The sequence below is a fragment of the Corvus moneduloides genome, chromosome 26 (genome assembly GCF_009650955.1).
Source record: "Corvus moneduloides isolate bCorMon1 chromosome 26, bCorMon1.pri, whole genome shotgun sequence".
NCBI classification, from domain to species: Eukaryota; Metazoa; Chordata; class Aves; order Passeriformes; family Corvidae; genus Corvus; species Corvus moneduloides.
The window spans coordinates 2,960,190-3,079,461 of record NC_045501.1 but is presented as its reverse complement, the minus strand read 5'-3'; the positions used below and the strand labels follow the sequence as shown (position 1 = coordinate 3,079,461).

The 119,272-nt window shown below is 59.9% G+C and overlaps 12 protein-coding genes across 21 annotated transcripts; 11 read left to right on the top strand and 1 right to left on the bottom strand.

Annotated features, from left to right (window-relative positions):
- The first annotated feature begins 1,703 nt into the window (after positions 1–1,703).
- On the top strand, positions 1,704–16,803 carry CAVIN1 (caveolae associated protein 1). The gene is made up of 2 exons (XM_032091729.1): positions 1,704–2,319; positions 14,387–16,803. The coding sequence occupies exons 1-2, from the start codon at positions 1,900–1,902 to the stop codon at positions 15,050–15,052; spliced, it is 1,086 nt and encodes a 361-aa protein (XP_031947620.1). The 5' UTR covers positions 1,704–1,899; the 3' UTR covers positions 15,053–16,803.
- A 1,239-nt stretch (positions 16,804–18,042) lies between these two features.
- Positions 18,043–31,141, top strand: STAT3 (signal transducer and activator of transcription 3). Its single transcript, XM_032091560.1, is given in 25 exon segments — positions 18,043–18,148; positions 21,861–22,007; positions 22,540–22,684; positions 22,848–22,946; positions 23,205–23,300; positions 23,384–23,465; positions 23,849–23,943; positions 24,152–24,303; positions 24,717–24,875; positions 24,975–25,067; positions 25,728–25,787; positions 26,079–26,108; positions 26,227–26,320; positions 26,403–26,450; positions 26,673–26,756; positions 26,852–26,950; positions 27,103–27,238; positions 27,456–27,508; positions 27,596–27,690; positions 27,963–28,102; positions 28,469–28,551; positions 28,554–28,683; positions 28,913–28,955; positions 29,290–29,402; positions 29,481–31,141. Coding segments are annotated over 24 exon segments (2,313 nt in total). The 5' UTR covers positions 18,043–18,148; positions 21,861–21,879; the 3' UTR covers positions 29,537–31,141.
- Positions 31,142–37,276: 6,135 nt separating this feature from the next.
- On the top strand, positions 37,277–52,699 carry LOC116435316 (signal transducer and activator of transcription 5B). Of its 6 annotated transcripts, none has more exons than XM_032091562.1 (19): positions 37,277–37,340; positions 46,998–47,135; positions 47,254–47,410; positions 47,493–47,582; positions 47,732–47,906; positions 47,981–48,111; positions 48,224–48,375; positions 48,447–48,602; positions 48,682–48,861; positions 48,997–49,084; positions 49,185–49,307; positions 49,457–49,549; positions 49,686–49,892; positions 50,051–50,145; positions 50,212–50,342; positions 51,017–51,187; positions 51,392–51,443; positions 51,661–51,768; positions 51,836–52,699. In XM_032091562.1, exons 2-19 carry the CDS (start codon positions 47,008–47,010, stop codon positions 51,960–51,962), a joined length of 2,364 nt encoding a protein of 787 aa, XP_031947453.1. In that variant the 5' UTR covers positions 37,277–37,340; positions 46,998–47,007; the 3' UTR covers positions 51,963–52,699. The 6 variants fall into 6 exon arrangements, with proteins under 6 accessions (XP_031947453.1, XP_031947458.1, XP_031947452.1 ...); XM_032091567.1 differs by having other exon boundaries at positions 37,283–37,340; positions 46,992–47,135; positions 51,017–51,172; XM_032091561.1 differs by having other exon boundaries at positions 37,283–37,340; positions 46,992–47,135.
- On the top strand, positions 52,520–56,331 carry GHDC (GH3 domain containing). The gene is made up of 9 exons (XM_032134089.1): positions 52,520–52,562; positions 53,161–53,463; positions 53,546–53,676; positions 53,751–54,327; positions 54,583–54,766; positions 54,855–54,926; positions 55,011–55,144; positions 55,278–55,366; positions 55,468–56,331. The coding sequence occupies exons 1-9, from the start codon at positions 52,520–52,522 to the stop codon at positions 55,666–55,668; spliced, it is 1,734 nt and encodes a 577-aa protein (XP_031989980.1). The 3' UTR covers positions 55,669–56,331.
- A 1,041-nt stretch (positions 56,332–57,372) lies between these two features.
- On the top strand, positions 57,373–69,480 carry LOC116435335 (inactive phospholipase C-like protein 2). The gene is made up of 6 exons (XM_032091611.1): positions 57,373–57,555; positions 61,766–64,255; positions 64,475–64,678; positions 65,192–65,267; positions 66,692–66,801; positions 66,901–69,480. The coding sequence occupies exons 1-6, from the start codon at positions 57,373–57,375 to the stop codon at positions 67,084–67,086; spliced, it is 3,249 nt and encodes a 1,082-aa protein (XP_031947502.1). The 3' UTR covers positions 67,087–69,480.
- Positions 68,255–69,480, top strand: HCRT (hypocretin neuropeptide precursor). Its single transcript, XM_032091612.1, has 2 exons — positions 68,255–68,323; positions 68,853–69,480. The coding sequence occupies exons 1-2, from the start codon at positions 68,255–68,257 to the stop codon at positions 69,294–69,296; spliced, it is 513 nt and encodes a 170-aa protein (XP_031947503.1). The 3' UTR covers positions 69,297–69,480.
- Positions 69,481–69,947: 467 nt separating this feature from the next.
- On the top strand, positions 69,948–79,830 carry KCNH4 (potassium voltage-gated channel subfamily H member 4). 4 transcript variants are annotated; one of them, XM_032091693.1, is made up of 16 exons: positions 69,948–70,081; positions 72,605–72,838; positions 72,970–73,101; positions 73,257–73,399; positions 74,286–74,529; positions 74,742–74,899; positions 75,211–75,418; positions 75,558–75,752; positions 75,949–76,148; positions 76,502–76,751; positions 76,856–77,223; positions 78,015–78,062; positions 78,163–78,530; positions 78,674–78,777; positions 78,871–78,950; positions 79,036–79,830. In XM_032091693.1, exons 1-16 carry the CDS (start codon positions 70,006–70,008, stop codon positions 79,513–79,515), a joined length of 3,288 nt encoding a protein of 1,095 aa, XP_031947584.1. In that variant the 5' UTR covers positions 69,948–70,005; the 3' UTR covers positions 79,516–79,830. The 4 variants fall into 4 exon arrangements, 3 of the variants coding, with proteins under 3 accessions (XP_031947584.1, XP_031947586.1, XP_031947585.1); XM_032091695.1 differs by having other exon boundaries at positions 76,856–77,070; positions 79,036–79,829; XM_032091694.1 differs by having other exon boundaries at positions 69,994–70,081; positions 72,634–72,838.
- Positions 79,831–80,185: 355 nt separating this feature from the next.
- RAB5C (RAB5C, member RAS oncogene family) lies at positions 80,186–92,538 on the top strand. Of its 2 annotated transcripts, XM_032134128.1 has the most exons (6): positions 80,186–80,324; positions 88,342–88,586; positions 89,634–89,785; positions 90,070–90,192; positions 90,919–91,012; positions 91,389–92,538. In XM_032134128.1, the coding sequence occupies exons 2-6, from the start codon at positions 88,421–88,423 to the stop codon at positions 91,502–91,504; spliced, it is 651 nt and encodes a 216-aa protein (XP_031990019.1). In that variant the 5' UTR covers positions 80,186–80,324; positions 88,342–88,420; the 3' UTR covers positions 91,505–92,538. The 2 variants fall into 2 exon arrangements, with proteins under 2 accessions (XP_031990019.1, XP_031990020.1); XM_032134129.1 differs by lacking the exon at positions 80,186–80,324 and having other exon boundaries at positions 88,142–88,586.
- A 1,799-nt stretch (positions 92,539–94,337) lies between these two features.
- On the bottom strand, positions 94,338–95,172 carry LOC116455838 (heat shock protein 30C-like). The gene has a single exon (XM_032134127.1). The coding sequence runs from the start codon at positions 95,068–95,070 to the stop codon at positions 94,486–94,488; it is 585 nt and encodes a 194-aa protein (XP_031990018.1). The 5' UTR covers positions 95,071–95,172; the 3' UTR covers positions 94,338–94,485.
- A 149-nt stretch (positions 95,173–95,321) lies between these two features.
- On the top strand, positions 95,322–96,882 carry LOC116455837 (heat shock protein 30C-like). The gene has a single exon (XM_032134126.1). It carries the CDS (start codon positions 95,834–95,836, stop codon positions 96,728–96,730), a length of 897 nt encoding a protein of 298 aa, XP_031990017.1. The 5' UTR covers positions 95,322–95,833; the 3' UTR covers positions 96,731–96,882.
- Positions 96,883–97,452: 570 nt separating this feature from the next.
- Positions 97,453–104,188, top strand: KAT2A (lysine acetyltransferase 2A). The gene is made up of 18 exons (XM_032134124.1): positions 97,453–98,023; positions 98,588–98,711; positions 98,790–98,935; positions 99,287–99,376; positions 99,524–99,705; positions 99,958–100,149; positions 100,239–100,345; positions 100,473–100,580; positions 100,667–100,803; positions 100,928–101,136; positions 101,207–101,333; positions 101,560–101,670; positions 101,747–101,890; positions 102,142–102,256; positions 102,349–102,385; positions 102,495–102,558; positions 102,762–102,846; positions 103,073–104,188. The coding sequence occupies exons 1-18, from the start codon at positions 97,796–97,798 to the stop codon at positions 103,264–103,266; spliced, it is 2,400 nt and encodes a 799-aa protein (XP_031990015.1). The 5' UTR covers positions 97,453–97,795; the 3' UTR covers positions 103,267–104,188.
- A 186-nt stretch (positions 104,189–104,374) lies between these two features.
- Positions 104,375–108,819, top strand: DHX58 (DExH-box helicase 58). The gene is made up of 12 exons (XM_032134125.1): positions 104,375–104,755; positions 104,833–105,034; positions 105,132–105,322; positions 105,533–105,649; positions 105,872–105,998; positions 106,078–106,260; positions 106,344–106,594; positions 106,718–106,867; positions 107,104–107,265; positions 107,547–107,737; positions 107,915–108,011; positions 108,261–108,819. Exons 1-12 carry the CDS (start codon positions 104,564–104,566, stop codon positions 108,438–108,440), a joined length of 2,043 nt encoding a protein of 680 aa, XP_031990016.1. The 5' UTR covers positions 104,375–104,563; the 3' UTR covers positions 108,441–108,819.
- The last annotated feature ends 10,453 nt before the right edge of the window (positions 108,820–119,272 follow it).

Here is a 119,272-nt window from a genome sequence, read left to right as displayed (position 1 = left end):
TTTATTATTATTCCCAAATGGAGATCCAAAGGCAAAGAGATGCATTGCAGTCACACATGGAATGGATGACAGGCCTACAAGGAGCTCTGCTCCATGTGCATCCTGTCCCGTACCTGAATCCCCACACATGTATCTGTGGAAGCGCACCCTGGAGCAGGTGTCCCCAGGGACAAACAGCTCTGGGGCCTTGGGCTGGCTGCCTATAGTGAGGGTTTTTTTCATGGAACTCTGATCAGCAGCAAACACGGGAAATGAATGCTCTGGAAAAAGGTCCCTCCAGGAAAGAGCAGGGTACAGAAAGCAGCCTGTTTTCACTCCGTGACATAATGGCTGTTGTGGGGGCACAGAGTACAATCCTCTGATCCCAGAGCCACCAGGCCCAGGTCAGTGGGGAGAGCGAGCGGTCACGGGGCAGGGACGCAGCAGGGAAAGTGCTGACTGCTGTGGGCATTGTGAATGAACAATGTCCCTCTGCATCTGTGGGACAGCCGGGTTCCCCAGTGTGTGGTTGGGACGGAACATTTCTCCCCGTCTGCCCTGAGGCAGCTGAGCTGGGAGGAGCCCAGGGCTCTCGGGCATTCCTGGTATTTGCCAGCCAGTGGCAAAGGCCGAGAGCAGACTTGGCCTGGCAGGAGGCAGGAGGTGCTGAGGATGAATAACTGTTGTCAAAGCTTTAGAATGAGAGAAGCTGCCACCTTCCCAGTGTGTCCACAGCCTTCCCAAGTGGCCGCTCCTGTGCATGGGAGCTTGGTTCCCTGTGGCTGAGCCCACCCCAGAAGTGAAGGGTCTGGCCCAGGTCTGGCCCAGGGTCACTCCCAAGATCTGAATTTTCCTTCCCCACATTCCTGGCATGTTCCAGCTGGGTTGTTGGAAAGTCTGTGGTGGTGCCTCCCATGTGTCTCCCTGTTTTGAATCATTTAGAGGTTTTACCACTAAATCCACAAGTAACCCACTGTACTTGGGCTTTGTTTACAAAGCACAGTTTTGTGCAGTGTACACTGCAGCGTGTCCTGCATTGAAAGTCTGGTGACTGGATCTGTAGAAGGCTCAAGGATTGTGGAGCTGGGAGAGCTCCTTTAGAGGGAGTGCCCAGCAGCCTCACTTCAGGAGTGAATTATCCTTTTCGGAGCTAAATCTGTGTGGAGACGTGTTGCACCCTGCATGTACTGTGTGTGCCTGTTGTACATTCACATACATGGGAGGGGGCATTCTTAAGATACAGACGTTTTCATGCTGTAACTACTGAATTCAAATTGTAGCATGTCTTTAAAATATTGAAAATCAGGTTCTCATAGTCCTTGGAAAAAACCCCCAAACCTAAGTATTGGCAAGTGTCTGAACTTCCAGCTGAACTTCAGCATGTGCTGTTGTTTAAACCAGCCTTCAATGCACACAGCTGTGCCCAGATGGGGCTGCTTGCTTCCCACTCTCTTCCCAGCAGCTTCCCGAGCCGTTTACTAAAGGATTTTGTTTTTTCCTCCCGTTACTTACAGTGCCTTTAGACTGAGGGTAAAGAAGGGGCGGCTGCAGTTCCCGAGCTTTGCATTCCTGGCTGAGCCGTGCTTGTGTTTGCATGCAGAGCCATCGCCTCCCCTCCAACTATTTTAATCATTTCAAAAAGGGTGGGTCAGCAGGCATTTGGCAGTGGCTCCTTTTCTATAGCTGAGGTGGAGTCAGCCAATGACCTGCAAGCCTGGAAAATTTTGCAGGGCAGTTCCACTGGACGGCTGTGCGGAGCTGTGCCATTTGAATTTCAGCACAGACTCTCACTCACTGCGCTCTCCATTCCTGGCGTGTCTCCCAGCGCGGAGTTAGCTGAGGCTCGGGCTCAGTTTTCCCTGCTCTCTCCCTGCAGTGACAGCTTCTCCGGGCTCCGTGAGCCAGGACTCCCAAGCGACCATGGAGGACACCACCTTGCAAATCATCGAGCCACCCACTGTTTCTGAGACCTCGGAGGAGCAAGTGCCTGAGGAGCCCATCAAATCAGACCAGATCAACGGTGTGATGGTGCTGACCCTTCTGGACAAGATCATCGGAGCAGTGGATCAGATCCAGCTGACCCAAACACAGCTGGAGGAGAGACAGCAAGAGATGGACAGCGCAGTGACCAGCATCCAGGGAGAGCTGACCAAGCTGACCAAGGCACACACCACCACCAGCAACACTGTCAACAAAATGCTGGAGAAGGTGCGCAAGGTGAGCGTCAACGTGAAAACAGTGCGGCAGAACCTGGAGAAGCAAGCCGGGCAGATCAAGAAGCTGGAGGCCAACGAAGCGGAGCTCCTGAAACGCAGGAACTTCAAAGTCATGATCTATCAGGTAAGGAACTGTTTCACTATGTTTACATCCTGTTAGTGGGTGTTTTCTTTGCGAAGGGTCCTGTCACGCTGCATGTTCGGTCCAGCCCTCTCCCAAACTCCCCAGATTGTCTGGCAGTTCAAACTAAGGCGGGTCCCTCGTCACTCTCATTTGTGGTTTAACATTTTCTCTGTGGCCTAAGATAAAGTTTGACAGAGTTGTCCCATTTAACAGGAATTTTAAGGCAGATCGGGAACGAGGCCCTAAGAACTCACTGCAATGGACCAGAAGTATCAAAATAACCTGATTTTACTGGTTAGCTCAACAAAGAGCAAGAGTGCTCTGGGATCTGGAAGGGGGTGTTGTAAATCTGTCTGCCAATGTCTCTTCTACCAAGCGACACCATGTGTATGGCTACGTGGAGACCGATAATATTTCAGATTTGTGATATCCATCTGGTAACAAGTGATAGTAACCCCAGCCTCAGGGTTAATCTGTCCAGCCAGGGCAGATAGAGCTGTCAGAGAAAATCCAGCCCAGCCCCCTGACCTGCTCGGGGCAGCATTTGCTGAGGGCTTGTACAATTCCCACCTTCTTTCTTCCGCATCCTGCAAGCCTTGAACATTCTTGTTGTTTGGTCTCAATAACAGCTTTGATTTGCTTGATGTTCACCCCCTGCACTAAGTGTTGGAGTTTTCACTTATCATTAAACAAGGGGAGAGAGAGGAACATGGTTCTGTCAGGTTTCCTGCCTGGAGTTCGTTTTCCGCATCAGAGCAAACTCTTCTATTGGGCCACGGGAGAAAAGTGAGCGAAACAGTTAATGCTACAATTGGAAGCCTCTGGGTTAATAATAGCCAGCGCTAGGGACAAATGGAGAAGCTTCGAGTGCTGATCATGGGAAGAGAGAGAAGAAAAGCAGAATAAAAGGGAGAATGGTCCTTACTGTGAGGTCTGAGGGCGAGTGGCTTGTGACAGGCTCAGGGGTCTGACATGTACAGGGCCTGTGGGACTCCTTGGTTCAGAGCTTGAGCATTTGTTGTTTTATCACGGCTGAAAGGCTGACATACTTGAGCCTGTTCAGGTCATACAGGAAACACAACCAGTTATAGACAGATATATGTGTATGGGTTTATTACAAGCTCTTTGTATCAATTTATCCCTGGAAAAATAAAATAGAAGCAACAACCACTGCAAAATGAGAGGAGTGAAGGGAATTGTTTAAACATAACATTCCATGTCAGTTACGGAAATAGGTAGGAAGTTGGCAAGGTTCAAGGTCCTTGGGAAGCATCCCAAACATCTGCAGGTTAGTGTTTCACGAGCAGTTTGTATTGGTTTACTGTGGCTTATTGATACTGAGCAGAGTTTCTTTTTGAATATGAAAAAGCAATCCTGCTTCTAAAGGCTTGAGGCCTGCCCTTGCTGCTGTGGTGAGGACAGAGAAGCCTTGAAAGAGTTGTTTGGCCAGGGACAGTGCCAGGGACTTGGGGAATCATGGAGATATTAGGGGAAGAAATAATTTGGGGTTTGGAATAATTTCCCAGCATGGAATTTAGTGTGATTTGAATGTCACAGAGCACAAGTAAGGAATTCTCCAGGTTTGTGCCATGTGAAATTGAGCCGTTTGTGCCCTCATGGACATCCTGGCACTTCCATGGGAGCCAGAGCAGACCTGGCCCCAGCAGGAAAACATGGAGTGCTGGGGTCCACCCTGGGGGTTAACTGAGGAATTCACTGTGCTTTCCTAACAGTGTCTACAGTTAAAACCAAATAATTACAAAATAACTCTTTTCTAATTCAATATCTCACTTCCCAGACCCCCCACCTACCAAAGGGTCTGTTGGGTACATTACTGGTCATGTAATTAATTCTGCAGTGCTGAGCACATTATTGCTCCTCTCTGACTCAGGGAAAGCTGCTTTGCCAAGCTGGGAGTGACTCCTATGTGGTTTCAGTTGCTGTGGCAAAAAAGTCCAAAGATTTATTAGTCTTTTCTTTTGGAGAACAAGAGAAAAACTCATCCTAAGAGACGTAAAATATTCCATAATCCCAGCGGTGGCTGTTTCTGGGTGAGAGAGCTGAGCGGAGCGGGAGTCGTGCTCTGTAGGATTCACTACTGCACAGTTCTGCAGTTGGAAGAAATAAAGGAGGTAAAGATAAATGAGCTCTTTGCTGGTTCTTGATGTTTGATTATTCTCTCAGTATCCAGTCCTGAGGCTTCAGCCATTGTGGAGGGATTATTTCAGGAGTGCAAATAAGACCTTTTGCATCTTGGAGGGGAAGTCAGGCTGCCTGTGAGAATTGCGTTTTGCTCGCTGTGGATTAGGAGAAGATGAGAACCAAATTTTATTCAGGGTAAGCCTGACCTGTGGGATGATCCTGAGCACATCTGCTGGGGTAGTTTCAAAATGTGGGGGAGAAAGTGCAGGGCTGGATATCACTCCCACATCCTGGCTAAGGGGAGGTGTGGAGCAGGACATTTACAGGCGTCACTCTCAGTCCCGTCCATGCTCACGTTTTCTCACTTGCTTACCCTCTTTGAGCTAATTTTGCTGGTCTGATTTCTACCAAGTTAAGAGTTTTTTTTATAGACTTAATGTAGGGAATTAGATCAATTCTTTAGAATAAAACTCAAAAACAACCATACCCCTCCAAATTGCCCCATCTTTCTCTTTTGAAAACTTGCCGAGCCAAAGCAGAGGTGACAGCTTTGACAGGCTACTGTGTACGCAGATGTTCAGGGCAGAACTTACCTTCCTAAAAAATCTGACATCAGTGAGTGCCTGCACTGCTCAGCAGCCCCTGGAAACAGAGCTCAGAGCTTCCTTTGTGCCTCTGTCCCGGGCTCCTGTCTTTCAGAGAAATCAGGACACCAAAAAATTCGGTGAGAGTAGTTGCTAATAAAAATAAACTAAAGTGACTTCATCCCAAATCTCCTGGTTTTAGGATCCTGAATCTGAGGCTGGTTACTGCAGTTCACGGGTAAATAATGGATGTCCTGTGCAAGCAGCTACTGCTCTGAAACCAGACTTTGTGCTGTGTTCAGCTGGAGAATGGCACGTGGCAGTTTATGTAAGCTTGGCATTTTCCTCCAAACAATTTTTGACAATTAAACTTATTCCTGCAAATGTCAAAGGCTGATTTTCTTACAACCGGACAAACCCTTGCAGCACTCGGCACGCACACTGAGTATTGAATTTCTAAAGTGTGCCGGTCCTTTATTTTGAGGCTCGTGTGGGCGCCGAGCTCCGGGAACTCTGGCTCGGGATGTGCAGTGTTTTTCTTGGGAAGAGCAGCCTTTGCCCGAGGGGTGTGAGTGAGCGCTCCCCACACTGTCCTTTTCAGAGGCTCCAGTGGGGCTCATCTGCTCTTCAGGGGGCCTTGGTGGCCGCTCTGAGCTGTGTGAGATGTGAGTTTCCGTGGGAAGGGCTGTGCAGTTGGGAGAGCAGGGTGGGACCTGGATCCCAGCCATGCAGTGTTGGGTGGATAGGGCTGGGCAAGGAAATATAAATAGCCCAGCCTGGCTTTGTGCTTGCATGGGCCTTATACGGATGGGAGCAGCGAGACTGTACATCATGAGAAGGAGGGGGAGATTTCAAGCCCACACATTAATGTGACAGATTTAGAGGCCAGACCTGAACTGCCTCGGTTTTGGGTCTGTGCTCCTTAAAAGAGAGTATGGAAAAGGACATAAAGAAAAGAGTTCAGGGGGCTGAGGAGAAGCGCAGGGAGCCCAGGGCAGGGAGCCCAGGGCATACAAACCCACTGCCCCGGGGCTGCAGCCTTTCGTCACTGCCCAAACAGAATGGCATCTGCCCTGAGCTATGGTTTTGTTTCAAATTAATCATTCAGAAACAAAACCATGATGAGTTTAGTGGCTGTGGAGCATTGACAAGACCCAGCAAGATCCCCAGGCCTGAGGGACAGCCTGGTGGGTGATGTGCCTGCAGTTCAGTGGAGCTTGCCCAGCTACCAGCATTAAAAAGTAAATAGGAATTTCCAAAGCAATTTGGGTGACAGCACTGGGATAGGCACGGGCACCAGGTACCCACAGAGTGCTTTTCCTGCAAGACCAGCTGGCTCCATGTGGCTGAGAGCTCTCTGTGCTGGAACATCCAGCCCTCTTCCCAGTGGGTCACTGCAGGCATTTGCATTGCAGCAGCCCCTGTATTTATTTTCTGTTGTTACTTTAAAATAAAAAGCTCGTTTCACTTTCACTGCAAATCCAGTCTAAAGCAGCTCCTGTGAGTGCTGCCTCCATTGCAGGGGCACCACATGAACATCCCAATATACAAAAATCTTGCATATTCTCTGCATATTATGGAATTATAAGAGCCTCAAGATAATAATTCAGAGGAGACTGAGCCTTAAAAAAAAGTCAGGATGTTAATAGCTCTGGCTTCCAGGATTTTTCTTAGTGCAGATTACCAGTCTACCCATATACAACTCTGAAGCATGGATTTCTCTGTTGCAATCTAGTATCAACTGCATTAATATTTCATTACTCAGCTATTATTTATAAGCAGTTGGTGCCAGAACTGTTTGCTTTGCTGAAATCCTTTCACCAGTATAGTTACAGACTGAGCTGTGCAGCTGTAAATTGTCTCAGAGCAAAGGGCCAGAGGCTGCCCGGCCGTAGGGATGGGGTTAGATTGGATGAATAGTGGCTCATGAAAATAAACCCAGGGTAATATCCCTCCTGATCACATATTCCTCCCTCAGGCCTCTCATGTGCACAGCCCAGAAGGCACAGCAATGACTCATAAAGTATTCAGCAACAGGCTTAGCCCTCTTTTATCCCATTTGGGATTGTCCTCTTGATTCTTGTTAGATCTCCTACAACTTACAGGGCACCTGAAGAATTGTGGGTCCACTGTCCAGCTGTGAGGTAGACAAAGAACAGAAACAAAATGTGCAGTATCAGTAAAGGAAAATCAAATATTTAGAATAAAAAGTCTCAGGATGTTTAGTCTCCAGCTTTATGCGAGAATGCAAATGTCAGTGTCTGCAAATCATCTGTAATACAAACCCCATCTTTGCTGCTTTGCTGTTCAGGAGCAGCTCCAGAGTCATCAATCAGCTCAGACAGATTTATCCGGGAGGAGTAGATCTGAGAGCAAAGCCAGTGGTACAAACAGACTGATAATGGCATCAAAACTTTTTAATGATGTCAGAGGGGAAGAAAGCGCCTTTCCATTCTCAGTCTATTTACTTCTCTGTTTCCTACAGCTCTGCCTCTCTTCTGACTCACTATAGGCAAAAGCATTTTTCCAAGCACAGCCTTCTCCTCTCCCCACCCTCCCTCCCTTCCTTTGCACCCTGTACCAGGCTGCTGTTTTTCACAGCTGATGAAGCAGATGCAGCTTTTCAGACACAGCTTTCAGAACACAGGGTAACTGGATGTGCCTGATAGAAAGAAATGCCAGGCAGATTGCACAACACCCAGAATTACAGAGGGTGGGAGGACTCTGCTAGTCAGGGAGATGCTACTTGAGGATGAACTACTTATCCCTCCAACATTTACCTAATCCCAACCTGATTTGCTTTCTCCCCTCATATTTTAGATCTTTTTCTCTCAGCAATATTCCTTGGTGACTTCTTACATGCAGGACTCAAAAGTCTCGTTTCTAAGGCTTGAGGCTTCTCTTTTCATGAACCTCTTGGCACTATTGGAGACAAACTTTGTCCAACCCTTGGAACCCAGTGTCAAGGCCATGCCTGACTTTGCTGTGTCACTGGGTGCAGAGATCTGGGAGCTGCTGGGAATTATCCGGTGCTGGTTTAGGGTAAGGTCAGTACGTGACAAAACCAGCAGATAGAGTTCTGGAGTTGCACCCGGCTGTTTCAGTCTCTGCAGCCTCTGCACTTGAATTAATCAACACAGGGGTTTAAAATCAACACCCTTTTTTTCATGATCTTACACTTACAAGCAGACTCTGAGCTACATCACAGCAAAGGGAGACACATCCCCAACAGGCAACACTGAATCCCTGTGACCAGGAGCAGAGTCTGGCCCTGTGGCAGTGTCAGTGTGAATGTCCCTGAACCCACAGAAGGGATCCTGCATCTCCTGGGACCTTCTGAATCAGAGACGGACACTCTTCCATCCATAGATCTTTGCTGACTCTTTTCTGTCAAATTCTGCTTCCTGGCTTCTCCCTTTACTAAAACGTACCCCTGTGCCTTTTCCCTCTGCCTGTTCTCATGCTAACCCAGATCACTGTTGGCGTGTTCCCAAATAGATTCCCGTCAGGAACAGGTAAGTGTTTCCATTGTGCTTCCTTTCCCCGGCCATTGAAACGCAGTTTTCCTCATCTTAGCCCGAGAAGATCCCGCGCGTGTGCCTTGAGCCTTCGCCAGGGACTGCCCTGTGAGCCCACCCCGTGGAGACAGGCCCAGGGCAGCAGAAGACACACGAGGAGGCAGCACTTTAGGGCCTCATCAGCGGCACCCCCTGAAGATCACTCTGAACCTCTTCTGAAGCTCTGGGAGCTGCTGATTCCGAGCCTTTGCTTCTTGCCTGCTTGGGGCTGCCTCAAGCTCTCAGACCTGCGAGGCTGATCCTGCTGCTGGCTAATGCGCTTTCTGCATGAGCGTGGGTGTGAGGAGCCTGGATCTTCCCTCAGGCGATCTGGGAGGGAGAAGCTGCTGTGTGGCTTGCATGAAGGGCGCCAAGTGGCCAGGGGCAGTTGGCTCAGCTGGAGTTTGCTGTGACTGGGCAAATCCCACCTGTTCTCTGAGCCGCTGTTTCTCCCTCTGAAACACAGGCCTGGAACACCCACCTCCTCAGGCTTCTTGTGAGCATTAGTTTGTGATTGTGAAATAGTTTGAAGTTGTTGTTTTAAACAGGTAAAACAGGCAGAGAGCACAAGCTGTGACATAAATTTCCAGTGCCTCGGGCAGCCCCTGCAGCATCTCCCATTTCTGTCTGGCTGCAGCCCCTGGTGCTGCTTGCTTGGAGTCAGGCCCTGCACAGGCTGGAGTGGTGACTTCAACTGCTGATCATATAACATTTAGGCCACAGAGGCCACAGAGGCCTATTGCCTTCCTCTCATTGTGTAGCTACTGGACAAAATGCCCTGAGCTCCGCTGCCCGTTGGGGGTCACCCAGTAGCGTACGCAGCACTGTCCAGTGGGAATGGCTGCCTGGGTGGACAGGACTGTTCCAAGAGCCAGGTGAGGGTGAACCCAGTCCAGGAATTGGGGTCTCAGGGCAAAGATGCCAGGGAAAACTTCTCCTTTTCAAGGATGTAAAAAAAAGGCCATTTTTTTGTGATCTAGCAAAAAAAAAAAAAAAAAAAAATCTAGTAATTTCAGTCTCCGCAGAAAGGTCTGTTCCAAAGCACAGCCTCCTCTGTGTATCCGGACACCCCTGAGCCCTGCTAGGCTCAGGGTGCTTCTCAGGCGTGCTGCTGTTACTCAGGAATAGCTGAATCCTCCTTCCCATGGCACTGCTGGAAGGTCAGCACAGAACAGTCTCCTCTGAGGCCTGGCAGAGCAGAGCAGTTATCATAGCAACGGGAGAGCAGAACTTGTTCTCCTCTGGCACAGCTTGATCTGACCTGGAGGGCCGTTTGCTGCCCGAGCTCCTAATCCTCCCCTGGCCTCCCCGAGGCCGGGGCCGGGCTGTGCTGTCCGGAGTGGGCAGAGGAAGGGCTGGGGTGCAGGAGGGGCTACAGGCTCCAGCTCACCCAGCGTTGGGATCTGTCTGGTTTGGTCATAGTGGAGCCCGAGAATGTGAGCTGGTCGTTTTCTGCACGTTATGGCTGCAAATGTCAACCAAACTCACAGTTTGTGCTGTTGCAGTTGTGTAAAAATAACGTAGTGAAATGAATTGCAGATGTGATTTGCATGTGCATGTGAGAACCTTCCATTAAACCTTCCAACTGGAGACTGGAGTGGCTGGGAGTGCTGGGACTCTGTTTCTTACACACTGACTGGGAATGCAGCTCAGCTCTGTGCCTCCTTGGCCTTTTATATGCCAGGGGAAGTGTTTACGTGTGTTGTAGCAACCAGGCGGGTGTCCATGGCCGTGGGCTGCGGGTGACTCACTGCCAGGGAACTCGAAAACAATGTCAGATAAAAGCCCACTCAGGGGAGCCGGGAAGAGACTGCTGTGGATCCAACAGCTCGGAATTGTTTGAAGTAGGAGGACACAGAGCAGCTGGCAGCCAGCTGCCTTTGGGGCTGGCTGTGGGCACTGGGGCCCTTCTGAGTGCCCACAAAGTCCACAGATGGACCGGCCCAGTGCCAGAGAGCTTCCTGAAGCACAGCTCTTCCCAGGAGGTCTGTGCTGCAGGGACAGCACACGCTCCCCGTCCCTGTCCTGCTGCTGGGTGCAGCTCTGCACCGTACACAGAGCAGGGCCAGAGTTTGCTGCTGCTGGTACCAAAACCTTCTGAAAAATGTTGTTTACCCGCTGTCCTTGTGCCAGTTGGATCCAAGCTGAGAGGACAGAACTGGTTTGCCTCTGCTGATTGGGAGCCAGGCTTTGAACACCCCAACAGGCAGGGATGCCAAGACTCAGGATTTTGGACTCGCCCACTTCAGGATCAGTGTTTTCCGAGTAAAAATAGAATGCCTGGTGTTAAAAATGTGGCTCAACTGGATGAGTCATGAGTGAAATGAAGTGCAGAGAACATAGTGCCTTGCTCAGAGCAGGGATTTGTGCAGCAGCCACCCGTGGACCTGGGATGGTTCTTGATTGTTACACTCACGTCCCATTATCCTCCACTCCTGTGTCTGCAGGCATGTCCTGTGCACACCAGGCAGTTCCCCTTCCCCTTCCCCACTGGAGAAACCTCCCAGGCAGGGAGGAGGAGACTCTTGGAGGCTTTCAGGCAATGCCTGGGTGCAGGGGGGAGGTACATGCAAGGGATGCTCAGCAGAATGTGCTCGTCCCCATTGATGTGCCACACAGTGATGTGGATGTTCTCGCACCAGCTGTGCTGTGCCTGAACCCACAGGAATGCTCCCTGAATGCAGGTGAGCTTGGACTCCGGGGAGTGTCCCACAGCACACTGCTGAAAATCCTCCAGTGGGCTGGTTATCTACTGCTCAGATCAGCATCAGAGTGAGGAAGAGTTGGGGTGGGGGGGGAAATGCAGGAATTATACCATGCTTAGAAGAGAGAGAGAGGCCAGGAGCAGGATGTGAAGGGTTTCCCAAGCACAGCTGGAGAAAAGCTCTCGGAAACAGTCCCAAGAGGGAGGCTGGGATCCTCACGTATGGGAAGGGCTGTGCTCCCTCAGTGCCTTTGGGTCTGATCCATGAGGTGCCTCCTGACAGAGGCAAGAGCAGAGCCATGAGCGCTGCTGGGCTGGGGTTGGGCTGTGGGGATGGAGCGGGGCTGGCAGAAGGGGGTGAAGTGCCTGAATGCAGCCTGTGGGATCACAGAGCCGGGCAGCTGCTGCGCTCCAGGTGAAGTGCAGGATTAAGGGAGAGTTGCAGGCACCCCAACAGGGGTTGCTCCTGCTGGCCATGTCTTCATGGCTGTGAGGGAAGAGCTGCAGGATGCTGCTGAGGCTGGATGGGAGCATTGCTGGCACAGCTCATCCCACCACATCAGAAAATTCAGTCAGGAGCTGGATATACTGGTGTACCAGGAGGAAAGGTTGTTATTTATGTGACAGACGTGGAGTTTTTGAGGTGGTGTTTCTTTCTGCAGACACATATTCTGGAGCTCACAAGGGGCTGATAGGATCAGGGTTTGCAGGATATGGCCCATTTCCAGGGACAGCCGTGCCAGGCGAGAGGGGGATGCCTTTGTTCTGGCTCATTGTGTTGACTCAGAGGGAAGGAAGTGGCTGGAGTTCCTGATGTTCTGCTGGCTGGGCAGGGTCCCTGGAAGTTTCTGGGATTGCTCTGGCAGGTGTTGTTGTGGAGAACAGGATCCCTGCCTTCCCTGTGGTGTAGGTTTGCCCTGGACTGACCTGGCCCTCTGGAGAACGTGTGTATTGTTTTCTGCTGAAGTGGCTCATCAAATGAAGAAAACATATGTTGGCCACTTCACCCTAATCTCCACAAAGTATTTGGGACCTGACCTGTGATCTGGAGGGTGAAGAGCTTCACCCAGCACAGCTCTCTGCTCCGAAGAAAACCCAGAACGAAACCTCTGCTCCAGCAGGCTCTGTGTTTTCACCACAGACACTGTAGCCTGTGCCATCCTCACTGAGCCCAGTGCTCCATGAAGCTGGCTTGTCACTGCTCACAAAGGTTTCTCCACATGCCCTTGTGCTTCCAGAACTTCAGCTGGCCCAAGGAACAGCACCTGTGCTTGGGAAAAAAATGAGAAAGCAGCTGAGAGCATCTGGATTTCACCGGGTGAAGCTGTGCTGGAGTCACGTATTCAATCAGTTGTGTCACTTCTCCAGGGGTGCAAGGGAAAACAGGGCAGGGGACAGCGCAGAGGGCCAGGCACAGCACCCGTGTCTGCAGGGAGGGCATATCCTCCTGCCTCTGTCCAGGGGCTCAGAGCAGAGCCACAGAGTGGCAGTGACCTTGGTCAGCCAGGGCAGTGGCATGCAGTGGGACAGCACTGAGGGTGCAGGTGTGCACACACACCGTCCCTTCCGGTGCTGAGCAGGGACCGGGATGTTCTGTCCCACAGCAGCGCCAGGGATGCCCCTCCTCGTGCTCGATGGAATGACCATCCCCAGTGTCCTGGCTCTTGCACCTGTGCAGCTCGTTCGTGCACGGCTGCAGTGGAGCAGTGGCAGCTGCTGTGACATGCAGAGCATAGGAGGTGCCTCAGCAAAGTCACCCTCCCGGATCACAGGGCACCTCCCCAAGGCAGGGGCAGGCAAATCACTGCCAGTGTTCCAGGGTTTGCCATGCACTTGGGGTACACCAGGGCCTGCCCCTTTCCCTGGGCCTGGCTCCTGCCAGTGCAGGACTGGAATCCCATCCTAGCTCCATTCTGCTGCTGTCTGCCCCAGGGCTCGGAATGGCACCTGGCTGTCCTGCTGCCCAGGCTCTTCTCCAAACCTCAGCCCAGCAGCTCCGCATGCTGTGTGCCCGTTCCACACACTGCCCTTTGGCTGCTGCTGGATTTCTGACAGCTCCCACCCAGCTCTGTAGATTAAAACTGCTTGGGCAATAAATTTCTGAGCGTGGGCTGCAGCCCCGCAGCTGTGACGCTCCGTACAGTGATGGGCTATTTCCAGCCTGTCCCGGGAACAGAGAGGTGAATCACTGCAGCAGGGACGCATGCTATGTGCTGCTCAGATGAAAACCAATCCCACTCCAGACCTGTGCCCCTCTCACGGGCACATGCTTGTCCTCTGCCACTGGGATCAGAAACTTGGCTGGCTCAGGCTCGTGGAGAAGCTGAATGAATTCAGCCCTGTCCCAAGTAGAGCTGTGTAGCCTTGCAGACCAGGCTGGGTGAGTTGGGGCCACTGTCTCCACCATCTCCAGATATGGACTCAGGCAAATTGTCTAACTTATTCTCCAGTGGAGAAATAGGAAAAACAGGGCAGCCTGCTGCATCCCAAGAGATGTCCCCGCCCCACATCTGGATCCTGAGGCCTTGGGAAAGTCTGAGTGCAGACTGGGGGTGGCCAGGACAGTGTGTGCAGGCTGCCGCTGTGGCCAGATTCTCAGCTCCGGCCATGCCTCTGCAGCCCTGCACTGCGCCTGGGGACACAGCTGGACCTGGCCAGGCTGGAGACCTGAAGACAACCATCCTGCGGCCAGGAGTGAGGGGCTGCAATGGCCAGGTCCTGGGATAAAGATGAAACTGGAGGGCACAGAACTGTGACAGGAGCAGAGGAGGAAGTGAAATGGCTCTAGTTTCAGTGCTGCGCCTTTCCCATACTTTTGGGGTCACAGATGAGTTTGAAGCCAACCCAGGGTGAGCAGAGCTGGTGCCTGAGTCCTGGTATGAGAGAGTCCTAAGCAGATCCTCTTTACAATGACTTATCAGTTGCAGTAAGGGAGGATGAGCCCAGGCCTGAGGTACCTGAGTCTGTTTAGCCGGGTGGAGGTCAATGTCTCCATGGCACTGTGGGAGGGAGGATGGGCTGGCTCCAGGGCTGCCCGTGTGTGTGTGTGTGTCTCACTGGCTCCGCTCTGTGTCTCGCAGGATGAAGTGAAGCTCCCATCTAAACTGAGCATCAGCAAGTCCCTAAAGGAAGGTGAAAAGCTGGAGAAGGAAGGTGAGGGTGAAGAGGTGCCTGTGGGTGAGGACCATGCAGAGGAGGACCACATCCAGCTCTCCTCAGATGAGGAGGTGGAGATTGAGGAGATTATCGAAGAGTCACGGGCAGAACGCATCAAAAGGAGCGGCATGAAAAGGGTGGATGACTTTAAGAAGGCATTTTCAAAGGAGAAGATGGAAAAGACTAAGCTAAAGACCAAGGAAAACCTGGAGAAGACCCGCCACAACTTGGAGAAGACCCGCCACAACCTGGAGAAGAGGATGAACAAACTGGGCACGAAAATTGTGACTAACGAAAGGAGAGAGAAGATGAAGAGCTCTCGGGACAAACTGAGGAAGTCTTTCACCCCTGACCACACCATCTATGCCAGGTCCAAGACAGCCGTCTACAAAGTTCCACCCTTCACTTTCCACGTCAAGAAAATAAGAGAGGGTGAGGTGGAGGTGAAAGCCACAGAGCTGGTGGAGGTTGGTGGAGAGGAGGGAGAAAATTCAGATCTGATGCGTGGGGAGAGCCCTGATGTGCACACACTGCTGGAGATCACGGAGGAGACTGACGCGGTACTGGTGGACAAGAGTGACAGCGAGTAGGACAGGCTGCAGTGCGCAAGGGTTGCGGATGACGGCTGAACACATTATCACTCACATTTCGAGCTCTCCCTGCCCTGGAGCCCCAGGGAAGTGTACACGATGCATCCTTCTTACCCTGCAGAGCCGACGCCGATCCCCTGCCTGCTTGTACAAGGTGTATTTTATATTTTAGTTTTAGCACACATTAGGAACACAGAACTGTTTTTCTTACACTACTAAATCACCCTCGGAGACCATTCCTGCTGCAGCCTTCTTGCCCCACACCTGAAGATGGGCTTTGAGTGACAGGGCCCCGGCCCAGCTGGAGAGTTCTGATCCCAAGACAATGGCTGTACAGCTGAAAGTTCAAGAGTCCTCCATTAAGAAAAATCTGGTGTCAAGAAAGCTTCCTGCAAGTAGCCCACCAGCCCACACCACCCGGCTCCCTGTGCCAGGCTGTGCAGCCACCCCGCAGGCAAGAGGACTCCCAGCACCCAAACCGGCTGCTCCTTCGGGGGACCAGAGGAACTGGGATGCAGCTGGTGCATAGGAGGGAAGAGCCGAGCAAGTCCTGCTGATGGGCAGAGCATGGCAAAGCTGAGCTGGTGTGGGGCAGGTGGGGCTGCTCCTCTCTGCCCTCCCAAGGACTGGGTGACCTTTGCATGAAGCCACCCTGCAGCTGGGCCTGCCATGGGTGCCTGTGGGGTGTCACAAAGCTGGGGCCTGCTGCTCCTCCCCGCTGTGCCCTGGGGCCGTGGCAGGAACAGCACAGGCTGCAGGCTTCCCGCCCGGGTCATGGATCTGGCTGCCAGAGGTCTGGCGAGTCCTGGGGGCAGGGAGTAGCATGGAGGTAGGGTGGTGGATCTGCACCCTCCACACCCACAGAGGTGGTGGCAGCAGGCAGTGAGGTCCAGGCTTGCTGCCCTGGGAGAGGGGGACATGCAGGCAGTGATGCCAGAGCAGCTGCCACGGCTAGCGACTGGTTTCCAGTGAGATATGGGATGCACTGCTGCCATGTGAGGCTCTAGACCATCAGAGAGGCTTTGACACCTGTCCAGCACTGGACCTTGAGCATTTCTGAGCATCTGCTTTCTGCAGGGGTTCTGGCTCAGCTCAGGCTCATGCCCGTGCCCGTGTCCTGTGCTTTCCTCCCTGTGTCCCGCTTTCTGCAGCTTCACTCTATGCCCTGAGCGAGGCAGCACAAAGGCAGCACACGGTGGCTTGGGGTCTCTGCCTGGCTCGGCCCCGCTTGGCTCTCACATACTCAGCCCCTGCTGCAAGCCCCAGCCCCGCATCCCGCATCCTGCTCCCCCAGCACGAGGCTGCTGCTCCTCACATAACCCAATATATAAACTTGTTTTTCCTTTAAGAATTATTTTCCTTCATATTGTCCAGTGCATCCAGCCTGTCCCGGCCTCAGGGTCCTGCCACAGCTTCCCTCCCCACAGAAGGTGTGACCAGCCGGTTCCGTGTGCCGGCTGCAGGCAGCCCTGAGACAGCGGTGGCCCCGGGGCTCCCGGTGTGGGGAGGCACTGGGCACCGGCTCTTGGCTGCCGGCAGGGCTGTGGTTCCTGGCCCACTGTGGGCCCCAGCCCGCAGGTCACCGGCCCTCACAGAGTCTCTTGCGGGCCCACAGGCAGTTTTCACGCGGGTTTTCTCTGAGCAGCAGGGCCAGGACAGCAAGGCCAGGGCGGCAGAAGCCCGGGTGATCCTTGCCTGTCCCTGGCTGTGCCCAGGCAGCAGCGCAGCAATAAAGTCTCTTTTGTAAACCACCAGCGTGCGGCCCGTCCGTGGCACCGGGCGTTGGGGAGGGGCTGCCACACAGGGACCAATCCCCACTGCCCTACAGGGCTGACCCCCAGAGCTCCACAGGGATCCATCCCCACAGCCCCACAGGGATCCATCCCCACAGCCCTATGGGACCAATCCCCACAGCCCCTAACAGGGACCGATCCCCACAGCCCCTAACAGGGACCGATCCCCACAGCCCCTAACAGGGACCGATCCCCACCGCCCCTAACAGGGATCCATCCCCACAGCCCCTAACAGGGATCCATCCCCACCGCCCCTAACAGGGACCAATCCCCACCGCCCCTAACAGGGATCCATCCCCACCGCCCCTAACAGGGATCCATCCCCACAGCGACTGATCTCCATAGCCCCCCAGGGACCCATCCCCACAGCCCCACAGGGATCCAGCCCCACAGGGATCCATCCCCACAGCCCCTAACAGGGACCAATCCCCACAGTCCCTAACAGGGACCAAGCCCCACAGCCCCTAACAGGGACCCATCCCCACAGGGACCGATCCCCACAGCCCTATGGGATCCATCCCCACAGCCCTATGGGATCCATCCCCACCGCCCCACAGGGATCCAGCCCCACAGGGACCGATCCCCACAGCCCCACAGGGACCCATCCCCACCGCCCCACAGGGATCCAGCCCCACAGGGACCGATCCCCACAGCCCTATGGGATCCATCCCCACAGCCCTATGGGATCCATCCCCACCGCCCCACAGGGACCCATCCCCACCGCCCCACAGGGATCCAGCCCCACAGGGACCGATCCCCACAGCCCCACAGGGATCCATCCCCACCGCCCCACAGGGACCATCCCCATTTGCCCCGCGGGGCCGATCCCCGTTTCCCCGTTTCCCCACGCGGGGGCGCTGCTCCCGGCGCGGCACACGGCCCGGCCCCGGGCGGCGCAGCGCCTTTAAGAGGCTGCGGCGGCGGCGACCGCGTGACGTCACGGCGCTGCCCGGAACTCAGCTGGGTTTCCCGCACGGCTGTTCCCGGTAGCCTCCCCCCCCCCCCGGCCCCCTGCACCGCCTCTGCCCAGCGCACCCCTGCGGCGGGAGGCGGCGCCATCCGGGAATAGCCGGGGGGGCAGCCCCCTCCGCCGAGCGCTGTGACGCGGCGCACGACGGCCGCGCTGATTGGCTGTCGGAGGCCGGCCGGGGCGGGGTCGCGGGAGCACCGAGTCGCCATTGGCAGTGGGATGATGACGTCACGGAGAGGTAGGGCCGGGCCGCAGCAGGTCCGGTCCCTCGGCGCAGCCGGACGAGATCGTCGCCGTCACCGGGAGTCGCCGCCCCGCCCGCCGGGACCGCCGGTGAGCGCGGGAGGCGCGCGGGCGTTGCTCGTCGCCGGGAGCCGGTGTCCCCCGGGCCGGTTTGGGGCCGGGGCGGGAGCGGGGCCGGCATCGCGGGATGACGCGGGGGGGGGCCTGTCCCGGCTCCCCCGTCACTGGAGGTCCGCGCCTCGGTGCGGAGCGGGGTCGGTCTGTGCTGCCCGGGTCGGTCTTCCGGGCTCGCACCGCACACGGCCCGGCACAGGGGCAGAGCCCGAACCGGCTTCTCGGAGAGCAAAAAGCGCCGGGACCGGCAGGGCCGGAGGAGGTGCGGCCCGCCCGGGTCCAGCTGGGCATGGGCCGAGGCTGGCACGGTGCCCTGGTTTCGGCGTTCCCGTGCGGAACGAGGCACGGGCTGGTGCGGCTTGTCCCTGCGCTCCTGGCATTATGCTGATGCCAGGACTCAGAACCAGGGCTGGGAGCCGAAAGGGTGGCGCGGGCACACCGGGGCTGGAAGACCCGGCTGGGATCTGTGGAGCTGCGAGCTCCCGGCTGTCACATGCCTCTTGGACTGCAGCAGCAGCAGCTCGGGGCCTCCTGCCCGGACCGGGCCTTGCCTCGCTTACTGTCCCCGTGGGTGCTTGGTGTGACGGGTGGTGGCCGAGCAGAGCAGTGGAGTTCTGCAGCTCGGCAGAACGAGCCCGAGAGCTCTGCGGGAGCTGACAGTGCTGCCCGCTGCTCTTGCCCCCCCGGCTCCCGGCACTGCGCTGCTGCCCTGTGTGTGGGTGGCTCCTGTCCCACGGGCCATGGGACACCCCCGCATTCCTGTCGGAGGGACACAGCCACGAGACTGGCGCTGCGGGGAGAACTGGGAGGGTGGGCTGCCCTGGGCCCACTCCCTTCGCACCTGCAGGGACTGGCCCTGCCTGGTGTGCACATCGGGGAGCAGACCCCGCTTCCACCCTGAAGGTGATCGCTGTCACTGTCACTCCTCCAGTCTTCTGCTTCCTGTGGAGCTGCTGGAGGGGCGGTGACGGCAGACAGGAGGGGTGTGGGCTGGGTGTCCCCTGCCCCGGGGTGGATGGTGACAGTGTCACTCGCAGCTCCTGCAGTGGGAGTTCCGCTGGGATGGACTATGGAGAGCTGTGATGAGGAACTGTGGTATGTGGGGTGAAAGAAACTCATGCCATGACTGTGAGGTTGCCATCTCCCTCCTCCTGTTGCAAATCTCTGCATCACTGTTTTCCACCTCCAAGCCTGGCTTTGAAATCGCTCCAGAGGAGCAGAGCCAAATTCTTCTAGCAGCCTTTCCAAATGGGCCCTTGTGCTGCCGGAGCAAATGGCTGCTGTGTTGAACAGTTTTCCATCGGGCTGTTGATGGTTGTGTGGAAGAGAGGGCAGCGAGGTGCCTGGTGCTGGTGTAGGGTGCCTGGTGCAGGGACTCTGTGAAGTGTTGTTGATGGCATCTGTCATGACCCTGTGATGACACCGTGATGATGTGGCCTGTGCAACTCTGGCAGTGACTGAGCTTCATCCTACTCATGTCACTGCAAGGGGCACAGAGTCCCGGGGTCCTTCTAAGGCCCTTTCCAGTGACTCCCTAGGACTCATTGCTTGTTGTGGGGGCACACGTGAAGGGTGTTCCCAGGTGTGTCCCAGAGATGAGAAGGCAGACAGAAAGCAGTTGCAGGGCATTTTGAGCAAGGTGGTTGGAGTGCGCAGAGCTGTCCCAGGCTGCTGGTGACATGGCGCAGCTGGGCCCGACTCTTGTGCTCTGCCCTTGCAGGGAGATAAAGACAGATGAACTTTAGCTCTTGAGCTACTTTTAGCAGCTCTCCTCTGAGCTCTGGACAGCATGTTTACCCCCGAGCTTGCATCATGCTCTGTTGGTCCTGGCCATGTTGGCTGCTCTCTGGCTCCATTCCAGAGACGGAGGAGAGGCAAACCGCAGAGATGGGCAAGCCCGGCGGAATCAGAAAGGTTCAACCCTCAGATCTTTAACCCAGGCAAGGGAGGCTTCCCGTTGGTGGGGCTGGCCAGGTAGAGGCTCCTGCGTGGGGTTCCAGGGCTGGCAGGTTTAGAATTTCCCTGGTCGTGGTGCCTGCTGCAGTAAGGAGTGTCTTAACGACCCTTTTCCTCCAGGAATGTCAGAATGCCTTGTGTGGATGCCGGGAAGAGCTGGAATTTAGTGCTGCAAGCTGGCTTGTCCTGCAGCTGTTTGTGGCAGCGGGAAGTGGCTGAGTCCTGTCCAAGTGCTGCTGCCGCGTGGCAGCCTGGGAGCTTTGCTCTTGGCCCTTTGGTGCTCTCAGATTGTGACTCCAGCACTGCCCTGAAATGCCGAGATTGTGGCTTTTAGTTGGAACATCTGCTTGGATCATGGGTCCAGATGTGGCGTCTGGTTCAGTTTCTGCAGCCTGATGGCCCGTGAGCCACTTGGCACGAGGCACTGCCCAGGTAACTGCCTCCTGTGCCATGGTGCTGCAGCACTGTCCTCGGCTCAGAGCTGGAAACACTTCTCTGGCAGCAGCTGGGCTGGGGCAGCAGCTGCTGCTGTTTCCGGAGGGGCTGGTGCAGCCCCCCCGCCCCTGGTGCATGGCGCAATAGGAAGCGAGGCAGCTGAGCTCACCATCCCGGCGGGGCACTCCCTGTGGGGCTGGTGGGCTTTCGCTCTTGCCTGGCCTGTGCATTTGTTGGGTTTTCCCCCCCAGCAGCAGCACCACTCATGCTGCAGGAGTGGCCTCCAGGACCGAGTGGAAGGGCTGGGACCCTGCAACTGCTGGGGCAAGGGGGAGCATTCCCCAAGCCGCTACAGCTGAGAACTGGCCACAAAGAGCTGAGCGCCCTGTGGAATGGGGGCTCCTCTGTGCTGCCCCACACGCAGCCCTGGCCCATGGCTCACAGTCCAGCCCTTGGTCTGCAGCCAGGTCTGACTCCAGAGCTGAAGGAGTCTGTTGTCTGCAGAACCTTGCATGGCCACTGGCTCTCTCCTTTCGTCTTCACTCGTTGCTCCATTGAAAGCAGGTTTGGTTCATGTGGACCTCCCTGAGGATTGCACCAGAGGGTTGTAGTTCAAGGTTATTGTCCTGCTGCTCCTGCCTTTGGGGCTGTTCAGTGCTGTGAAGTTCTAAAAACCTCTCTAACTCCCATGTCAGTGCCAATGTCTGTCCCCTCCCGGTGCCTCAGCTCACAGATGATGTTCCACCTTTCCTTCCTCCCACCCAGACAAATGGGGAAAGTGTCTCCCGGGAGAGCAGGATATGCAGTGATGCTGCATCACTCAGCGCAGGGACCTGTGGGAAAAGCAAACCGCTTTCTTTAGGGAAGTGACTGCTGGTGTCACGCAGAGCTCTGCCTTCGTTTTCCAGCACAGCTGGAGTTCCCTCGTTAGCGTCAGTTTGATTTCCATTGATACAAGTCATGAACTTGAAAATTGCTCCTTCCTTGTTTCTGTAGTTTCCTGGCAGTCTCCGCCTTCTGCACTTACTGTAAGCTCCACAGCCACTTCCCTGCCTCCCAGCAGGGCCGACCAGGGGTGCCTGTGAGACCAAATTAAAGCCTCATTCGTACCTATTGCCAGTGACCAGCCTGCCTGTGCCAGCTATCCTGGAGCACTGTGCCCTGGGCTTGTGCCCTGGCTGCCTCTGATTCTGGCCCCTCAGCCTTTTTCAGAGGGGTCACAGCTGGGTCCTGGCAGGAGGGAGCCAGGAGCCCACTGGGAGCCAGCTCTGAGCCACGTGTGTGCCCATCCTGGCAGGTCTCCGGAGCTGGCCAGGATGGCGCAGTGGAACCAGCTACAGCAGCTCGACACGCGGTACCTGGAGCAGCTCCACCAGCTCTACAGTGACAGCTTCCCCATGGAGCTCCGACAGTTCCTGGCCCCCTGGATTGAAAGCCAGGACTGGTAAGGCCTTGTGAAACGCCAGCGAGGGGACTTTGCTCGGAACACCCACCCGCAGGGGTCCGAGTGGGCTGGAGGAGCTCTGTCACTTTCCCTGGGCCCTCGGTGTGGTGGGACTGACCTTCCTCCCTGGGGCTCATGTGGCATTGAGGGAAGCAGGACTATGCATGGAGTGGGACTCTGTGCACTGTGTTAGACCCCGGACTGGGAGAAGAGGCAGCTCTGAAGCAGGAGGATGTCCCCATCCAGGGCTGGCTAACACTGACCTCTGTTGTAAACGGGGCTGACACAGAGCGCTGATACCTGGATCCCATCCATAAGCATGTGGGACGTGCTCACACACATGAGGTGCTGGTGTGCACCATCTGCCTGGTGCTCTGGTCTACTTGATGGTGATCGGTCACGAGTTGGACTCGATCTTAGAGTCTTTTCCAACCTAAATGACTGTGTGATTCTGTAAGCTGCACAGGGGATGGTGGATGTGAGCAGAGCCCCCTGTGCCAGGCACTCAGGGCTCTCTCCCTCCCTTGTACAGGGCATACGCTGCCAGCAAGGAGTCGCACGCCACGCTGGTGTTCCACAACCTGCTGGGGGAGATCGACCAGCAGTACAGCCGCTTTCTGCAGGAGTCCAATGTCCTCTACCAGCACAACCTGCGCCGCATCAAGCAGTTCCTGCAGGTGAGGTGGGAAGTGCCAGCTTGGCAGGGGTAGGCATGGTGGGGAAGCTGGTGAGAGTCCAAGCAATTCCTTGGCACAGCTCACCATCCACAGCCCTCAAGGATGTGGAGATCCTAGGGGTTGCCTTGTGCCTGCTGACCGTGGGTTTTTCCACCCTTTACAGAGCAGATACTTGGAGAAGCCAATGGAAATAGCCCGCATCGTGGCTCGCTGCCTCTGGGAAGAGTCCCGGCTCCTCCAGACTGCTGCCACTGCAGCCCAGGTCAGTGGCCAGGTATCCCAGGGCCTCCATCCTGATTCCCGACAGCCAGGACACAGCCTGGGTGTTCTGGCTGGTGTGGCGAGCTGGGTGCCCCCATCTCTTCTCTCCCTGACCCTGTGCCATCCTGGAGCTGATGCTGAAGTGAGCAGCTGGTTGCCCCAGTGTGTGTTAGGGATGGGGTGAAGAACCTCCTCAGGCTGGGAGGGAGCATCCCCAGGCTACAGCCCTGTCCTAATGTCCTTCTTGTCCCCTCTGCAGCAAGGGGGACAGGCAACACATCCAACAGCAGCTGTGGTGACAGAGAAGCAGCAGATGCTGGAGCAGCACCTGCAGGATGTCAGGAAGAGGGTGCAGGTATGTGTCTTCCTGGGCACCTTCTGCTTTCCCCACCACAGTTCTTGAATGCTTTGAGTGAAACCACATCTCTTGCCTTGCAGGATCTGGAGCAGAAGATGAAAGTGGTGGAGAATCTCCAGGATGATTTCGATTTTAACTACAAGACTTTGAAAAGCCAAGGAGGTAATGACAGCTCATTACCATTTGCAAACCACAGTGTGTTCCAGCAAGGAAACTTGCTGGAGAGGTGTTTCAGCCTCCACTCCCAGCGGGAATGTGCTCAGGCTCAGGGCATTTGCATGGCAATTAGAGAAACCTGGTCTTTTGTTTCTACCACTGATGCTGCCCTTGAGGGAGCTGAACTGAGCTTTGCTGTAAGCACAGCAGTGGGGTGGGGAGGGATTGGCCTCTGTGGGTGCAGCAGAGCCACGGAGGTGCTTGGATGCTGTGCCAGATTCCTGCTTGGCTATAGGGCGCTTTCAGGGTGCCTGCACTTTGCCGGGAAGTGTTGTGTTGTTGTGGCACTTGGAGAGGTGGGAAGAGTCCATGTGTGTGGCTCTGCACAGACATGCAGGACCTGAACGGGAACAACCAGTCGGTGACCCGGCAGAAGATGCAGCAGCTGGAGCAAATGCTGACGGCGCTGGACCAGATGCGCAGGGTAAGTGGGGCAGCTGGCCGTCCAGATTCCCCCGGGTGCAGATCCCTCTTCTTCAGGGTCGCAGTTTGGTAGTTCCTGCATGGCCAGAACCAGGAGCAGTGCAGCAAGCACAGCCCTATGTGACTTCTTCCTTGTCTTTGAATGTGAAACTTGTGGGTCCGTGGGGGAAGTCACAGGGTGCTGAAGGTTCTGCTTTCTCTCTTGGCAGGGCATAGTGAGCGAGCTGGCTGGGCTGCTGTCAGCCATGGAATATGTGCAGAAGATGCTGGCAGATGAGGAACTGGCAGACTGGAAGAGGCGGCAGCAGATTGCCTGCATCGGTGGCCCACCAAATATCTGTCTGGACCGGCTTGAGAACTGGTGAGAGCTGGCTGGGACTGTGTCAGTCCCCAGAGCAGTGGCACTCATACACCTGCTGTGGAGATGAGCTCTTGGTCTCTGGAAATGTTCTTGCAAAACGGTTTCTGATGCCTGCACATGTCAACATAGCCTGAGCCACGATGGTGGGCACAGTGCTGGAATGGTGTCCCAGTGCCTGGGGGATTCTGAGGCTGCTGAAAAGTTTCTGGCCCTGGTGTCACCTGGGCACGTGCAGGTTTTGTTTGTAATGCATGGCCTAGAAAAATGCTCTGGGCTTGGAGCCACAGACACACTCAGTTCTTGGCTGGTTTGGCATGGAGAGCATCTTCTTGCATGGGAGGAGGAGGGCTCTGCAGGCTGGACGGTGTGGGCTTGGCAGCCAGAGCTAATGCTGGTTCTCCCTGCTCCCCTAGGATAACCTCTCTTGCTGAATCGCAGCTACAGACCCGGCAACAGATCAAGAAGTTGGAAGAACTGCAGCAAAAAGTATCCTATAAGGGTGACCCAATTGTCCAGCACCGGCCCATGCTGGAGGAGCGGATTGTGGAGCTGTTCAGGAACCTGATGAAAAGGTGCTGAAGGCAGGCGGGAGCCACAGGCAGTCCTGGTTATGGCCATGGGTGGAGGGTGGGCAGGGAGGTCTGACTGTGGTCCCTGTGCTGTTCCTGCAGCGCTTTTGTCGTGGAGAGGCAGCCCTGCATGCCCATGCACCCCGACCGGCCCCTCGTCATCAAGACAGGCGTGCAGTTCACCACCAAAGTCAGGTGGGTCACCGTCCCCACGGGTGAGGGAGGGAGCTGTGCAGGGAGGGCAGCTGGGATCGCTCTCTGAAGATGCTGCTGCAAATGCGGCCCCTGGCTTATCTGGGGAGCTCTGGTGCTGGGAAGGGATGGATACCAGCAGGATAGATCCCAGAGGGATGATCCCAGCAGGCTGGAGTGCCGCCCACATGACTCAGTGCAGGGCTGGCTGGGGATCCACCATGTTCCTGGAGGCAGCTGGGTTCTGGTAAATCCCCTTGTGGGAGTGGGAAGCATCAGTGCATCTCTGGCCAGCTGCTGCTCAGCTGGGCCATATTCCCTGCCAGCTTCCATGGAGGGAGGCTGCTCTGACACTGGACTCTGCCTGGAGCTCCCTTGCCCTCTCCCAAATCTGGCCCGGAGTAGTGTGGAGGGTGTTTGTTGAGAGCCTGGTGTGGGCAGTCAGCAGGCCAACCGAGCTCCTCAGGATGCTCAGGGGAGCATCAGCACCTCCCTGGTTCTGAGGACAGGTGTCAGGGCTAACATGTCCTGGGCCTGTGTGAAGCTGTGCCCAGGGCCACCGGAGAAGCTGATCCATGCTGCTGGCTGTGCCAGGTGCCCTGTGGAACAGGAGGTGCTTCTGTGCACAGGATGTTCATGTTCTGTGTCTCCTGACTCTTGCAGATTATTGGTCAAGTTTCCAGAGCTGAACTATCAGCTGAAAATCAAAGTCTGCATTGACAAGTGAGTCCTGTGCTTCCCTTCCAGTGGCACTGGGTGGGCTTACTGGGATGGGACTGATTCCTGCTGCCCTTGGATTGGGCTCCATCTCCACACTGAGGGCCAGCGTGGCCCCCAGTTGAAGGGGAGGGTGCAGGGTGGCGCTGAATCCCGAGGGTTCATCCCCATGTGGGAGAAAAGCCTGTGGGGCTCATTGGACTTATACTGGAATACAGCTAGCACCACACACCAGCTTGTCTGCATCAGGGTGGGAAGGCCACTGCCATGACCTGGTGTCTCTTTCCTGTTTCCTAGGGACTCTGGGGATGTTGCAGCACTTAGGGGGTAAGTGCACTGTTTGCTTTGGTCATTTTTTCTTGTTTCTGCTTTTACTCCTGGCAAACATTCTCCCACACATTCACTCCAAGACAGCCCTGTCAGCCACACTCTTTCCTCTTCCCAGGTCCCGGAAGTTTAACATCCTGGGGACCAACACCAAGGTCATGAACATGGAGGAGTCAAACAATGGCAGCCTCTCAGCAGAGTTCAAGCACCTGGTGGGTACCATGAGCTCCTGGGCTGCTCCTGTACGGCCACGTGTCGTTGTGGTGCTGCTTCAGCCTGTCCCTCTCTCTGCAGACCCTGCGGGAGCAGCGCTGTGGGAATGGAGGCCGAGCCAACTGCGACGTGAGTGTAGGGGGCCCTGGGAGGGGGACTGGCCATTGACAGGGGCAGCTGAGATGGGAGGGGATGCAGGAGCCTAGCCCTGAGGTGGGGGATCCACTGGCACCGACTGGCGCAATGGCAGCGCACCAGGCCCGCCCCGAGCAGATGTGCCGGGCCTCGTGGTCACGTGTTGGGCTGAGGGTGGGTGTCTTGTAGTGCTCATGGTGTCCCCTTCTGCCTCAGGCCTCGCTGATAGTCACTGAGGAGCTGCACCTCATCACTTTTGAGACAGAGGTGTATCACCAGGGGCTGAAGATCGACCTGGAGGTGAGGCATGGGTCACTGTCTTCTGCCACCACGGGCCTGGGGGAAGAGGAGCCCTGGGAGTTGTCCCAGCCCACGGTCACATCCTCTCTTTGCAGACCCACTCGCTGCCTGTGGTGGTCATCTCCAACATCTGCCAGATGCCCAATGCCTGGGCGTCCATCCTGTGGTACAACATGCTGACCAACAACCCCAAGGTAGGGCTGGCTTGGGGAGGCAGCAGGGCAGGTGTCAGGATGGGGGTGTCACGGTGAGAGAGGGAAACAGAGGCCGGGGAGCGAGGCTGAGGCAGGACCTGGCCCTTCTCCTGTCCCATGTCCCACTCAGGGCTGTGTGTTCCCTCGTGCAGAACGTGAACTTCTTCACCAAGCCACCCATTGGGACCTGGGACCAGGTGGCAGAGGTGCTGAGCTGGCAGTTCTCCTCCACCACGAAGCGCGGCCTCAGCATTGAGCAGCTGACCACGCTGGCAGAAAAACTGCTGGGTAAGTGCTGGGTGACGTGGGGTGGTGTCCTGCCCATCCCTCTTGTCCCTTGGAGTGACTCCCCACCTCTACATGTCATCCAAGAGTGAGGCCCGTTTTTGGCCTGAGAGCTGTAATTTTCAGTTGCTTGGTTTTCTCCCAAATGACACAAACCCTGGAAATGGTGTCTTTGGAAGAACAATTCTATTTAAATGGTTGTGTTCTTTTTCTCTGCCAGGACCAGGCGTGAATTACTCTGGCTGTCAGATCACCTGGGCCAAGTTCTGCAAGGTACAATTTCCTCTCTTCCCTGAGCAACTTCCCTTGGCTGTTCCCTTCTTCCAAGGTGTGCTAGCAGCCTCTCTGCCTTTTCCTCAGGAGAACATGGCTGGCAAAGGCTTCTCCTTCTGGGTCTGGCTGGACAACATCATTGATTTGGTGAAGAAGTACATCCTGGCGCTGTGGAATGAAGGGTGAGTGCCAGCCCAGAGCCCGTGGTTAGGCTGGGCCTTGGAAGGGGTCCCACAGGTTCCATCCTGATGGCATGGGGTGCCTTGTCCATGTGCAGGTGTACTCTACTGGGATACTTTTTGCTGGTTCAGAGTGAAAACTTGCCTGGGAATCCATAAAATGTCAGTGGCCAGGCTGAGTCCTGCTGTTGAGCAGAGCTGGCAGGGCTCACATCCTGGAGGAGCTGCTCCTGTGCCCTGACCCGCATTTGTTGTGCTTGCTTCCTCCTGCCCAGGTACATCATGGGGTTCATCAGCAAGGAGCGGGAGCGAGCCATCCTGAGCACCAAGCCCCCGGGGACCTTTCTGCTGCGCTTCAGTGAGAGCAGCAAGGAGGGTGGCATCACCTTCACGTGGGTGGAGAAGGACATCAGTGGTACGAGCTCTACCCTCGCTGCCCTGGGTGCCTGGCTTGGCATTCCGGGTTCCAAAGGGGGGCTTGGACCCTCTGATAAGCGCTTGTCCTTTGTCCTTGTCCCAACAAGCTGTCTGCCTGGGTTAACTTCTGAGCCTGGCTGCCCTTTGCTGGTCTTTACCTTCTGGGTGTCCGTGCCCACGTGCTGCCCACGGATGCAGTTTCCTATGGCACTGAACCCAGTCAGGTCCCAGTCCTGCCCTGTGGTCTGCTGAGTGCCTAGTACACCTGATCACTGCCCCAGGCCCATCTTGTCCCTACCACTCTGGGAGTGTCCGAGGGCAGTTCTGTTTTTGTCCTATGCCAAAGTTCTCCTTCCTTGCACAGGGAAAACGCAGATCCAGTCGGTGGAGCCTTACACCAAGCAGCAGCTGAACAACATGTCGTTTGCGGAGATCATCATGGGGCTAACAAAATCATGGATGCCACCAACATCCTGGTGTCCCCACTGGTGTACCTGTACCCAGACATCCCCAAGGAGGAGGCGTTTGGAAAGTACTGCCGCTCCGAGAGCCAGGAACACTCGGAAGCGACGGACTCAGGTAGTCGTTGACTTTCTGTGGCTCCTTTGTCACAGAGTGGCTCCGGGGATAGCACTGGCTGTCACCAGACAGGACCCTGTGCCATCCCTGGAGTGCACAGCCACAGTGTGGGACCAGCCATGGGGTCCCATGGGGTATGGGCAGAGGGTGGGTACTGCCTGTGCTCCAGGGAGTGGAGAGAAGGATTCGTCCTTAGGTGGCTGATGACGAAGCTCCTCCCTCCTTGCAGGTGCTGCTCCATACCTGAAGACCAAGTTCATCTGTGTCACCCCGTGAGTGTTCCTGGGGGGTGTCTGTCAGTGCTTGGAGGGGTGTTTGTGTGCTCAGCCTTGCTTGAGGGAGAGGTTTCCTTCCTTCCTTTCTTTCCACCTCTGAGCTTTGCTTGGTTACTGTGGGGTTCCCAGCCTGAGGTGATGGTGGGGGCTGAGCCAGGCTCCGGTTGCTGCCCAAACCACAGCCCTGTTCTTCCCCTCCGGGGCCCCTTTCCTCTGGAGAGCTCTGGGGGCTGCTGGGCCGTGCCTGGGGGGCCCTCAGCGGGTAGAGGGGATGTTAGAGAGCTCTGGCCAGGCCCTGACTCCGGAGGTTTCTGTGCTTTCCCTCGGACAGCACCTCCTTCAGCAACACCATCGACCTGCCCATGTCCCCGCGCACCCTGGACTCGCTCATGCAGTTCGGCAACAGCAGCGAGGGCGCAGAGAGCAACGCGGGCGGGCAGTTTGGTGAGTCAGGGGGGGCTCCCGGGGGCCCTGGCTGCGGCCACGTGCGGGCCCCGTAACCCTGGCTGTGTCTGCCCGCAGAGTCGCTGACCTTCGACATGGAGCTGACCCCAGAGTGTGCGTCCTCGCCCATGTGAGGGGCTGCGCCGGCGCACGGGGCCCTCCCCGGGCTCAGCCTTCCCACCTCCAGAGCGCTCCCCTGGATTTGTCCCACTCGGCTGCAGCTGCTCTGGGCCTGCCCTCGGGAACAGCTGGGGGCCAGGGTCCCTGAATGGGTCCGGTCCTCACCTGACCCAACAGAGCAGCCCCTCTCTGGGGTGGTGCCACTCATCTCTGGGGGAGGGGGATGAACCTTTTTCTATTTCCTTCCATAACAGTTTTTTATTATTTTTGCTCATTCAAGTGCCTATTTGCCTCCGATTGCAGCCACAGTTCCTACAAACGCTTCCACAGCCCCGGTCCCGCTGCTGGAAGCTGCTGCCCTGACTGCCTGCACCCAAACCCACAAGACCCTACAAGTCTGGAATTGCAGAGGGGATTGGCCATGTGGCAGGGTCTGCCCTGCTGCTCCCAGCACCTCCTAGAGCTTGCAGGGTGCTGGGGTGGGTCCCCTCTCTGCACCCGCCTGGTCCTGTTTTTGGCCAGGATGACCAGCACAGGGTTTGGAGCTGCAGGGGGATGTATCCAGATGCTCGCTCCCTGGACTCAGCAGGCACCGCCCCTGCTGGACGCAGCCTGGGTTTGCTGGGAGCCCAGCGGTTCGGGAGCTGCTTGTGCTTGTCCTCAGCTTCCTGCTTCGGGCACAGCGGTCTGGCCAATGCCAGCAGCCCGGGCTCCTCTTGGGATGGCTGGTGTCCCTGGGGTAGGGCAGTGCTGCTACCCAGTGCTGGCACCTGCGTGTAAGCAGTGTTTGCAGCTGTGGCCCATTTTGGGAGCTGGGTGAAGCCACAGGGGCTGCTCTGGCTTCCCTGTGGCCAGGCTGGTGCTGGGAGCATGGTCTTGCTTCCAGCACTGTGCTGAATTAGACCAGTTAGACCCTGGGGAATTGGTGGAACCAGCATGGCTGACAGTGGGGCACCTGGCCTGTCCCTTTCTCTCTGGGTTGTGAGAAGCCAGGCATGGGGTCTGCAGCTTCTCGGGGGCTTCATGTGGATTTCTGTTGGAGGTTGGCCCTCACAGTTAAGGTGGGAAGGGGCAAGAGTTGAAGGGAGCAGGTGCATGTGAGGAGAAGAACCTGCTGCAGGGCAATGCAGGACAGTCACATGGGTGTTGTGAAAGGCAGGTGTCCTGACTTTTGGGGGGGGGGGGGGGTGATGGTTGTGGTCCTGCACTTAACAAAGTTGGGGGAGCCCTCCTGCCCTTTCCATGCAGTGGGCACACAGATACGGATGAGCAGTGGAGGGGTGGGGGAGGCAGTGGGAGAGCTGCCCCCCCCAAGTTGCATCACAGCTGGTGGGCAGGGAACCATAGGGCGGGGGGAGGATCCCCATGGCTGTGGGGTCTGGGCAAGCCCCTCCAAGCTGTGTTTGGAACAGGATGGGAGGTCCTTGGCTGGCCCTGGGGATGCTCAGAGGGGATGAGGGCCCTTTGCCCCTGTGCTCGCTTGCCACAGCTGCCTCCAGCCACAGTCCTTGGAGCCCAGGGCAGCATTCAATACTGTAAAAAATTTTATTTTTTGTATATTTTATTGCTGTATCTACAGGCTTTAACTTTCTCCAAAATAAAGGCCCTGAAGCGACGTGCTCTGGGGTGTGAGCTTGGCTCTGCCTGTGGCACCCGCCTGACCCCGCTCCGGGAACTGGGGCCTCCGTCAGCGAAACGCAGCCCCGCTGCCGCAGCTGCGGTTTGCTCGGTGCGAACCAGCTCCAGTGCTGCCGGCACCTGCCCGGCACGCGTGGGCAGCTGCCCCTTAGCGGGGCCTGCAGGGCTCTTCCCGGGGCACGCAGGGGGCAATCGCCGTGTCCCATCCCGTGGTTGCTTTCTGTGCCCCAGAGACATGCCTAGGTCTCCTCCACTTGTGTAAAGGAAATGCTGGTGCCAGCGTGGGAGGACACGGCTGCACTGGGGCCCTGCTTTGGTTGCTCTCAGCCCAGGGTGTCTGGGGCTGCAGTGGGGGCCCCTGCGAGTGCTTCTGGAGGTGACTGGGCTGGAGCTGGGGCTGGGGGCTGCAGGTCCCAGGCTCTGCAGGGCAAGGGGTGGATGGGTGTATGAGGCTGGGAGCACTGGCTGGTGACAATGACATGCTCTGCACACAGGGCCCCAGTGGATCCCACCCCAGCACTTGCACCCCTAGCCCTCTGCACTACCATGGAGAACAGGATCATTCCAGGGTTTGTGCTCTGGTGAGGCCATGAGGGAGAGATTATTTCTGTGTCAGAGCAGGATTAAGGGGATTGTTCATGCGGGTCATGTGGAACTGGCTGTGCTGGATCGTTTGAGGCACTGGAGGTGCCCTAGAGCCTTCTCTGCCCTCTTTGTGCCCTGGAGCATCCTGGTCAGGTCTGAGCTGAGCACATCCCTGCTTTGGGAACCAGCCCCACTCCAGGACCCCTCCATTTCATGGTCAAACCAAACCAGGGCTCTGCCCAGATGCCCCAAACCCATTCCTGCTCCCCAGGCACCTGTGTTGGATCATTGCCTGTCTCAGTGGTGCAGCCCAGGGTGCTGTGGGTGGGGGGTAGTTCACAAAGGAATGAGGCCCAACCCATGGGCAGGGACCCCCTTCTCCTGCCCTGGCAGGTACCAGCTCCCCTCTGGCAGCTGCAGGATGGAGCTGAGAACCCAGGACTGAGGAATTTTGTTATCCATGTGCAACCTCTGGGGTTGCCACAACCCTTTGGTGTCAGGAACATGGTGTCCCATTCCATATTCCTGCAGATCAGGGGTTTCTTATCTCCCTGGGCACACTGCATCCCTGCTGGAATCTGCCCTGCTCAGCCAGGGGCCAGCCCTGAGTAATGGGGTTAAGGGGTCACTGCTGCCATCTCGGGGTTCCTACTGTCAATGCCCTGGGTGGCAGCAGGCTGGGAACGCCTGGAGCCTGATGTGCAGCAGGGGGAAGGTCCCTGTGCTGGGCTGGTGAAATCCCTGCAGTGCCAGGGGCAACTGGGCCAAGGGACACTTGCCAACATCCTGTCCCCCTCCTTCTGCCCCAGCCAGCCCTGCAGGGCTGCAGCCCTTGCTTTCGGCCTGTGCTGAGGCATAAGGTTGTTTGTGGCTCCAAAAGGAGGTCATGGGGTGGCTTTACTCCTTGCCCAGGGCCACAGCACAGTGGGGAGGAGTGGGGACAGTGTCTGAGCCAAGCGTGCAAACGGATTAGGGGTTTCCAAATGCAGATAATCCGCTTGGGGATGCGGACGCTTGCGTGACAGGCACCAGGCGGCCCCCTGGGGATGGGCGGCCACCTGGCAGGGCAGCCCTGGACCAGGGGCAGTCCAGAGCAGCCGGCTCATGTAGGGTCTCACTGGTACCTGGGGTGTCTGAGCTGTGCGATATTGACAGTTCCCTGGGAATAAAGCAGCAGACAGGGATTAGAGAGGGCTACAGCTCATCCCTAGGGCCAAGCAACTGAATGAGCAATGCTGCAGTGGGGGCTGGGAGGCAGAGAGCCCAAGGACCTGCCTGAGGGTCTCCTCTGCCCTCCCAGCTGCTGGGTGGGGTCCTCCCACAGCAACACACACTGAGCTGCAGAGCACATGCCACTGCTGCCCAAGCCAAGAGGCATCCCAATCCCTGCTTCCAGTGCTCAGAACACAGCAGTCAAATATTGCATCACGCTCAGACTAGTACACAGTAGAGCACGGCCAAGCAGTGATGTCTTCCACTGCCACCTGTGGCAGAGGTCAGACCCAGAGCTCCAGCGTAGCATGGTCTCCAAAGCCACCACCTCCCAGCCATTCCAGGAGGACACAACCTGCCTGTTTCCCTACAGCTGTCTCATCCTGGCTCAGAATGCAGTATTCAGCTGTGGTGGCACCAGCACTGAGGGCTCTGCTTGCCCCAACACGGGGTGAAGGGCCCTGGCCCTGGTGCAGCCGCTGGACTGAGCTGACCTGTGGCAGCGCGTTTGTGGCAGGAGCGGCTGGGACTGAGCGGTTACTGTGGCAACCTGAGCCCTGCAAGGGAGAGCAGGGATGCAGGGAGAGGGCAGGGATGCATGGGGATGTGCAGGGACGTTGGGATGCACCAGCGTGGGGTGGGGGGCCAAGTACAGCCCTGCTGCGTGTGCTCCTGACGCCCCCAGCCAGCCCCAGCACTGGGGTGGGCATGCGGTGATTGTGTTCTTGGTCCCAGCTGGGCTGTGGGTGCTGCTGGGCCTCCCCCGTGCCCCCTCATGTGCAGAGATACTCACTGAGCTGATGGAGGCTTCTGGTGCCCTCTGCAGACCCAGTCGGGCTCTCGCTGCCCTGGGTATTTCAGCAGCAGAATCTGGGTGTTCTTTCCCAGCTGGAGGAACTATAGAGGAAACAAAGAGTCTTTGCCCAAGCAATGGCACTGCTTGGCTGCTGAGGCCAAGTGTTTGCTGGGTTGTTCCCAGCCATATCCAAGTGGTTGGAAGCAGAGGTTTCCTGTGGAAATTCTGCCTTGGACAAAATGTCGTTTCCGTTTTTTGCTGGAGCAGATCATCCTGTCCTACTGGCACTAGGCACCATCAGGCCGAGCCTGTGCCAGCAACGAGCTTCCCTGGTGCCCCCACTTTCCCCTGCCCATAGGCTGGCCGGGTTCTGGCAGGGTCTGTGCTGCTGCCCTGTCCCCTCGGCTGCTGGCCTCACTCTCCACAGGCTGGCTCTTGCACCAGCACCGGGGCTGGAACCCTGCAGGGCCCATCCGGACTGGTTCTCCAATGGGACCTTTGTGGGAAAACATGAATCTGTGACTAATATGGGGATTCATCTGGTTCACATTAGCTGGACTGGATTATCACGACAGGGTTTTGTGACCTCAGCACAGACCTGGGAGTGTGAGGGACCCAAAGCAGGGATGGGGTGGGTCTGGGCTCCCCTGTGAGACATCCTGCTTCCCAACAAGCAGGAGGGGATGGAGCTGAGGCTGTGTCTTGCCGGCAGGTGACGGTGGTTGGGTGTTTGTGCCTTGCCCAAGCCCTGCACCCTGCACATCCCAGGAGCAGCAGGGAGGGCTGGAGAGGAGCCTCGCATACAGGATGTGCCCGGAGGGCAGTAGCCAGAAGCATCAGGACCTCTCCAGAGCCACTTAAATAAATGTTTCCACTCCTGAGAAATAATTAAGACCCTTGAGATGCCACTTAGAGAGGAAGGCTGTTCTGCCTGCACTCTTTGCACTCCTGCTCCAAACACAGAGGTAATTTTCTTGGAAATCCATTACAAAGCTCCAGGCTCCCTCTGTCCCTGGAATGCACAGCGTCATTCGGCATCCTGCTGAGCTCATGCGAGGTGACCACGCGTCTGGCTGTGGTTCAGCCTGAATAATGCTCACCTTCCCAGAGGCTTCCCGAGACTTTCTGAGGACCAAAGAGAGCCAGGGCAGATCTAGGGCCACTTTGGGGCAATGCTGGGGGAGAGATGGGGCAGAGCCAGGGGCAGCCTCTCCATTGGTCAGTGCTGCAGTCACAGTTCCTCTGTTCTTCTCCTCTGGAAAGGAAGAATTTCTCCTGGGTAACATCCCCACCAGCCAGCTCAGAGTTTTCCTTGGGACCTGGTGAAAACAAATTTGGATCGGACTGGATTGGATTTTATTGGATTCCATTTGCCCTCTCAGCATGGAGCACTCTCCACTTTCTCTCCCATCACTAATTTATTTTTCCTTTTTTTCCCCCTTTGTACCAGAAAGGGGAGGGAGAAGGGAGGGAAGTGAGAGGGAACTGAGGGTGTTTTGTGTACATCTTCCAGCTCTCCCAAGCACATGTGGCTGTGCAGGTCTCTGGCACAGGGAACGCTGTGTCCCCAGGATCCTCCAGATACCCCTGAATCTGTGGTGCCCAGACAGAGCCCCAGCAGCCACAAACTTTGTGTGTGACCTTGATTCTCTGGCCTGAGCAGCCAGTGCCCGCCTGGCTGACTGCACCAATGGGTTATGTGGGCCAGGGATTGTGAAAGCTGCGTGTTCGCATGATGCAACTCACCAGAGCAAGAGTGTCCCAGCCAAGCAGGGTGGGCAGGCACCAGGGCCCTGCGCTGCGTTCTCCATTCCTTTTCTTTTGTCTCAGTGAATACAGACAGTGTGGGAGCTGCTGGCTTCACGTTGGATGCCTGTCCCTGCTTGCCAGGGTCCCAGCTCACCTCCCTGTGAGGTCTGGAGTGCCCCAGGAGCACTGGGAACCGCAGCCAGGGCTCTGCTGGCAGCAGCTCAGCAGCGATGTGTCAGCCTCTGCGCGTGAGATTCTCCTGAGCGGGTGAGCGCAGGCAGCAAAACATTTGGTGAGAGCTGGGGGCTGTTTGGGCTGGAGTCACTCATTCAGTCATTCACCAGAGCTGCTCCAGACACAGAGCAAGGCTGGCAAGTTGGAAAGCACCATGTTTGCATGGAGCAGGTGCTGGGCTGGTGTCTGCCCAGCCCACAGGTATTTACCTCTTGGAAGTGTGAAGCTGGATGAGGCAGTGAGGAGCCTGAGCTGGAGCTGGAGGACTTCAACACAAAAGCAACAGATAAAAGCAGTAGAGAGGTGGGAACGTGGGGTTGTACTCTGACACAGTGGCCAAGTGATTTGCAATTGCTGGTGCATCAGCTGTCGGAGAGCGATCCTGTTCCAGCGCTGGCACAAAGGAGAGACAAGCCCGTCCTTCCTGGATTCCCACCGGGGAAGGGTCACCTGTGCTTCTACCAGCCCAGGGCAGGACAGGGACCTGTGTTGGCTGAATTTCCCTCCGGAGTTTTTTCAGGCCACAGAAGATGAACTGGTAACGAAAGTGAAAGCCCAGGACATCCCATGCGGTGGGTGCGAGAGCGCTGGGGCAGAACGAGCACACCCAGTATTGCTTCCTGCCGCCGCCTCTGCCCATCACCGCACAGCAGCCACACCCCGGGGTGCCCATCACCCGGGGTACCCCGCTGCCCTGGGGCGTCAGTGCTGCCAGGAGTGGCAGCTGTGCAAGAACTCCTCAGGATGGTTTTCTTTTGGCCGCTGTCAACTTTCTCTGTATGAGCAACTGCAGAGGAGCTGGCAGTGCCTTGGATCTCCTCGCAGCTTGCAGGGGACGTGGCAGCTTGGAAGAGGGGGATGCAGTGTCTTGTCCCAGCAGGTGCCTGAGGCTGCGGCAGCGCTGGGGATCTTGATCGTGCATGTGGCTGCAAAGTGTCAGCCCAGGCCTGCGGTGGGAAGGAGCACCGTGCAGCCACGGTTGCTTCACACAGAGGGCCCAGTGTCAGCACAAGGCAGCCTTGCAGCCATGTCTGTGGCCACCTGGTACTGATTTGGTCACTCCTGCTCCCAGAACCAAGGCTTGGTGCTGCTTTGGGCTTCCCCGGTACTTACTGCCAAATTCTGGTGCCGGTTTGTGTCCTGCCAAAGCTGCTGGTGTTGAAGCCTGAAGCTGTTTTGGATTCTGCCCGTGCCTGGTGGTAGTGCCACTACTCACTTATGACACCCTGTGCCATTACCTTGTGCTGGTGCTGGTACTGGTGGCGTTAACCCGTGCTGGTGCCCGGTACCGTCACCCAGTGCCACTGCCTGATGCCATTTTCCAGTGCCTGGTCCCGGCACTGTTGCCCGATGCCCAGTGCCGTCACTCAGTGCCATTACCTGGTGCTGTAACGCAGAGCCTGGTACCGCTCCCGTTACCCGGTGCCGTTCCCGGTGCTGGCGGGGGCGGGCGGGGGCGGAGCCGTGGGGGGGGCGGGGCCGCGCGGGCCGGGCCGGGGCGCGGCGGGGGCAGAGCGGCGGCGGAGCGGAGCGCCGGGAGCCGCCGGGAGCCGCCGGAGCCGCCGGGAGCCGCGGGAACAGCGGAGCCGCAGCCGCGGCCGCAGGTGGGCGCGGGCGCGGAGCCGCCATCGCCTCCGGGACCGGACAGGACCGGATCAGACCGGGCCAGGCGGGCCGGGACCCCGTCCGCCTTCCGCGGCAGGGCCGGGCGGGGTGCGGCGGGGCCGGGGCTCGGGGCGGTCCGGTCCGCTCCGCGCTGTGGGTGTTTCGTAACCCCGGGTGGGCGCAGCCGAGCCGGGCGCGGGCTCGGCGGGGGCCCGGCTGGGCCCGCGGGCCCCTGGGCGGGCGGAGGCGACGAGTGGGGCCGCTCCGAGGGGGCGGCGGGTACGTCCCGGGCCCGTCCTGGAGCCGCGGCGCATCCCGGGGCGGGGGCGCTCCTCGCTCGGCGGAGCGGGGCCGGTTTTCGCACGCGGGCCCCGCCGGAGCGGCGGCCGCGGAGGGCGACTCCGAGTCCCGCTCCCGGGCCGAGGGGAGGATCCGGGACAGCGCGAGGCGTCCCGTGCAGTGACGGGGGGGTCCCGCCGCAGGCAGCACACAGGACAGGGGTGGCGGGAGTGGGAGCCCCGTTGCTGTCGGTGGGACACGCGGCTCCGCGCCGCGGCGCGGGTGGGATCGGTCCCCGGCGGGAGCGGCGACACCGCGGGGACCGCAGCACCCAGTGGCCTTTCACCCAGCTCGGGCGCGGCCGGTGACTGGGAGCCCGCAGGAGCCGCGGCCACCTGTCCAGCGGGATACGGAGCTGTCAGGGCTCCGTGCCCGACCAGCCCCGGGCTCGTGCCAGGCCGGCCCCGGGCAGCTCCTGCCGAGCGGCTCCAGGGCTCCAGTGCTCCGCTCGCATCGGCACTGCTGAGCGCGCCCCGAGCTGCTGGCGCGGTGACACCGCCGATGGCACCTCTGTGGTGCCGGGCCGGGGCTGTCGGCTCGTTCAAGTCTCCGTGCGCCGTGCTGGGCACCCCGTGGCACAGGGGACAGGCGGTGACCAGCAGCAGTTTGGTCGCAGTGTCTGGGGCGCGTTGCATAGGGGAGACAGGGCTGGGCTCAGGGCAGCTACGCGTGGTTTGCCCATAGCAGGGGCATGGCACACGATGTCTCTTTGGTGCGGGTCGCTTGGTTAGAGCAGGACATTCCTGGTTGCAGGCTGTCTCACTGTGCTGGCTGCCTACGGCCCTGCAGTGCTCGTGCCTGTGCCAGAGCAGTGTGAACCCCAGCAGTGGCATGCGTGGGGGCACTTAGTGCGGGCACCATGAGGTGCTCTGCAGAGCCTGACCACTGCCGTGGGCACCGGGAACCAGCCATCCACGGTGGGAGCTCTCCCCTCTGGGTCCTGACTCCTGGCCCAGGCCCTTGTGCTCCTGAAGCCATCAGGATCGCAGCCTGACCTGATGTGGTTCCGAGGTGCTGGATGTGAGGATGGAGACTGTCTCCCTGGGTTTTAGAACAGTTCCTGGGGAGCTGCTCATTCGTGGGGCTGGAGCGGGCTGTGCCGTGTTGTGGGTGCAGCATGAGGAGGAGGAGGAGCTCTGGTGTGGGCTGAGAAGTGCCAACAGCCTATGCACGGGGGCACAGGAGAGCTGGGCTGGGAGCAGGGTGTGACAGGTGGCTGTCACCCACTCTGTGTTTTGTGGCACTTTGACAGAGCCCTGCTTCGGGGGTGCTGGGCCCCTACAGTTGCCACTAGAGCCACCTCACCAGGTCTGCTGCACCTGCCTTGTGCCAAGGCCAGTGCTTTGGGGCAGGATTAGGGGTACTGTCATCACACAGGGAGGTGCAGTTGGGGATGCTTAGCACAGGGCACACAGAGCCTCTGGAGGGACCTTCCCCTCTCGCTGCAGGGGAAGTGCTGACTCCAAAGTGACTGTGAAGGGTTCACCGTGGGGTTTCCCAGCTCTCTCTCGAGTGATAGCAAAACTCAGATACCCTGCTTGCAAAAAATCCCTGCTCCCTGCACTCCTCTATGCTGTGGGCGGCGAGTGGTGACTGCGTTGGGCCGAGTACAGCGCAGCGGCCTCATCAGCTGGGAAATGACTTTCTAGTTTGCAAGGAATGACTGTGAGCTAGGCTGCACTCGATGGGCTTCGTGACAGGCCTGGGGAGCCCAAGCATAGTGGGATGGCAGGCAGGGCGAGTGGAACCTCCCTGCCATCAGCATCCCCTGGGTACCTGTGCTGGAGGCTGCGTCCCTCTGCCTGCCCGGCTGCGGTGACTCTCAGTGTCCCACACACTCTGTGAGTGCTGCCCTTGGAGCAGCCTCTGCAGGGAAGCCAGGGCATGGCCAGGGTTAGGGTTAGGGTTAGGGTCCCCACCTTGCCAGGACAGGTCAGGACTCAGCTCTGCGGCCATGCAGGCAGCTCCAGCCTGGGAGGCTCTGCTGGCTCTGGGGCTCCGGCATGCTCCGGGAGAAGTAGCCTCGACAGCTGTAATGTTTCTGTGGCATGCCTTTCCTTTCATGGGGTGTCTATTTTGCAACCCCCAAGTGTTTTGATCCTGGGAGGAAGGGGGCGGGGGTGTTTACCCTGGCACCGCGTGGCTGGTGCAGGGATCCAAGTGGCGCTGGGCATGCCTGAATTTCACATGCAGCAACAGTTCTAGCAACATCTGCTGGCTGATAAAAGGTAGGCTGCTGCGCGCCGCTGCTCCCGCCGCGTTGGGAAACGTCGAGGGGGAGGCACACTCTGAACACGGCTTCCTGGCCGATAGGGCTGAGCTGACTTGCTGATAAAGCAGAATCCACCCATCTGGCTGCACCAGAGGGGCCAGGAACACGGGCTCCTCACAGGCATTTCATGCCCAGTGCTTCCCTGAGTGCCAGCTCCTGCTTCCCACTGTACCAGGAATAATGTGCTGCCGGGCTAGGACAGCCACAGCGGCGTAGCTGGACCACAGCACAGTCACAACCCATTCCCAGTTCAAACAGTCACTGGTGAGTTTTGCAATCTCCATTTTCAGTGTAACTTTGTGTTATGAGCTGGTTTATAGCACAGCTCTGCTGGCAGGGAACTGGGAAAAAGGCTGGTGCTGGAGAACCACTGCCTCAAAGAGGCAGAGCAGTGTCAACCCAGCTCTGCCCACCACGTGCTGGGTGCTCATTCTGTCTGGCCTCTCATCCCTATCACTCAATGGCCCTGCAAAGCCTTTAGCAGAGGAAGAGGCCGCTCTTGCTGGCAGTTCTGAGTCCTCGCACCAGCAGGAACCGCTGTCAAATGATCTTTGTCCTCTCTGGTGTGAACACCCGACCCTGGTGCTGTTGGGCTGTGGGCCCAGGGGTGCAGCTTCTCTGGCCCTGCTTGTGGAGGTGCTGTGGTGAGGCTTACGGTGCAGCTCAGGAGCAGGGCTTCTGCTGCTGCTTCAGGGGCTGCGAAGCTCATCCCACCTGGGCATGTTTGTGTGTGTATGCACGCTGTGCTTCACCTTTCTCTGGGTCTGACTGAGAATTTTGTTGCACAAACCATTGGTTTTTTTGTTGTTTTATTCTCTGTCTGACTCTATCCCTCTCCTGCCAGCATCCCTGGGTGTCTGTATATCCCCTCTTCCAAAGGCAAGGCTTTTTCCCTCTCCATCCTGTTCCACTGACTTGGTGTGAGACCATCTCTGTGTGTGGAACTGCTGCAGCTGCTGGGAATGAACTCTGGGAGTGCGGTGGGGGGATGTGGGAGCTGCTCTGGCATCCCTCTGGCTCTCCCTGCTCACCAGACATCCAAAAGCCTGTGCTGTGCCAGCTGGGCTGGCCCTGCAGGACAGCCATTCCAGGGGTGAGGGGGCTCCTGCACCATCTCCCTAGCCCCAAGGAGAGCTGGATCATGGTGTCGATCAGAGGGGATGGATGCAGCCAGAGCAGTGCAGTTGGTGCCTGTGCTGCCCACATCTTCCCCAGCCCACCTGGGTCCTGCCCAGCAAATCCACTCTGGCTGAGGCTGGATTAGTGCCATTGTGTGTGCTCGCTGGAGCGTGGCAGAGAAAATGAAATTGTGTCTCCAGACCCCAATCGGGACTAATTCGATGCTGAAATGAGCTTAATCCTGAGGTCCTTCACCCAGCCTGTCCCTCCTGGGCTGGCGGAGATCTGAGCAGGGATTAGCACCGAGCCAGGGGCTGTGCTGGATTTGGCCTCGGTGTAGGGGGCTTGCACAGAACCTGTGGGACCCCAGGGCTGTGCCCTCAGCGTGGCATTCCAGGGACTTGGAGTTGGTCATTATTAGCGCGGAGGGAAAATCCCTTCCTTGAGTGCCCTGGCATAGGACAGCTGCACATCCCTGCCCAGGCAAGGGCCGGAGTCTGCCCAGGCTGGGATGCTGCAAGTGGTCAGTGGCTCTGTGCCTGCCCTGGGATTCCCCCACCAAGCGAGGGGAAGCCCCAGGACCCTGAGATGTGGGAGCTGGCAACTCCCTGCTGTGCCAGTCCCAAAGCCAGTTAATTCAGCTGCTTGGCCCCAGGGAGCCAGGAGTAATTAAAGGTCTGCCCAGCCTCTCTAATCCTGTCTGGGGGTTTATGGTGGGGGCAGCACCAGTGCTGGCAGGGACTGGGCTCCCCATGGCGGATGTCCTGCTGAGCCACACTGGACTTGTGCCCATGGGGCTGGTTGGGCGCTGGGCTCTGCCAAGCTGGCTGCACCATGTGCCCTGCACAATGCTGGTCCTGCTACATGCTCAGTGTCTGGAGGAATCCCCCTGGTGCCAGGGCAGCGCCCGTATCTGGCTGTGGCTGCCCCAGGGTGGCTTTTGGTGCACTGAGGTTTTCTCGAGGTTCCAGCCGTTGGATTCAAGGGATTTTGCTGGGGTTTTTGCTGGGTATTTTGGTGGTTTTGGTTTGACACAGGTTTCTGGGCCTCTCTGATTGGAAGAAGAAATCTGAAGTGAGGAGAAAAACCTTTCCCAAGGGTGGCGAGTGCTGGCAGGCACAGAGCCTCCCATGGCATGAGATGAGCTGTCGGCAGCCCCCAGAACTGATGCCGGCACCAGTCCCTGGCTGGGGCATCTCTGCCTGTGTGGGGCTGGTGTCCCCTCTGGGCAGCATCAGGTCATGCGTGCAGTTTCCTTGTTTCTGTAATGGTGTGAATGCTCTGTTTTTGGCTCCCAGAGTTGCTGGGACACCGGGACAGTCCTGGTGCTACTGGTTCCGGCTCTGCCTACTGGCTGTGGGGCCTGTCGGCGCTGCCCTTTGGGGGCACGTTGGATTACCAGAGCCAGCCATCCTCTTTCATGAGTGTCATGGTGCCTGGCCCCAGATGTTTCCAGCGTGGGCTGAGTGGTTCAGCTGCCTCCTCCCCGATGCTGCCAGGGCGAAGCCATCAGTTGCTGCCACTTTCTGTGGGAGACAAACAAACCCCATCAAAGCACGGAGCTTCTAGAAGGAGCTCGCTCCTGTGCGGGTGGGCGCTGCCGCCTCCCAGCCAGAGCTGGAAACCACAGGCCAGTGTAAAACACGCGAGCAGCCCTGGGCCCTCTGTGCCGGCTCCACTGTCTGCCGGTGCCACCAGCCCTGGCCGCACCTCTGAGCAGGGCTGGGGGCTGCTCACCAGCACCCGGGTGTTCCCGGTTCGGGCTCTGCTCCGGGGCCGTGCGCTGGGGGTGTGAGTGAAGCTGCGGGGTGCAGGTGAGTGGTCCCATCTCCCTCCGTGCCAAACTCCTGTATGGGTGCCTGGGGTGCCATCCCTGGCTCTCAGCCAGCCACGGGGGCTCAGTGCCACTGACCTGCTGAGGACAGAGGCTGTGTCTGCTCTGGCACCGGGGAGGTGTGAGGGGCCGAGGGGGAGTGTCCCGGCCCCGCTGCCCGGCGCGCCCCGCAGCTGCCGTGGCAGAGGTGCTGCCAGCAGTCGGGGGCAGGCTGTCCCGCGCAGGCAGCTGACATTTTGGAAGGAAATAGCTGCTCTCCGCTCCTTCCTGTAGTGCGCAGCCAGCGAAACGGCCGCCCGGGAGCCCGGCTGTGCCCGCCTAGAGCCGCAGCCGGGCTGTCCTGGGGCCGGACACCAGAGCGGCGGGGGCAGAGCGGGGCCTGAGCCCGGTGAGTGCGGCCGCAGGACGGGGCACTCCCCGCCAGGCTCCGGGGGGACCCTGGCGTGAGCTGGGGCGGACACGGGGCCGCTGTGGGCGGAGGGGTGGGTGTCTGTACTGAGGTAACCGGAGCCTTTCGCTGTGCCCAGCGGCCGCTCCCGGCTGTCATTCCCACCGTGCCTGGGGCCCGTCTGGGGGCCGGACCTTGCCCCGGAGGGATCTTGCTTGGGGCCGCCCACCTTGGAGGGCTGCAGGACACCTTTCCCCCGGGCCTGCCTGTGGCAGGAGCAGCGCTGGCTGGGGCAGCACCGGAGCCCCTCGGCAGCACCACCGCCGGGTGCAGGGTCCGGCCCTGCGGCCACAAGCGAGGCCGGCTCTGACCTGGAAGCGATCGCGGGCTCCCGGAGGTGCCGAGAAACCACGTGTCCGTGTTTACTGCGGCGGGCGCAGGGCCGCTGCCGCCGGAGCCCAGCGCCGCGCCCCTGCCCCGGGAAGACACCGCTGCGGAGAGCCCCGGGCTGCGAGCACCGGGCCAAGGGCAGTGCGGGGGCCGCCGCGGCGGAGGGACTGCGTGGGTCCGGCGCGGAAGTGGGGCGGGGGGGTTACAGCCAGAGCCCTTTGCTGTTGTCCCCCCAGGCTTTTGCCTGGCCCTTGGCCCCTGCCTGGCCCTTCAGAGCATGGGTCTGGGCAAGAGGCTGCTGTCGGGGGCTGTGCCAGCACCAGGGCAGGGGTGTCCTTCTCGTCAGGAGGTCCTCGGGCTGGCTGTGTGAATGGGAGCGTCCCTCTGCTGATTGCAGTGAGCATCCCGTGCAGAGCGTGCTGCGGCCCCGGGGTAGCTGCTGCCTGTGTTTGGATTTTGCCCATGGCACGTGGGAAGGTGCTACTGCCGGCCTCACCCTGTGAGGCATTTCCCTCCTTTTGTCTGCCCACGGATGTGCTCTGGCTCTCCTGCAGCTCGGGACTTGTTGCTGGTGCCTGCTGCCACTGTGGCTGCGACCCTTCCCCAGTGTGGTCGAATCAGTCCCCTGGTTGCCCTCAGCCCCAGTGGAGCTGCCACCTCTCCCCACCCTCGTGCCCACCCTCTCCTGTGCTGCTGCCTCTGGCCTTCTGAGTGCTCCTTTCGAGTGGGTTTCTCCTGGTTTGCATTGGGCTTGGCAGTGCTTCCCCATCAGCAGTGGGCAGTGAGGCTGTAAGAGGCAGAAGCAATGACTGCTGGCATCTCCCTCCCTCCGCTCCGTCCCTGCGACGCTGGGGTCCCTCCCCACAGCTCTGGGGTCTGTCTCCTCAGCAGTGGTCCTACCCCGGGAAGCTGCCGCCTGTGCTGCTTCACAGGCCATAAGTCTCCGGCTAGCATGTTGCTGTGGCTTGTCGAGTGCTGCTGGTTAACCGAGCTGCAGTGACGGGTGGGTTCCAGCTCGCTGCCAGTGAGTAAATGCAAAGTAGCCTAAACCACTACAATTATCAGCCTCTTGCAGTTGTTGGAGTGCGCACAGGGCTGGCGGCTGCCGTGCATGGCTGACCCGTGGCAGTGCTTGAGGCTGCAGTGGCCCTGCTGGGGCTGGTGGGCTGGAGGTCACACTGGGGTGGGTGAATGTCCCTGGACATGGGGGTGAATCCGGGGCTCCCATCCCTTGGGCAGCTGGTGGTGCCACCGAGGAGTGTGGTGCTGGAAAGTGATGCTGGGCATGGTCCAAGCCAGGGCAGTGGCTGCCAGCAGCAGCCAGGTGCAGGAGGCAGGGCTGCCTGGAAAGGCTGGCAGTGGCAGCTCTAGTTGTACGGTGGGACCATGGAGCTGCCGCTTGTGCTGAAACGGAGCTGCTGCCCCAGCCATGCTGAGTCTCAGGGCCAAAAGTTTGCCCATGGCAGGTGGCACTGGTCACTTGTGCTGGGGTGGTCAGGGTACCCTGCAGCCCATGGGGAGGTTTGGTTTGTACACAGGGGAGACACAGAGACAAAAATGAGGTGCCTGGAGAAATTGCATGTCCTGCTGCATTGACAATGTCCGTGGGGGTTGTGCCCAAGCCTGGTGCAAATGATGTTTTGGGACACACACAGGTGAGCTCTGCCACTGTCAGCCACTGCACAGCCCCTTGTAGAGGCGGATGTGACACTGGTGCTCCTGCTCCCAGGCTGGCACCGGCCAAATGCGGTGCCTGCTGGCTCACCACAGAGCAGCCAGAGACTCGTTGCTTAACAACATGCTGGAGTGGAGTAGGAAGTGTTTTGTCACTGTGAGATGGGAAGAGATCACCATTTTATCAACAGGCAGGGCAGTGTCTGTTTGTTCTATGTCCATGCAGATGTCCCCACAGCACTGGGTCGCTTTGTGGTGCAGTGGCACTGGCATGGCCACTCTTGGCTCTGCCCCTTATCAAGCATCCGCAATTTCCAACAGCAGCGTGTCCTGCTGTCGGCCATCCCACCTTCCCTTTCCTCCTTGCCGGTGTTCTTCTGCCTCCCCAGGCCCCTCCTTGCCAGCAGCATTTCCAACTTGGTGATTTCTGTGAATGTGGAAATGTTCCTCCCTTTTATAGGGGAAAAATTCATTTTTAGCCAACTCTGGGTTATTGTTCCTCTTCCTGTTCAGGGGTGGGTGTGCCTGTCTCAGGGGCTCTGGCTGTGGCTGCTCCACTTGGACCCCCTGCCATTGTCCCCCAGCATGTGCCCCTGACCGTATGACAGCACCAGCTCTTTTGGAGCCCTGTGGGCCACTGGGTATTTCTGAGGCCAAACAAAATGCTTTGGGTAGGGGGGGAAGCACAGCCCCCACTGGCTCAGTCCCTCTGCTTGTCACCAGCCAGTGCAGTGATCAGGTCCTGGCCTGGTCACCTGGCCTTGGGACACATCCAAGGCCTCACACCCCTGCCTGGCCCCTCTGTGTGGTGCCAAATCCCAGGTGGTTTGGGTGTGAATGTATCTAAATGCTCTTTACTGCTGCCTCCTCACTCAGGGGGACCTTGAGCCCCCCAGGCCCTCCTGTGTCACTCACCATCATATCACCCCCACACTCTCAACTGCAGGTTGTTTTTTTCCAGCCCCCTCAAGCCCAGGGGACACACTGGATTTTAGTAGACGTGCTGTCCCATCCCCACAATCTCATCCCTGCCTGCCCCTGGGGGAGCCAAGGCTGTGTGGTGGGTGGAATCCCTGCTTGGAGCCAGAGCTGCCCCAAAACTGCTTGGGAAAGTCCGTGCGGCTCCACCAGGACATGGGGCACACAGTGGTCCTGGGACTGGGGACTCGTCAGGGACTGTGGTGCCACGTGGGCTCTTGGGGCTGGGGCTGTTTCTGCCTGTTGGCGCTGCCAGGGTGTGGGCAGGAGCGGGGTGAGCGCAGGGGGGGCCTCTGCTCTGCGTCACCCTGGATTTCTGGCCAGCCCTTCCTCCCCCTGGCCTGTTTCCTCATTTGCGTGGCCAGCAATGGCTGCGATCCCGTGGTGCAGTGAGGGGAAATGAGAACCATGTGGAGAGGCCGCGCAGCGGCACGTCCCTGGACCCGGGCACCCCCAGGGCTGTTCCTAGAAAAGAGGGGGTGACTCAGAGCCAGGGTCCCCTGCCCCCGCATGCCCTTTCTTTCAGCAGCTGGAGACAGCACTGGCAGCACCAAACACTCCGGACACTCTTGCAGAGGGTGTGGGGACGGCTGGGGCCAGACCCCTTGCAGCACAGTGCCTGCCTGTCTCCCACAGGTGCCCTGACCGCCTGTCTCCCACAGGTGCTGAGCCATGGCCGTGTGGATCCAGGCCCAGCAGCTCCAGGGTGAAGCCCTGCGGCAGATGCAGGCACTCTATGGGCAGCACTTCCCTATTGAGGTGCGGCACTACCTGTCGCAGTGGATCGAGAGCCAGGCATGGTAGGTCAGGGTGTCCTGTTCCTGGGGGGGTGCTGGGCTTGGCAGGGGCTGCCCCAGGGGTACCGGTGGGTGCTCTCCCCTGCCAGGCTGCCCTGACACCGCTCCGCTCCGCACGCAGGGACTCCATCGACCTTGACAACCCCCAGGAGAATGTGAAGGCGACACAGCTTCTGGAGGGGCTGATCCAGGAGCTGCAGAAGAAAGCAGACCACCAAGTGGGTGAGGACGGCTTCCTGCTGAAGATCAAGCTGGGGCACTACGCCACGCAGCTGCAGGCAAGTGGGGGGCTGTGGGCAGGGATGCGAGGCCAGGGGGGTCCCTGCCCTGAGCCTGGCTCAGGCAGTGCTCTCCCCACAGAACACGTATGACCGATGCCCCATGGAGCTGGTGCGCTGCATCCGGCACATCCTCTACCACGAGCAGCGGCTGGTGCGGGAGGCGAACAATGTGAGTGGGGGCTGGAAGGGGTGAGGGAAGGGGTTCCACAGGGCTGGGGGGACACTCGGGGCTCTCCTCTGTGATGATGGGAGCAGCCCTGAGGCAGGGAATGGGGAGGGTGCCCTCACTGTGCTGAGTGCACCCTGTGCCCCGTGCAGAGCCCTTCCCCAACCGGGTCCCTGGTGGACGCCATGTCCCAGAAGCACCTGCAGATCAACCAGACCTTCGAGGAGCTGCGGCTCATCACACAGGACTCAGAGAATGAGCTCAAAAAGCTGCAGCAGACACAGGAATACTTCATCATCCAGTACCAGGAGAACATGCGCCTCCAAGGTGGGGGGGGGGCCGAGGGGCGTGGGCCTGGGGTGCTGACAGGACCAGCCCTAACACCATGCCATGTCCCCCAGCCCAGTTCTCCCAGCTCTCCCAGCTGGGCCCCCAGGAGCGCATGTCGCGAGAGACGACGCTGCAGCAGAAGAAGGCATCGCTGGAGGCCTGGCTGCACCGTGAGGCCCAGACACTACAGCAGTACCGCGTGGTGAGTGGTGCCGCCTGGTTCCCCATGATGCTGTCCTCTGCTCCCCACGATGCTGTCCCCATGATGCCCTGTGACACTGTCCCTGCACCCCTGATGTTGCCCCACCTCGCAGGACCTGGCTGAGAAGCACCAGAAGACGCTGCAGCTGCTGCGCAAGCAGCAAACAACCATCCTGGATGATGAGCTGATCCAGTGGAAGCGTCGGCAGCAGCTGGCGGGGAACGGGGGCCCACCCGAGGGCACTTTGGATGTGCTGCAGACCTGGTGAGTGCCCAGTGGGGTGGGATGGGATGGGGTGCTGAGCCACAGTATGTGCTGAGCCCTGTTCCCCCCAGGTGTGAGAAGCTGGCAGAGATCATCTGGCAGAACCGGCAGCAGATCCGCCGTGCCGAGCACCTGTGCCAGCAGCTGCCGATCCCAGGCCCAGTGGAGGAGATGCTGTCAGAGCTGAACGGCACCATCACCGACATCATCTCTGCCCTGGTCACCAGGTACAAGTTGGGCCCAGCTGGGTGGGGGGCTGGGTTGGCCCTGCCCCTCCCACCCCCCCTGATCCCCCTGTCCCTCCAGCACCTTCATCATCGAGAAGCAGCCCCCCCAGGTGCTGAAGACACAGACCAAGTTTGCAGCTACCGTGCGGCTCCTGGTGGGGGGGAAGCTGAATGTGCACATGAATCCCCCCCAAGTGAAGGCCACCATCATCAGCGAGCAGCAAGCCAAGGCCCTGCTGAAAAATGAGAGCACCCGCAAGTAATGCCAGGGGCTGGGGGTGTGTGGTGGGGGCTGCCGAGGCAGTGGGGAGCAGGGCGTGGGGGGTGAGGGGGGCTGCACTTCACACGGCTCCCAGTCCCGGTGGTCCCCTGACTCGGTGCATTCTCATGGCAGTGAGAGCAGCGGGGAGATCCTCAACAACTGCTGCGTGATGGAGTATCACCAGGCCACCGGGACGCTCAGCGCCCACTTCCGCAACATGGTGAGTGCCCCTGGTTCCCACTCCTGTCCCCTTGTGTCCCTCTGCGTTCACCCCGGTGTCCCCATCTATTCCTCCGTGCTCACCCCTTGCGTCCCTGCAGTCCCTGAAGCGGATCAAGCGCTCGGATCGCCGTGGGGCTGAGTCAGTGACAGAGGAGAAATTCACCATCCTCTTTGAGTCGCAGTTCAGTGTTGGTGGGAATGAGCTGGTCTTCCAGGTGAAGGTAAAACCACGATGTCCCTTCTGCAGGCCCTAGGCGAGCCATGGGCACTCTGCCCACAGGAATGGGGCTGGGCTGGGGCTACGTGGGTGCCCATGGGTGATGCTCCCTTGGTGCCCCACAGCCCATTCCGGTCTCCTTCCTCTCGGCAGACACTGTCCCTGCCTGTGGTGGTGATTGTGCATGGGAGCCAGGACAACAACGCCACGGCCACTGTGCTTTGGGACAATGCCTTTGCCGAGCCTGTGAGTGCCAGTGGCATGTGAGGCAGGACAGGCCCCATTTGCCCTGAGAGGGTGTGGGAGTAGGGCTCAGCCTCCCAGTGGGACATGCCTGGAGGCATCAGGGAGAGCTGGTGCTGACCATGCTCTCTGCCCCCAGGGCCGTGTGCCCTTCGCTGTGCCCGACAAGGTGCAATGGCCACAGCTCTGCGAGGCGCTCAACATGAAGTTCAAGGCAGAGGTGCAGAGCAGCCGTGGGCTGACCAAGGAGAACCTGGTGTTCCTGGCACAAAAGCTCTTCAACAGCACCAGCTCCCACCTGGAGGACTATAGCAGCACCACAGTGTCCTGGTCCCAGTTCAACCGGGTAAGCGGCCTGGGCTCTGTCCGGAGCACCCCAGTGCTGGGGGACTGGATGGGACATATCCACCTGGGGGTCCCCGAGTCTCCGCTGCTGTGCCCAATATCTGTGCTGTGTAACAGAGGCTGGCGATAGGAGTGCTCACTTTCTGGGGATTTCAACAGGAAAACCTGCCTGGGAGGAATTACACCTTCTGGCAGTGGTTTGATGGGGTCATGGAGGTGCTGAAGAAGCATTTGAAGCCACACTGGAATGACGGGTAAGAGCCGCCCTGCCCTGTGCTGCCTGGCCTGAGCCCCAAGCCCTGACGCCCTACTCTGCCTAGGGCCATCCTGGGCTTCGTCAACAAGCAGCAGGCGCACGACCTGCTCATCAACAAGCCTGACGGGACCTTCCTTCTGCGCTTCAGCGACTCGGAGATCGGTGGCATCACCATTGCCTGGAAGTTCGACTCCTGTGAGTGTGCGCCAGGCGCTGGCATCCCTGGACCGAGTATCCCTGTCCCCAGCCTGGGGCTCGGCCATCTCATGCCCATGGGGTTTTGGCGCTGCCACGGCAGGCACGCTGGAGCCATCCTCAGGAAAGACGCGAGCGCAAGAGCCCCCAGAATGCCTTGGCTGTCCCTTGGGGAGCAGCGCTGCCCTCGCTCACTGTGGCTGTGTCAGGTCTGAACACTGGCAGCAGCGGGGAGGAGGGAGCAGGCTGAACCCTCTGACCCAGCCCTGGGGACTGATGTGGACTGTACAAAATCCAGTGACTCGGTGGTGCTCCCCAGTGCAGGGGTTTTCAGGGGTGGCCTGACCCCATGCAGGAGTCTCCTTGTTCGTGAAAGCATCCTTCGGAGGGTTGTGTGGCTGAGAAGCACCATGGTGCCCCACAGAGCCCCATGGTTGGGGAACCGGCCCCTGACATGTCAGGATGAGGCCAGACCTACCTTGGCTTCACTGTGTCTCCTACCTTATCCCATTTTCTGGCAATCTGTGCTTTATCCTCAACTGTTGCTGGGGGAGGGATGCAGTGTGGGACGTGCTGTTTGCTGCTTAATGTGACCTCGCAGCCCATGTCCAGAGCAGGGCCAGGAGCTGCTGCAAACTCTGGGAGTCACTGTGGTCCTTGCTCTCGTCTTGCAGCTGAGAGGATGTTCTGGAACCTGATGCCTTTCACCACCAGGGACTTCTCCATCCGCTCCTTGGCTGACCGCCTCGGGGATCTCAGTTACCTCATCTACGTGTTCCCCGACCGGCCCAAGGATGAGGTGTTCTCCAAGTACTACACGCCGGTTCTCTGTGAGTCCACGCCAGGTAGCGCTGTCCCTTCACCCCACCTGTGTCCCCTCCTTTGTGCATCCAGCCAGGATGGAGCTGGTGTTCTCAGTATCCCCCCACCCCGGGGCCACACCGGCCCCACAGGGGTTCTGCATCTGGCCACACGTGAGCCCCCAGCGCTGCCCGGGGTCGTGGCATGTGCTGGAGCTTGGGGCCTCAGTGCTGCCTCCTTCTCTCTAGCTAAAGCTGTGGATGGATACGTGAAGCCACAGATCAAGCAAGTGGTGCCAGAGTAAGTGTGACCCCAAAGGCAGATCCTGGGCAGTGGTTCCCATGGGTTCCCAGTGTTGAATTGGCTGGGTTGGGCGGCAGCCCAGGGCACTGAGGAGCTCAGGTCTGGTGCCACTGATGGCCACATTGGTGCTGAGCCTTGGGAGACACCTTGGCGACTTCACCCCCGGGGCACCCATCCTGTCCCGTGACAGTGCTCATGAGACCCATCCCCACAGGTTTGTCAATGCATCAGGTGATTCTGCCCCTGGAGGGGCCACCTACATGGACCAGGCACCCTCACCTGCCGTCTGCTCCCAGCCTCATTACAACATGTACACCCAGAAGTAGGTATCACACCCCCGTCCCTGTCCTGCTGCAGCTGGTCCCCCCCTCACCGCCTGCCTCCCACAGCCCCGACCCTGTGCTGGACCCCGAGGGTGATTTTGACCTGGATGACACGATTGATGTGGCGAGGCACGTGGAGGAGCTGCTGCGGCGCCCCGTGGACAGTCAGTGGATCCCCCACGCCCAGTCGTGACAGGCAGGCGCCTGGTCCCTTGCCCCTGGCCCCAGCGCTGCGGGGACTGTGCTGTGTTCGTGTCTCTGTGCCAGGGGACAGCGGGTGGGCCCTGCCCCCAGGATTTGCTCTGTGCTGCCCCGAAACACAGGCTGGCGTCCAGCTCTTTGGTGTTTATGCCCTTGTATAAATGGCAGCGGATTTGTCGCATGGTTTTCCTGTATGTTCCTTTTAAGAGGCCCAGCTTCGGCTTTCCGCTTCTGCCAGCACTGGCCCTGCAGCCCCGCATTCCCCCGTGGGGCTGCCAGGGCGGGGGCCGCCAGCCCGGCCTCAGGTTCGCTTTCGCAGTCGTCACTAAGAATGTACATGTCGCCTTCTTGTTCTCTCCCGCAGCTCTGTTCCCCGGGGTGCGTGAGGGCAGAGGGCAGAGGGGGGGTTCGGCCAGGGCTCCCCCAGCCCGTGCTGGTGCTCTGCTCCACAGTGGCAGGGTCCCTGGACCTCATCTTCTCCTCTGCCCCCAAGGATGCAGGAGCCCCTCCGGCTCCCGGCCTCGGTGTCCCCTCTGGAGCCGGTGCAGCATGAGGGTGGCAGGGTGCGAGGGCACCCAGCGAGGGCAGTCGGGTGGGCAGGGGTTTGGGGAAGCGGAGCCCTCTGCCCCTCGCCTCTCTCCTCGCCTGGGCGGGAAACTCTGGGGTCCTGGCCATGTTATTTTTCTATCACAGAGTAAATAAAGCACGGAATATTTTTGTAACACAAAAGTTCTGGGTGTCACGTGTGTCTTGGGACAGAGGCGGGGTCCTCCGGGGAGCTCCTCATCTCGGGTGCATCAGATGAATGCTGGGGCTGGGCCCAGTGTTCGGGTTCCTGTCCTGGAGGGCAGGGTCGTCGGGCCTCCGCTGGCACAAGCTGGGCGGATCTGGGGGGCTTTGTCCGGGCGGGAGGGAGCAGGGGCTGGGCTGGGGCTGAGGCCGGGGCCATATTTCCTGCCGGAAAGCAAAGTAAACCGGATCAATTGCCCTCTTTTTCCTAAGAAGGAGCTTGCTCTTGATGGCGGGATAGGGAGCGCTGGTACTCGGGGTTCAATTGCAGTTGAATTCCCTACCGAGCGGGGGGCTCCGGGGGTGCTGTGTAAAGGCGAAAATGAAAATAAAAGTAAAGCGGGGAGGGGGGCGGCGCCGGGCGCGATAATTCTCCGTCATTTCTGCCGGAGGCGGAATAGCCGGGTGGGCGAGGGGTGTCCGGGGCCGGGTCCCTGTTCTGGGGCGGCGTCCACATTCCGCGATGCTGCCGGCGGTGGCGGTCGCGGCGGTGGCGGTCGCGGCGGTGGTGGCCGTGGCCGTGGCCGTGGCCGTGGCCGTGGCCGTGGCCGTCCCCGCGCTGCGGCACCGCCTCGTCCGTTCCGCGCTGCGCCGCGCCGGGGGCCGGTACCGGCGGCGGCTGGAGGCGCTGGGCAGCGACGTGCGGCTGAGCCAGGAGCGGCGGCTGCGGCGGCTGCTGGGCACCGGCACCGGGACGGCCGGCGGTGAGCGCGGGGCTGCGGGGCGGGGGGCGGGCAGGGGGTCGGTCCCATGGTTGCCCCTCTCACCTTGTGCCTCTCCCGGCAGGCTCGGAGGAGTTCCAGGAGCGGCATCCCCTGGGGCCGCCCTGTCGGCACGGAGCGCCGCCGGATCCCGTCCCCCCGCTGCGCCTCTGGGCTCTGCTCCCCGGCTGCTGGGACACCGACCCCCGGCTGCAGGTGCGGGGAGCGGAGAGCGGGGTGGGCGCGGATTCCCGCAGGGTCTGCCCTCCTGACCCTCTTCTCCCACGCAGGGGTCCCTGCTCTACCTGGATGCCCTCGGCGCCGCCTTTCCGCGGGCACTGGCCCGCCGGGGCACGGCCCTGCTGCACTGGACCCCTGGCTGTCCCCGCGCCCCGGCGGGGTGGCCGCTGCCCACCCTGTACTGCACGCCGGCCCCAGCGGGCGCCCTGCCCTCGCGGGCCGCGGCGCTGCGGGTGCAGCTGCTCTTTGCCCTGCGGCAGCGTGCGCTGCACGTGCTGGAGGCCGGGCTGGCAGCCGAGCTGCACGACGCGCTGGTGGCCCTGCGCACCGAATGGCCCCAGCTGGCCCAGGAGCTGGCGCTGGGCAGGCTGAGCCCCCAGCCCGGGCTGCCCGAGGGGGTACGGGACCAGCTGCAAGCATTGCTGACCCCTGATGCTGCCCGGGCAGCTGAGCTCCGTGCTGAGTGTGCCCGCGGCTTCGAGGGCATCGCCATGCGTCTGTGGCCACAGCTGGAGGTGGTGGTGCTGAGGACGGCCCATGGCACGGAGCGGCTCTACTGCGACTCCCTCCGCCAGGCCGACTGCCAGGGGCTGCCCTTCTACTGCCCCTTCTACCAGGTGGGAGGAGGTGAGTGTCCCCCATGCTGGGGTGTCCTCTTGGCCTGCCCTGGGTGCCCTCAGGGAGCTGCTGCCATGTGGCAGCACAGATCTCCCTGCCCCAGCAAGTGCAGGTGCATCTCTGTGCTGCGTTCCCTTCCTGCAACCTGAAAACAGCTCTGTCCTGGCACCAGCAAAATGCTTCCCCTTGGAGAGGGGTGAGGCTTGTGTGGGCAAGGATGGGGCGTCTGGGGAGCTCACGTTGGCACATGCTGCCTCTGCCCAGCCCTGCTTGGTGTAAACCTGTGGCCAGCGGAGCCAGTGACCCGATTCCTGCTGTGCCCTGACTGGGCTTTCTGCGAGTTCCTGCCCTGCCCGGCCAACAAGGAGCCACGGACGGTGCTGCTGGATGAGCTCTGGGAGGGACGCGAGTATGGGCTGGTTGTGACAGCCCAGCCAGGAGAGTACAGGTGCCTCATCCCTGCTGTGTAGTCCTGGGGGGCTGCCTGCCCCAGCCCCATGCACCCATCTCCCCTCACACTCTCGCTGCGCATGCAGGTGCCGTACCGGGGAGGTGCTGAGGGTGGCCGGCTTCCACAAGCAGTGTCCCATGGTGGAACCTGTGCGCAGGTGAGGACACCCCAACCCGTCCCTCACCTGGCAGGGTCTTAACAGGAGGGTGCCAGTGACCCATGCTGTGTCCCTGCACCGCAGGGAGAGCCACACGCTGAGTGTGCGAGGCGAGAGCATCCCTGAGGAGCAGTTCTGCCAGAGCCTGTGCCGCGCCCTGAGGATGTGGCCAGGTGCTCGCCTGATTGACTACGTCTGTGTGGAGAGCAGCCTGCTGGGTGAGTTCCCCTGAGCTGTCCAAGTCCCTCCAAAAGTGTAGCTGGTGCTGCCTGGAGCTCTGCCAGCCCTCCTGTGCCCAGCAGGGCTAGGGGGGCTGCGGGCAGCTCTAACATAGTCATGGTGCTGCTGCAGGTGACTCCTCGGGGCCCTGCGCCCCCCACTACGAGGTGTTCATGGAGCTGCAGGGCCTGCGGGACCTGTCAGAGGGGCAACGCTACAAGGTGAGCAGGACGTGGGCTCTGCTCTGGGTCTGCGTGGGGTGGCTGAAGGGTACTGGTATGGCAATCTGGGACCAGCACAGGCAGCTGCCCTCTCTTTGCAGCTGGACCAATGTCTCCAGGAGGATTTCCCTGTCTACAAATCCTTCCGCTTCAAGGGCAGCATTGGGCCCCTGCGCCTGCACCTGGTGAGGCCTGGGACCTTCACCCGGCTGCGGGAAGCACTGGGCTCCCCCCTGCCCATGCCCAGGGTCCTGCATGAAGAGCAGCTGCTGCGGCTCATCCAGGGATCAGTTGTCTCGTAGGGCAGCCCGGGGGTCCCCGCAGCCCTTCCACCTTGGGGTTTGCTTGGCATGCACCCTCTGAGGAGGGGCCATGTCCCTGGGGCAGGAGGGCGTGGGGGCAAGGTGCCCAGCCCCAAGGGAATGGCTGAACAGAGCAGATGGAGACAGCTTGACTGTGATCCGTGGCAGCAGCAGGCACTGGTGGGCACCACTCAGTGCTGCCGTGGGGATGGAGCAGGAGCTTGGGAATGTCATGGGGCAGTGGGGCCCTGCAGCTGCTGGACCCCCTTCACTCAGTGCCTTGGCAGCACCTGCAGCCACAGGGGAGTGGGTGCCTGTGCCTTTCCCAAGGGACACCTTGGGCATCACAGCCCATGGCTGAGGCAGAGGGCACAATGGAAACCTCTGTGGGAGCAGGAGGAGCAGAAGAGCCTTGGCTCATCACTGCGCTGAGCACTGGGGCCCTGTGGCATTTTGTCCCCTGGCAGGGACACTGTGGGCAGGGCTCAGGTGGTTGGTGGTGGCACGTGCCACAGAGCAGCCCCAGCCGGGCTCCAGTGCATGTCCCGGTGGTTTAAGAATAAGCTCCACCGAGGGCTGCTTTTAATGTTTTAAAAACCAAATGCAAAATAAAAGAGGATTATCTCTTAAAAATAAATAAAGGACCGCACTCTGGGATTGATTCTTTAGACTATTATTTTTAATCCTCATTAAAGAGATTGCTCAGGCAATCTGACTGCTCTGGGGGCTGAGGAGTTGCTGCTATTCTCGGGGGTCCTGGGGAAGGGGCAGCCATGAATATTTAACCAGCTCGGGGGCTGCCACACTCTGGGGGCACCAGGCTCTTTGTGCCTTTGAGGCACAGTTGTACCATCGGGAGGGACTGGTCATTTCCCCTCCTGCTCATTAAGGGTTATTTCAAGGGCTGGCGAGGGCATGTGGGGCACCTGCTGTGCCGCAGCTGCTGCTGGGGGGCAGCCGGGCCGTGGGCCGGAGATGATGTCTTGAACAAGGCTCACACAAAGCAAAGCATCCCCTGGCACAGCCGAGATCCCCGCCAGGGATGAACCTGGCTGAGGCCTGCTCCCCCATCCCTGCTGGAAAAAAAAACTGGAGCAAAATTTCTGCTCCGGGTCGGGGAGAAGCTGGGAGCACCCCGCAACAAAAGCCTTGAGCCACCCGCCTGGCAAAGCCGTGCGGGGCCGGGGCTGCCCTGGGCGGCTCTGCTTGCGCTGCCCTGCCTGGGTACCACCCCAGTGGGAGGGGAAGTTGGTGGGGTGGCACCCGCTGGGCAGGGCCAGGCTGCTGAGTGCCCGGCTGCAGTGTGCAGCTTGTTTTGGATGCAGGCTCGTTTGTGCTGCTGGTACCAAGGCTGGAGGGTGCGGGTGGCCGGCTGCAGGGTGCGGGCTCGGCCGGGGTCCCATCGGTATCGGGCGGCTGCCGGGCCCGGGCGCTGCGGCGCTGGGCGGAGGCCGGGGATGCCCCGGCGGTGGAAGGTGCCGGTGCCCGTCCGCGCGCTCCGCCGCTGCAGCCCGGGGCGGGGGGGCCGCGCCGTCCCCATCCCCATCCCCGCCGCGTCCCCGCCCCCGGCCCGGCCCGTCCCCTCCTCCCGGCCGCGCCGCCTCCCGCCCGCTCCGCCACTGAGCCCGCAGCGGCGGCGGCGGCGGGCGCAGGCTCCGGGCGCCCCGGGGCCCCGCGGCGGCCGCTGCCCTGAGGCCGCGGGGGATGGCGGAGGGGCCCCGGGGCGCCCCGCCGCCGGGCTCGCCCCGCCCCGCCGCGCCGCTGCCCAACGGGCCCCGCGGCGGCGGCGGCGGCGGCAGCCCCGGCTCGGGCTCAGGCAGCAGCAGCCGCGAGGACTCGGCGGAGCGGAGCCCCGCGCCCGCCGCGCCCCGGGCCAGCATCATGAAGGTGAGAGCCCCCCACCGGCACCGGCCCGGCCCCCCCCCGCGCCCCGGGCCCGGCACCTGCGCAGCGCTGGGATGCCGAGCCGTGTCCCCCCGCCGAGCCCTGCGTCCCCCCGCACCGGCTCTGTCCGCCGCTTCTCGCTCCTCCTGTGCCCGTGGAGCGGCTCCGAGGAGCTGCAGAGCAGCCGCATCCCCGGTCGCCCGGGGGTCGCCACCTGCCCGCGGTGCTGGTCGCACCGGGACTGACACGGCGTCCCCACGCCCTGCCCGGACTCAGGGTCCCCAAGGGCACAATCTCGCCCGGCCCGGCTCTGTGGAGTGTCCATGGGTCGCCCTGTCGAGTGCCATGGCCACGCTGCAGCATCACCGGGTCCTGCTCGGGGCACCCCTGGGTGCCAGTGAGAAGACGCCCGCTCCTGCCCCTCGGGCAGCTTCTGCTCTCCCGTGCTCTCTCCTGCCAAGCACTGAGCCTTGGGCCTGGCCTGACCAGCTTGCAGTGTGCTCCCAACCCCTGGTGTTGGTGTTGCCGGGCCATGGTGGGCCCGGGGGCCAGGGAGGGTCTCAGGGGTCTCCCAGCTGGGTGGGCAGTGGATCACACGTATGCTTTCCTAAATGAACCCCCCTGATTGTGCTGATGCCAGCGGTACTAGCTGACACAATAGGTCACGTCCGCCCGGGACTCGCCTCGCTGCTCCCGGCAGCCTATTTTAAGCTGAGATTGCTCCGGTGCTATTAATACCCCGTGAGGGGGCTGTTCCCGTGGTGTCCCAGCCCCGCTCTTCTGTCCCTGGGATCCAGTTTTCTGGACAGCGGTGTCAGGACCCTGATTCCCTGCCCGTGCCCGCCTGGGCTCTCGCTGCAAACTGTTGCGGGGGCGGCCGGGCTGTGCCCACGCGGTGACGGCACGGAGACCTGCCGGTGCTCTCATGCAACCAGAGGCTGGTGCCAGTGCGCCGTCTGTGCCCGGTTTCCTTGGGGACCTTGCCGGGGTCCCTGCTCCTCCCGGGACGGACCAGCATCCTTCCTTACCCAGGGGCCATCCGTGGGCGCCGCGGGCTGGGAGTAGGGAACCTCTCGCTTGCCCCCGGGCCGGGCACATCTCTGTCACCACCTGCGTCACCACGGGATTTGTCCTCACGTGAAGGTCGGGTGACCCAGGGCCAGAGCTGGCAGGGGAGGGCGCTGGCCCGGGAGGAGGTCAGACCCGGACAGTATCCCCAGCTTGTGCTGATCCGTTGTGGATCTCCGAGTCCATCCGGGGCCTAAGTGGCACTGGAGGCACATGTGGAAAGAGCCGTCAGCTCTGTTATTTTTTGGGATTTCCAGAAAAGGCTGGAGGAGTGAATCTGAAAGTGCGACTCACTAGCTGTGTGGAGACAGGGGGGCCCGAGCTGTCCCCTGCAGTGTCCCTGTGACCTGGCTAGAGGACCTGCTCCCTTCTTTCTTCCCAGGCTGAAAGTGGAGGGGCCTGGTGGTCCCGTGGCCTGGGGGGATGTTGGAGAGGAACTTAGGGGTATTGGATCTGTTCTTCCCTGCTGCAGGAGGTGTCCCTTCTCTAGCGTCTTGCTGTTCTGTCCCCTGAGCCCCCTTCCCATCGTGTGCCAGCCCCAGGAGCTGTGTGGTGTCTCTGCTGGGATCTGGCTCCATGGCCCCTCGCTGGGGAGTGGCAGCTGGTGCTGCGGGGAGTGGATGTGTCAGTCGCTCTCTTCCTGGCAGGGAACAAACGACGGTGAAAAAGCCCTGGCTGTGCTTGGTCTCCCAATGCCTCAGCTCTGAGGCTGCTGCCTGCCTGCACCCCTGCCCATGCTGCCCAGCCTGGGATAGGGGTGGTGGGGAGACCTGGGACCTGGGGAATTCAGCTGCAGATGATTCACGTCACGGCCAGGCTGGGGGATAAAGGGAAGAGAGGGACGACTGATGGGCCCTTCTCCATTCCGTGCTTTGAGAGTGGGTTACGTGGCCGGTAACGGTGGCCGTCACGTGGAGGCTGAGATTAGGGCATCAGCGCTCACCAGGTCACTAATGCAGGAGGTAATTGGCTGAAAAGGTGCTTAACACATGCTGCAGAGCTGGGCTAGGACATGCCCTCTGTGCCCAGCCCACACTCACCACTGGCATCGTGGTCGGTGCTTCGCTCTACGGAGCCCTGCCTCCTCCCTGCCAGCTTGGTGGCACAGTGTGAGCAGGATCCCTGCTCCGGCCGGAGCTCTGCCCTCTGTCTGGGGGCGTTCCGCGCTGCCATGGCCACGGGCACCATGTCCTCCCAGCTCCGCTGCTGCCTTACTCGTCAACTGCCTGTGCTGCTCCTGCCGCGCCTTGTCCAGCACTTCGTGGGGTGACCTCAGGGTTGAAGAGCACCTGGAACAGCCTGTGAAGGGGCTGCCAGGGAGCAGCGGCTCTTCCCTGCCGGTCCCCAGGCCGCACTGAGGAGCTGCAGACGGGAGACTCCTTGCACCCACTGTCCCCTGCTCGCCGCTTGCCCGCGCAGAGGGAGAAGCAGAACCTGTGTGCTGCAGGGCTCCCTTGGGTCTGTGCCACACATCTGCACCCCAAAGTGCTGCAGCGGGCATCCCCTCCCCTGTCCAAGCCTGGGAGGGTGGGGGTCTGCAGGGAGGGCGTTCCGGCTTTCACCCTGAGCCGGGGTGGTCGGGGGGCCGGCGGGGCTGGTGCCGGTGGGGTGTGTCTGGCTGCCTGCCGTGGGCACAGCTGGAAGCAGGTCTCTGGCTCTGGGTGCACGCAGGCCCCCCGCCCGTGTTTCCTTTCCGGATGGATTTCCTGTTTTCATCTGTGGGGCCCGGTGCGGAGCCGCCCGGGGTGGGTGCGCCGGGCGGGGAGCGGGTCTGCAGAGATGCGGGGGTCCTGCCGGGGGCAGGAGCTGCGGCCCTCGGTGCCCATCGCCCCGCGGCGGGGTGGGGGCCGCGGCTGCTCGTCAGTGGGGCGCTCAGATTGCAGCTTGCAGGAAGCTCCGGCATCGAGTCCTTCCCCGCAGGGCTGGCCGGTGGCGTGACCTGCTGCTGAGCCCCTGCCGACCCGGGATGGCTGGCACCGAGGCGAGGTCTTGGAGCTCGGCCAGCTCCCTGGAGCAATCTGGCAGTGAGGGGATGCAAACAGCTCCCACATCCGAGCTCCAGGATAGTAGGATGTGCCTGGCTCTAACAAGGGGCTGAGGGCTGGTGCTGGTTCCTCCTTCCCTGGGCCGTTTTGTCTCGGGTATCCCTGGAGGATTCCCCATTACCTGGGGAAACCATACATCCTTCTGTGCGACCTATCCCGAATGCCCTTGGCTGTGGCTGCCTGGCCCCATAGGACAGATCCCGACCCTCCAGGATCAGGCACGGGATGTGCTTGCCTGGGCACAGCCCCGAGCGGGAGCTGTGGAGGCTCTCAGGGCACTGGAGGGGATCAACCCCTCACCTCCAACCTGGGCAGCTGAGCAGGACCTGCCTCTGACAGACACCACCAGATTAGAGGTGACTCACCATAATCTTGAAGAAGTGGATTAAATCTCCTCCTACTGTGCTACTTAATGAAATCCATCCCATAATACACTCCCGGCCCTGCTGTTCCCCCTCATCCCCTGCCAGCCCCGTGGCAGCTGGGTCCCCCCTCCCTGTAGTGAGGCAGGACAGAGTGTGGGCATGAGGTGCTGGCAGCACACAGCCCATGCCCTCGTGACCCTGCGCTCTGTGGGACAGAGCCGTGGCCGGGGTCATCCCCAGCACATGGCAGTGGCTGTCCTGCCCTGCTCCTCGCAGAAGAGTGAGGGGGTCTGTCTTGGGCTCCCTAGGAGCAGCTCTGCTCATGCATCACATGCTGGGCTTCTGTTTTCCTCTGGTGTCCCCAGGCCAGAGATGCAGGGGCTGTGCTGGGCTGCTGGCACATGGCTGTGCCTGTGAGGGTGAGTGAGCAGTGGGGAAGGATCCAGCTCAGGGCCAGGAGCAGGAAGGAAGGAAGGAAAGCAGAGTTAAAATAAGCCAGAGAGTGAGCTGTGAGGGAAGCCAGGGCTGGAGCTGGCTTCCAGCCCCCCGGAGAGGGGCGGACTGGAGTGGACTGGGCTTAGCGTGGTGCTGGGACACCCTGGGCCACCCTGGGGCAGTGCTGTACTCTGCTTTGGACTGGGGCAGGGGGACCGTGGGCAGGAGGGTGCTGGGAAATGGTGGGGCATGTGCTGCCTGGCTGTCTCTGATGGCTCTGCCCCTTTCCCACCCTGGCAGGATGGCTCCCGGCAGCGGCTGCCGCAGAAGAAGAAGACAGTGTCCTTCAGCTCCATGCCCAATGACCGCAAGATCAACAGCACAGCTGCCTGCATCTCCCTCATGCTGGAGGGCTGTGAGCTGAAGAAGGTGCGCTCCAACTCCCGCATGTACAGCCGCTTCTTCGTGCTGGACGCCGACATGCGCTCTGTGCGCTGGGAGCCCTCCAAGAAGGACTCAGAGAAGGCCAAGATTGAGATCAAATCGGTCAAAGAGGTGCGTGTGGGCAAGAAGACGCCTGTCCTGCGCAGCAATGGCCTCTCCGACCAGTTCCCAGATGAGTGCGCCTTCTCCATCATTTATGGAGACAACTACGAGTCCCTGGACCTGGTGGCCAGCTCAGCAGATGTGGTGAGTGCCTGGGTGATGGGGCTGCGGTATCTGGTGTCCTATGGGAAGCACAGCCCTGAAGCGCCCGGGACCGGCCACCCCAGCCTCCGGACGTCCTGGATCTCCTCCGTCTTTGACCTTGCTGACCTGGAGAAGTCTGGCCGCATCCCCGTGTCCCGGGCTGTGCAGCTGATCAAAGCACTCAACCCTGGCATGAAGACCTCCACCATCGAGCTGAAGTTCAAGGAACTGCAGAAGGCCAACGAGCGTCCCGGCATGGAGGTGGCCTGTGACCTCTTCGTAGAGGCATACTGCGAGCTCTGCACCCGCCCTGAGATCTTTTTCCTGCTGGTCCAGTTTTCTAGCAACAAGGAATACCTGGGGGTGAAGGACCTGCTGATGTTCCTGGAGGTGGAGCAGGGCATGGAGGGGGTGACAGAGGAGAAGTGCTTGGAGATTGTCAGCAAGTATGAACCCTCCAAGGAGGGCCGGGAGAAGGGCTACCTGGCCATCGACGGCTTCACGCGTTACCTGCTCTCTGCTGACTGCTCCATCTTTGACCCACAGCACCGCAAGGTCTGCCAGGACATGGCACAGCCCCTCTCCCACTACTACATTAGCTCTGCCCACAGCGCCTGCCTGCTGGAGGACAACTTCTGGGGCCGCTCAGACATCAGTGGCTACATCAGTGCCCTGGGCCTGGGCTGCCGCAGCATCGAGCTGGTGCTGTGGGATGGCCCTGAGGGCGAGCCCGTGGTCTACACCAGCCCCTCAGCTGCCTCCTGTGTGCCCTTCCGTGCCGTGGTGGGGCTGATTGACCAGCACGCCTTCACTGCCTCTGCCTACCCCCTCATCCTCTGCCTGGTGGTCCGCTGCTCGGCCCCCCAGCAGCGACTCGCTGCCCAGTGCCTGCGCAAGACGCTGGGGGAGAAGCTGTACCTGGAGCCCCCCAACCCCATGGCGTCCTACCTGCCCTCCCCGGAGGAGCTCAAGGGCCGCATCCTCATCAAGGGCAAGAAGCTGCCGCCCACCTGCGAGGACAGCGAGGGGGAGGTGTCGGACGAGGAGGAAGGCTGGGAGCTGGCGCGGCGACTGGGCCAGGAGGACCGGGAGGCACCGGAGGGAGGTGGCCTGCGGCGGGTGCGCCTCAGCCGTGAGCTCTCAGAGCTGGTGAGCCTCTGCCAGGCAGTCCCCTTCCAGGACTTTGAGAGCTCACGACGTGGGCAACGCTACTGGGAGATGTGCTCCTTCAGCGAGGTGGAGGCGGGACGCTTCGCCAACGAGTGCCCGGCTGAGCTGGTCAGCTACAACAAGCGGTTCCTCTCCCGCATCTACCCCAGCCCCATGCGCATCGACGCCAGCAACATGAACCCCCAGGATTTCTGGAAGTGCGGCTGCCAGATGGTGGCTATGAACTACCAGACACCAGGGCTCATGATGGACCTGAATGCGGGCTGGTTCCGGCAGAACGGGGCCTGTGGCTATGTCCTCCGCCCGGCCATCATGCGGGAGGAGGTCTCCTACTTCAGTGCCAACGCCAAGGACTCCCTGCCTGGGGTGCCTGCCCAGCTCCTACACCTTAAGGTCATCAGCGGGCAGAACCTGCCCAAGCCCAAGGGCTCAGGGGCCAAGGGGGAGGTTGTGGAGCCCTATGTCTGTGCTGAAATCCACGGCATCCCGGCTGATTGCGCTGAGCACCGCACCAAGACAGCCCTGCAGAGCGGGGACAACCCCATCTTCGACGAGAGCCTGGAGTTCCAGATCAACCTGCCGGAGCTGGCCGTCCTGCGCTTCGTTGTGCTGGACGATGACTACATTGGGGACGAGTTCATTGCCCAGTACACCATCCCCTTTGAGTGCCTGCAGCCTGGCTACCGCCATGTCCCCCTCCAGTCGCTGGCCGGCGAGCCCCTGCCCCACGCCACCCTCTTCGTGCACGTGGCCATTAGTGACCGCCGTGGCGGGGGCAAGGGGCACCGCCGGGGGCTGGCAGGGCGCCGGGGCCGCCGAGTGCGGGAGTACACTTCCACCAAGGCCACTGGCATCAAAGCCATCGATGAGGTCTTCCGGACGGCCACCCAGCCGCTGCGGGAGGCCACTGACCTGCGGGAGAATGTACAGGTACGGACCCTGCAGAGGCACTGGGGGACCTGGTTTCTGCAGGGGAGGATGGGGCTGGACTGAGAGTGGTGGGGAGCCCGGGTGTCCCCCTTTCCTTGGGGGATGTGAGCGAGGAACCTTACCTGAAGCAGAGAGCTGTGGGAAATGGGGGTGTTCTGGTGTCGGGGGGCTCCTGGGGGTCCTCCCAGCTGAACTCCTGACACTGGTCACTGCCTGCAGAATGCGTTGGTCTCCTTCAAGGAGCTGTGTGGGCTGACACCCGCTGCCAACATGAAGCAGTGCATCCTGACGGTGTCCACATGGCTGCTGCACAGTGACAGTGCACCCAGCGTCACTCTCAACCTGGCAGAGCAGTACCCCCCCATGGAGGCCCAGGGCCCCATCCCTGACCTGCTGCGCAAGGTCCTCACTGCCTACGAGACGGTAAGTGCCATCCTACCGGGGCTCGGCGCCTTGGGGAGGCTCCTTGGGGTCAGTGACACTGGGACCAGCACCCTGCCAAGGACGGGGGACCCTGAACTCACTGTACCCATCCTGGCGCAGGGGAAGGTGAGCGGGCAGGGGGCTGCATGAGGGCTGCCCAGGGAGGAGTCTTGCCAAGGCACAGGCTTGTCCAGATCGGTCTGACCCTGGGACGCTGCAGCCCCCACCCTGTGCCTGCACTGCCTGTCCCTTGCCTGGTCCCACCAGGTGGGAGAAATCCCATAAATAGCCACAGCCGGAGCTGCTTCCTTCTTTTGTGTTGAAGGGAACCTGGCCACTGGCTGGGTGCTGGTCACACCATACCTGGCCATGTGTGGTGAGGTGGGGAGTGCCAGACCCCAGGCACTGCGGTGGTGAAGGGGGCAGCCCGTGATGAGCCTCGTGTCCCCATCCACTTGGCCAGGGGGCAAAGGGCCAGGGTTGCCCAGCTCCTCATGCTGCCCGTCTCTCTAGATGATCCAGACTAGCCGGACGCTGATCGAGTCTGCTGACGCGGTGTATGGGAAGCTCATCCAGGCACAGCAGGCAGGTGGGGTCCCGGAGGCAGCCCCAGCTCCAGTGTGGCTCTGGCAGTGGACCCAGGCATGTCCTGGGGTGCTGGGGCTCAGGGCTTCCTGCATTGGGGCAGGGTGTGGGTGGGTGGGCTGCAGAGCTGTGTGGTAGGGAGCAGCAGAGTGGGGGAGGCTGATGAGGAAGCGGGGAAGAGTCATTAGCTGTCAAACGCCAGAACATAATTAGTGCCAGAAATAACAGGCTGGGGCTGACGGCAGAAATGGCAACTGAGTGTTAAGACTTCCCAAACACGTGGCAGAACCCACACAAGCAGGTGCTGCTGCTGCCTGCCCTGGTCCTCCCCCCGACTCCGGCAGCTGCCTGGGGACCTCTGGCCCCCCTCCAACCCCAATGGCTGCATGGCCCCTCTTTCGGCTGGGACCCCACAGGGATAGCCCCCACCAGCTCCAGGGGCTTCTGTGGGCTCCCCATGGGGCTGGGAGAGTGTCAGTGCTGGAGGGGCTGGGGAAGAAGAAGGGGGCCCTGCTCTGCTCTCCCCGCCATGCCAGCCTTGCTGCCAGCAGCGTGTTTGTTCCCTGCCTACGCGGCAGACGAAATCTCACCCGAGCTCTTGGCTTTCAGCTCTGCCACTGCTGCGAGCGCTGGGGGAGTGGAGCAGTGGGGCATGAGCTGCAGAGCACAGGCTGGTGCTGTGCCCTCCTGTACTGCTCTGGCTGCTGTGCTGCAGTGCTGCAGGGCAGAGGGGGATGTGCAGCCCCTCGGGGTGCTGATAGGCAGCAATTTAGCGGCTGCAGCCCCCACCCCCATGCCCTGGCGCTGCCTGTCCCTGCTTTCATCCTGGCTGTGCTGTGGACAAGCCCCTGTGGTGTCGGCATGGCCGGTACCTTGCTGGTGGGAGCTGGGGGTCCGGGGAGCTGCGGGCTGCGGCGGGGGCGCAGGGCCGTGGGCGAGCTGATTGGCAGCGCGAGGGCGAGCGAGCTGCGTGGGAGCCCTCGCGTGGGCCCAGAGCCGGTGCTGCGTCAGGAGGGGTAAATATAGCACCCACTCACGAGGACGTCACATGGTGCACGGTGACGGGTTCCACGCTCCAATGGGGGGGCCTGGTGGCCCTGCTCTGAGCCCCCCAGATGAGCTATGGAGTGCAAGAGTTGTGCCTCTGCCCAAGGTCTTCACTGCCCTTCCAGACCTCATGGTCTCCGGAGTCCAGAATGGCCACAGGCTGCAGCTGACCCTGGTGCTGGGGCGTTGAGGGCTCCTTTGGCCCATCATTCGAGACATGGAGGACTCTTGAGGCTGCTGGGGCAGTGGGGAGCCCACCCAGCCTGCAACCCCATGGTGGGCAAAGGGCATCCCTCTGGCTTGGTCCCTGCTGGTCGTGGGTGGTGGCTGTCCCTGTGCCAGCACCCCTGCACCCACTGAGGGGCTCTCCCATCAATGCAGGGATGGATTTCCACAAGGAGCTGCACCGCATCGAGACCAAGGAGGGGCTGCGGGGCCGCAAGCTGCAGAAGGCACTGGAGAGCTTCGCCTGGAACATCACTGTCCTCAAGGTGAGGGGCAAGGGCTGCGGGGACACACCTGCCCTGCCCTGCCCTGCCCCCTCACCCTCCTGCCTCCACCCTAACACCCCCCCTGACATCTCCCCACAGGGCCAGGCTGACCTCCTCAAGCATGCCAAAGCAGAGGCACTGGACAACCTGTGGCAGATCCACAATGCGGGACAGTCCTGCGGCATTGGCAGGAATGGATCAGCCTCGCCGGAGCCTTCCCGGCTGCGTGCCCCGCTGGAGCCCATCCCTGAGACAGACGGAGGTGGAGACACAGCATCCTGCTGACCCCGGTCTGGGGCTCGGGGGCCCAGACTGAGCACCCCTGGCCACAGGAGCCAGGAGCAGAGAGCCCCAGCCTGCCTGGGGAATGTGCGTGAGGCTGGGTGTTGAGGGGCTTGCACCAGAACTCCGTGGAGAGGCTGGGGAGAGATGTCCCTGCTCCCGGTTGCCCCGCCAAGCTCTCAGAGGACTCATCCATCCCCTCCAGCTGCTCCTGGAGCCAGTACTCTGCCCTGGGGCCAGTGGGGATGCTGGTACCCCAGTGCCCATGTGCATGTACCCCCAGCCTGCTGTGCCAGATGCCACTTGGAAGAGCAGCCCCAGGTCTGGGCTCCTGTCCACCCTCCCCAGGGCTGCAAGATTTGCCTTCACCAGCCCTGGGGAAAACCTGGCCGGCAGGAAGGGTTCTGGCTGGTCCTGTCCATAGCATCCGTGGGGTCCGTACTATGCAGAGGGGTTGGAAGGCTCTCTGGTGCAGCAGCTGTGGGGCCAGGGTGTCACTGAACAGCAGGTATGGCTTCTGGCATCAGGGAAATGTTTGGGTTCATCCCCCAGGGCAAGGGAGTTCCAGCACGAGCAAAGACTGGACGTAGCCTGGGGTTGTGGAGTGTTATAAAGAGTGCAAGACCCTCCCTGGTGCCCTGTGGCTCCCTCTGTTTCAGGCATGGGACCAAGGTGGGACAGTGTCACCAAAGGGGATGGTGGGTGGCACCGGGTACAGGACCCTGGTGGCACTATCCCTCCCTGGCACCAGCCAGGCGCAGGGTGACGGCTCCCCACGTCAGTCAGGGAGCTATACAGCTGCTGGCACCCCTTTGTTCAGGGGATTAATTAGCCTAATGGGGCTTTGAGCAGGGGCTCAGCGCACCACCGCGCTGCGGCCAGAGCCGGCCAGCACTGACCTTCAGCCCCTTTATGCCAGCCCAGCAGCGTGGCCCATGGGCAATTATGGCCTCATTAGTGCCAGGCACCCCGTCCAGTGAGTACCCACACAATGGGGAGCTGCAAATGAGGGGAAAGGCCTGGACGGTCTCCGGGCTACCGGCCCCAGCGCTCCCACGTCTCCCAGAGACCGGTCACTCCTGCTGCCCCAGCGTTATTTTTGGCAGCCCTATTGTGCTGGGCCCTATAAAGCAGCAGTGGCAGTGCAGGGTGCTGTGCTGTCGGCTGCCCGATGGGACATGCCCCAGAGCCGCTCGGCCACCTGAAGACCCCAAGAAGGATGGAGGTGCCCAACACCAAGGTGGGGCTGGGGTGCTGCAGCCCCTGGGGACAAGAGAACAGCGATGGGTGGGAGGTCGGAATGTAGGGCTGGGGGTGCAGGAGGGTCTGGTCGGTTTCTTGGGAAGCTCCAAGTGTGCAGCAAATCCCCGGGAGTCCCCAGCCGCAGCCAGCAGCCGATGAGGGCAGTTCTTGGGAGGGAGCTGGGCATGCAATGCCTGCAGCATGGGCGCTTTCGCTGCTTGTCCCGTGGCACTGGACAGCGAGAGGAGAGTGTTTGCCACAGCTGCTGTGTGCTGGAGCAGGGGTGCAGTGAGGACACCTCCACATCTGGCTGCTGGTTGGAGCACAGGTGAGGGTGCTGGCTGTCACCGAAGGGTGACATTCCAGGTGCACTTCGGGTGTGGGGCTGGGCCCCTGCGGCAACAACCAGGGCAGGGGGGAGTTGAAACACCAGTGAGCGCAGCAGGGGGGGCAGTCCTGGGGCTGTGCTGTCCCCCCCTCTCTGCCCTGTCGCTGCCCTGCACTGATGCTGTCCGTTGCTCCGGCAGCCCCGGCGAGCTGCCTGCCTCCTGCTCCTGCTCCTGTTCTGCTCCCTGGCTGCTGCCCGGCAGACCCTGCCCCACTGCTGCCGGCAGAAGACCTGCTCCTGCCGTGTCTACGACCTCCTGCACGGCATGGGCAACCACGCCGCTGGCATCCTCACACTGGGCAAGAGGAAGAGCGTCCCCCTGGCCTTCCAGAGCCGGCTCTACCGCCTGCTCCATGGCTCCGGCAACCACGCTGCGGGCATCCTCACAATGGGCAAGCGCGGGCAGCACCCTGGCACCACCTGCCACGACTCGCTGGGCTGCCCTGCGGGCACGGACGCCCAGCCGACAGCGGTACCGCGAGGTGCTGACAGCAGCCCTGCCGGCCCCAGGGAGTGCCAGGGACACTCAGGGAAGGACCTGAGCTCGAGCCAGGCCCAGGGAGCTGCAAGGAGCTTTTACTGAATGGGATGGGGGCAGCGGGACAGAGAGGGGATCCCTGGCAGGATGGACTCCGGGGACACACAGCCGGAGCTCTAAAGTGTAAATAGCACTTTTAGATACCTCCTCCCAGCCCTGGCCCTGGCCCAGCCTGCTCAGGGCACCGCGGGCACCGCGGCCTTTTACAATAAATGGTAGCCTGATGTCAGCCGGCTCTGTTGTTTCTCTGGGGAGCGGTTGGGCGGGCTCAGCTCAGCGCCGGGGCAGCTGCCGGAGCAAGCGCCTTCCTCCGCGGTGCTTGGACTGGGCTCATCTGCGGCGCCTGCACCGCGGCGTGCGCGGGACCAGCTGCCTGGGGGCAGTACCACCACAGAGGTTACCCGAGGTGCGGCGGCTCCTGCTCCTCCTGCAGCCCCGTGGGCCCGGGAGCACCGGGGGGTGAGCGGCTCCCGTGGCCGAGCGGGTCCCGGTGCCTCCCGGTACGGCGGCTCCGGTGCCGAGCAGGTCCCCGGCGCCACCAACCCAGTGCCCCCCCGGGCCAGATCGCCCTGCCCGCGGGCGGGGGACGGTGCTCGACGGTGCCGAGGCCCCTCCCGGTGCCGGGGCGGGGCGGGGCGGGGCGGGAAGCCCCGGGCGGGGCCGGGATCAGCCTGCGGCGCTGCGGAGGGGCCGGGGGCGGCGGAGGCAGCCCCGCCGCCGCAGCCCCGCGGCGGGCGGCCGGTCGGGCGGGACGATGCCGGTGATGAAGGGGCTGCTGGCGCCGCAGAACACCTTCCTGGACACCATCGCCACCCGCTTCGATGGCACACGTACGGCTGGGACGGGACCGGGGAGGGGCCGTGGCGGCGGCGGGGGAAGGGGGGGAGACCGGGTGGGGGAAGCCGCTGCCCCTCAGGAGACGGCGAACGGGACAGGGCTCGGCCCGGCCCCGCAGACCCCGCGGCTCGGCCGGGCGCGGCCACCCACGCGCTGTCCGGGGACCGTCCCGTGTCTGGGCTCCGGAACTCCCCGAGTCCGTGTCCCGGGCCGCCCCCGCGATGCTCTCCCCGCTCCCGCCGCCGGTGCCGCTCGGTGTCGCCGCAGCCGCGCTCAGCACCAGGGACAGATCCCGGTGCCGGCGGGAGGGGCGCGCGGGGCCCCGGGTGGGGAGAGGGAGATTCGAAGAGGGCACGGTCGGTCTCAATAGGCCCGGGCTGACCCGGGATTCCCGGGCCCCCGCGCTGCCCCGTCCCGTGCCCGAGTGGTGCCCGTGTCCCCGGCCGCTCCGTGTCCATGTGCCGGGGCCGGGATGGATTGAAGCTGGGATGGATTGAAGCCGGGATGGGTGATGCCCGGCCACCACATGCTGGCTCCAGCACCGCTGGCACCATGCAGCCCCCCGGGAACGGGCCGTGTTCAGGACTGACCTCAGCTTCCCTTCAAAAACACCTGGAGCAGGTGTCTCTCGGGCCAGCTGCCAGCAAGGCTAAGCATCTCCTCCCTTGCTGGGAGCGACTGGCATGAAGATGGCACTGGTAGCCTGCAGCCACCTCCCAGGGCACCACTGAGGCACTTCAAGCACCCTGGCGCATGTGGTTGCTGCAATGCTGAGCTGTCTCCTGGCCTGGAGTGACACGGGGCAGCCCTGGTGGCTCAGGGGGTCCTTTGCCCAGGGGATCTGGGATTTGGGGTGTTACCTTCGGGGCTGCAATGTGTGAGAAGTCTCTCTTCCCCGACTCCGACCAAGCTGCGCCTGGAGGTGACAGGGCAGAGCCACATGTGCCTCGTGATGGTGATCCCACTGTCCCTCTGGAGGGGCAGAGCTCCTGGATCTGACTCTCCAAGGGAAGAGTCCCCCAGGAAGCTGCCTGCAACACCACGACCAAAGCCTTGGGAATTTGCCCCGGAGAGCCTGGCTTTGCCCCCAGTGCTCTGGCAGTCCCCTGTCCAAAGCTGCCCAGCTGCCTCCGGGCACTTTTAAACAGCGTGGGGCTTTGCCGGTTTGATGTGCCTCTTATCGGCTTTATCTGCCATGGAGAGGGGTTTAGCACAGTGATACCCGGTGGGAAGTTAACCCTGCCTCTCCCGGGCAGCCGCTGCTCTGGGCCCCGGGGCACCCGGCCAGGCACACTGGCCACCATGGCTGGGGTCTGCCAAGCCTGCCAGGGCCACATCCTCCAGCTCAGTGAGCCACTCCCAAATGCAAACCCTTGTTTTCTGTTCTAATAACACATCCTGGATATCACCATAATCCCAGCTTCCCAGAGCCAAAATCTGGCCTTAGTCACAGCTTCAGGCTATTTTTGCTTCTCCGAGCTAATCCTGGGCTGAGCCGTGCTGTGGTGGCCCCACGGCACCCCCATCGGCCAGGGCTGCCTGCAGTCATCATTGCCTCCCCTCCCTCCCGCAGCATCTTGCTGCATTTGCCTTGCCCTGGCACCACTCTGCCCATGGTGTGCGGGTGCTGGCATCACTGTGGGCTCCTTTCTTCTGTGAGAGGGGGCAGAGCACATCTACCTGATCTTGGCTGTGTGGTGCAAGGGTCCTGTGCTGGGGACCCACCACCGGAGACCATTTTGGGGCTGGGGATACCCTGGTCTGCCCACGCTGGGTTCCACTGCAGCCCATGCCAGCTGCACACCCGCTTCCTTGGCACCCTGCTAACATGAGTCCATCTGTCTTGCTGGTGCTGTGGGACAGGGGCTGCGGCTGGGGGCTGTGGGGCAGAACAGCTGTTCTGTGATTGGGCAGGGCATGGGGCTGGTGACGGCTTTATTGTGGCTGGTGCCACCCCCGTGCCGGGGCTGGGGATGCTGGGGAGGCTCTGTGCTGCTCAGAGGCCGAGGATGCTGTAGTTCACCTCTGGCTCATGCCAGCTGGGCACTGGCCCTTGACTTCCCACGGGCTCATGGCTTTTCTCCCACCCTCTCAGCTGGTGCCCCAGCACCCCACACCTCTGGGGATCTCAGCACCACAGCTGGGCACCTCTGGGCTGGATGCGCCCAGCCGGGAGCGGCTGCTCCCACTAAGCTCCCTGAGCCCTGGCAGAGCTGGAGTGGCAGATGGCGAGGGGGAGGTGTGAGCTGCCTCGCGTGGGTGATGGGGGCCGGAAGATGGATCCAGGCTCCTTCCCCTTCCAGTACGTGGGGCTGGGGTCCTGCCCGGGCTGGGGCCTTGGGGACAGCAGGACAGGGGATGAGCAAGCTCTGGGAGCAGCTAGGGGCAGCCAGCAGCCAGATGGAGATCTGGCTCCACTTCCCAGGGGGACACGTGGGGGACCGGGAAGGCTGGGCTGCTGTTTGTGCCCCCTGAGGTGGCCCCAAGGCCTCGGGGGCAGCTGTGTCTCCTTTCAGACAGCAACTTCATCCTGGCAAACGCACAGGGCCGCTGTGGCTTCCCCATCGTCTACTGCTCTGATGGCTTCTGCGACCTCACCGGCTTTGCCCGCACCGAGGTCATGCAGAAGAACTGCAGCTGCCGCTTCCTCTGCGGGGCTGAGACCAGCGAGCCCATCCTGCAGAGCATCGAGAAGGCGCTGGACAGCAGGCAGGAGTACCAGACCGAGGTCTGCTTCTACAAGAAGAGTGGTGAGTGGCACGTGAGGCTGGGTCCCTGGCCACAGCTCCAGCTGGGATTTGGCCCTGTCATGGCCCTGGGGTGAAGCTGCTGAGCGGTGGGGGGGGCTGCCCTGCCTTCACCAACTCTCTCCTCCACCCAGGAGCTGCATTCTGGTGCCGGCTGGACATCATGCCCATCAAGAATGAAAAGGGGGAGGTGGTGCTCTTCCTCTTCTCCTTCAAGGACATCACAGACAGCCGGGGCAGGAGCTACCCAGGTGACAAGAAGGAGGGTGAGCCATGGCTGCAGAACGGGGATGGGATTCAGGGAAGAGTGTGTGCAGTGGGGATGTGGCAAAGGGGTTCTCTGTTCCCTGGTGGGTCCTGCCTGCCACGTACACCCATGGCACAGCACTCCCACTAACTTAGCATGCCTTGTCCACTGCAGAGAAGCAGAGGAGTGAGAAGCAGAGGAGCAAGAAGCCTGGGAACTCACACCTGCGGGCTGCACGGAGGCAGGGCCAGACCATGCTGCACCGGCTCAGCAGCCAATTTGTCCGGAGGGACCGTGGCGAGATGAAAATCAACCGTGTAAGGACCTGGGGGACCCTCAGTTTTGGCCAGTGCCCCCCATGCTGGGGCTGTGGTAAACTGGCAGTGCAGCAGGTCTCCTGAGAGCAGCCCCCAGCAGAGCCCAGCCTCACTGGGATGCTGTTCCCATGCACATCCCTCCCTGGCCTGCCAAGCACCAAAATGCCCCCGAGCTCTGGCAGCCACACTGTAGCCAGGCTGCACATGTGTTTGGTTGGCAGCAGGAGAACCCTGTGGGTGCCCAGAGCTTGCTGTGCAGACCTGGCAGCTCTGGCAGAGCTGTGCCTCTCCTCACACACTCACTGTCAGGAAACCCCAGTGCTGGCTCTGAGCATGCTCTGGGGAGCGCCGTTACCAGGGTGCCAGAGCTGTGGAGCTGCCAGATGGGGCAGGGACCAGAGTCAGTCCTGTGCCAGCCCCTTCGCACGGCTGCTGTGCCCTGAACAGGGTCCTTGGGCACCACCCGCAGTTGTGGGGACAGAGAGAGGGTCTGAGAGCTGCTGGGCCCCAGAGCTGACGAGCAGGCAAAGAATATCAGTGAACCAGTCTTGAATTTTGGGGATTTGGGTGGGATGGCCCTGGCTCTGCCCTCCTCTGCCCCAGCATGTGAAGTGGCACCTGAGATGGTTCCAGGCAGCAGTTGGCATTGCCAGGGGATTACTGTTAATAGCAATGACATCACGTTAATTGATGTGCTGTAATCGGGCATTCTGTGCCCGTCTCTGAGGGTGACCTCAGTGCAGGAAATGGGTGTCCATCACCCTGGCATCAGGGGGTGCCATTTGGTTGGCAGGACTCAGGAGGAGGGGTGGCTGTGGTGGCCCTCACCCCTCGTGTGGGATGGCCCCTGCACCATCCACGTACCCCCCCACGCTTGCTCCTGCAGAACGTGTTTGAGAACAAGCCGTCCATCCCCGAGTACAAGGTGGCCTCAGTACAGAAGTCCCGCTTCATCCTGCTCCACTACAGCATCTTCAAGGCCCTCTGGGACTGGTTGATCCTGCTGGCCACCTTCTACGTGGCTATCACTGTCCCCTACAACGTCTGCTTCACGGGCACAGAGGACAGTCTGTCAGCTGCTCGCAGCACCATTGTCAGCGACATCGCTGTAGAGATGCTCTTCATCCTGGGTAGGTCCATGTGCAGGGCTGAGCACCGATCCAGGATAGAGGACATGGTAGGGCAGGGATGAGGGGTGATGGAGAGGGGAGTTGGGATTGCTGTGCCCCTGCTGTTGGTCCTGAGCACACCAGAAGTGAGACTGATGTTGGCCGAGGACCCTGGCTCAGCTCTGCCAGGCACAGAAGGGGTGGTGAGGGCTGGTCCTGCTCTCCTGGGGCAGATATCATCCTGAACTTCCGGACAACATACGTGAGCCAGTCGGGCCAGGTTGTGTATGACCCTCGCTCCATCTGCAGCCATTATGTGGCCACCTGGTTCTTTGTGGATCTGATTGCTGCTCTGCCCTTCGATCTGCTCTACATCTTCAATGTGACTGTGGTGAGTGCTGCTGGCACAAACACAGCCTTCGACAGCAAAGCTGCTGCCCACCTCCCTGCCCCTCTCCAACACCCACATCTCCTGGGGATATTTGATGCCCTGACAAGCCCTGACCCTGGCTGCCTCCTGGGTGTTGGGCGCATGGGTGCAAGGCTGCTTGGGGATGAGCTGCCTCTGGCATGCCCTGTAGCCCATGACCCTCCTGGCAGCTGTGGAGGTGGCGAAGGATTCCTGCCCTGGGGGAGGTGTTGGGGTCCCTTCTTGTCCCTGCCTGCAGCTCCACCAGGTTCACCTTCCTGCCTGCCCCCCAGACCTCGCTGGTTCACCTGCTGAAGACGGTGCGGCTGCTGCGGCTGCTGCGGCTGCTGCAGAAGCTGGACCGGTACTCGCAGTACAGCGCCATGGTGCTGACGCTGCTCATGTCCATGTTCGCGCTGCTGGCGCACTGGATGGCCTGCATCTGGTACGTCATCGGCCGCAAGGAGCTGGAGAGCAACGACCCCCGCACCTGGGAGATTGGTGAGTGTGGGGTGGAGACACGTTTGGAGCACCGGGGTGCCCCCGTGCTGCTGTGAGCGCTGCTGTGGGGCAGCGGTGCCATGGGCGCAGCCCTTACAGCTGGCTCCTGCAAGTGCTAACCCCGGGCTGTGCTTGGCAGGCTGGCTGCACGAGTTGGGCAAGAGGCTGGAGGCTCCCTACATCAACAATTCGTTGGGGGGCCCCTCCATCCGCAGCGCCTACATCGCCTCCCTCTACTTCACCCTCAGCAGCCTGACCAGCGTGGGCTTCGGCAACGTCTGTGCCAACACTGACACCGAGAAGATCTTCTCCATCTGCACCATGCTCATTGGGGGTGAGGCCAGGAGTGGGGCTGGGCAGGGCACTCGCCTCGGGCTGCCAGACCATTGTGTCCCAGGCAGGGTGCCGGGGGAGGTGATGGGCGTGTGTGCCCTGTGAGACAGCCCTGGCCTGGGGTTTGGGGAGCAGTCCCCCCGTGCTGTGCCCCCGGCTGCCCCTCGCTGGGCCTGACGCTGCCCTCCTGCCCCCAGCACTGATGCACGCCGTTGTCTTCGGCAACGTCACGGCCATCATCCAGCGCATGTACTCCCGCCGCTCGCTCTACCACACCCGCATGAAGGACCTCAAGGACTTCATCCGCGTCCATCACCTGCCCCAGCAGCTCAAGCAGAGGATGCTGGAGTACTTCCAGACCACCTGGTCGGTGAACAACGGCATCGATGCTAACGAGGTAGGAGGTGTTGGTGGGGCTCGGCCAGCCCCCTCCAGCCCCGATCTGCACCCAGCGCGGGGGCGCTGGGGCTGGCAGGACCAGCTGTGAGAGTGGTGCTGGAGGGACCAGGTCTGGGGCAAATTCCTGCCAGCACGGGGAGTGGGACAGGCACATGGAGCAGAAGCAGCTGATTACCGCAGCCAGAGCCTGCCTCTGCCAGCCGGGACTGCTGGGCACTGCTGAGACACCAGCTCAGCAGTGAGATTCCCCTCTCCGGAGAGGGACCTGTCCCCTGGGGCTGTCGGGCTGCAGAAAAGCTGCTCCCTGCTCCCCGCCCCTCACACCCAGAGCCCCGTCTCCGCTCTCCCCAGCTGCTGCACGACTTCCCTGACGAGCTGCGCGCAGACGTGGCCATGCACCTCAACAAGGACATCCTGCAGCTGCCCATCTTTGAGACGGCCAGCCGGGGTTGCCTCCGCTCCCTCTCGCTCCACATCAAGACCTCATTCTGTGCCCCAGGGGAGTATCTGCTGCGCCAGGGTGACGCGTTGCAGGCCAACTACTTCGTCTGCTCCGGCTCCCTCGAGGTGCTGAAGGACAACGTGGTCCTGGCCATCCTGGGTGAGGGCAGGTGGCGTGGGCTCTACCCCACCCCTTCCTGCTGCCTGGCAGAGTGAGGGCCTCAGGGCTTGTATCACTAGCCCACCCCTGGTCCCCTCCTGCAGGCAAAGGGGATTTGATTGGAGCCGACCTGTGCAGCACAGACCAGGTGATCAAGACCAATGCTGACGTGAAGGCACTGACCTACTGCGACCTGCAGCACATTGGGCTGCGAGGGCTCTGTGAAGTGCTGCAGCTCTATCCTGAGTACGCCAGCAAGTTTACAGCTGACATCCACCAGGACCTGACCTTCAACCTGCGGGAGGGCAGCGAGATGGAGGTGGGTGCGTGTCCTCCTTCGCAGGCCCCTTCCTGTCCTCATGGCCCCGGGGCTGCACATGGCAATGGAAGGGGAGTCTGTGCGCCCCCTGCTCGCAGTCCCCAGACTCCAAGGCTGGGGTGGGGGCTGCAGCTCTGCCACCTCGGCATGCAGGTATGTCCAGTCCTGGCTCTGCACAACCCAGGGAATTTGCAGAGAGAGCATTTGCAATGCAGGAGGCTGAGGTAGATGGAAGGGTTGGAAATGGGGTTGAAGAGAACTCGGGGCACCACAGGACAAACAGCCAGGGCAAAGCCCCCTGGATTGCAGCATGCAGCTGGGAGCTGCGGGTTTAGTCATGCTGATGGCTCCAGCATCTGGGAGGATGTTCTGCTGCAGAAATGGCTCTGCCGCACTTTTCCTCCCCCGGCTCTGCTGAGAGAGGCTTGGAGCTCCTCCGGAGCATCTTGTTGGTACCCAATTTCCCCCTGAGCCTGGTGGAGGTGGTGAGGGAGGTCAGTCTCTAGGTCCCAAACAGCTCTACCAAGACCCACTATGTCCATAACACAGGAGGGGTGTAAGCAAACCAAGAGTGGAGAATGCCAGGAGTGTGCACCAGGTTGTGCACCTCCGTCACCCTCCCCAGCTGGCTGCGCACTCCAGACAGAGCTAGTGCTCTGATGGCTGAGCCAGGGCTGGGATTTGGGGTGCAGCCTTGACTCTGGCTCAGGACACTCAGGCCAAAGTTGGGCAGCTCATCACTGACACGGCAGCAGCAGAGGCAGGAGAGCGGGTGAGGGGTAGCAGAAGCTGGTGCTGAGGCTGATGTGTGGGGCTGGGAAAGGTTTGGTTGTCCAGGGGAGCACCGAGAGGTTGGGGGGGCTGCGGGCCCGTGGCTGGTCCCTGTGGAGCTGTGCAGGGGGTCCCTCCTGCTGCTGAACCGGGACCGCCTGCTCTCCCTGCAGGGGCTCTGCCGCTACTCCCGGTCCCCGAGGCTGTCGCAGGCGCCACAGGTTCGTCCCTTGCCGAGGCGATGGGGGAGGACGGGGCGGGCGAGGACGGGGCGGGGATGGCCGTGCCTGGGACCAGTCCTGACCTCCCGCCCGCCTGCAGCCTCGTCCGGAGAGCGGTGCTGCCCCGGAGAAGGCCCTTCCCTCCATTGTGGAGGATGAGGAGGAGCCCGACGAGGTTTTCCAGCAGTCGCCTGCTAGCACCTCCCGCCGCAAGCTGCTGCTGCCCGCGCTGAGCAGCTCCGTGCGCCGTGGCTCCCTGAGCAGCCTCCTGGGTGATGAGCTGTGCCAGGTCTCAGCCCTGCGGCACAACTGCCACTCCCCAGCCCGTGGCAGCCGCGGCCGCAGCCCCTCTCCACAGTGCCGGCGGGACACCCGGCTCCTGGAGCGGGATGGTGGCGTGGGCAGGAGGCCGGCCAAGCTCCTCATCCCCTCCCTGCACACTCACGGCCCACCCGACCTCAGTCCCAGGTACGGCTGGGATGTGCCGGTGGCTCATCCCGCTGCTGTGGGTTTGTGCCAGCCGTGCTGCGAGGGGTCCTGCGGGGCTGCTCAGATGGTGGCAGAGGGGTGAGGGGGTGACGCGGGACAACCCTCACCCCCTCCTGCTCTAGAGTCGTGGATGGGATTGAAGACAACGGAGGGACGTCAGAGCCACAAACCTTCTGCTTCAACGTGGACCCGCCGCCGAGTGCGGCAAGGGACTCTCCCACCTCAGGTACTGCCAGCAGCTGCCTGGCAAGGCCAGAGTGCTGGCCCTGGGGCTGGGAGGCTTGGCAGGACACTTGACCACTGTCTGTGTCCTCCCCAGCACGGACTGACGCAGGCGGCCCAGCCCTGATGATGGAGGCAGAGGAGATAAAGCAGAACATCAGCAGGCTCAACCAGGAGGTGTGGTGGGGACCAGAGGTGGAAGCATGTCCCTGAAAACCCCGCGGACATCGGCCAGTGCTCACTGCTGTCTGTCCCTTTCCAGATCAACCACCTCAACCAGGAGGTTTCGCACCTCAGCCAGGAGCTGCAGGGCATGATGGAGCTGCTCAGGAGTCACCTGGGCGCCCCGCATCCCCCCGTCTGTCTCTGCCGCCTGCCCGCGGCCGTCCCGCTGCCCCCCCGACCCTCGCCGCCCGCTGCCCCGGTGCCCCCCTCGCCGCCGGTGCCCCACTCGCCGCCGGTGCCCCCCAGCTCCCTCAGCTCCCCCACCGCCAGCCCCCGGGCCAAACGCTGCCCCGTCCGCAGCCGCTCTGCCCACGCCGCCGCCCTGCACCCCTGGGTGGGCGCCGAGGGGCCGCGCCCGCCGCGAGCGGACACCCCCGGCCCCGACCCTCGCCGGGGCTCGGACTCGCAGCCCCCCTCGCTGCCGCCCCGCTCCGCCCGTTCCTTCCCCGGCTGCTCGGCCGGGGCTTGGCCCCGCGCCCGCCCGCAGCCGCGCTCCGGCTCCACCAGCTCCCACTGACCCCGCGGGCACCGGGGGAGCCTTCACCGGGGGGCTCCGCTCCGGGTGACCCTGCCCGGAGGGGTCCTGCCCGCCACCCCAGGAGTCCCCCGGGACGCCGCACTCCGAACACTCGCAGGGATTTTGATACGGTTTTATACTCTTCGCCCACGGGGCCTTTTCTACAACCCGGCCGCGCCCGGCAGCCCCGCCCGGGACCCCCACCTGCCCGGGGCCGTGGGACGTGGCGGGGCAGCGCAGCCCCGGGGCACCCGCGGGGCCGGGAGCGGCGGGCGGCGGGGATCTGGAGAGAGGAATCCGGCAGGCATCTGGCGGGTGGAATCCGGTGGGGATCCGAAAGGATCTCCGGGAGGGTCTCCGGCTTGCTCGGAGGTCACGGCCGCTGCCGCCCCTCCGCAGCTGTAGTTCGTGTTGTTCCGCCCCGCCTCTCCCATACTCCCCGCAACACCGAGAAATAAAGGCTCTATTTTTCCAGCCCCGGCTCCGCTGAGTCTCTGCCCGCGGCCGCCCCGCCCTGTCCGGGTCCGCACCGAGTCCCTCGCGTACCCGGTCGCGCCGGGGCCGTCCCAGACCACAACTCCCAGCAGTCCCTGCGGGCGCGCCATGACGTTACGCCCAGCGCACAGGGGCGGGGCATCCCGGGGGCGGGGCTTGGGAGGGGAGGGGCGCGGATGATTGGCAGCTGTGTCTGCCAGTGGCCGGCGAGCGGGGGGCGGAACGGTGTGGTCGGGTCCGGAAGCGGAACGGGTAAAGGCGGAAGTGAGGGCCGGGGCCTGCGAGACGCACCGGCAGGAGCGGCGCTGCGGGCGGTGAGTGGGGCCGCGGTCGTTCGTTTCGCCCCGAGGTGGCCGCGCCCGGCCCAAGGGTGCGGGCCCGTTCCCCGGGTTCTCGCCCGGCCGAGGGTGGCAGCCGGGCCCCGCCGCTTCGGGGGCCTCGTGACGGGAGTGGAGCGGGGGCTCGGTGGCGCCGCTGTGCCGGGCGGGGCGATGCTGGGGCTCGACCGGACGGCCTCCGCCACCGGCGGGGCGGGGACTCTGGGCGGGCGGGTACCCTGTTCTCTCACTGTGTGCCGGCCCAGCGGGGCCCTGCGTGTCGTGCGAGGCGGGGGAGCGGCGCTGCCGCGGGGCACCGGCAGCTCCGGCCTGGTGGTACCGGTGTGTGGTGAGCGATAACGGGAGAGGAGCCCGGCTGGGAGGGGTCCCGGCGGCACTGTGGGTTCTCGGGTCAGGCTCTCCCGGGCGGGCCGTGAGCGGGAGCGGCTCGCGGGACAGCGGGGACGAGCACCTGCGGCCGGTACCGTGTGATTGTCCGGGGGCTGGGGCACAGCTCCCGTTCCTCGCAGCCGTGACTAACTGGGAGTTGAATGGGACTGGGGAAGGTGTGGTGCCAGGATAGAAGTGGTTATCGTGGTGGGATCATATTTGGTTGTAGTTGCTCAGCCTCTGAGGTGGGAATAGACACTCCGGGTGCTGGGAAGCCCAGCTGGGTTCTCGGGAGCTGCTGAAATGAGGGAGGTGACTTGATCTGCTGCAAATAAATAGGGAAGACAGTCCTGGGTCACTGCTGGTGCCAAGCACAGCCCTGTACCCCTCGAGGGCCCTTGTGAAGGAACACACATGGTGCTGTAGGGCCCTGAGCAAGGCCCACGGGCTGCGAGGACATTTTGTGGCTTGTCTGGAAGGGAATCCGGAGCAAGGCTGTCCTTGGATCTCTGTCACAGCAGGAGAGACGCTGGTGTGTGAGCTGGGAGTGCGGTCGATGTGGGATCCTGGTGGGATTGCACCAGGAGTGCAGGTGTGAGTGTGAGCAGCAGGTTTGCCCTGCTATATCCTGGGGAAACTGCTCGGACCTTACTGCTGGTGATGCTCAAGGTGCTGCCAGAGCTCCTGGGGCCGGGCAGGAGCTGTGAGTGGTGCTGTGACCCTGCAAGGAGCCCAGCCCAGCTCTGACCCTGGCCCAGCTGATCTTTAGTTGCTGCCCTCAAAAGTGGCTGTTGGAGCTCTGACCTTGGCTGTTTTCAAACCTGTAAGGAAGTTGGAGAGGGGAATATGCCGAGGGACTATTTTAAGTCTGGTGTGGAACAACTTGCATCTGCTATTCTTAGCTTTTTGTGTGGAGGGTCAGCACACTTGAGCTGCCCTGTTTACAGCCTGACATTGGGCCTGTGCTCTGCTGGGGCTCCTGAGCCGGCTCTGAGCCTTAACCGGGGCCAAAAAAAGCAAATTTAATCCAGTTGTCTTGACATGCCATGCTGTCTGAGTGAGCTTCCTGGAAATATCCCACTAATGTCCACTACTGCCTTGACTATGAAAGTCTTTTACATTTCTTTTCCACTCACCTGGATAATAAGGTGAAAGAACTATGGGTGGAAACGGCTAAGAATCCAGGATAGTACCTGTAGGCAGCTACAAGACAGTGTTGATCTTGATGCGTTCTTGGGGTGAGGCGAGCAAGTAAAGCATGAGCCTGGCTGGATCTGGGATGTCGAGGACAGGAATGTTTGGGGTCATACCTGGGTTTCAGCATTGAAATCACTTCAGACTCCTCATGAGCCACAATAGTTTGCTGGAACAGTCTATACTTTCAGACCAAAAATCTGCTTCCCTCTTAAGATGCTCTGGCTGATTTGGGTGACATTTGGTTGCAGGTGGTGCAGGCAGTGGGGAGGGTCCCTGTAGGCTCTGTAAGTAGGTGCTGATGCCTCTTCAGCTGATGGAACAACCCAGGCAAGGTGAGATGGACTCCCAGAGAGGGTTTGAATTACTGGAGAGCATAAGGGAAAGGCTGGCTCGGCGTGTGGATACGAATGTAGTAAGATAAAACATTTATCTAGTTTTGCATTAGTAGAATACACTTTGCTTTCCTATGAAACCAGTGATGGGTTGAGCAGTGTCTAAAGGAACTGTCTGGCCGTGTGTGTGTGCTTGGCCAAACCTAATTGTTGTGCTGAGACGTGGGATTATCTCCATCACAGCAAAGCTCTTCTGCATCTCAAGAGGGATCAGCTCGAGGGTTGTTCTAGGCCCTGCCAGTCATTAACTCTGGATCCAAACTTCTTCAGCTGCTGCACAGTTAGTGGATGGTGGTCATGGCATCTCCCTGAGGAGGGAGGGGGAAGGAATGCCAAGCGTTTTCAGACACAGGAAATGAAATGGGAACGTTTCTAATGAAGTGGGTGTAGCCCAGAGTATTCCTGTCAGCAGACTTAAAAGAGGATAGAATGTAGAAATGTTGGAGTCAGCTGTTTTCTTCCCTTGGGGTATGAAGTTTGCAGCCTCTTATGCAAGTCCTGAGAAGTTGTCAGAATAACACTGAAATCACTCTAGACACTGGCCAGAAACAGGGAACCTTCCTGGATGTGACAGTACTGGGGAGGTATAAAATTCATCTGAGTTCCAGAGGGAATGCTGTCCTCCCCTGAAGCACAGGAATGAGCTGCTGGAGCAATTCTGCATAAACAGATAAGAAAACACTGTTTTTCATGTTTGCTTTGGTTTGGTAGCGCTCCAAATAAGGAGCTCCTTGAGGCAGGAGATCTTTGTGCAGTCTGGGAAAGATATTCTGAAGGTCACAGATTTTTTGCAGTGCAGGTGGCAGTTTGCTGCTTTGCATTGCTGATGTTGCCTTCTTGCTGACTGAATAGTGGGTGCTATCCAAGGCATGCATTGCTGAGTGTCTGGTCAGAGTGAAGCTGTGTCTGTTGACGGTGTCTGAACAGGGGTCAGTGTCAGGAAGAGGAGTTAAAGAACCTTGGCTGAAGAATTAAAACCTTGATGCTTTTGTTCCATTTGAGTCAGTCCAGGCTGCATCCATGGGTTGCTCTTCCAGCCTTGCTGTGCCAAAGATAACTGAGAGTGGGTGAGAGCTTCAAGACAGAGCTACTGTGGGACAGGGAATGTGGAGGCTTTGCTCCCTAGAGCTAGTGGGCAGCTACTGGGAGATGAAGGTGATGTAAAACTCTTCTGCAGAAGTCTATGCCGGAGGGATTGTAACAGCGGGGTGGTGGCCTTGAAATCTCTGAGGACAGAGTTGTTTTGGAAAAGCTGCTTTGGGAAACAGCTGACTGCTGGGGCTGCTCCAGAGGCCATGGATGTCAGGAAACAGATGTGTGTGTCAAGAGGAGAAGGAGCTGGTACTACAGGGTCTCCTAGACTTGTTGAGGGCTGTAGCTGAATGAGCAGTTCAATTTTGGAATAGAAATCCTATTTACCTCTAAATTTAGATGAGCGTGTCCAAGTCTTTGTGAGTCTTGGACATGGGACTGCACAGAGAAGTTGTTACACTATCATGAGTTAGTCACAGCCATAGGAGTCCGAGCTGATTTGGGTCTGTAAATCTGCACTTCAGGGCTATAGTGCAGCTCCTGCCAGCTGCAGTGGAGGGTGGCCCAGTTCAGAGCAGTTCCTGAGCTCCAGACTGCGTCTGTGCTGATCAGGACACTGAGGGCTCATTTTTGGGGAGGGAAAAGGTAGGAAGGTAAAGTATTGAATGAAACCCATCAGACTTGATGGGGCTGAGGTCTGTAGGTTGAGTCTGTTTCCCTGTTCATCTCCTCTATAACTGCTGGATCTGTTCCTCCTTTTTCTGCTGCCTGGACCTTCCTGCAGTCAGGCTCTGGAAGTTTGTTCTTACTAATCATATTGATGAGTTGGAATATTAGGTTGATGTTCCATGCTGTGCTAGCCTGGGCTAGTGTGGTCCTTGTGTGGTTCTGGTGGGACCCACACTTTCTGCTGGTCCTGCTCATGAAGTTGCTCCTGGCTCCATGTCCTGGAGCTGACTGTGCAGCCCTGGGGAGAGCAGAGCAGCGCGGGCCAGCTGCCCGTGCAGTGTGAGGTGAAGCAAAACCACTGGGTAACTTCAGGGCTTCCTTTGCCAAGGAATTCATGTAACGCTGTCAGCTATTTAACAAGATAAATACTTCACTGGGGCTTTTGTCTTGAGTATTTTGGTTCTAAGCCAACAAATCCCCAGTGAAGCAACTCCTTGCATAGCTGAGAGCAGCAGCAGTCCTTTGGGTAACCAGAGTCTTCAGGATTGGGTTTCTAAATATCCTCAGCTTTCAGAGTAGTCCTTGCTTCTGGGTGAACAGAGGGCAAAAATATCAGATTCTCTAACTTCTGACACCTTAAATGAGCAGCTTCCCTGTGGTGGGTCTCCTGCGGGGGTTAACATGGGGATCTGACAGTAATTCCCCTGTGGAGATTTGGGTTGTTGTCCTGGGTAGGTTTGTTTGAAATGGGTTCTGGTGCTATTCCCCAGCATCCCGAGAGCTCTGGAGAATGGCCTTGCACTTGGGCAGGCAGGGAGTGCAGCAGCCATGGCATGTGCTTTCTCATTTAGGGCACTCAGATTCTTGAATTTAGTATTCCTGGCTGTGTACAGCCCCCTCCAGCAAACCCTGGCAGGCAGGGGAGGGATTGGAGGAGCACAAACTGCAGAAGTGATAGACCTGGAGCTCTCACTTGCGGGACAGCATCAGGAATTGGCACTTGACTTTGATCTCAAAGCAAACAAGAGACTATGTTAAGAGTTTACAATAAAAAAATCAGTGCTTTTGCTGTGGGATGCAGAGCTCCTGTGTGTGCTTCAGTGAGCAGGAGGTGGGTAGGGCAGGTAAACAAACCAGCACAAGCCTTTTCATGGGTCTTGTGATCTCCCAAGTGCTGGGTTTCACTAGTTAAAAGAAACTAGTAGGAACATTAATGCTTGTTAATCTTGATTACATGAGTACCCCACCATGCCCTTCCTTTTCATGGCCTTGGCTGCTGGAATTAGCATGACAAGCTGGGACTTCAGCTGCCTTCCCTTGTCCGTGTGGTATCACTGTGGTTATTTTGGTCTGCCTGACCCGTGGCTCGAGTGTCAGTGCTGGGGTTCTCCTGGGGAGCAGGGAGGGGTGAATGCCCAGTTCTCTGCTGGAAGAGGTGGGGGGATGAACAGCTCCCCAAACATCAGAAATGGCTTCATACAGCAGGAAGCACTCCCTGTTCCTCAAGCCACTGTCCACTGGTGGATGTAAGCTGATCTAGCACAGGTCCAGGCTGTGTAGTTTAGCCACCTGTTCCTTCTGCAGAGCTGAGTTCTGTCTGACAAGCATGTCAGACAGAATCCTCAAACATGTTGGCATTGGCAGAAGGTGCCTGTCCTGCCATGGAGCCCACTCGCTGTCTGCAGCATTGGTGGCCACTTCCTTCAGTTATTTGCTTCTTCCCGTGACCATCAGCTGGTCCTCCAGGTCTCGGGTATGTCCTTAGCCTGAGGCCCTCAGTGACCGGTTAGGGTCTGTAAATTCCACTCAATCATCTGAAAGATATGGCAACTTCTCGTGTGAACATGAAGTCATATAATCTTGCATCCAAACTTCAAACCACTCTTAGATGATGATCTGGTTCTCCATAATTGGAGCAGTCAAGGCTCTGGCTGCTGCCCTGCCTGCACTGGCCGGTGGCTGTCCATGATGAGCTCAACATAGATGTGCTCACCTAATTCTGTTGGAGTTCATGTAGCACAACCAGATGGCAAAATGCATCAAGATCTGCGAAATATAGGTCAGGCTAAGACTTGAGGATATCAACAAGCTCATTGCCTTGTTTTGCTCTGGGAATCACTGCTATCAGATTTCAGGAGGCCATAACTCAGAGACACGGTGATTCACAGAGTGTTTAATGTGCAGCATGTTGGTCTGGAGCAGTGGCAGAGCTGACAAACTGCTCAGGGAATTATAAATACAAGGTTAAACCAAAGCTGTTCCCTTGCAAGCTCTGTTTAGAGGGGAAACTCTAGAAGGCAGAAGCCTCTTCAGGCTGGTAGAGATGCAGAGCTCCTGCTGAGCCTCTTGAACCTGGCAGTGACCAAGCTGCTCCTGGCCAGAGCAACAAACACTGCTCCCTCACTGTCCAGCAAAGCCAATTGCTGGTTTGCTTTGTATCAAGCTTTCTCATCCTGCCAAACAGTGATTGCCCTTCCTCGGAAGGGGGAGGGGGGTCCTGACAGTGCTGCTTACAAGGACCCAGCTCTGAATTACAGTATCTTTGCTGCTTAACCCAAGACTGGACTCAGAGCAATGGCTTCACAGCTCTGGCTCCTGAAACATCCCACAGCACTCAGAAGTTCTGCTGCTTGGTTTCTGTCCTACCTGCCAGCTCTGGTGACTGGTACTGGCTTAACAGCTGGTCTGACTGCCTCCTGGTCAGAGCAATTTGAGGTGAAATGTCTCTAGGTCAGCGTATGCTCAAGTGCTTTGTGTTTTGCAAGCTGCTGAGGTTCTCCAACTGCTGGCACTCATGGGCTCCAGAGTAGCTCTGAAACGGCTGGAGGTTCCCTATCAAACTGTGGGATTGTTTAAACTTGAGGCATAGTTAAAGTAACCTCAAGCAGTCACAGCTGGACAGGCTTTGCCCTGGAAAGCAGCTGTTTGAAACTCTCCTCTGTGCTGAGTAGGCTTGAGCCTTGTTCACAGGACACTCTGCTCCAGTTCAACCTGCTTTGAACTTCTTATTCATGGATATCTTATATTTGCTGGGAAAATGCAGGATGGACGCAGAGTTTCTTTGGGCATACTCTCAGAACAAGGAGAAGTTGGCTTTTGGGGCATTTTCTTCCAACAAGCAGCCTGTGTTAGGAGAGTAGAAGGGAAAGTGGTGATCCAGAGTAGATGCAATCAGCTGTAGCATTTATCATCCACAGGGAAGTGGGAGTTGTGATGGGTACAGGAAATGTGCCTAAATCTGTAACTGTGTACTTGGAAAGGATTCCTGTTCTCTGCAGGCAGCAGAGCTTAGTGCTTAGGGAGGCCCTGGGATTCGCTTGTGGGTAACTCTGGATGCAAATCAATGTTTCCTGCTGTTCCTGCCATGGTTTTGTGCTTCTGCGCTGCTCTGGAGGTTGGTGCTGAGGAGTGGTTGGCAGTGCTGATCCCAGGGGATGCTGCCTGTTCATGCTGGATTTGAACAATCCATGTGAGGAGCGTGGCCAGTAGCCTGATGGCCTGGAATGCTGTGGGATAAGGGTGTTGAGGCAGCGGGATGGGTGTGGGAAGCATTAGGTGCTGCCTCTGTTTGGATCAGGTTGAGTGGTGATTCCTGGTGTGCAGCAGGGGTGGGAGGAGGAGCTGCTATCAGCTTCTGAGGGGACAGCCTGTGCCCAAAAGCAGCTGCTGTCAGGTGCTTCCTGAGGTGGGCACCTCCTCAGGTGCCTCCCCTCTAGCAGACCACCTGCCTGGCTCCAGGGCCATCCTTGGGCCCGCTGAGAGGTGCAGAATGTCGTGGTGTAAGCACCTTAGGACAAACAGCTTAGAAATTCATTTTGTCCAAATGCCTCATGACCTGCAGAGCTGCCTCCTGCCAGTGTGGCACTGGGATGGCTCTGTATAGCATTGACAGTCTGAAGTCGCTTCCTTGTGAACTCGGGAAAGGAGGAAGGAGCTAAAGGTCAACCTCAGTTAGCTTTGTGAACTGAGTAATTGCTGTTTGAGTAGACAAAGCTCTAATAACATCCATTGTGTGCTGGGTGCTCCTTACCTGCCTCACCCCAGCAAGGCGTGTGTAACATCCACACATGGTGGAAGTGCTGGAGGGCCCACTGGTGGGGAGGAGAGCTTGTATTACCATTACCTCTTTTCCAGGGAGGCTCTGCAGACTGACATCCTGCTGCAGGGGCTGCTGCCTGGCAGGAACTGCCCTGTGGTGCTTGCAGCTGATAACTTTCCACTGTGGGAAGGAACCGCCACCGGTCTGTGCTGATGGTGGCTGCAGATCAAACCACCCTCTAGAACTGGTACAGCTGGTCCCTGAGCGTGTCACTAACTCTGACCACCTCTTCCAGTTGCAACCTGCCTACAGGTGGATCCCAGTGCAGAACCTGCAGCATCCTTAACTCTCGGCACTCCTGCACTTAGACCACAATGGCAGGTCGAGGTGGAGCTGCCCGACCGAATGGACCAGCTGCTGGGAACAAAATCTGCCAGTTTAAACTTGTTCTCTTGGGCGAGTCAGCGGTGGGGAAGTCCAGCCTGGTCCTGCGCTTTGTGAAGGGGCAGTTCCACGAGTACCAGGAGAGCACGATTGGAGGTGAGTGCCAGTTCCACCTGCCTGTGGCCAGGAGGTGCTGACCTTGCTGGGACAGTCTGGGGTGTCAGAAGCAAGACTGGCTATTTTGGTCTGGTCTGGGATTTTTGCTATAAATAGAGCCAAACAGTTAATGCTTTAACTCTTGGTTTGCAATTTGTTTGTTGGTGTGAGGATCAGCATAGCAGAGAATAACGCTTTGGCAACCCTGCACTCTGCCTCTGAGGCTTCACTTCCAGTGCCTCAACTCCAGCTACTAATGAGTACTGAGGCCTTCAGCTTGGTTTATAGCCCTTAATTATCTTTTCAGACCATGACCTGGGATTTTGGGGCTGTTTCTAGCCTGATACTGTTAACTATTTCCACAGTGCTTTCAGGTCTAGTAGTTTTTTAGCTTGAAATCATTAGCACAGTGTCACCAATCAGCCAAAGGCTGATTGGCACATGGGTCTCTGAGCAGCAATACCAGGGGGGTGTCCTGAGAAAAGGCTTGAGTTGTCCCTCTGTGACCTGTGCAGGGAGTAAGCACAGCTGTTAAGTGTGGCTTACTGGCAAGCAGGGCCTAATGCTCCTCTGTGGAGGGCTGTGCTCTGCCTCAGTCCGTATCCGAGGCTGGTGCCTTTATCCTGGGTGTAACATGTGGTGTTAGACTCACTGGGACACGAAAACAACCAGTTACTAAACTGAGGAGTGTGGTGTAACTGGACTGAGTTTGGTGCTGTTATTGGTGCTCCCCAGGTCTGATTTGGTGGTGCCACACGTGGACTGCGTGATCCCTGTCAGGGGCTGCTGGGAGGGTCTGGCAGTGTGGATGCTCCAGAGGCTGACTGCTGCCTAGGCCCTCTGGGCCACCTTCCTGTCACTGTGTGGTGGTTCTTGGTTCCTGTGAGCAGGGAGTGTGATACAGCAGAGCTGCAGCTGCCACAGCGAGTGGCACTGGCCTCTGCAGGGCTCAGCTCGCTCTCGTGTGGCAGCAGAGCTGCTCTGAGCTCCTGTGCTGGCTCTGTGCCCTGTCCTGCTGGAGCTGAGGCAAACCCTCTTCTCTTGCAGCTGCCTTCCTAACACAGACAGTGTGTCTGGATGACACAACAGTGAAGTTTGAGATCTGGGACACGGCGGGGCAGGAGCGGTACCACAGCCTGGCCCCCATGTACTACCGGGGGGCTCAGGCAGCCATCGTGGTCTACGACATCACGAACACAGTGAGTGTGGGCAGGGCTGGGGGGCTGCCAGGAGGCTCCCGGTGCCCTGGGAGTGTGTCTGGGTGAGAGCCCTGCAGGTACCCGGCTGTGGGTGCCAAGTTCTTGAAAACTGCTCATGGCCTCTTCCTCAGCTCTGGCCAAGGCTGTGAGCTGATAAAGGATCCTGCTGCCAAGTGCTGCAGAGGCAGAACACTTCTCACAGGAAAGCCTTGCTCTAATCATATCTGCCCTGTGGATTCCTACACGGCTGCCCTTCCTGACTGCTGCCTCCTGTTTGCTTCCAGGACACATTTGTACGAGCCAAGAACTGGGTGAAAGAGTTGCAGAGGCAGGCTAGCCCCAATATTGTAATTGCACTAGCAGGAAACAAGGCAGACCTTGCTACCAAGAGAGCTGTGGACTTCCAGGTGAGTGGGAATCCAGAGAAGTTGTTACCCAAGCAGGTCAGGAAAGAATCTTTTTGCTTAAATGAGGGACATGGTGACTATGTAAAATATGCTTTGAGGGAGTGAAAGTGAGGTTTTATGCTGAGGACTGCAGGATGGCGCTGAGCAGGGTCTGTGCCCTGCCCCCTTCCCTTACTTCTGTCGTAGCACATATGGCCTTGGCTGGTGAAAGTCTCGGTGAATGTGGAGGAGGAGGCCCACAGAGCACAAACTCCTGTCCCCTCAGTCTCCTTTGCTGCCTTACTCATGTGGGGATGTCTGGAGGGTGTGAAACAGCATCTTCTGGGTACAAGACACATGAGGAATCATTCCCAGCTTGTTCTCTGCTCTTCACAGCTCTTACCTCATCTGAGGCAAGCACTCAGGAGAGGTTCTTACCCAGCCCTCTCAAAGGGTTGCTTGTGGTGCCCTTGCAGTGGGTGGCACACTCCCAGCTGACCCAACTGCCAGGCACCGTATGTGCATGTGCTCAGTCAGGCTGTGCCCCAGCTCAGCTGTGGGACACTGGCTGTGCAGGGCTGCTGGTGGAGCGTGTCCCTGGGATGTCTGGGACAGGGGGGTGAATTTCTGGCCCAAAGTGGGACATAGCATTTCTCCAGCAGTTAGTGTGTTGACAAGTGAAGTGCGTGAAGTCTGCTTGGGCCTCCTGGCAGGGTGCCTTTAGCACTCTGATGTGATTGTTTGTAGGATGCACAAACATATGCAGATGACAACAGCTTGCTGTTCATGGAGACGTCGGCGAAGACGGCGATGAATGTGAATGAAATCTTCATGGCAATAGGTAACAGCCTGTGGGTAGGGCTGGGGTAGCTCTGAGCACCAGCACTGCGGCCCAAGGGGGTCCTGTGTCAGCCAGGGCTGGTGGCTCTTACTGGGGCAGGTGTCCACTTTGCAACACTGATGCGATCGGTCATTCCCCGAGTGTGTGGAGCCTTAGCCTTGGAAAGCTGGTTCCCTTTCCCTGTGTCCGGGGTGGTGATGGAGGTATGAGCAGGTCTGATCCCAGCCAGAGCCAAGGATGGGTTGGTTTGCCATGCAGTGCTGCTGGCAGTGTCCTATCCCAAACTCCTTTGGTGGCGAGGGCTCCAGCCTGGGGTGTGCAGTGGGAGGAGGTCGGCCTCTCTAGAGGACCCTACTAACTTCCTGTTTCTTTCTAGCCAAGAAACTGCCAAAAAATGAACCTCAGAATGCTCCTGGTGGCCCAGGCAGGAATCGGGTGGTGGACCTTCAGGAGAGCAGCCAGCCGAGCAGAAGCCAGTGCTGCAGCAACTGAGCAGCTGCTTCGGCCCGCGAGCCCTTGGAGGACGTGACTGGAACCCACGCTAACGATCGCACTTACCGTAGGGCGGCTGCTGCCGGCGCCGCTGTGATTCTCCATCCCTTTCTGATCATAGGCTGGAGGGAGTTCTTCCACCTGCACCTTTCTGTACAAATACTAATTCAATTCTAAGTCTTAAGTCACTTTTTTAATATATGAACTTCTGCTCTTCCCTCTTCCTGGTGGTGGTGGATGCAGGACCTGGTGTCTGCCCAGCCAGCGTGGCCATCCCGCGGGTGAGGCCAGCAGCACCCAGGTCCCACAGCACTGTAGTTCACTATGGGAAACAAAGGGATATTGGGACACGTGTTTAAAGTTCCCTGTCTGTAAGAGCTGAGGCTGATTCCGTATGATGTGCCCAGAACAACCACTAAACTGTAGCATTAGAGACAAACTCCGGCTCTTGGGCCACTTATTGACCAAATCAATGATGAGTATTTGGGGTGGGGCAGAGGGAAGCAAAACTGGTTTCTTCTGTATTTTGTATTGTATGTTTCTCCATGTAACCAATCAGTATCTTGTCAATATAGTACATCCAACGAGCTGCCTGTTGTCTTTCTTTGTGTTGGACTCCAGCATGCCAACTCTTCTTTTCTCTCGGTTCTGTCGTAATGCACTAATCCTGTTGCAACTTTTGCAAAAAATCTTGTATAGAAATTTGTCCTTTTCTTGATGGTTGTGATGCCACTAATATTGTTAACCCTGCTCTGGTGGGAATACACAAGGTTTACTGATGTACAGAGGTGGAGTGGGGGAAACCTTGGGTAACCTGTCAGTGGGAATGACATGTATTGCAAAAGCCTGTAATTCCACAAAGAATGAAGGGAGGTATTAAATGGCTTCTGTTGCCAGACTCTAACTGATGTTGGCTGCTGCCTAGTGCCTAATGCAGTGTCTTATGCATCCTGGTATTTAAGAGGAACTGTTGACTTTAGTCTTCATCACAAACTTCAGTTTTGTGTGATTAAAACAAAATTTTTATAAACCTATCATAACAAGAATGTTCATGTTTCTTAATGCAGCAGGGACTGGACCTGAGCACAGCAGTTCTGGTGGAGGCTGAACTGTGCTTCGCTGTTCCTGGTATGTCCCACACCTTGCTAGGGAAATGGGGCCCTTCCTTCCTGAGGAGGGAGAAATGGGGCCTCCTGAGCTTGGGCTGTGCGGCCGCTCCTGCACAGCTGCTCTTCTCACAGTGATGCTGCTGGTGTTCACTTGGCTCCACTGTGCTCAAGGAAGCTTGAGGGAAATTGTGGGAATTATTCCTTGCCTGATACTTCTGAGGAGACTCTACAATGCAAGTTGGGAAGAGGTGGGGGAGCAGTGCCCAGAGGAGCTCAGCTCTACAATGGGACAGGCGTGGGATGGTACTCCAGAACAAATGAACGCAATGCCTCTGTCCCTGGAGCATGATGGCCTTGGAAGATGCTGCTCTCCTGTCACTGCTGCATGGACTATGAGACCCCAACACCCACAGCTGAGACCTGGAGTCAATATGGAAGAAGGAGCAGCCCCTTGCAGCTCTGTCCCTACCACGTGTGCTGCCGGCAGCACTGTTCGTGCTCGGGAGAGGCTGAGGGTTGGAGATGTGCATTTGGAACCTGATGCCCCCCTCAGCTGAGGGGCTGTGAGACGCTCAGTCACAGGAGAGCTGTGAATAGAGTTGTATGAACAGCCTTGGCTCGTGTGCCCTTCATCCTCTATCCAGGGTCTCGGTGCCTCTTCCTCATGCTGTATCTCCTTAAAATCCTGGAAGCAGGAAGGGTCTTGGTGATGAACTGCCTGGGATCATGCTTGAGCCTGGGCTGCCTGTGTGGTGTGGCCTCCAGTGGCCCCCAGTGCACCTCACTCATGTGGTGCTGCTTGTGCCTGGGCTGCTTAGCTGCTGGAGGAGCTCAGGACCTCTGTGGGACCACCCCGTGCTTACGGTGTGGGGTGGACTGATGCTGCTGCTTCCCCCAGGCAGCCAGAGATGGACCAGTTGGAGAAGGGCTTCCCTGATCCCACTCAGAATAATTCTGTGGACACTGTGTGTGGGGCTGTTGCCATCTGCTGGCTCTTCTCCCTGGGTGCCTGGTTTCTTCCTGGACCTGGGGTCTCTGTGAAGGCATCTGTGATGCCCTAAGGAGGGTCTTGTTGCTTGCCAGAGCAGGTGCTCAGGGCCTCAGTATTGAGGCTGGGGACCTGCTGCTGTTTGTGGTGTGTCTGGGCAATGGGCTGTCTGATCTCGGGGTGGCTTTAGCACAAACAGGCGTTCCTGCCTGCATACCTGCTGCCTGCCCACACACCTGCTGCCTGCCTGGGCCTGAGCGCGGGTGTTTGCGGTGGTTATGCACTGCGCCCAGGGTTGGGCTTTTCCCTCCCTGCCGCTGGAAGCTCAGGGTGGATTCCATCAGCCCCTTGCCAAGCTGGGAAGGGGAAAGCGTGAGTACAACAGTCTCACACCACACCCAGCCCGGCAGCCCACTGTGGTTCCCTCCCCATTCTGTGGGGATGGGTATTGGCCAAGGCTGTGGATCTGCAGTGTGAGGAAGGGGTGAGGGCACTCCTGCTGCTCCCGTACAGGTGAGTGGGGCTGCCCTTCCTGCCTGCCTCCCTCCCTTAGCAGCACAGTGCTCCCATATCCACTCCCCTCCCTCACAGAACCCTCTGGGTCTGCTGTCTGGCCCAATTTTGTGCTGCCCTGAGAAGCAAGAGAGGTTCTTCCCTCTCAGTGCATCCAGCTCCTCTGGCACCAAGAGTAGGGTGCAGCCTCCCCATCAATCAACACCCAGAGAACACAAGCAGATTCAATGCAAAAGAATTTTTATTGGATACAAAATCATTCCAGTTTAGTGAAAAAAATGACATCATTGCTGATGAAGCTTGTCCGGGCTTAAACCCGAGACTTGCTCCTGTCTGCTCCGGTCCTGCCGTGGCCATTGGGTCCCATCCTGTTACGCCTGGGCTTTGTTGGTGGCTCCATCCTCAGAAGCTGGTCCGGTCTGTGGGGCTGCAGGGCTGACCTGGATGGGCACGTTCCTCTCGGGAGCGGCTGGCAGTGCCAGCTTGGGAGCCTCGATGCGGAGCTGCCCATCCTTGGACAGGGAGCAGGTCAGCGCTTCGGCGTCCACCTCCTCGGGCACGTCCCACTCCCGCTTCAGCACCTCGTACTTGTAGGAGAAGGAGCCCTTCTCATCGACATTCTGCGTCTCCTTCTGCCCCACCAGCACCACCTTCCTTCCCACCACCTTCACCGACAGCTGCTCGGGAGCGAAGTTCTTGACATCCTGGCAGACAGAGAAGCCGTCCCCAGAGCCCTGGGTCAGGGTCATGCTGGTGTTCGGGGTGCGCTCCGCGGCGATGGCTCCGTGGTTGCTCAGGAGCTGCTCGAAGCTGCTCATGAATTCCCGAGCTTTCTCCATCTCCTGCTGCAGCTCGGTGAAGATGGTCTCTGCGTGTGGCCAGAGGGTCCTCACTGTGCCCAGCCGGCTGGCCAGGGAGCTGGAGGCGAATGGTGCGAGGTGCATCCGGCAAAGCATCGCTGCTCTTGCTGTCGTTTTTGCTGCTGGCGGCTGCTGCTGCTGCTGCTGCTGCTTCTGTCCCCTTTCCAGTGGGCTGGAAGCGTCTGCCCCGCTGCTGCCGTCGGAGGCTTTTATTCCCGTTCCTCGGAGGCGTGGCCTTGTCCCGCACATTACGTCACCCTCGGGAGAAGAGCTCAGCCCTTTCCAGCCCGTTCCAGCTCATTCTTGTTACTCACCCATGAGGAGAGGCGCCGCTGACGTCGTGCCCGGCATACCTTCGCCCTGACTCTTAGAGCTCTGCTCTCCTGGCTTATAATTAGCAGCATCACCTCAGCCTCTGAGCGGGATGCCTGAGCCACCCCTGCCAAAAATCTGTGCCCTTTGCATTTCCCAGGCATGGAGTGAGTGTGGGCTCCTCCCTGCCTCCCCCCACCCTCAGCTGGGGCCCATTTCTCCCCATCTGTGCCCAGGGAGGTCCCCTCAGGTGAGACCAGAAGTCAGCCCGTGGGCCCATGCCCAGGTGGCATGCACAATGGGGTGCTGAGGGGTCAGGGCAGGATGGGGGTGGCCAACAGGGAGAGGAGTCCCAGAAAGTGCAGGAAGTGCCTGGCAGCAGATGACATGGGACACGTTGCTTTAGGTGTGGGACTGTCCCTGTACTGGCAGAAGTGATGCCCTCCTGGCACAATGGAGCCTTGGCTCCACCGAGCCCCTGGCAGAGGGGCCAGGGAAGGGCTCTGTGGCCCCTCGACCATGGCCCCACTGGCCCTGCTGCATCACGATGGCTCTGCAGAAACCTGAGCTGCCAGCAGTGACTGCGGCTCCCTATTTGTGGCATGTGACTTGTCCCCAGAAACAGGCGCTGCTATTTTGGCTGGCGGATAATCAGCCTCTCAAAAATAGGCGATGGCTCCAGGAGGGTGCGTGGGGAGAGAGCGTTCTGGAAGGGACACACCCCTGGGCAGAGGAGGATAAATTCCGCTGCTCCCCTTGCCCCAGCCCAGTACCGCTCCAGCCACTGCACCGAGCAGAGCTGCAGCACAACCAGGAGCACTCGTTGGGAGCAGAGATGCTTTGCCGCCTGCACTTTATGCCGCCCATGTCCAGCTCACTGTTCCCGTGGCTGGGACCCGTCCGCACCCTCTGGCCACATCCAGGCACCCTCTTCGCCGAGCTGGAGCGGGAGATGCGGCTGGAGATGGAGAGGGCTCGGGAGTTCATGAGCAGCGTCGAGCAGTACCTGACCAGTGGGAGCAGCTCCGGACGGCTCGGCATCGCCGCAGACCGTGCATCGAGCACCAGCGCAGCCCTGACCCAGGGCTCTGGGGACGGCTTCTCTGTCTGCCAGGATGTGAAGGACTTTGCGCCCGAGCAGCTGTCGGTGAAGGTGGTGGGAAGGAAGGTGGTGCTGGTGGGGCAGAAGGAGACGCAGAGCACAGACGAGAAGGGCTCCTTCTCCTACAAGTACGAGGTGCTGAAGCGGGAGTGGGACGTGCCCGAGGAGGTGGACGCCGAAGCGCTGACCTGCTCCCTGTCCAAGGATGGGCAGCTCCGCATCGAGGCTCCCAAGCTGGCACTGCCGGCTGTCCCGGAGAGGAACGTGCCCATCCAGATGGGGCCGGTGGTGGCACAGCCAGCTGGCAGCACTGAGGATGGAGCCGAGCGGGCCAAGGCATGAAGAGGAGCAACGGGGGCCAGGCTGAGCCTGGCTACAGAGGCAGCTGCTGGCCGCAGAGCAGGACCGCACTGGGACTGCGCGATGGCCCGGGGGGTGGTGTCTGCCCAAAACATGCAGCTTTTTTGATATGTAATAAATATTTCTAACTTTTATTTGTGTGGCTTCGGTGTTTCTAGTCTTGCCCAGCCCTGTGCTTTGCAACGCTCCTGCCTGTGCCCTCGCAGCGTGATGGCAGGGTGGGGAACAGGGCAGTGCTGGCACAGGGCATGTCCCTGGCACCTCTCCCCAGCTCTGCCCTGGCAGAGTAGGTTGGGCGAGGGGCTCCAGGCCATGTGCAGCACTGAGAATCCCCGGGAGCTCCTGAGCATCCCCCAGGGTAGCCTTCGGACACCTGACTCCCATCTTTGGGCTGGTGCTGGGACACTCCCGTGCGGTGCCCGCGTCCCCCGTGCTGTCCCCCCGGGCAAGTGCTGGCACCTTCCAGGCGCTGCCCGCAGCTCCGCGCCCCCGCCCGCCTCTAAGCCGCACCCCCCGGTGAAAGTGGGCGCGGCCTCTCATAAATGGCCAGCGGGCGGACCCGGTTCGCTGGTACCGGTCAGGAGGCGCGGCCAGGCTCCGTGCCGGGCGCTCGGCCGCACCCCGTGCCGGCGGTGGGAAGGCGGAGGGCGGGACACACACCGCATTTGGAGAAGAGGGCGTGGCCATGCTCCATATTTGCGGGGCTCCGCGGAGTGCCGAGCGCGCCGTGCGGCGCCGGACCGGGCGCGGTACCGGTTACCGGAGGGGCGGCAGGGCTCCTCCGGGCACCGACGGCTCGGCACCGCCCCGTGAGGGGCTGTCGCGGTGGGTCGTCATGACCGGACCTCGATCCTCTCTGGACGGTTCACGGCACGCGCAGTCCCGAGTCGGGGCTCTGCTCCCGTTCAGGACAGCGGGTGACGCGAACCGGCCCCGGGAGCGCCGTCCCGGGAGCACCGACCCCCCCTCCCCCGCTGCAGCCGACTACGGATCCCGGCGTTCCCGGCGCGCAGGCGCAGTGAGCGCGGGGCGCACGCCGGGCCCGGCATGGCGGAGCCGGAGGCCGCGCAGCCCGGGCGGCCCCCGCCTGGCCCGGGCACGGGAACGGCGGTGGCGGCGGGGGCGAGCGGGGTGACGGCTGGAGGAGCGGGATCCAGCGACCCGGCACGGCCCGGGCTGAGCCAGCAGCAGCGGGCGAGCCAGCGCAAGGCGCAGGTGCGGGGGTTCCCTCGCGGGAAGAAGCTGGAGAAGCTGGGGGTCTTCTCGGCTTGCAAGGTGGGGCACACAGGAGGGAGGGCGGGAGGTGGGGTTCAAGGCTGTGCATGGGTGGGGAATGCAAGGACGGGCGTGGGTGGGGGTGTAGGGGATACAGGAGTGGGGGTTCAAGGCTGTGCTTGGGTGGGGGATGAAGGATGGGGGTGCTGACCTGAGTGGGGAATGCAGGAGGGAGTTGCAAGGACGCTTATGGGTGTAGGAGGGGAACTTAGCGGGTGCAGGAGGATGAGTGCAAGGAATGCATGGACAAAGGATGCAGGATTGGGTGCTGGGATGTACATGGGGTGCAGGACGGGGGTTTTGGGCTGTTCGCAGGCAGGGGCTGCAGGAAGAGAGTGCTGCAGGGAGGTGCAGGGATGTCCCTGAGCAGGGGCTGCGAGGTTCTGGGGCTGCACGGGAGAGTGTTGGGATGGCGGGTGATGCAGGATGGGGGCTGAGAAAAGCTGGGGTGGGTGAAAAGGGGCAGGTGGAAGCCAGGGAAATCGTTTCACCAGAGAAGGTGGCAGCCTCAGCACGTGGCAGCACGTGAGCCACTGCGAAGGCCACTTCTGTCCCTCATACCAGGCCAATGACGCCTGCAAGTGCAATGGCTGGAAGAACCCAAACCCCCCCACAGCCCCTCGGATGGACCTGCAGCAGCCGGTGACCAACCTGAGTGAACCGTGCCGGAGCTGTGGCCACGCGCTGGGTAGCTCCTGTGGGGCCTCACGGGCAGGGTGAGCAGTGCTGATCCCCTGGTCTCACCGCGGCTTTCTCTCCGGCACAGCGGACCATGTGTCCCACCTGGAGAACGTCTCGGAGGACGAGATCAACCGTCTGCTGGGCATGGTGGTAGATGTGGAGAACCTCTTCATGTCAGTGCACAAGGAGGAGGACACGGACACCAAGCAGGTGTATTTCTACCTGTTCAAGGTGCGCATGTCTCGCTGCCCCACTCACGGTGGGACTTGTGCAGAGTCTCTGGTCCTTGTGGGGAGCTGGGGCTGCTGTCCCGCTGTTCATGAACTGAAGCTGGGACTATGAACCATCCCACAGCCCAAAGATCTGAAACACTGACCTTCTTCTGAAGTGACCTCTGTCCTGGCCTTGAATTCCCTTGGGGTATGGTTTTAGGGGATGAACGGGTGTCCTTCAAGGGCAACCCCGGTGCCTTCCTGGTTGTAGAAATCAGAGCAGCCCCATGGCAGTGTCAGCCACCTCCACCATTCCTGGAGCATCCAGTTCCTGGGACTCTGGTGACCATGTCTAATGGTGTCTTTGTAGCTGCTGCGGAAGTGCATCCTGCAGATGAGCCAGCCTGTGGTCGAGGGCTCCCTGGGGAGCCCCCCCTTTGAGAAACCAAACATTGAGCAGGTGAGGCTGCTGTCAGGCTTGTGCACCGCCCTGATGACTTATCCTATGTTCTGCTGTTCTTCCATGGTCCCCTCACTCTCTGGGAGGCAGCACGGAAGAACTCAGAGCAGCCCCTGGCACCCTCCCAATGTTCCATCCTCTCCCCAGGGAGTCCTGAATTTTGTGCAGTACAAGTTCAGCCACTTGCCACCCAAGGAGCGCCAGACCATGTATGAGCTCTCCAAGATGTTCCTGCTGTGCCTCAACTACTGGAAGCTGGAGACGCCGTCCCAGTTCCGTCAGCGCTCCCAGAACGATGATGTGGCCACCTACAAGGTCAACTACACCAGGTGAGGGCAGGGGGTGGTAATTAGCCAGCCACCCTGGGGTCTCACTCCTGGGACTCTCCCCAGCTCTCCAAGAGTGTCGGTCCACTAGGAGAGCAGGCACCCAGTGGGGCCAGTGCTTCTAAATGTCAGCCACGCCCTTCGTCCACCTTCTCTTCTCGCCCCTGCTCCTGGCAGCGTTGTCCCAGGAGGGATATGCATGCTCTGGGGTCTCTGGTTCCAGCCTTGTCACCGGAGCCCCTTCCTGTCCCACAGGTGGCTGTGCTACTGCCACGTGCCGCAGAGCTGTGACAGCCTGCCCCGCTACGAGACCACCCACGTCTTCGGGCGCAGCCTCCTCAAGTCCATCTTCACGGTGACCCGCCGGCAGCTGCTGGAGAAGTTCCGGGTGGAGAAAGACAAGCTGGTGCCGGAGAAGCGGACACTGATCCTCACCCACTTCCCCAAGTAGGTGCCCAGTGTGGGGATGGCTGCTGGAGCACTGAGGGGACTCCTCCTTTGGGATGCTTGCATGCTGATGTGCCACTCCCTGCCAGGTTCCTCTCCATGCTGGAGGAGGAGATCTACGGTGAGAACTCTCCAATCTGGGAGGCTGATTTCACGGTGCCAGCTGCGGAGGGTGCCCAGCTGGCGTCTCGCCCAGGTATTTCAGGAAGCAGCTCCCCCTGTTTGGGGGCTGTGGGATAAAGGATCAAGGTGCAAGTGAGCTGGGCTGCCGCGGCTTGATGAGGCGCTTTCCAGCAGTCATGGGCACCACGGGTCTGTTCCAGCTGCAGTCAGCACCGTCGCCGTGCCCACCACTCCTCTCTTCAGCAAGAAGCTCAGCAGCAGCAGCTCAGCCGCCAGCCTGGACGCCAGCACTCCAGAACCCCTGCCAGGTAAGGTCACATTAGCCCACGCCACAAAGCTGGAACTGTCCATGGTCCCTCCCGGCACTGGATGTGCTGCTCTGCTCCCATTCCAGGGGAGAAGCGGAAGCTACCTGAGAGCCTGACGCTGGAGGATGCCAAGAGGATCCGTGTCATGGGAGACATCCCCATGGAGCTGGTGAACGAGGTCATGCTGACCATCACGGACCCTGCTGCCATGCTGGGCCCTGAGGTATGGGCTGGGGATGCTGGGGCAGCTCTGGTGCTCTCCAGTGCCCACAGAGCTGCTTCCCCAGTGTGCCAGGGTGGAGTGGGGCTCCCCCAACAGAGGGACAGTGACCCCCCCATGCCCCCAGACCAGCCTGCTGTCGGCCAACGCGGCGCGGGATGAGACGGCGCGGCTGGAGGAGCGCCGCGGCATCATCGAGTTCCATGTTATCGGCAACTCGCTCTCGCAGAAATCCAACAAGAAGATCCTGATGTGGCTGGTGGGGCTGCAGAATGTCTTCTCGCACCAGCTGCCCCGCATGCCCAAGGAGTACATCACTCGCCTCGTTTTTGACCCGTGCGTGGCTGGGGGATGCGGGGGGGCCGGTGCGGGGGGCTCCCCTCACCCTCGGCTGTGCTGCCCGCAGGAAGCACAAGACCCTGGCGCTGATCAAGGATGGCCGAGTGATCGGGGGCATCTGCTTCCGCATGTTCCCTACCCAAGGCTTCACGGAGATCGTCTTCTGTGCCGTCACCTCCAACGAGCAAGTGAAGGTGAGAGCGGGGAGAAGGGCACACACGTGTGCCCCTCAAAGCTGGGCAGGGTGGTCTCTGTGTAGCTGCCCCTTGGGCAGCCAGACCTGCTCAGCACTGACCAGCCCCAAGCAGTGGTAGTTGCTCCAGGACATCTTCCAGCTGCCATTTCCATGGGTGGGAGGGGGTTGTTAATCCCAACTGGGGCTGCCTGGGGGGGGTCCCTGTCTCACGGTGCTTCCCCAAGGGCTATGGGACACACCTGATGAACCACCTGAAGGAGTACCACATCAAGCACAACATCCTCTACTTCCTCACCTATGCGGACGAGTACGCCATTGGCTACTTCAAAAAGCAGGTGGGCTCCTTTCCCTGGGAGCTGCCCCCAGCTCTGCTGCACACCTGCCCCCTCCCACCCACCCCCTCTCTCCTAGGGCTTTTCCAAGGACATCAAGGTCCCCAAGAGCCGCTACCTGGGATACATCAAGGACTACGAGGGGGCGACCCTGATGGAGTGTGAGCTGAACCCCCGCATCCCCTACACTGAGCTTTCACACATCATCAAGAAGCAGAAGGAGGTACGGCCCAGGAGTGGGCAGATGGGTGGGTGAGCACTGCCAGCCTCCCCCTGAAGGTGGGGGAGAGATGTGGGGCTGTGCTGGCCCTGAGAGTAGACTTGCAGGGCAGAGAGGGGGCACTGGTGGCTTTGACACTGGCCGGGGTTGTCTCTGGCCCTGCACAATGGATTTATGGGGTCCCACATCACGGTGTGGCAGAGCATCATGCAGTCCCCACTCATCTGCCCCCTTCCAACCCCCCTTCCCTGCAGATCATCAAGAAGCTGATCGAGAGGAAACAGGCGCAGATCCGCAAAGTCTACCCAGGCCTGACCTGCTTCAAGGAGGGTGTGCGGCAGATCCCCATCGAGAGCGTCCCTGGCATCCGTGAGTCCTGGCAGGGGGTCTGGCAGGAGGGCTCTGTCCTCCCTCCCCATGGCTGCAGGGCAGATGTGGTGACGCTGACGCTTGTCTTCCAGGAGAAACAGGATGGAAACCACTGGGGAAGGAGAAGGGGTGAGTGCTGCATGAGGGCGAGGGGCTCAGCTCTGCCTGTACCTCAGTCCTGGCATTGGCCAGGCCCTGGAATGGAGAGAGACTGATGGGCACTGGCTTTGTCCTGCAGGAAGGAACTGAAGGACCCAGACCAGCTCTACAACATGCTGAAGAACCTCCTGGCCCAGATCAAGGTGTGGGCAGGAGAGGACCCTTGCTCCAGGGTGCCTGTCTGCCTGACAGCCCTCAGAGCTGCCTCCCTTGGGATGGGCTGTACAGGGCTTTGCCCTTGGGGCCTGCTGGGGTGACCCAGGTGTGGGGAGAGCAGGACTCTTGAGTGCTGGAGCGAACAAGGGTTGTGTGGTCATTGCTCCAACTGCCCCCCACTTCTCCCCAGACCCACCCCAGTGCGTGGCCCTTCATGGAGCCAGTGAAGAAGTCAGAGGCACCGGACTACTATGAAATCATCCGCTTCCCAATAGGTAGGTTGCTGTGTCCACCCCCCCAGGACAAGATTACAGAAGAGAGGGCTGAGGACCCCCCCATTCATTGTGGGGTCTGTGCTGGGGACTCAAGTTTGGGGTGGTGGGAGCCTCAGGATAGCCCAGAGTGAGAGAGGGATGAGTTGGGACCTGTGGTTGGTGTCCAGCTCAGTGGCTGGGTGGTGCAGAGGCCTGGGGAGGGGCCCTGACCGTTCCCCACCCCCAGACCTGAAGACCATGACGGAGCGCCTGAAGAACCGCTACTACGTCACCAAGAAGCTGTTCATCGCCGACCTGCAGCGCATCATCACCAACTGCCGCGAGTACAACCCGCCCGACAGCGACTACTGCAAGTGTGCCAACACCCTCGAGAAGTTCTTCTACTTCAAGCTCAAGGAGGGGGGGCTCATCGACAAGTAGGGGGGCTGGCTTGGACCTGCTGTGGCCGCTGGCCCTCCCATGGGAGGGACCTGTGGGATCCAGCCCCACTCTCTCTGTGGGTAGGAGCTGCTGGAGGGATTGGTGCTGCTGAGCAGCCTGGGGAGCTGGGCCTTCCTTCTTGGGGAACCACAGGGGCTGGGGGGGCTGGTGCTTTTATCCCTGAGGTGCTCTGGCTGCCTCTCCTAGGGAATGGGGGTGAGGCTGGAGCTGCCTCATCAGGATCTGCCCAGGGCAGAGACAGCACTGAGCTCCTGCCTCTGCCTGGGGAGGGGGAGCCCCCTGACCCCTGTGCGTCCCCCCTACCTGGGATCGTGCCTTCTGCCCTGGCTCCCTGTGACAGGGCAGGGGCACACAAGTGCTTTGGTTTCTGCTCCGTCCACGTGCAGGCAGCCCCTACCCCTCACACTGAATGTACGGCGGGGTCAGCCCTGCGGCTGCCCGCAGCGGTGCTGCTCCTGGGCCAGGGTCCTGCTGGGCAGGGGGGCTCTACCCTGCACCCCCAGTTCCTGCTGCCTCTGTCAGCTCTTTCCCCGGGGCAGGTCTGCCTTCCCTGCCTGTACATCCTCCCTGCCTGCCCCTGCTGCCAGCTGGGGGGGGTGGGGGGCTGCCAGCCCCAGTCCTGCCCCTCCGGGTGCCAGGGAGGGTGGCTGCCCGGTGCTGTGCTGGCTTCTGTTCCCCCTGCTCCGCTCCAGCTGGCAGACACCTCTGCTTGTCTCCCTCCTTGCTCCCCCCTCCTTGTGACCCCCACCCCTTTCCCTGCCCCCCACTCGCCCCCATTCCACTTGACTGGTGTTTCGTTGGTTTGTTTGGGTTTGTTTTTTTTTTTTAATAAATGTCTTTGTGCAGCCCCAGCTCCATCCGTGGGGCTCACCCCAGCGTGGTGGGCAGGTGGACAACCTGGGATGTTGTGGAGGGTGTTTGTGTTGGGGAGGGGAATAGGAACAACTCGGGATGGGGAGAGTGTAAAGATCCCCGTGGATGGGCTGGGGTGCACTGGGCAGAACTGGGGTGCAGGGTTGGTTGGGGTGCTCAGTGCTGCGCTGGGGTCCCGGACCGGTCGGGGCGCAGGGGCCGTCTGGGTGCGGGGGGGTGCTGTGGGAGCTCCACTCGGTTTCGGTTTCGGTTCTGATCTCCGGGCCGGGCGGCTCGGCTCGGCTCGGCTCAGTTGGCCCCAGCGCGGCCGGCGGGGCCCCCCCTTGCGGCCCCCCCCCACTTGCGGGACCAGCAGGATGCGCCGCCTCCAGTTTCGTTTCCCGGCTGGTTCCGCCTTCGGCCGATGCGGAACGCGCAGCGGCGGGGAATGGAGCTCCGGGGGTACCAGCGAGAGGCGGCGGCCCCGGCCCTGCGCGGCCGCAACAGCATCGTTTGCCTGCCCACGGGCGCCGGGAAGACCCGCGTGGCCGTCCACGTCTGCCGGCGGCACCTGCAGAGCCGGCCGGGCGGCAAGGTGGCCGTGCTTGTCAACAAGGTGCTGCCCTGCCCCAGGACCGCGGGAGCCACGGCTGGTGGTCCTGGCCGGTGCTGAGCGTGGTCCTGTGGGCGCAGGTGCACCTGGTGGACCAGCACACCGAGAAGGAGTTCCAGGCACTGCAGGACACCTTCAAGGTGGCATCCATCAGTGGGGACACCAGCCACAAAGCCTTCTTCGCCTGCCTGGTGAAGGAGAACGATGTTATCATCTGCACAGCCCAGATACTGCAGAACGCCCTGGTCAGCACGGAGGAGGACATGCACGTGGAGCTGACAGGTGGGCAGCAGACCACATACGCTGCTGGCCCCACAGCCATGGCTGAGCCCCCAGCTGAGCCCCATCTCACCCCGCTCCACTCCCCGTCCCGGAGCAGATTTCTCGCTGCTGGTGATAGACGAGTGCCACCACACGCACAAGGACGCCGTCTACAACAAGATCATGCTGAGATACCTCCAGCACAAGCTCAGCAGGGAGCAGGAGCTGCCACAGGTTCTGGGGCTGACAGCGTCACCTGGCACTGGGGGGGCAACGTCCTTCGAGGAGGCCGTAGAGCACATCCTGCAGGTGTGTCCTGTGCCCCCTGTCCTGCTTCAGCACAGCTTCCCCTGGGGTTCAGCAGGGTGTCCCTTGGGATGGGGGTTGATGTCCAGGTGTGTGGGTGCTGGGCAGACCAGAGGAGTCATCCCCAAACTCATCAGGTTGCCAGTGAGCACCATGCAGTGCACTGTCCTGGGCAGCTGGGCTCAGGGTGGAAGCAGGATCTTTCCCTCTCAGATCTGTGCCAACCTAGACACTGAGAAGATCACATCGGTGCAGGACGAGGCGCAGCACCTGCAGAGCCATGTCCCCCAACCCAAGAAGCAGTATGACCTGTGCCAGGAGCGAGTGCAGGTGAGGTATGGCTGCTCAGAGCCATGGGGCTGCTCACTGGGTGGAAGATGAGACCCTCAAGCCTTGCTGGGTGAGGAGCTGTGTCCCTTCATCCACTTTGCTCAGGCCAGTGTGAGAAATCGGTTGACCCAGAGTTTTGGTGCTGGGGGATCCTGCAACTGTCTGGGTCCCGCCATGCAACCAGCCACGATTCCCAAATCCTGAGCCCCTCCCTGCTCCCAGGACCCCTTTGGTGAGCAGCTGAAGAAGATGATGGTGCAGATCCAGCAGTACATGGAGAAGCCGGGTCTCCCATGGGACTTTGGCACGCAGATTTACGAGCAGCGCATCGTGGAGCTGGAGAAGAGAGGTGAGGGTGCAGCAGTGCAGGTGTGGCGGTGCTGAGCCACGGGGCAGGCTGTGACTGCCGTGTCCCCTGGCCCCACCAGCTGCAGAGATGTTTTGTCGCAAGACCCGGGTGTGCGCCCTGCACCTGCGCAAGTACAACGACGCTCTGCTGATCAATGACACCGTGCGGATGATTGACGCCTTCCAGTGCCTCCAGCAGTTCTACAGCGCTGAGAGGGATGAGAAGGACCCCACTGAACAGTTCCTCATTGCCACATTCGAGGGTAACAGAGGGGCCTGGAGGGGGGTGATGCTGGCTGCATTTTGGGTGTAAGGAGTCTCCCCGACACCCCTCTCACCTGTGCAGAGAACAGGGCGAGGCTGCAGGCACTTGCCGGGGACCAGCGCTATGAGAACCCCAGGCTGGGCAAGCTGGAGGGGATCCTGCGTGAGCACTTTGAGCCCGTGGGCGCTTCTCGTGGCATCGTCTTCACCAAGACAAGGCAGAGTGCTCACAGCCTGCTCAGCTGGCTGCAGACCACGGCCACGCTCCAGCACATCAGGGCCACCGTCCTCACTGGCGCTGGCTACAGCAACCAGACCAGGCACATGACACAGGTGAGTGGAGGGTGGGCAGGAACTGGATTGATCCCACTCTGCACACTTTGGGGGTGCTGCTGGTGCTGCCCAGGCCTCAGAGCCCTACACAGCTGCTGAAGCATCACCCCCCTGTCTACCCAGAACGAGCAGCAGGATGTGATCAAGCAGTTCCGTGAGGGAGCCCTCAACCTGCTCTTCTCCACCAGTGTGGCTGAGGAGGGCCTGGACATCCCTGAGTGCAACATCGTGGTCCGCTATGGGCTGATGACCAATGAGATCGCCATGATGCAGGTGCTGCCCAGACTCCCTCTGGCCCTGCCAGGAACCCCCAAAGCCGTGGGGGTGGGACATGGGGGCTCTTGCCTTCCCTGCAGGCATGTCCTTGGGGATGAGCCCAGCCCCTGGCAGAACATCTCCTTGACAAGGTGCAGGGGAGGGTGGAAGTGGCTCTGTTCTCACAGGGTGGCACGAAAGGGTTGGCTGTGTCCCTCTTCTACTGACTGCAACATTTGGACCTTGCTCTGCAGGCCCGGGGCCGTGCCCGTGCTGAGAACAGTGTCTACTCTGTCCTTGCCAAAGCCAACAGCAGAGAGGTGGCCCGAGAGCTGCTCAACGAGGACCGGGTGGAGCTCATGAAGAGGGCGATTCAGGCAGTGCAAGCCATGCCTGAGCAGGAGTACAACCAAAAGGTAGGTGCTGGGTGCTGCCATGGGCACTGGCAGAGCCAGGCAGCTCTTGCCCACCTCTGCACCCTGCATTTGGCTGCCTTCTCTGCCCCAGGGCAGCACCAGATCCTGAGATGGGGTTGTGTGAGGGGCATGGGGCAGTGTGTGCCCATCCTGCCCTGCCTGTCCTGCCCTGTCGCTTGCACTCGTGGGATGATGCATCCCTCAGTGGATCTTGCCATATCTGCCATCTGTCTTTGCCTGCAGCCCTGTGCTGACCCCTATCTCCGCTGTGTCCCCCACAGATCCGGGAGCTGCAGCGGGTGGCCGTAGCCAGCTGGCTGATGAAGGAGGCCAGGATCAGTGAGCGGCGGCAGCTGCACGACCCAGACGCTGTTCGCCTGTACTGTGTCAACTGCAACATGGCCGTGTGCCATGGCAGTGACATCCGCACAGTGGAGGGCATGCACCATGTCAACGTCAACCCCGAATTCAGGTAGGAGTCTTGCATGGGCAGGGGCGAGCGGGCAGGGGTAGCGCCAGCCTGCTGCCAGCTCTTTCTCTTGGTACAGGGAGATTGCAGGAGCTTTGTTTGACTATGGGAGCACCTGTGCTGCCCTGTTTGTGCTCCCTGGACCATCATCCTTACTGTCTGGTGTCCCCTTCCTTCCAGGCTGTATTACAGAGTTTCCTCTGGGAAAATACAATTCCAGCGCACTTTCAGGGACTGGGAGCCTGGCTGCCGTATTGCCTGCAGCGCCTGCAGCCAGGTGAGCACAACCATCCCCCTGTGTCTGCAGCCCAGTCAGAGCTGGAGGGACAGGAAGGGCTGTGCCTTGTGCCCCAGCTCACAGCTGCACATACCTGTGTCGTGTGTGCTGAGGGACATGGACGCAGGCTGCCTGCAAAGGAGAGACATGCCTTGGGAGCAAGGAAGTCGCCCATCCCTGTGTGCGTGGCCCTGCAGCCTGGGGACGCTGTGTGTGCGGTGTCTAACTGTCCCCTCCCTGCCCACACAGGACTGGGGCATGGAGATGCTGTACCGGCAGGTGAAGCTGCCTATCCTCTGCATCAAAAACTTTGTGGTGGAGACACCGGCAGAGAAGAGGAGGTACAAGAAGTGGAGCGCTGTGACGTTCCCCATCAAGGCGTTTGACTACCTGGAGTACTGCGCTGACACCCATGGCCTGTCCTTCTAGCACAGGCTCTGTTCAGAAGAGGACTATTCACAGGGCACTTTCAGGGTCTCACATGAAAGGGAGAGGCTTCCTCGACCCTTGGACAGAAGGCCATGGCTCACTCCTCTCTTCCTCGCTGGTCTGAGCTGCAGCAGTGCGTCCCGTGCTGGAGCCCATGGCTGCTGAAGGAGCTTTGCTGACCCCGGGCAGCAAAGAAAGGATGAGATGCTGGGATCAAAAACTACCCAAACCCTTCCTTGCTCCCCATGCTGCTGCCTTCCCCTCTGCAACCCTGCCAGGAGAACCATCCGTTTTTGTGGGGCAGGACACAGCCCACTGCTTCTCCACTCTGATTTGTGAATTCATGGGTCTCCATTAAAAACGCACGTGCTAGACTGAAGGGGCAGGTTGGCCGTGTCACTTGTGACAAGAGCTGGCTGGGCAGGAGCGTTCGAGGGGGGGACATGGCACCAGAGCCAGACCCCACTGTGTGCTGTGCCAGCAGAACAGGGCTCTCCAGGGGACAGTGGAGCCTGTGAGGCCGCCCCGGCCCTACCCCCCCCGCAGACAGTGGCCTGTCTCACCCACCCACCCAAGACCGAACCTTCTCGAGGCCCAGAACGAGCCTAAACCCCTCTGGGGCAGCCCCAGGGGGTCCCTCCGGGGCTTCGGGCGTCCCCTCGATCTCACCTGGGAGCACCCTGGAAAGCGCTTTGCGTCCGAGCCGCGGGGGAGCCGCGGGGCTTGCGGCAGGACTCGGGACCGGGACCGGGACCGGGCCGGCTTCGGGGCGAGGGATTCGGTACCGGGGTGCGCAGCCCCGGACCGCGCGTCCGCCCGTGCTGTGCCGCCGCTGGGCGCTAGAGGGAGCCCCGGGCCGGGCTGGGGATGCCCGAGGAACCGGGGAATGACCGGGGGGACCGGGGGATGTTCGGGGAACCGGGGGATGATCCGGGGGAACCGGGGGATGTTCGGGGGACGGGGGGATGTTCGGGGAACTGAGGGATGCCCAGGGGGACCGGGGGATGCCCGCGGAACCGGGAGATGTTCAGGGAACCGGAGGATGCCCGGGGAACCGGGGGATGAGCCGGGGGGACCGGAGGATGCCCGAGGAACTGGGAGATGATCCGGGGGACCGGGAGATGTTCGGGGAACCGGGGGATGCCCGGAGAACCGGGATATAATCCGGGGGGACCGGGGGATGCCCGGGGAACCGGGGAATGATCCGGCGGGACCGGGGGATGCTCCGGTGAGTACAGGGGGCTGCAGCGGTCGCACCGGCCGCTCCCCGCGTGTCCCTTCCCCGCGGGATCCTGGCCCGGGGACGCCCCCCCCGCCGGTAAGCAGCGCGGATGCTCGGCAGGTCACAGGTGGCTCCGCGGGTGGCGGGGAGCTGCAGAAGGACGAGGACACGTGCAGGGGACCAGAGTCCTGCTCCTGCCTGACTTTGGTACCAGAGGCTCCCGCAGTGTCAGGCACACACAGCCCGCTTTCAGGTGGAGATGGCCCCGGGGAAACCAAACTCCTGTTCATCAGAAACTGGGTAATGAGGCCATTTGAGTTATTTGTAGCTCCTTGTGGGCTGGGATGGCCTCTCCTCCTGCTCCCTAGGCAGGATCTCTCCCGCAGGGACCCCAGATCGTTTTGCTCAGCTCAAATTGCCCTGATTTGTGCTTGGAGAATTCAGGTTGTGAGTTAGCCCAGTGGGTGTCCACAGCACTGGGTGGTGCAACCTCTCACCAGCCCTGGTAGATCTGGCTGTCCGCTTGGGTGCTCCAAACCAGAATTTCTTTGACAAACTTGCCCCTTTTTGAAGGGGTGCAGCTGACTTCAGGGATACAAGGCCAGGACAGCATTGTGAATCTCTGTGGTTTTGCAAGTGGGTCTGTATCCAGCCTCTGCTTGTTCTTCCCTCTGCGTCCCTGCTGCAACGTCAGCCGCATCTGACTTCTCCTTCCCAGGGGCTCGGGCACCTTGGGCCTGGCAGCAGGGAGCAGCCGAGCTGCAGTGATTGGTGCTGCGACCTTGGTCGGTGTCCTTCAGGGCTGGCATCCTTCTGAGCCTGCATCCTTCTGAGCCAGCATCCTTCAGGACTGGCATCCTTCAGAGCTGGCCTCCTGTGGCCAAATCCCCAGGCTGGAAGAAGTCTGTGGCTCAAAGCACCTTTGCTTATCTCAGCTCCCCAAAGCACTTATGTTCCAGCCATCACGACTGGCTGCCTGTAAGCAGAGATGGGCACCATTAGCCCCGCAGCAAACAGCTGCTGCAGCAAGTTCTGCTGGCAGAAGCACCGTGAAGGAGTTTGCCCCTGGCCCACAGGCTGCCAGGATGGGGACAGCCCCAGGAACGCCTCTGTCCTCCTACCCCAGCAACCCCCGTGCCCCTGGCAGCCGGGTGTGCTCACAGAGTCAGGGCAATGCAGCAATTTGTTTCTCACAGCTCATTTCATTTGTCATCAGTGCGTCAGAAAGCACCGATTCCCCTCGCAAGGCACCAGCTGGAAAACCTCCGGCTCCTCCACCTGGCAGCGCCTCAGGTCAGCCCTTTCCCCAGGCTGGTGTTTAGCGGGACTTAGTGCTCAGCCTGTTCGACTTATCGGGAAGGAGCCTGAGATGTGACTTGATTACAGCATGCAAGTGTCTTCCTGGGGAGAAAACTGCTGGGTATTAAAGGACTCTTTTACTTGGCAGAGAGAGGAATAATGAGAACTGGGGCCGAAAGATAAAGTCAGGCAAATTGAAATTTGAAATCCAGGGCAGGTCTGCAGCAAGGAGGGCACAGAGCAGCCAAAGCAGGACCTCAAGCACCTTTATCAAAGAGGTGCCTGGGGCTGAGGGTCCTGCCCTGGGGGTGGCTCCATCCTGCTTCGTGACTCTGGCTCAGGCAGCAGCAGGATGAGCAGCAGGAGTCCGGTGGCATCCTGGGTGAGGGGGATGGGGACTGAATTTTGCTTCCCAGGCACATCTGAAAATCTGGCTATTGCACAGCATCTCTTCCAGAGCCCGGGAGCACGTCAGACCCCGAGGTGACCTTTCCCGGGACAGCTGGAACTTCCCTCTCTGTACCAGGAGAAATTCCAGTCTGGAGAGAAGTGCTTGTGGTGGAGGACTTCCATCCCGAAAACCAGAAGCCCTCTCCCCACTTTGTTCCTTCATCCCCTCTTCTCCGCTGCCGGGAGCGCACGGGAGCCCGCAGAGCGTTCGGGTGCGTCCCTGTCCTGCTCGGCTGCGCCGGCCCCGCCACCGCCGGCCGCTTGTCGGACGGTTCCCCCCGGGAGTTAATCCTGACTGTTCGCATGTCAGGATGCCGCTGGATTAAACAAGGGGATTAGCATCAAACAATTTCCCTCGCGCCCCGAGCGGGAGGCAGGAAATATAACCACTGCAGGTTTATTCTGCTTAGGTTGGAACAGCTCCCCGGCACGCCGCGGCACGGCGAGGCACGAGCCCAGGGCATTGCGGGAGCACTGGGATGAGGACGTCAGGACCAGGGGCTGCTCATCCCAGGGGAATCAGGGAGGTGTCCCTGCTGGGTGGCACTCGGGTGCCCGCTGAAGCCTGTGCCCGGTGTGGATCCCACCCGCCCAGCCGTGAGGTGCCAGTGCACAGGAGCCATCTGGGCTTGGGGAAAGGACTGCAGCTCTTCACTGGGTGTCCCCAGGAGGGCACAAAAGTCAGGACTGGGAAGACTCCAGCCTCCCACAGTCACTGAGCCGCCCGGCACCGTCTTCTGGCTGCTCCTGCCAGCCCGGGCTCAGCTGCGGATGGCAGAGGATGGAACAGCCTCGCGGATGGAAAGGCAAATCTGTTTTCCCAACAGCTCCTGGGTTCCCGAGCCAGGGGATGGTGATGCAGCTCTGATCTGATCCAATGGCGGCAGTGCTGCAGGCTGCCAGCTTTCATCCCAAGCTTTGTGCCCACCCGTGATCTCAGGGTCCCTTGTCAGCCACTTAGAAAAAGTAAAACAAACCCCCTAATCCCGGGGTTTTAATGGAAGAAGGTCATGCAGCACTGGCTGGGGCACAACAGCCCTACACTTGGCAAAGAGACTTGACTTCTCTTTGGACCAACGCACCGTGGGAGCAGCTGGACTCACATCCTTGCGTCCTCCATGGCCCTGGAGGTTTCGGTCCCTGGAGGTTTCTTGGCTGCTTTCCTCTGAGGAGCATTCCCAGGGCAGCCAAGTCCCTGGTCAGCCGAGAACAGGACCATCACACATGCCCACCTTGTTTTTCTAGGAAAGGGCTAAAAATAGCATCCTAGGGCAGTGTGGAAAGGCCCGGGCAGATCCTCAGCCACTGGGAGTCAAGTGATTTACGGCTCGTAGTCTGTGTGTGATCCCAGAGACTGTGCAGGGGCAGGGGCAGTCCCTGGGCCAGGGCACGTCTCTGTGGGACAGAAGAGCAGGGGGCTGCAGGTCCCCCCTTCCTCAGTGCTGCTGGGGGTGGGTTCTCTCCTTCTTGCCGTTTTTAGGTGACTCTATTTGGGCTGGGCATTGGCAGGATGTGGCAGGGAGGGGATGCAACACGGTGGGGTAAGACCCAGGGACAGCTGGCTGGTGCTGGCACAGTCTGGGGCCTGCGGGGACCCCTGGCACAAGCTGGAATATCCAAAAATTCCCAAACAAAATTTCATGCACTAGATCTTAGGGCTGCAATTCTGCTGAGACCTGGCTTTATAATTGGATCTGTCAGAATCCCGTCACACTTAATGTGCAGCTGCCAGCGTGCGTGTGACTCCTCAGCGACTGTGCTGGCTCTGCTGGGCACCGGGAAATCTGGTCCTGGGATTTTCCAGCTTAAGGAAAGGTCTAGTTTGTACCCAAACCCCTAACCCTGGGAGGAGGGCAGTGCAGGCCAGCCCTAGTTTTAACTCGAGGTGCCTCAATTTCCCTCTGGGAAGGCAGTGGGATGGGGATGATGCTGGCGAGGCATGGGAGCCCAGTGTGGGTGTGTGTTCTTCACCTGAGTAATCAAACCTGTTATGCGGTATTTGATTAAAGGCCACTAAATATATTATCTTTGATTCTTCCACTTTATTTTGTGTTGCCTTCATTTGTCCCTTGGAGATGAGAGTTGCTCTGGTACTTATTAGTCACAAAGCCCCAACCTTGCGCTGCGTTCCTGCTATCTGAGAAATGAATTATTAATGGTGCATTAAACAGAGACTGGAAAGGGGCCCTGGGACACTGATAATCAGGAGCTAATTGAGGAAGAAATGAGATACTGCTCCCGTTGCAGAACAAGGACTGTGCAGCACTGTGATACCAAAGGTGACCCTGCTAAAATTCCTGGGCCAACTGCTCCCTGCTCTGCCTGCTCAGTCCTCGCTGGTGGGTCATGTGTGCACCTGGCCAGGATGTTCTCTCTGACTGGGATGTTCTTCCTGATAGGGATTCTCTGTCTCAGGCATCAGAAAGAAATCAGACAAATACACCCATGGCCCTGGAAAGCTGCTGCAACCCAGATTTTGATGGCATGAAGCAGATCCCGGGGGTGGCCAGGAGTGTGGGCACAGGCAGCTCACTGTGTCCTTAGGGATGACGTCCCACCTCATCAGTGGCTGCTCAGGATGCTGAATCCTGCCTGGACCTTGTCTGGACTCCTGCACAAGTGGCTGAACAATTTCAATCAACTTTATTTATCCTCCCTTACTGTTTTCCCACACAGCTTTCAGCTGGGGCCTGTCAGGTTTCTCCTCTTCCACTCTGGCTGCTTTAAAGGCTCACCCCAGCCCTGGCAGCACCTGCCTCAGGGGTCCCGTGGGACACTCCCACAGGGTCTTGAGGGCTGGAGAAAGACGGGAGTGTTGGGGGATTGTCACTGTCACCAGCCTCCCTGGCCATGGGCAGTGCGTGCTGCTGATCTGACAACGTCAGGCTGACATGCACCCAGAGTGTCCCATCACCTCCCCTCTCCAAACACCAGTGCTGGGTCGGGTTTAGGACCCAACTGTCCTGTTTCCCTCCCGGCTCCGGTGGGCTCAGCACCTCTTCCTCCAAGAGCCCAGCCAAGGCTCCCTGCTCCAGCTCTGCTCCGACGTCACGCTGAAGCAGCCGCAGTTCACCCAGACTCCTTGCATAAATATTTATGCACTGATGCAATGCTTTTCTAAATATAAAGCTTTATCTGAAATTTCATTTAAACATTAAGTGTAGATAATTTATTTATAATTAATGTAGGCATCAAGCCCCATCTCTGGAATGCCTGTGAGCTTTCATTTATAATTGGGAGGTAAGTCAGGAGCTAGAGGCTGGGCTCTTATCAGTTTCATTTTAATTTTCCTCCTACACCAAATGAAGCTGGTGCAATTCATCTCTCATTAGGAGGAAGCACAGAACTCCCCTAAAATAACAGTTTTATGGGGAACAGGTAATAAACCCATCTTTGTTCCTCTTCTCGCCTTTGATAATGTTACTGGGGCTCACAGATCCCTTCAAAGTGTTGCTCTTCCTTAAAAATAAGTCTATTAAAAATTAAAACCACTTTCCTATATAATAAAATTTACTCCCTGCAATTATGCAGAGGGAGCAGTTATCGGCCTTCCGTAGATTTTAATTAAAAGTTACACTAGGAAGGAAATAATGACGGCCGTAAAATAACAGCAGCCTCTCCCCTAACAATGAGTTAGTGGTGCCTCTGTCACTCAAGTGCCTCTTGAAGTGATGCCCCATGCTGGTGAGAGGTGCCAGAGCCAGCAGGTTCCAGGAGCAGTGCCAGGGGTCCGTCTGTTACCCCCACAGCAGTGGGGGGGGTGGGGTCCTGCACCCGTGGGTGCCCAAATGGGCACTCAGCTCAGCTCTGACCCATTTGTGCTCTTGTTTCTGCATCCTGGTTAGAGAATGGGGCTGTCCTGCCTGCGGTGCCCATGGGCTGGGGTTAGGGTTGGGGTTACATTTGGGGTTGGGGTTATGGTTGGGTTTTGGGTTAGGGTTAGGGTTAGGGTTAGCTTTGGGTTTGGGGTTAGGGTTAGGGTTGGGGTTGGGGTTGGGGTTAGGGTTGGGGTTATGGTTGGGTTTTGGGTTAGGGTTAGGGTTAGCTTTGGGTTTGGGGTTAGGGTTAGGGCTGGGGTTGGGGTTGGGGTTGGGGTTAGGGTTGGGGTTATGGTTGGGTTTTGGGTTAGGGTTAGGGTTAGCTTTGGGTTTGGGGTTAGGGTTAGGGTTGTGTTTAGGGTTAGGTTTAGGGTTGGGGTTGGGGTTGGGGTTAGGGTTGGGTTTGTGATTCAGGTTACGGTTAGGTTCTGGTTTAATGTTGGGTTTAGGGTTAGGTTTAGGTTTTACATCGCCGTGCTGGAATGGCTGTGCAGATCCTGGGGTGCAAATCACTTCCAGCTCTTTCAGTGTTCTGGGTCACGGCTGCCCCCCATTAAGTCTCCCTCGGCATGTGTGTCCCTGTTGGCCTGGAGGCCCTGCTCATTCAGCATCCTGGGTCATTCCTTGGGAAGCGTGTTCTGGCAGAGTGGGGCTGTGGGAGCTGTGCGTGCCTGGCCCAGATATTTTGCAGAGCTCATAGAGGGACCATCAAAGGCGGCTCTGTGCTCACACTAAAAATAGCAGGTGCTCGGGGTGGCGCAGGGGCTGCCAGCGGGAACGCGGCACCACCATCACCTGCAAACACCTGCTCCTGTGGAAAGGGATGCAGCAAGGGAAAACCTGATTCCATGTTTACATCAGCTCTTCCAGAGTGCAAACCTTTGCTTTTGAGGACACCTTAGGCTGGTCTGAACTCAAACATGGGTGTTTGTGGGGCCAGTGCCCCTCGCCCATACAGGCTGTGGGGCTGAACTTCCCAGCTGGCCAGAGCTGGGTCACTGCTGATTGAGCTGATGAGAAAGAGGTGAGAGCCAAGACGCTGCTATTGTTGGGGCTGGTGCAGCTGCACCCGCCCCATGTCAGCTTTTTGCTCTCCTGGAGCCTGGAGGTGCTGCCATGCCACATCCCTGTATCCCACAAGCCATGTCAGCAGTATGTCATGGGAATCAAGGTGAATTGAACCACCTGGAGCCCAGCTGGGCCCTCATGCCCAGGCTATGGACTGGGGATCAGTCCTGCCCTGTGCAGGCTGCAGGCAGGGGCAATGCAGCCTTGCTCAGCTCCCCATGGGCTGGTGCTGCCCAGCGCTGTTGTTCCTTTAACCAGTTACAGCTGCCGAGTGTTCCACTGCTGGTCTCCTCATCGCCTTCCCTGGATCATGGCTGTGAAGGCGCTAAACCCCCCCGATCTGGCTCTGAAACGTTTATGAAATCTTTATGGGCTTTTGAAAAGATTTTAATTCCCTGACAGTGCTGCTTTCACCAGGAAAAAAAATAAATTATGACTCAATGAGCAATTACAGCTCAACAGCTGCTGAACGGCCACGGCAGCTGCCGGAGCAGCTTGGCATGGCTCAGCCAGCCAGCCTTCCTGGAAAGTGGTGCTGGGCCTGAACCACCCCACACCCACCTTCCCTGGTTGTGGGACCCTGGCTCGGCCCCTGGGCACAGCCCCTCCTCTGCCCACCCGTCTTCCATGTCCCTCTGTACCCAGAAGCCTGAGTTCTGCCTGGTGCTGGTCCCTGCCGTGCAGTGCCAAGGAAGGAGATAGACAGCTCTCACTGCACCCAGAGAGCCGGGTGATGCAGCCAGCTGGTGTCGTAGGACCCCAGTGGGTGCTGCAGGAAGGATTCTCCTTCCCCTGGGGTCCTGTGGTTCCAATAGCAATGTCTCAATAGCATCATGTCTGGGACAGCTCGTTACCCCTACCCATCACCTGTCCTGCTGGCGGGGTGCCACCACAGTGTCCCCGGGCAGCGCCAGCACCTCCCTGTGTGGGGAGAAGTCAGAGCTGCCAGAGGATGGAGAGCGTTGGGGTAATTGTAAAACTCCCTCTTTACTGAAAGCAGAGCTGCTGAGCTTCAGAAACACCAAGAAAGGGGAAGTGTTGCCCATTCCTTCCTGGCAATGCCATTCCCTCATAGCTCCCTCCCTCCTGGCAGTGCCCGATCCTGTTTCCTTGTAGGCCAATTTCTGCTCCTTTAAGCGCACAAAGTCGCTGTACAGAACTGAGCAAGGGGTTGGGAGAAATTTTGTGAGCAACTACAGCGTGATAGAGGGGCTGGGTGTGCGGTGCCTCCTGCTGCTCTGTCTCATGGGATTCCAGGGAGCTGCAGCTGGAGACGACCTTCTCTTTGTTTAGAGTTTTGTCTTCAGCTTCAGAGATATCTGCAGCAAACCAAAATGTTCGAGGGTGACCATGGTCTTGGCACAAACAGTATCTCGGGGAGAAGCAATGTGAAGGACTGCCCTTGGGAGAGGGAAGCCAGAGTTCCCATGGAGGGGGAGAAATGCATCCATGTTTCCCAGTGCTGGAATGCTGGGAGCTGTGGGTCAGGTAAGAGGCCTCACCTCTGCACTTCCTGATCCCCGTGCCTGGAAGGGGAGTATGGTCCCTTCCCTGCACTGTGGTGGAGGCAGGATGAGGCTAAAAGGGTTAAGGTAAGTGAAAAAAGTGTGGAGGAGCCCAGCCCTGCCTCTGCTCCTTGGAGAGGAAGGCTACACCATCATCAGCAGGCTCCTGACAGCCAAGGTACTGTAAAATTTGAGATCCATTAGAGTGCCTGTAATTATTTATAGGGAGGAAAAAAAACCCCCATCCTACATTGTGAAAATCAGATGGCACAGCCAACAGATGCACTGAGCTTTGGCAAAAGGGTTCTGAAAACCCAAAGTGATTTATGATGAGCCAGGCTGAGGCTCAGTGGTGCCGCACTGCTGCTCCTGGGGACCTGACTCTGACGGCAGCAGGGAAAGGGACTCCTGGTGTGGACAGGTGGGATCTGCTGCTGCTGGGCCACCTGCTTGTGTTCCAGGATCTCCAGACCCAGAAGGAGCTCAGACTGGGGCTCCCTGCTCCTGGCTTCCCCCTCCCTGGCAGCTGGTGGCCCTGGAGCCTCCAGGCACCTGTGGGCTTGGAGGGGTTTGGAGCAGCAGGTGCTCTGCCCCCACTTCTGCAGCCTCCAGCCTCTGCCAGTGGCAGCACGGGGCCGATCACACCTCTACCTCTTGGCATCAATTCCACGTTTTAGTGGAGGCAAAGTAGTGAGCAGGCAAGTGCTCTGGGAGACAGGAGCCCCTGAGTACCTGCTCCAGAGAAGGGGGCTCTTGGCCGGAGCAGTTCCCTCCCAGCTGGGCTCCAAAGCTCAATTAGCAGTTTTGGGAAGTGTTTTGAGATCCTCTGTGAAGTGTCCTGGTGGAGGGCAAAATGTGCTTATATAACGTGTCTAGACAGAGTATTCCTTGGGGCGGGCAGCAGGACGCTTTTATATCTCCTCTCCTGTGTCAGCACTGTGTGGCCCCGCTGAGAGGTTCTGGGAGCTGCTAAAATATTAACAACGATGACAGTGACAGGCCAGTGCAGACTTTTGCACTTAAAATTGTTGATCTTAGCACAAGGCAGGAGCATGGCAGCAGAGGAGCCCTTGCCTGGAGGCACCTTGTGCTCCATCTGCGACGACTGAGGAGCAAGTAGCATCTCCCTGCAGGCCCCCTCCCTCCATCCCGCCCCTGGCTCCGGTTCACCCTCCTGGAGCAGCCGGGCTGCCCAGCCATGGCCAAGGTCCTGTCCCTCCCTGCTGCCTGCTGGGCCTGGGTGGGACCAGAGCTTTGCTATCGGCAAAGAACTGCAGCCCCCAGGCGGTGCCACCTCCCTGGAGAGCCGGGCTGTGTGCTACCGCTCAGGATGCGGGGCTGGACACCCTTGTCCTGGCGGCTCTGAGACCTGATGACCCGCCATTCTCCGGGGCGCTGGTTGCACAGGGCATCTCAGTACCCTGAAATTCAGGTGCCCTCCCCACAGCCCCGCTGTGTCACCCTCCTTTG

Coding starts and splice junctions, on each gene's coding strand:
- DHX58 (XM_032134125.1), top strand. CDS start 104,564: ATGCGGAACGCGCAGCGGCGGGGAATGGAGCTCCGGGGGTACCAGCGA. Junction 104,756..104,832: donor TGGCCGTGCTTGTCAACAAG/GTGCTGCCCTGC, acceptor CTGTGGGCGCAG/GTGCACCTGGTGGACCAGCA. Junction 106,595..106,717: donor AGACCAGGCACATGACACAG/GTGAGTGGAGGG, acceptor CTGTCTACCCAG/AACGAGCAGCAGGATGTGAT.
- LOC116435316 (XM_032091562.1), top strand. CDS start 47,008: ATGGCCGTGTGGATCCAGGCCCAGCAGCTCCAGGGTGAAGCCCTGCGG. Junction 48,376..48,446: donor TTGGATGTGCTGCAGACCTG/GTGAGTGCCCAG, acceptor TGTTCCCCCCAG/GTGTGAGAAGCTGGCAGAGA. Junction 51,444..51,660: donor ATCAAGCAAGTGGTGCCAGA/GTAAGTGTGACC, acceptor CCATCCCCACAG/GTTTGTCAATGCATCAGGTG.
- RAB5C (XM_032134128.1), top strand. CDS start 88,421: ATGGCAGGTCGAGGTGGAGCTGCCCGACCGAATGGACCAGCTGCTGGG. Junction 90,193..90,918: donor AGAGAGCTGTGGACTTCCAG/GTGAGTGGGAAT, acceptor GATTGTTTGTAG/GATGCACAAACATATGCAGA. Junction 91,013..91,388: donor TGAAATCTTCATGGCAATAG/GTAACAGCCTGT, acceptor GTTTCTTTCTAG/CCAAGAAACTGCCAAAAAAT.
- CAVIN1 (XM_032091729.1), top strand. CDS start 1,900: ATGGAGGACACCACCTTGCAAATCATCGAGCCACCCACTGTTTCTGAG. Junction 2,320..14,386: donor TCAAAGTCATGATCTATCAG/GTAAGGAACTGT, acceptor TGTGTCTCGCAG/GATGAAGTGAAGCTCCCATC.
- KAT2A (XM_032134124.1), top strand. CDS start 97,796: ATGGCGGAGCCGGAGGCCGCGCAGCCCGGGCGGCCCCCGCCTGGCCCG. Junction 98,712..98,789: donor GAGCTGTGGCCACGCGCTGG/GTAGCTCCTGTG, acceptor TCTCCGGCACAG/CGGACCATGTGTCCCACCTG. Junction 102,257..102,348: donor CGAGAGCGTCCCTGGCATCC/GTGAGTCCTGGC, acceptor CTTGTCTTCCAG/GAGAAACAGGATGGAAACCA.
- LOC116455838 (XM_032134127.1), bottom strand. CDS start 95,070: ATGCTTTGCCGGATGCACCTCGCACCATTCGCCTCCAGCTCCCTGGCC.
- LOC116435335 (XM_032091611.1), top strand. CDS start 57,373: ATGGCGGAGGGGCCCCGGGGCGCCCCGCCGCCGGGCTCGCCCCGCCCC. Junction 64,679..65,191: donor TCCTCACTGCCTACGAGACG/GTAAGTGCCATC, acceptor CCGTCTCTCTAG/ATGATCCAGACTAGCCGGAC. Junction 65,268..66,691: donor CATCCAGGCACAGCAGGCAG/GTGGGGTCCCGG, acceptor CCATCAATGCAG/GGATGGATTTCCACAAGGAG.
- LOC116455837 (XM_032134126.1), top strand. CDS start 95,834: ATGGCTCTGCAGAAACCTGAGCTGCCAGCAGTGACTGCGGCTCCCTAT.
- KCNH4 (XM_032091693.1), top strand. CDS start 70,006: ATGCCGGTGATGAAGGGGCTGCTGGCGCCGCAGAACACCTTCCTGGAC. Junction 73,102..73,256: donor CCCAGGTGACAAGAAGGAGG/GTGAGCCATGGC, acceptor TGTCCACTGCAG/AGAAGCAGAGGAGTGAGAAG. Junction 78,951..79,035: donor TCAGCAGGCTCAACCAGGAG/GTGTGGTGGGGA, acceptor GTCCCTTTCCAG/ATCAACCACCTCAACCAGGA.
- GHDC (XM_032134089.1), top strand. CDS start 52,520: ATGAGGGTGGCAGGGTGCGAGGGCACCCAGCGAGGGCAGTCGG. Junction 52,563..53,160: donor CACCCAGCGAGGGCAGTCGG/GTGGGCAGGGGT, acceptor GAGGCGGAATAG/CCGGGTGGGCGAGGGGTGTC. Junction 53,677..53,750: donor ACACCGACCCCCGGCTGCAG/GTGCGGGGAGCG, acceptor TCTCCCACGCAG/GGGTCCCTGCTCTACCTGGA.
- HCRT (XM_032091612.1), top strand. CDS start 68,255: ATGGGACATGCCCCAGAGCCGCTCGGCCACCTGAAGACCCCAAGAAGG. Junction 68,324..68,852: donor TGGAGGTGCCCAACACCAAG/GTGGGGCTGGGG, acceptor TTGCTCCGGCAG/CCCCGGCGAGCTGCCTGCCT.